A 124,816-nucleotide genomic window follows, 5' to 3' on the forward strand; every position below is an offset into this window, starting at 1 on the left:
TACAGAAGGATTCTGTTAAATAATACATTACATTTTGGCTAGTTTTTCTCCAAACGTGTAGAATGGGAGCATAATGTGATACTTTTGTGTCTTCTTTTAAAAAGCTTGATGCTGGTAGCTATTCACTGTCATTATATGGAAGAACAGTTTTTAACTTTATCCTTTTGTTGCCCACAAAATAAAGAACATACTGCATTAGTACAACACAAGGGTGAGTAAATATAGACTTAATTTTCATTTTACAGTGAACTATCACTTTAAATTCTGTAATTGATATACATACCAGTTAGACTGGGTAAACCCAGCCCGATCTTACGGCGATTTGATCTCACCCTGCAGCTCATTTTTCTGTACATTTTTCTATCCTGCTTCCATAACACATTTGCGGGGACCAATTACAAATCGGCGTATTCACCTGGCACGCTTTTGGCGGGTTTAATACAATGACAGATAGAAGTGTGACGGATCGTTTGTTTAATTGTTTGAAGGACTATCCAATTGTGTAGTCATTTGAACTATGCCCGTTGATCATGCCTCTTATGCAGTAGAAAATACAGAGCAGACTTCCCAGACTAATGTTCAATCTTAAAATGTTTGACCATGGTCAGTGATAGCGATTTATCGATCGTAAAAACAACCCAGCTAAAAACCCTTAAGATTCAGGTTTTTATGACCTTTATATGTTGATCCTCAAAAGCTGAACACCTCTCGCTGTTTCAAGCAGCCCTCAGATGTAGGCTACTGCACAGATCTCGCTCTGGGTCGATGACTCTCATGGCTGCCTGCTTTCATGTGCTCGCTCAGAGGCTCCGGGGCCAATGGACCCAGTCGTCCTGAAACTCACTTCCTGTTCTGTTGGCTCTCAGGCCTTTGGGCGGTCTTGTATCATACCACCCATTGTGGCTGGGGATAGTCAGGAGGAGATATGCATTTTGATTATTTTAAAAGAACAAATTAAGGCAAGAATGTATAAAAGTAATGAATAAAAAAACAGGGAACGTTATGAGATTGTTTTGGCAAGGTTCTGTCAAAGTTTTGAAAGGTAGCACCAAAAGAACGCTCTTGTAAAGTTACCTCTAATTATTTTGAAAAATTCCTCAACTTCTTTGTTCATAGAACATTTTGTGGAATGGTTTGGGCGTTTGTGTAATGTTTTTTAAAGGTTAGTAACAGCTTGTTTCAGTAATATTCCTTTAATGTTTGCAAAATGATAAAACAGGACATTCCCATAAAGCTTTCTGTAAAAACGTTGGAATAAACTGGATGTTCAGAGAACTTAATGGCAACATTAGCAAAACATTCTTATAACGTATTTTTTAGCTGGGAATCTGAGACCATGTCATATAACAATTTTAAGAAATGTAAAAATAGAGTTTTATTAAAGATTCCACAGTATTTCTTCAGCATAGGTCACTAATCCCATGTTAAAATTTCAATTTAATTAAACTTCTCTTTCACTTTGTTATGCTGATTGTATAATCCACAGTAAATCAAAGCACATTATTTATATACTCTTGGGTTAGGTGTGCAGTACACAAGGGTCTCCTATAAGTCTTCAGTTGGTGGTCTTTCCTGACTCACGTACTGTATGATTTTCTATATATACCAGGTCAAATTATACATGTGCATTTTACATGTTTACCGCAGAAAATGTATGGAATGTATTTATAGCCTTTATGGAAAAGCTTTTGGATTCGAGCCCAGTCCCCCCACATGCTCGTAATTTTTTAATGCGAGAATAAAGCCGTTTCACCCAGCAGGACTTTCAAAAAATGCTTGCTCAAATGATCTTTACCGACACTAAAAGGGTTTCCAAATGGGTGTTTGGGGGAACAGTAATGTCAGAAACATCTTTTCTCTCATCCCACAGAACAAGAGTGGCGGAGTTGGTTTCATTTTGTTGTTTTGCTTTTAAGACTTCTTTGGTTTCTTTACGTGGTCTGAAAAGAGGGTCACAGACAGTCATAATTAAGAAAAGCCTTTGACAAAGAGCTATGTGCAAACCTAAAAGTATATAGGTCTTCTGTTCTCATGTTGTTTGTCCATACAGCTAAAGTGAAAACTACATTGGACCCCGCTGACTTTCATTAAAGAAACAGTTGACACATTTTGTGTTCCACATAAGAAATTAAGGCTATTTAAAAAAACAATGATGCATGTTTATTCATGTGATGCATATACTGTACCAATTGATATCCATGTTTATACTGGTATGTGCCAGCTATGTGTTATTCACTTTCACAGTGTTGCTAAAGATACATGTTACTTTGTACAACCTTCTTGCAAAGATAACAGAAAATGTATTAAAAATCCCGCCTCAAAACATAATGCAAATTGTGTTTCAGACCAGACACTGAATGCCAATCGAGTGCAAACCGGGACACACCAGGAAGCGATGAGATATTTTGCTAATAAATGATCGTGCCAGAAGAATAGCGTCAGAACTTTAGTAAACGGAAAACGTATGCGTTCTTGACAAAGTGACTTCGCCATCTACTGGCCTAATACAGCCTTTTTAGGCATTTTCGCCGATCTGAACGGGGAACGGTTGGACAACGTTGTCGTCTGTTTTTAGTACATCGTTGTCATTTTACGCATGTGCAGTAAGATGATTTTTCCGATGTTTCAGTTTGGATGAGGAAACTTTTGGAAAATGCTTGAAAAAGCTAGTGTAGAAATTGTTTTAAAAAAAAAAAACTGCTCAAAAGTATCTAGATTAATGAAATAGCTGCTTAGCCCTCTGCTACCATTCTAGTATCAACCAAAAATGAAAGATTTTTTTTTCTAATAAATGATTGTACTATTTTTTAAGGTTAAAGGTAGAGTAGGTAGGAATGATCTAAAACACTTTTTTCCAAATTTGTTTAAACTTTCTTTATATTGTCAATACATAATTAAAATGTAAGTACTGTAAGTAAAAGGAGAGTATAAAAATCGAGTGGCTCTAGACTTTTTAATCTGCAATAAACACTGTTCATTATTTTCGTCCGGGCTGAAACAAATGATTGGCTTGGGCGACTGTCACTCTCTCTCGCTACCATGGCTACCGCCGCTTTCGCTACAGGATCTGCCCACATGCGCGCGCTCGTTTGATTTGAGCAGTTCAAGAGGCAAGAAACCTAGGCAAAATAATGGCAAATAAAGAGCATTCAAAATTCACAGTGCAGGGTTTTACAGTCGGTGAAGGCAAACGAATACAAACAAAGAAATGTGGATAAACAAAGAAATCAAACGCGAGTAAATATCAGCGTGGCTTTTCAACAATGGCGAGAACTGAGGGACCTCAAGGGGCTGAAAAATGACTCCTTGCAGCTGTATTTCTGCTGGACAGGTAATCTTTCATTTTGATTATAATTTTTTTTTTGGTTTATGTTTTCATGAAGCATGTATCACTAGCACATGTAGCTGCCTAAATAGCTAACATAACATTACTTAGCATAAAGTTACAATATTATACACTTAGCCATTAGTAGAGATGATAAATACTCAATATGCTTAGCTCAAGTTGATCGCTGTTGTGTTGAACTTCACAAAATTTAACTTTAGATAACAAAATGTATGTGTAAAAGCTAGTACATCGCATCCAGGAACTTTTTTTAGAACTAAGTTAGCTTTAGCTGCTACTAATCAACAATGCTTTCATCATGGAAACTCTTACATGCAAAACACAGTATATGTTATGAATCTTAAACGTAATTCATCTTCATCACAGTATAACTGATGTTATTGGGGGAAAAAATGTATCAATGCTACCCATTTTCTTTGACTTATAAATATAACTAGCTCATTATTAAATCAAACAAAAATATATTTTAAACTTTACCAGTTTCGGTATTCTAGCTTGATAGTGAGTATAAAAGACATCTTATTTGTTTTTATTCATACTGATAAAGTTAGATGTTTTATTACATGTGATTCTAACATGATGTGACTACATACACACCGCTCTTCTGAGGTCAATAATGCGTCTTCCAGCTGTGCGGTCGGTTTGGCGCGTTCATGTATTTTGGGGGCGTGGCTTTGGAAGATCCCAGAAGGAAGAAGGTGGAGTGAATGGAAATAATGAGCTGTCTTTAAAACAGCCGTGAGAGGTCTACAGACACTCAATTTTTATACTTTCTTTTTCAGAGTGCTTACATTTTAATTATGTATTGATATATAAAGAAAGTTTAAACAAATTTGGAAAAAACGTCCAATTTTTACCTTTAATAATAAATTGAATACAGAAGGCGGTCCGACTGTATTTTACTTTATAAAGTTTTAAAAATATGGATATTTTTCTCACACAAACCCATCGATTCGTTTCAGAAGGCCAAAATTAACCCCTGGACTCTGAAGTGTGGAGCACTTTCATGATGGATGGATGCACTTATTTGGGCTTCAAATTTTGGGCTACCATTCACTGCCATTATAAAGCTTGGATTAGCCAGGACATGTTTTAATATAACTCTGATTGTATTTGTCTGAAAGAAGAATGTCACAGACAGGATGGCTTGAGGCTGAGTAAATTATGGGATAATTTTCCTTTTTGGGGGAACTATCCCTGTAATATTTTGTATTTTTATGTACTAAATTTAGAACATTTAGTACATTTTTATGGTACAAAAAAATATTTATGTGCAGTAGCTATAATCCATTTATTTACTTTTTTAATATGGACCTGTAAATTAAATGTCCGACTTAAACCCTTACGAAAATTACCGATGGTTTTTACTCCAAATAAAACCAAAAAAAATTATTGATGTTAAACCATAACCACAAATTAACCATGGTTTTGCTACACTAACCATAGTTTAACCATGGTATTTGTGGTAAAACTGTGGTTGTATAAATGGTAATCAATAAGCCCAAAAAAACATGGTTACCACACTTTTACTATAATAAAACCATGGTTATTTTTCGTAAGGGAAGGGTCATAAATCTTTAATGCTTTGAAGCACAGACTTAAGTTTGGTCAATTTTTAAATACAACACTTGGAAGAAAAAAAGTTTTAAATAGTGAACTTGAAAAAAAGTTATACAATTGTACATGTATTGTTATGAAAATGCATAAAAATACCAAAATACATTTAACTCTAAAACTGTGAGAAAATCAAAGTCATAAATCTAAACAAGTTCTGTTCCAAATCTGAGGTTGATATCTAAAAAAATTTGCTTCCAGTAAGATTTTGTTTGGGTTCAGTACAAATTCGTCTTCCATTTATTTCCAATGCAGTCAGTCTTGACTGTGAATATGTCAAAAAACTTGAATATATTTTTCAGGACCATTTAACCTCTTCAAATCATTTCCATGATTGGAAGTGCAAAATCTTTAAAGCTACACTGTGTAATTTTTTTAGTTTATTCTTATCTAAAATTACTCAGTTCTTTCAAAAATATATGTGCTCATTAATGTATATTTACTTCTTTCAAGTAATAATGCATTCTAGTAATTTTATAATATACCATTGAAAATACATACGTGTTGAGTGTTCGGATGGCGGTCGCCATGTTGCTCCTCCATCTTGAAAGTACATTTGCCAAAGAGGGACATACCCGTAAATTCAAGCTTCGATTTTCGCGTTTTTACACTCGATGGCACGAGTAAATATTGAACAAGACAAAAGTAAATATTGGAGTGGCCTTTCCAAGATGGAAAGAGCTCATGAGGAGCAACGATTTTTAAAAGAACGCCGACGTTGCCTGCTTTCTTCTCGACAGGTAATATTTTTATTGTTGCTTGGCTAATTATATCATGGTGTGCTGAGCATAACACTAGAACGACGTCTAGGATAGTTTTCCTCGCGTCAATGATGAAAAAGTATTGTTTACCTTATAACATAAATCCGTGTTCTATGACGGATAACATAAGATTAATATTTTAATTGCATTATAATTTGTTTGCCTTACGCTAGTGATGTCGTACAATATACAGAATAACGATAGCACTGATAAAAGTTACTTTACTAAGATTAGCTTGCATTCATCTGGGAACCTGATAGCTGATGTTAGCAATGAAATGGTAAAAAAAATAACGAAAACTATTATTCATTTTACATAGATTAATTTGATCATAGATCATTTGGCAAATTAAATAACTGCAAATTATAATAGTTTTCAAAAGTAACCTAATCACTTTCAAAAGCAACACTCACCGAAGAGGTCGAACTGGAAGCCATGACTAAATCGGCCACCATAGGAGTTGAAACGAAATCGAAATTGAGAGGAACAGAAACTATTATTCACGGGATCATATACCTTTTCACCACTAGATGGGTGAAAATATCACACAGTGGAGCTTTAAGTCACTGCAAAAATTTTTTTTAAAAATAAATGCATCTCTTATTTAGTATTTTTTGTCTTGTTTCCAGTCCAAATATCTAAAAGAAATTGAATCAAGATGCATTTACTAGATGAAAAAAAAAAATTACATAATGATATGTCTTTTTCCCAGAGTAAATAAAAATTCTAATTTGTTGTTTAAAAAAACCTAAATGATCTGCCAATGGGGTAAGAAAAATAATCTTAATTCAAACAGAGACGATTATTTTTCTTACCCCATTGGCAGATAATTTAGCTTGTTTAATTTAATACAATAAAATAATTTTGCAAATAATTTTGCAAAAATTCACTTAATTTTATTTTTTGTCTCAGAAAATAAGACATAATACCTTGTAATTTTACTCATTTAGTTCATGCATCTTGATATAAGATTTGTTTTATATTTGGACTTGAAACAAGAAAAAAATAAGTAAGAAAAGATGAAAAAATGAGTAAATATAAAAGACCATTGTCTATTTTGAATAGTCTAGCGATAGTCTAGTTGAAAGTCACTTTCAACGTCTCTCTTTTTTTTCCTCCTCAAAATTAAAGTTTTCATGTGTGTTTATTAATCCACTAGGCTAAAAAAATGCTTAGGAAAATAACACACAGTCGCATAATTTCAGCGACGACTCGTGTCTATAGCACAAAGACCAGTTACGCCCCTAACACTTGCGGTGTGTCCGAATCTGTAGCCCTGCGTGCAGTATGAACAACACTTGACACGTTAAATCGCTAATACTTCATGTCGTTCAAATATAGATCTTTAAAAAGGGGGTTTCAATTTCTCTTCTGGGAGTAACCAAGCACCACGCCAGCTTCCCGTCCCAGCCTTCGGCACCAGGCTGGGCTCATCCCAGCATTGATTAAAGGTTTGTGCTGCTGCCCGAGGGGCTCTTTGAATAGACAACTTCCTGTAGTTTAAGGCCAGTGATTAACCAGCCAACCCCCTTATTCCCACCAGACCCTGTGCCTTTGTGAGCAGTACGCCTCGCCTCCCCTTACTTAGAGCGCGGAGAGAGAGAGAGAGAGGGTTCGACAGCCAACTCAAACATACAAGTGCAATAATGGACCTTCTATTGTTAGCTGCTTCATTGTCACATACAAGGGCTAACAGTGCTACGACCCGGTCGCTATAAAACTCCAGAGCAACAAGCCCTTTGCTAAAGGGAGGCGTTCTGTCATTATGATGCATCCGAGGCCCCTCACCCATAATTAGATGCTATTTTCATATAGAGAGACCTCTTTAGCATTACAATTGCTCAGCCATTGTCAAAACATGGAAGGTGCAATGGCAGAAAGATGAATCGCAAACAGATTAATGGTCAATTATGGTTCTTCTATTTTTCAGCTGTTGAGCGAAAGATAAACATGCCTAGATATTTTGGCTATTAGATGAAAGCAAAAATAAAAGGACACTTTGTGAATGCAATGAAAATTTTTGTGGATGGAATGTGTGGAATTTTGGGAAGGATGTGGTGGAATGTTTTGACTGTTGTGTAACATCATATTATGTTTCTAAGGAAGTTTGTTTTCTTGTTTGTCTTTGTGTATGTGTGTAGGCGGAGAAAAAATCTTCATTTAGAAAAACAGGTGTCTCAAAGAAAATCTTTCCACTGCTCACTCAAAAAATAAGTGACGTAAATATTTCAGATGTTTTTCACACTCCCCCGCAAGCAGCGAACGTTTCATGTGTAGTTGCTGTAAAAATAATAAATGGATACAAGAGACAAACTAATCAATGATATTCAAATTCTCTCTCTCTCTCTCTCTCTCTCTCTCTCTCTCTCTCTCTCTCTCATATAATAAATTAAAGAGGATCTTAATTGTGTGAGAAAATGAAAGGAACAAATAATCTTGAACTTGAGACAATGAACTGTTTCTCTGTGATATTCGTCAAGCGTTTCCCCCGTATGGTCGGACCAGCTCCGCTCACATGTGTAAATAATTTTTGGGGGACTGCCTGCGGCCCCCTCGGGCTGAGTGGTATTGATCTTCCGTTGCTTTCTCACGGCCACCATTCGCCCCTGTGGTGAATGAAAATGACACAGAGATCTCCGAGGCCGCCACCTGCCCAACACCTCCCTTTGTCTCGGCCTGGTGACATCATCTGACCCTGGGAACGAGGGGCCCCTTTGTGTGACCTTAAAATTTGACTGAGCACCCCTTCCTGTGGTAGGTGCCTTCAAGCCACAATAACTAGAGCAAAGTGTGCATCAGTGTATGAAGCCTTCAAACAGGTAAGACACATGTCTGAGCCACCCTAAATAAAAAATAAAAAACCTCTCTCTATAAACGATCAGTAAACACAATCTGTGTGCCATTACCATAAACTTGATTACAGTATTTCTCAGTCGTTTTGGTACATTTCTCAGATCAGAATTGAAATTCTCAAAACTACCTGTTCAATTCTCACATCATTGTGTCACTTGTGCACATCAAAAAAGCAGTTTCTCATTTCTTTGAAAAAAGTTGCAAATGCTTTGGTACGTCAATGGAAATGATTATGTACAATTCTCTGTTGTTTCCTACATTATCAGTTGCTTATGTCATGTTGATCAAAATGTATTATATTGGGTCTCTGTTGAATAGTCTTACCCGCCACAACATTTAGGCACAAGCTCAGCATAAGTCTTTACATGCAAAATGGTTGAACAAGTTATCATAATATGTCAAGCATATATATTTCCATTAGACTGTTTTTCTAAATCTGTCCTGTATTGTTAAATTGCTCCCAGGCGAATCTTGACTTTAACGAAGGTGCTTCTCATGAAACATCAACTAGCAGATATAAATATATATTTGTACAGCACCGCATGTACAGTTATTCCTAGGTTCACATTTCTTCTTTAGGTTTTTTGTGTGCTATTCAGTGCTGTCTTTTCATTTCTGTATCTTAAAGACATTCAATAAAATACAGTACAAACAGTAAGAGTGTAAATTTGAATCTTTTCCATTCTCTTGCAATTACTCTCACACATACACTAAGAAGAATTGTCATCAAAACTTTAGCCGTATTTTCCATCAGAACATCCCTCCAGAGTAAACTGTTATATTGACAACATGACTAAACAATTTGACTGTCTTATCCTTACACAATGACAAAAGGACTTGTCATTCTGATAGCACTGACATGTTCATTGACACAGATATTTACTTTTGAGATATGAACTAAGGATTTTGAAGAGAGTGGCTTTTGCAGGTTATCCATGGTGTTGTTATTTGTACAAATTCTTTTGAGAAATGCACTTACTGTTTTGCAATTTGCATTGTGAGTTTGATTCGAAAAAAATGTACCAAAGTGACTGAGAAAAACTGTAACATGTAGACAGACAGACAGACAGACAGACAGACAGACAGACAGACAGACAGATAGATAGTTTAATTCATATGTATTTATATTTTGTTTTATTATATACAATTTATGGCTAAATTGTACAAATGTTTAAATAACAATAATTTAATAATAATTTAATAAATATATACTTTTTATATAATGTATTGTAAATGCATATACAACAAATATTTTTAGGCAATTTTGAGATACATTTTTACAAAATGTTTTAATTTAATTAAACATATTTATATAATTCTATTTGTATAATTGATATATTATAAAACTTCATCATAACAATTTATGCTTTGTCAATTTTAGGGGGATTTGAGATGATTGTACATTAAGCATTACAACTTATATACACACACACACACGCACGCACGCACACACGCACGCACGCACGCACGCACGCACGCACGCACACACACACACACATAAAAAAACAACTAATTAATGATAAAAAAAAATTACCTAAAAAAAACATAAGAATTAAATATTTTAAATATTTTGTGCCACAAAAATATGCCATTTATAATTACTTGTAAGAGCCACCAAATATTGATTCTATTATTTTGTCAATAAACAATAAAGCACTTAAGTGGAACAGATATTTTTGCTTTTTGCTTGCCGCTTTGGCTCACAGATGTGTGCGTGCGAGTTTGCGTGTGTTGTTTGTGGGAGTGTGTCTGCGGGGCAGCTGCGTCTGAACTGCCCCCATTCTTACAGGATGTGACATCGCTGTCGGAGTGTGTGCTCATCACTCATATGCTACACAGAACATGCTTAGACGCACAAACACACAGCCGGCTTTAATTACGACATAAAACAATGAATACTCCCTATATAAAAAAGCATGAGGACAATAACTAAAAATATGTCAGCCGAGTACCTCTTTGAAATCTCTTCAGATTTGCTTAGACATAAACAACAGCTTTCATTCCAGTTACTTGAATGCTAATGCTAATGATAGTTCTGCTTCGCAAAACTGACCCAGAACTGGTACGCCACTGTGCCTGGTCAATTTTAGAGAATAATTACATCCTAATACCCACAATCCCTTTGTTTCCTTCATGAAGGAGAAAGAAACAGATAGCAGAGGTCCTTGCCGCCAGAGCTCTCATTGTGCCCTGGGTTAAATATAACTGAGTGGAACCTCTAAAGCAAATCCGATCTGAAAGGCAGGCAAAGTCGAGAGTACGCAGCTGTCGGCAGAAACATGTATTTTTTAAAGGCTGCCCCTAATGATTCGAGACAGTTGGCAATTACGTAACGCACACTTTTAAGGCCACTGTGGCGTGGCGCAGCCGTCCCTGAAGCTCGCTGGCATGTAATGTGTGTTTGAGGAAGCTGGCATCTAACCAACATGAGAAAGACAACATACACCCAGGGGGGAAAGAGAGGAAGAAAAGAGGGAACACGAGTGATAGACAAGCTGATAAGGGTGACCGACAGAAGACTGTCAAGAGCACATTTGCTCAGTCAGAGTGAAACACACACACACATATACGCAAATGAATGCAGTGCGTTTATGCTCCAGATAACTGATGATTCTAAAGTGTCTTTCACTGGTAAATCTTAGGCTGACAAAAATATGTTCAAAGAACGTTCCAATTAAGTACTGAAAACGTTCAGTTTTTTTAGGTTGTGTTCTCCTCCCTTGTTAAAAAAAATATAATTAACTCCTGGTCCGATTAGCCTTCTCATGGGCATTTTAACACCAAACCTAAAGGCATGGGGATACATTCACAACCTGATTGGTCGGCTTTTATTACGTATATTTTGTGACAGAACTTACTAAACATCCAAACCAGTGCTGTGTGCTGGGCTAAATACACTCATTGTGTGTGCATAACCCTGCATATGATGGTATTTTGACCAGCATGAGAACTCGTGAAGAGCTTTTAAAATGTGTAAAGTATTCAAAACTGCAACAGGAATCCCTCCATCACACACAAGCAAAGATCTGCTGTGGGGAGACGCCTGTACCGAACTGAGGGGCAACATTGTGACTATGATCATTTCCATAGTGACCAACACAATCTACAAAGACAAGCGCACATTTTTAGCCGGTAAATAATAGCGCTTACACCAGTAAATTGACAAGCACAAACCTTAGTAAATCACCTTGGATGATTCATTTATATACTCTCCTCCCATAAATTTAGCACCTGAAAGGGAAACTCCTACAAATGCATATACAATAACATCAGCCACAAAAATAACTGTGTCCATGCCTTTTTAAAGCGATTAGTTTTTTAGAGCCAAAAGAGGGTTTGCTCAGGAGCAAGCTGTCAGTAAATCTGGCCCTTAGTTTCGAATTGAACGGACACTCATCTTTTCAGCTGTCTCGGTCTGAATGATTGTGGCGCACCAGGGTTCAGATGGCAGCGTTCACACTTATTCAAATGAATCGCACTAACAGAGCAATCACACCAGAGATTATTTTAATCTAACCAAACATGCCAAGGGTGAAACCAACCTTAAAAAAGTTTCTTGGTTATGTGAACAGTGGAGAAAACATTAGAGGAATGTTACATTTTATCACTTTACAAACATTGGGACAGATTTACTAACAGCTTGCACCAATGCAAACCCTCTTTTGGCATCAAAAAACTAAACTATCAGGTTATAATTGAATAGACATTTAGAGTTTCCTTTTTAGAATAAAAAATTATGGGAGGAGAGTATTTAAATTAATGACGCAAGGTGATTTACTATGGTTTGTGCTTCATCTGTGCTTTTAAGTGATTGCACTCTCATGCTAATTTACTGTGTTTAGTAAATCTGGACCATAATTAAACATTGCATTAAGCTATTTGTTTTTCCCCCGAAACAGATGAACAGGAATCTGGCAAAGTTTTATTGTTGTCACAAATCAGGCCTCTGGGGCTCCCTCTGATCGCCACCAGAGGGCTCCTTCACCTCAATATTTATCGCACTCCAGACTTCATTAACCATAATCCTTTGCCCTGACTCATCAGCCATCATTGTTTACACCTGTGTGCCATTAGCCTCATCACCTCAGTCTATCCCTGCATCCCAATTCGCAACCTATCCATCCTAAATAGTATTCGAAAATAGAATTAGTATGTCCCAAATCGTAGTATGTTGAAAAGAGCATTCCAAAGATTCCCGGATGGTTTACTATTTCCGGTCCGAATTCGTAGTATGGATCGATGGCTGATATTGCCCACAACCCATTGCGAGTTGGACGAGGATTAGAACTACAAACGCGGATAAAAAGCGTAAAAAAACTACAAACATGACGGATGTGCGAGTTTGACGGTTAATTAGAGAAGTTTAGATAAAGGGGTTTGAGTGACCAACTATCAATATTTAACCCGACAAAATATATTTATTCAGTGTTGTCCACATCATATTTCACCTGCAGCAGCATTGTGAACGTTTTTAATGACACGTTTGGCCATTAACTTTTAAATGCATCATTATGTTTAAACTGCAAACACATAAGGAGATCTCTGACCCACAAAGACCCACACATGGCAGATCAACGAGCGGTTACATTTCTCTCCGATACAGTAGGAGATTAAACTGAATGTGGAGGATTTGAACTGTGACGCATCTGACGATGATTGACAGGGCAGATAAACGGTGACGTAGTGGCGAAGTAGTATGTCCCGAAGCTTGCATACTTTTCTGCTACACACTCAAAAGTATATACCTTTTCTTCACAAAAAGAGTACATACTTTTAGGATGTAGTATAAGTAGGCAAATTGGGACACAGCAATAATAATCCATCTGCACACTACCATTCACGGCAAAGTCTTGTGCACAGCTTTCATTCTGCAGTGTAACACTGCAATTCTGAGCGGTCTCTCATGTTTCATGTCTCTTGGTTTTGGACACCTGCCTGTGTCTGGACTGTTGGTTTTGGACACTTGCCCGTGTCTGGACTGCTCTCTTGCCTACGTTCCCTGCCTTGTTGTGTTTGTTTGTTTGGACTGCCTACATGTATTTTGATCTTGCCTGTACTCTAGACTTCGATTATGGATTGCTGTCTCAATAAAATTGCATTTGGATCCCCACTTGGTTGACTCATCGCTACAATTGTGTTGGTAGTTGTATGTTTTATGACATTTAGAAATGAAATCTCTAGTGAGTTGTGCTAAAAGATTAATGCACATCATTAGTTAATGCATTTAAAAATAATGTAAAACCTAGACTAAACCTAATCGATAGTGTTATCAAAAGCAAATGTGAGATAAAAACACATTTACTGAAGCAACCACACCATTTTTACTTGCTTTTACAAGTCTTTAAGCTATTTTATTAGGACTTTTGTTTCACAGGACTCCTACCAGACCACTTTGCATCACATGTGCTGTGCTGTACCAGGTGCACTATCTTGCCGATTGCTCACCTGGTACATCACTGCACATGTGATGCAAAGTGGTCTGGTAGGAGTCCTGTGAAACAAAAGTTCATTATCAGAAAAGACAAACATGTGGTGCAGGTTAAGTAATAGAAAACATAACATTTTTGGATTTATTTACAAATCGTGTAAATTTAGCATTTGGAGGAGAAAGAGAGAACTTTTTAATACGGCAAAGTATACTGCTAATGATATCATGCTAATGTTTAGAAGGATATCCATGTTTGTTCTACACATTTATGGATGTATCTGGAAATCTGGGATGAAAATGGCATGTCCAGCTCCCTTGTCTTGCTAATGCTAAATTTAGGTAGCATTTTATGTATCTTAAATACAAACCCGATCCAAAAAAAAAAGTATGTATAATTTTAAGGGGGAAATTATTTGATTTTAAATTTCATGGCATCAACACATCTCAAAAAAGTTGGGACATGGTCTGTGTGGCATCCTCTCTTCTTTTTTAGAACAGTCTGCAAATGTCTGGGGACTGAGGAGACAAGTTTCTCAAGTTTAGGGATAGAAATGTTGTCCTATTCTTGTCTAATACAGGCTTCTAGTTGCTCAACTGTATTAGGTCTTCTTTATCGCATCTTTCTCTTTATGATGCGCCAAATGTTTTCTATGGGTGAAAGATCTGGACTGCAGGCTGGCCATTTCAGTACCCGGATCCTTCTTCTATGCAGCCATGATGCTGTAATTGATGCAGTATGTGGTCTGGCATTGTCATGTTAAAAAAATGCAAGGTCTTCCCTGAAAGAGACGATGTCTGGATGGGAGCATATGTTGTTCTTGAACATGTATATACCTTTCAGCATCGATGGTGCCTTTCCAGATGCGTAAGCTGCCCATGCCACACGTACTCATGCAACCCCATACCATCAGAGATGCAGGCTTCTGAACTGAGCGCTGATAATAACTTGGGTTGTCCTGGTCCTCTTTAGTCTGGATGACATAGCGTCCCGGTTTTCCAAAAAGAACTTATATTTTTGATTTGTCTGATCACAGAACAGTTTTCCACTTTCCATATTAAATGAGCCTTTGCCCCAGAGAAAATGCCTGCACTTCTGGATCAGGTTTAGATATGGCTTCTTTTTCGACCTATAGAGTTTTAGCCGGCAGCGAATGGCACGGTGGATTGTGTTCACCAAAAATGTTTTCTCAAAGTGATCCTGAGCCCATGTTTTGATTTCCATTACAGTAGCATTCCTGTATGTGATGCAGTGCCATCTAAGGGCCTGAAGATCACAGGCATCCAGTATGGTTTTCCAGATTGTTCCAGATTTTCTGAATCTTTGGATGATATTATGCACTGTAGATGATAACTTCCAACTCTTTTCGAAAATTTTCTTAGATAAACTCCTTTCTGATATTGCTCCACTATTTTTCACCACAGCATTGGGGGAATTGGTGATCCTCTGCCCATCTTGACTTCTGAGAGACACTGCCACTCTGAGAGGCTTTTTATATCCAATCATGTTGCCAATTGACCTAATTAGTTGCAAATTGGTCCTCCAGCTGTTCCTTATATGTACATTTTACTTTTCCGGCCACTTATTGCTACCTGTCCCAACTTTTTTGGAATGTGTAGCTCAAAATGAGCCAATATTTGGCATGACATTTCAAAATTTGATATGTTGTATATTTTCTATTATGAATAAAATATAAGTTTATGAGATTTGTAAATTATTGCATTCCTTTTTTATTCACAATTTGTATTAGTGTCAATAGTGTTAGTGTTAGTATTAGTCTCAATTCAATAGTGTCCTAACTTTTTTGGTATCCAGTTTCTAGACAATTAAATAATATTTTAACACATTATGATTAATTTACAGTTTTACTGGAACTGGCACACAACATCCGTGCAATAATTCAGATATCTTAAATACTCATAAAAGTTAATTTGTTTGAACAAATTAGTTTTTTTTTTTTTTTGACAAAGTAGCATTTTAGCAGATATACGCATTATGAGTTGTCTGTCTTGTCCTGGGAAACGGACAAAAAAATTGACGACTCATATTTCACTCATGTGCGTATAAATATTTTAATCAATTTTATATACATTTATATAATTTATATGTTATATGTTTACATGACAAAGATTTACTAAAAAATAAAAGTTTTTCCTTTGCAATTTTTTAACATTTTGTGTACAAACGGCAAATGTTGTCAAAGCGATGCCTGTTCACACATGACCGCAAAAACTAAAAACACCGTATTATTCATGCCAGACCAGTAAATGGCGATGTCTCTTTGTAAAAAAAACAATACATGCCTCTAGACTGCACATGTAATATGCATACACGACATCAGCATTTTCACAAATTCACATTTTTTTTACATTACATAGAGTCTATAATGGTATCGTTTTCTAAAACATGCACTTTTAAACTCGTTTTCAAAAGTTCCCGTTTTCATGCCCCCAACACTGTTGTCGTGTAAAAGCATCCAAAATGCAAAAAAATGGACAGCCCATGAGAGACAAACAAATGTACACTATATTGCTCAACATTTTCTCATTAGACATCAACAAAGCCTATGGAGTACATTCTATTTAAAAAAAAAAAGTGAAAAAATGAAAATATTTGTTCGTTAGTCGAACTGCAATGGACAACCAACCAACCAACAAACATAATGATCTAACTGGATTATGCTTATGGCCCAAATGTACCGTAGCAAGATTGATGATAATTTAATTAATAAGATCATGATTTGCTGTGTTCATAATGAGCAATCAAAGACGCAAAATCAGTTTGTGGTCAGAAATGGTGAAATTAATTAGATTTGCTACCTTGTATTTAATTAGGGCTCTCATTAAGTCTTTTTATTTCTTGCACTGATGAGCAGAATAACTAGGGCCATTTTTTTAAATAAAATAAATATGTATATTATATTATACAAGCAGAAATCCTGCCCAGCTGAGCCTCCACCAGTAGAACACATCCATTACAGCTCATTTAAGTGAGCCATACATTTCCCTATATTATTTCATAACACTATATTTCCTTATTTACTTATACGATATGCCAATGATATAACCCCAGCCATAAATAATAATCCATATTTGAAATGTTGATGAGCCCCGGGAAGAAAAGCCTTGGGCGATTCAGCCCCAACAATGGGAAAATATAGCATTCAGCTGTACAATGGCTCAAATGCAGCCCTTATTTGCATTTCTGTTGACAAATTATCACTAATATGGAAATATTTCTCCGGAAACAGCCGGCGCGGTTTGTCTCCTGCTCTGCTTCAAATCATTTGTAAATTCCGAATGGATTACCTCCTTTTGCCGTGGCATAAAAAACCCCTCAGATATCACAAGTGGTGAAAGGGTTGTCAAACTGGTTTCTAATCTACGAGGGGGATTTAAATAAGTCTTGAATCGCATTTCAGCCTCTACCCTACCCCTGCCGCAGCCCTCCCCCTCTCTGCTTTTCAAGACGATCACTTCTTCGGGAGCTTTCACTAAGTGAGATTAATTCCTGAATCATAAATAACTTGGAACAAGTCTCCCGAGAGCCCTGAAGCTACGGCACATCAGAGACGCGTATGCTGTACACAGGGTCACATAGTTTTATATCTGGTGTCAATTTGTAATCCTTTATTTGTTTTAATAGACTGGAAAGCAGTTATTATTACCAAAATATGACTGATGCAACAAGACTAGCAATGTTAGAAAGCTCAATTGCCCTCTGAGGGTCAGCAAAACTTATTTACAGTAGACGCTGGCTATTAAACACATATTTCAAATCAAAGCTGTCGCCTCTGAAAAAATAATCTTAAAAGCCACTGTGTCCGTTCCAGACCAGGCACAATTTAAAGTAATACAATTACTGAGTTGCTGATCACTGCGAGTTGAGGTTAATCAACGTTCCTCTGGGGTTCCTGATGGTCCAAGAGACACTAAGGAATATTCTCCATACTGACAAGTGTTTTTTGCTGAGGGAAAGAGAGGGAGATAAACACTGCTGTTAGAGGTGAGGGAACTTGGCAGCAAAATATTTACCTAGCCTGCCATTCTGGGGGGAAAAATGTACCACAGCTTCTAGAACGCATTACTTGAAGAATTTAGAATTAAACAAGCTATACTGGGCTATTTCACTTGGACAGCATGAACTTCATATCACTAACAAACTATATTTTTACAAAAAGAGAGAAAATGTTTATGGTGCAAAACTTAACACCATGACGGCTTGTTGCCTGGGTCAACAGTGGTAATGTTGTGAAATTCACCGATTTATGCAACAAAATTCAGATGTAATTCAGCACTAGCGCTTGTGTCATTATTTACCTCAATTTAGCTCAGTGGGGATTCAAATCAGTTCAATGTTGCAAAGTTCATCAATTATGAAACAGTTAAAGGTTTAGTTAACCCAAATATGAAAATAATCCCATGATTTACTCACCGTCAAGCCATCCTAGGTGTTAATGACTTTCTTCTTTTAGCCAAATCAGAGTTTTATATATATATATATATATGTATATATATATATATATATATATATATATATATATATATATATATATATATATATATATATATATATATATATATATATATATATATATATATTTAAAATTCTGGCTCTTCCAAGCTTTATAATGGCAGTGAATGGTAACTGAAATTTTGTAGCTCAAAAAAGTGTATCCATTCATTATAAAAGTAATCCATACGGCTCCAGGGCAGTTAATAATGGCCTTCTGAAGCGGTGTGTTTTTGTAAGAAAAATGTCCATAATTATAACTTTATAAACTGGAATCACCGGCTTCAGGTACCGACCATCTGCTCATTCACAAGAGAATCTTGTTCCGGAATAAGATGTAAGATATAGGAGTCGCCAAAGCTTAGGTGAGAGTAGACGCCTCTCGTGGTTCAAACAAATAGTGCAGGGCAACAAACTCAAGATCCTCAGACACTTCTCTTTAAATATTCTCGTTTTAGACTTCTAATTAATGACCGATCTCTTGATTGTTTCTGACCATGTCCATCCCTTTATGACCACCATGTACCCATCCTCTGATGGCTACTTCCAGCAGGATAATGCACCATGTCACAAAGCTCGAATCATTTCAAATTGGTTTCTTGAACATGAAATGAGTTGACTGTACTAAAATGGCCCCCACAGTCACCAGATCTCAACCCAATAGAGCATCTTTGGGATGTGGTGGATCGGGAGCTTCGTGCCCTGGATGTGCATCCCACAAATCTCCATCAACTGCAAGATGCTATCCTATCAATATGGGCCAACATTTCTAAAGAATGGTTTCAGCACCTTGTTGAATCAATGCCATGAAGAATTAAAGCAGTTCTGAAGGCGAAAGGAGGTCAAACACAGTAATAGTATGGTGTTCCAAATAATCACCTAATAACAACTGTCACTGTACTTTGGTATCACCACTCAAATTTTTGCTCAAATGTTTGGATTTTCCTTCACATTCATCAGCCTTTTGATAGAATCACAACATAACATTAATGCACACTGTCAACATTGCGAATAACCTAAAAACAACCACCTAAAATAAAACAAAAATATTAGTTTTCCTGGTGTGATACTGCAAAAGTATATGTGGTTTTACTTTGGCTGCCATCTCTAGTCATAAGAGATGCAAGTATATACACATCAGAACGTATTAATTCAATTACAGAACCTCAGACACACACGTTGCGTCTAGAGAATTAGCAACAGAGTTGACCTAAACCTGCTTGACCTCTGCTGGACGACATGCTGTTTATTTGAATTAGTTTGATATTCTTTTTCAGCATCAGGGCCTGCTGTGTCTTGTGTTTACTCCAGAGAGAGAGAGAGTTGAAAATAAATTTCCCTTTATAAACGAGTGTAAACTTGCTAATGCTCATCCCAGCAGAATTATGAACGGGTGGTCACTGTGGTCTTAAAGGGATAGTGCCCCAAAAATGAAAATTGCTTATGCTCACGTTTTCCACAAACCCTTGTGACTTACTTTCTTCATTGAAACACAAAATAAGTTATTTTGCAGGAGTTTGCTTCCTTTTTTCTATACAATGAAAGTGAACGAGGACCGGACCTGTCAGGCTCCAAATATGACAAAAAGAAGAAGCTCCTTTTTATAAGGTTCCATAAACAACCTTTAAAATTGCTGTAAGCCTTATATAGGCAGCACTTGATGGTGTAAATATCCTTTTTAATAATAGTTTATTTTCATTTATATTAGTATATTAATATTATAAATATTAGTATTATTAATATTATTTTATTTTGTGTGGTTTTTACATTCAAAAACATCATAACTAATAAGTAATAGGCTATTTTCTACACTGAGAAGCAGCAACCAGAATGTTTTTCTCGATCACAGGGCTCGTAAACTAGCCTAGAAATCTAGACGCACCCTAGCGGCAGCAAATTTAATCTGCCCTCAAGTGTCGTCTAGGAACTCTCAATATCCTTCTAAGCTGTATTCCTCTCAATCTGGACGGGCCAATCACATCGTGTATAGAGTCGGCGGGCGGGGCCATAATGACGTCGGCCGAGTTGCGTTTGCGTGCTCTAGTAAACACATAAACTGGCGAACGGCGGCGGTCTTTCGAATCAGCTTTGACTGCGATTCTGGAAGACTTGTGAGTTAAGCTTTTCTCTGAGAAAAGAACAAAGAGCGGCACTGAAGTCATTCTTAAAAAGGGAAGATGTGTTCGGAGTTTTGCTGACCGGATATGGTGAATGTTTAATCTATCAACAAGCTCTGTTTCACCTTCGTTGCTCTGGTTGGTTGTAGCGCTATCCTATCGCGTGCAGAGGGACTTTGAAAGACAACCGTTTATCCCGCCCCTCGGATTGAGCCCTGTCTATGGTGAGTTTCCAGACCAAACATCTTGATGTGGGTCTGGCTTGTCAGGCTACTCGTAAACGTCTTTATCAAACAAACACAATGATTTAATTATTTTTTATCTACCCGCGATTGATTGGACTATTATTTTTATATTACACATAGCCTGCAAGATCGGACGATATAAGCGCGAACCACATGCACACACATACACGTGTGCGCGCACCGCCCTTCAGATGTCAACTTGATAAAGAGAATAGCAGAACAAGAACGGAATATAATGAGATTCATCAGCCTGCGGGGCTTTGAGAGCCCTGGCCCATACGTGTCCAGCTAAAGGTATGCTCTGTTAGACACGTACACAAAAGCAAAAGCATCTATAACAATGCAATACTATCACATATAAAAACATGTTATACTCACATCGGTGTGTTGCACCATTCAAGTCGGATCCAAATCCAGCATCGACCGGAGATTTGTTTACAAACGATCCCACAGTGAACTGAAGTGAACACGTCTTCCCCACGTGAGCTAGAACATCGTTAAAAATAAAGATCAACCACACATTCCTAATATTAGGATCCGAAGTAAGCTTATGCAGCGACTATGTTCTTCCACAACCAGGAATAGCTCAATATCTTGCTATCTTCCTCGGCATGTTTATTGTTGTTGACCAGCTAGCATGAGCCCTCCATAAGGACAGGATCGTTTGCTGAGCCTGGTGTCTAGCTTTTCTTTGACTAACAAGGAAGTTTTCAGCTCTGAAACATAGAGGATATTTTTATATTACCATGACCTTTTATATATCAAAAGCTCAAGTGAAAGTTGATTTCTCAATTCATCACCCCTTTAATATATAAAAAAACATATAACAGTATTGCAATTAATTTCCTGTTTTTTTATGTAAAAACAATTGTTTATGAAGGCCAAAATGAGCAAGAATGTTACATCGAAAAGGTCAGGATAGCATTAAAGGGCTAATTCACTTCAGCCAAAAATGACATCTTAAGACATGAACCAATCGGTTTGTGTGAGAAATCGAACAGTATTTAGGTGACAGACAGCAACGGTTGGAGGTAAAACCTTCATTTGTGTTCTACTGAAGAAACAAAGTCACCTATATCTTAGGGTAGTCACCTATATCTTATCAAAGTCATCTATATCTTAGGGTAGTCACCTATATCGTATCAAAGTCACCTATATCTTAGGGTAGTCACCTATATCTTATTAAAGTCATCTATATCTTAGGGTAGTCACCTATATCTTATCAAAGTCATCTATATCTTAGGGTAGTCACCTATATCGTATCAAAGTCACCTATATCTTAGGGTAGTCACCTATATCTTATTAAAGTCATCTATATCTTAGGGTAGTCACCTATATCGTATCAAAGTCACCTATATCTTAGGGTAGTCACCTATATCTTATTAAAGTCATCTATATCTTAGGGTAGTCACCTATATCGTATCAAAGTCACCTATATCTTAGGGTAGTCACCTATATCGTATCAAAGTCACCTATATCTTAGGGTAGTCACCTATATCGTATCAAAGTCACCTATATCTTAGGGTAGTCACCTATATCTTATTAAAGTCATCTATATCTTAGGGTAGTCACCTATATCGTATCAAAGTCACCTATATCTTAGGGTAGTCACCTATATCTTATCAAAGTCATCTATATCTTAGGGTAGTCACCTATATCGTATCAAAGTCATCTATATCTTAGGGTAGTCACCTATATCTTAGGGTAGTCACCTATATCTTAGGGTAGTCACCTATATCTTAGGGTAGTCACCTATATCTTATTAAAGTCATCTATATCTTAGGGTAGTCACCTATATCGTATCAAAGTCATCTATATCTTAGGGTAGTCACCTATATCTTATCAAAGTCATCTATATCTTAGGGTAGTCACCTATATCGTATCAAAGTCACCTATATCTTAGGGTAGTCACCTATATCGTATCAAAGTCACCTATATCTTAGGGTAGTCACCTATATCGTATCAAAGTCACCTATATCTTAGGGTAGTCACCTATATCGTATCAAAGTCACCTATATCTTAGGGTAGTCACCTATATCTTATCAAAGTCATCTATATCTTAGGGTAGTCACCTATATCGTATCAAAGTCACCTATATCTTAGGGTAGTCACCTATATCGTATCAAAGTCACCTATATCTTAGGGTAGTCACCTATATCTTATCAAAGTCACCTATATCTTAGGGTAGTCACCTATATCTTATCAAAGTCACCTATATCTTAGGGTAGTCACCTATATCGTATCAAAGTCATCTATATCTTAGGGTAGTCACCTATATCGTATCAAAGTCACCTATATCTTAGGGTAGTCACCTATATCGTATCAAAGTCACCTATATCTTAGGGTAGTCACCTATATCGTATCAAAGTCATCTATATCTTAGGCTAGTCACCTATATCGTATCAAAGTCACCTATCCACAACTTTCCCGAACTCTGACCTTTCCCATGATCGCTATGGCAACGTAGAACACGCCGGTAACGAACTTCGGTATTTTAAATAGGTTAAATAGGTTTTTAATATATTATATAAAGTCAATAATTAAATTTACAGCAATGAAATGTAAATTTTTATTACAATGCACTTAAATTAATTGCAGTTCATGCATCTATTCTTATGTTGATTAAAAAAAAGTCTACTGACAATGTCTGACATGATTCAACAATTACAAATATTAAAATATAAATATTACTTCTACATCACAATTCTTGAGTTTATTGAAGCTCGTTAGGGATTGAATGAAGTGCGAAGGGTGCTAGCAACATGTCAACGGGGTCCGTTTATGTTACATGGTTTATGGAAGCAAGTAACGTTAGGTTTCTGAGGTGAGAGACCCAGGCGCTTGGCGGCGCTCAGCGCTCATTAACCCCAGTGAGAGCAGCCTTAACTCGGCTCATCCTTCTGACGGCTGCCGCTGCCTGGCAGAAGTCCCTCCTATGACGCGAATTCGCGTCTGTTGTGTAGTGAATGAAGCGAATGGAGTCAAAATGTTCACGCGTCCATGTTCGCGCGAATAGCGCTATTTATTCGCGTCACTCGCGTCTGGTCTAAACGCAGCATAACTGTTATGTGTGCTAAACCGGAACTGAGATACCGTCAACCGGAAGTATCGAGTGTCATGGCGACGCCCACTAACACTTGCAGGAAAGTTGTGGATATCTTAGGGTAGTCAATTATACCTTATATCTATACCTGAGTGTAAGACAATAAACATCATATTTTAATATTTTAATTGGGTGAACTATCCCTTTAATGTTTTTGTGAATGCATATTTATGCATAAACTAGTTAAACAAACTAACAATATGGATCATAAATGTAATATTTCTATTACTTGCTTAGTTGAGAAGAGAAGTATCCATACCTGAAAAGAGCTGCTCATACTTACATGTTCTGTTAAACTAAAAAGAGAAAAAGACATGTTTGGTTGGTAGGAGATCAGTATCAATGTGAAAGTAAACATTTATAGACATTTTAAGAAATAAATTATTTACCTGTTGAGAATCTGTTTAGTTTTATAGCTGAATGAGGTGGGGCTTTGACTGTTACAGATTTTAAAAACAAAAAGGCGAGAATAAAGAACCCTAAACTTAAACACCAAACATTTCAGCATATAAAAGTTTCTTCAAGACCATATCAACATATGTTTGTGTGGGAAAATTACTGTTTGTGTGGGTACTAATTATTTTATTTTTTTGGTTCATTAGCCCCCATTCATTCGGCTACATGGAAAAAGAACAGCAACATTTTGCATTGTAACTCTTTTGGTGTTCCATAGACTAATAAAATCCAGTTTGGTAACAACAAACTAATTATTTAAGATAATTTAAGATTTTGAAATGGGAATAACTCAAAAAATTGTGCTTTTTCCACTTAGTATGTAAAATCCAGTGTTCGGCATTTTGCGTACGTGAGTTTTTGTTGTAGATAAAAAAATAAATTGTACTGTGCTAATTAATTGAGATTTCTTACAGCTCTTACAGGTTGTTGGCCTTGTCTGTTTCGTTGCTTCTATTACTCTCCCCTTTTTTGTAAGTCGCTTTGGATAAAAGCGTCTGCTAAATGATTAAATGTAAAATGTAAATGTAAATATATCACTATTAGGTTAGCGTTTTATCATTCACTGATCAAGCACAGCCAGAATACATTAAAAGCAACTCATAGCTCTTCGTTTTTAGAAGCTCCATCAACTATTTAAACACAGAAATAGCTGATATAGCTGGTTAAGCTGGTTAAGAGCTACTTGAATCTCGTACATATTAATACACTCCATTAGAATGAGCCGGAGGCACTTCATGGCTATCAGGACAGACACTTGTTCAAAACGTTGCTTTAGATTCGTCAATGCCTGTGAATAATTATTTGTCCAAAAGACGAACTTAAATGTGGCTTTGACTGCCAGATGTGGTAAACGGAGCTGAAGGCTCTGACAAGCCTGACAGCGACTTTGACGTTAATCTGGCTGCTGAGTAACATTCGCGTCGTCGTGTTTGTATTCGCGTATAATTGGCTAATTAGTTTTACTGTAATATAGTTATAATTACGTGTCATTACATTCGTACTCGGACCCCTAATTTAGCGTTTTTAAAGGAATATATGAACGAGAGTTAGCTGAGGGAAAGGTAGCCCGTGACCTCACTCACCTCACACAAAGCTGAAACCTATCACGGGGGCGCGCGCGCGGGGTGCGAAGCAGCTGTGTTTACGTTGACCAGAGCTGGGAGTATTAGGTAGCACGGCAGAGACTCACCAACGCTATTGACCAGTCGCTAATCATGTGCGCCCCGTATTTTATGCGTCACTTGAGTCCATTAATCAAACCCTGGACCTGTTTTTCTTTGGATTGTAATTCATTTGCTTTTGGAAGTCTATTGAATGAATCTGTTGAAATGCACATGCTCCGCTGCCGCTCGACTGAACCCGCGCGCATTTTCATGAATAAATAATCGCAGGCCGTTTACTTTTAAACACATTTACGTTTAAACACATTAAAGCCCTGAAAATCATTTAGTTAAAGGGATAGTTCACCCAAAAATGAAAATTAGCCCATGATTTAGGCTACTCCCTCAAGTCTAGCTGTATAGCCTATGATATTCTTATTTCAGACGAATGCAATCGGAGTTATATTAAAATATGTCCTGGCTCTTCCAAGCTTTGGCAGTGAATGGCTGTTTCTGTTTTGAAATCCGTAAAAGTGCATCTAAAAGGGCTCTACATGGCTCTGGGGGGTTAATAATGGCCTTCTAAAGCGAAGTGATGCGTTTGTGTAAGAAAAATATCCATATTTAAAACTTTACAAACTGTAATCTCTTAACTTCCACTAACTGCTGTATGCACGTTCACAAGAGACTGGTGTTACAGCATTCATGATGAGTTAAGGGTGAGTAAAAGGCAAATTTTAATTTTGGGGTGAGCTAAGCAAAATAAAGGTCTAGCCATCATATCCTCAATTCAGGAGGGGTTGCACCTTTAGAGAATTTTGAACTGCATGATTTTAATTATGATCTCAATCAGTGTGCGTGTGCCGAACTGCATACCATCAACATGCTTTATGAAATCAGCATTGGTTTCCCAGACTATAAACCGCTCTACTGACTTAGTGCAACAGCCTTTTTCATTATGTTAAAAATGTACTTCATTTGGCTGAATTGCATGCGCTAAGCGCAAGAGTCATTTCATGTAATGTCTTGGATGTTTCCCAGCACACACATTATTGGCTTTTTATTCAAAATACTCCAACGCAAGCAGGTAAATGGAACAAAACTCTTATTGTGAGCCATCAGTGGGCAGCATAAATCCCAGCCATTAGTTCATTTTCATTCATACTGTAGTATGAAAATGTTTATGCAATATTTACACAGCCACCGCATGTCCTAATTTAATATACTCGTGGTATATGTGAGTCAATGAAACGTTAATGGATTTTAATGTCCCTCATGAAGTCAACATTACGAATTGGTGTTTGGTTAGCTACAAATTCATCTAGACTGCCTAAAGGAAACATATGGTGAAGAATGTCAGCTGGACGATACAGTTCACATGCTCTTGTCACAGGTCACTGCTCGCTGAGCATGCAGATAACGTGTTCTTGCATAGGCATGCTGCACATATGGAGGCATTTCTGTGCAATCTGGGTCACATATAGCTAGAAGATCTAATAAATTACTGAAACGGCATGCTTTGGTTCTGTTTTAGTTCCAGTCGTGTATTCTGATTAAAAGGCAATTGCAACAGCCTATACATAACCATATAATGATTAAAAGCATTTTTGTTTTTTAAAACACACATTGAAATGCTCACTCAAATAACTTTGGTATTTTGGCTATATTTTGTCAGTTAACAATTTCTAAAGACTTACTGTGAAGGATAGTCACATTTCAGGCAGAAAATCTGGGAAAATTTTATTTAAAAAATGTGTTCTCCTCTGTTCAACTGCAAATTAAATAATATTTTACCAAAGTTTGCATTCTAAATTGAATGTGATGAACAGTATTGGGGGACGTTACATTACAGCATTGCGTTACTCCCTTAAAACGTAACATTGCATTACTTAGTTACTTTTTAAGAAAAGTAATCTGTATACGTGACTTTTGCATTACTTTTTCTGGGCTGGGCTTGTTTTTTTTATAATAAAAAAGTTATATTTTGGGTCAAATGTGGCCCTTTCACACCAAAATTTTAATAGTAAGGCTAAAGGAAATGCAAATTCAAGCGTGTACAGTAGAGGGCACAGCTCTGCATCAGTTGTGCTGCTATTCTGGATTGGAAAAGAATAAATAAAAAAACAATAAAAACAAAAAAAATCTAAAGAATATTGGTCAATAAAGTGGAGTTAAATGAACTACTGAATCAGTATTCATCATGCACACAATACAGGCCTTTCTCAAAAAATTAGCATATTGTGATAAAGTTCATTATTTTCCATAATTTAATGATAAAAATTAAACTTTCATATATTTTAGATTCATTGCACACCTACTGAAATTTTTCAGGTCTTTTATTGTTTTTATACTGATGATTTTGGCATACAGCTCATGAAAACCCAAAATTCCTATCTCAAAAAAATTAGCATATTTCATCCAACCAATAAATGATGTGTTTTTAATACAAAAAAAGTCAACCTTCAAATAATTATGTTCAGTTATGCACTCAATACTTGGTCGGGAATCCTTTTGCAGAAATGACTGCTTCAGTGCGGCGTGGCATGGAGGCGATCAGCCTGTGGCACTGCTGAGGTGTTATGGAGGCCCAGGATGCTTCGATAGCGGCCTTAAGCTCATCCAGAGTGTTGGGTCTTGCGTCTCTCAACTTTCTCTTCACAATATCCCACAGATTCTCTATGGGGTTCAGGTCAGGAGAGTTGGCAGGCCAATTGAGCACAGTAATACCATGGTCAGTAAACCATTTACCAGTGGTTTTGGCACTGTGAGCAGGTGCCAGGTCGTGCTGAAAAACGAAATCTTCATCTCCATAAAGCTTTTCAGCAGATGGAAGCATGAAGTGCTCCAAAATCACCTGATAGCTAGCTGCATTGACCCTGCCCTTGATAAAACACAGTGGACCAACACCAGCAGCTGACATGGCACCCCAGACCATCACTGACTGTGGGTACATGACACTGGGCTTCAGGCATTTTGGCATTTCCTTCTCCCCAGTCTTCCTCCAGACTCTGGCACCTTGATTTCCGAATGACATGCAAAATTTGCTTTCATCCGAAAAAAGTACTTTGGACCACTGAGTAACAGTCCAGTGCTGCTTCTCTGTAGCCCAAAAGTGGCTTGACCTGGGGAATGCAGCACCTGTAGCCCATTTCCTGCACACGCCTGTGCACGGTGGCTCTGGATGTTTCTACTCCAGACTCAGTCCACTGCTTCCGCAGGTCCCCCAAGGTTTGGAATCGGTCCTTCTACACAATCTTCCTCAGGGTCCGGTCACCTCTTCTCGTTGTGCAGCGTTTTTGGCCACACTTTTTCCTTCCCACAGACTTCCTACTGAGGTGCCTTGATATAGCACTCTGGGAACAGCCTATTCGTTCAGAAATTTCTTTCTGTGTCTTACCCTCTCGCTTGAGGGTGTCAATGATGGCCTTCTGGACAGCAGTCAGGTCAGCAGTCTTACCCATGATTACGGTTTTGAGTAATGAACCAGGCTGGGAGTTTTTAAAAGCCTCAGAAATTTTTTGCAGGTGTTTAGAGTTAATTAGTTGATTCAGATGATTAGGTTAATAGCTCGTTTAGAGAACCTTTTCATGATATGCTAATTTTTTGAGACAGGAATTTTGGGTTTTCATGAGCTGTATGCCAAAATCATCAGTATTAAAACAATAAAAGACCTGAAATATTTCAGTTGGAGTGCAATGAATATAAAATATATGAAAGTTAAATTTTTATCATTACATTATGGAAAATAATGAACTTTATCACAATATGCTAATTTTTTGAGAAGGACCTGTAGTGCTTCTGCTCTTACTCCTGATTTTTTTCAACATGCGTTACTTTACTAGTGAAGAAAGTAATCTGATTACATTACTTGAGTTACTTGTAATGCATTACCCCAACACTGCTGATAAAACAAAAGGCTATGTGTCGTGAAATAAAGTCAGGAAACATGTCTTAAGCCTTAACTACTTCGGCCGTCCGTGCACTGTAATTTAATTAGGAGGGTCCATGGAAGTCCACAGACAGCCCAATTTTTGTGACTGTGCGCAGAAGAATGCATGTGTGAGTGACTTGAGCACTTGAAAACACGTGATTCCTTCCCCCCAAAACCAATTGTGCCCTGCGCTGCGCCCTGCAGCTAATTCTTAAGATTTTATTGGTCAGGTCAATTGCAGTACTGACTGCCTACACCATACACTGATCCCTAAACCTATCCGTCACTGTAACCATAACCAAAGAAATAAGCTACAGGGTGGGATTTCTGGAGAAGTCGTTTTATTTTATTTATTTATTTATTTGGGGGGGGGGGGGGGGGCTTCAAAAAGACCCAGTATCTCGGTTAGTTACCATTTGAAAACGTTTGACAAATCCCTGACTGAACAAACTCCAACGCCAGAGTTATTGAATCAACATCAAGATACCAGGTGGCGACAAATAACAGTGATTCATTCAGGAAATAAACTCCTGAGCTGATACATATTTTTTCTTCTTTGGCCTTGTTTGGCAATATTGTGGCAAAATTGTAAGCGTCTCAAATTTGTTATAGATTGTCCTTGTATGAGAGGAGGATCATTTCTTATTATGTAAATAAGTTAACAGTAACAATAATGAATTAAAATTGAATCAAGAGCTTCTGAGGACATCAGGATCAGGACATTTGTACCAGGAAATGTGTATCAATATCCAGCCCTATTTACAATAAATTTGCATGTGAATCATAAAACTAAATATTAATCATCATCAATAAGACCAGGAACTTGTATAATGAAAGTAAATATAGAGATGATTTTGATTGAAAAGCATAGAAATAGCTGTTAGAAAAAAAGTAGCTTCTTTCAAACAGCACGTCATCATCTCACTCCTCTCTCTCCCTCTCCCTCTCTCTCTCTTCCTCAAGTCTGAGCGTGAGAGGGAATGATCTGATGTGACGTTATGAGAACGTCTGCTCCAATATCCTAAACGTGTCTCCCGCCGCAGCAGCGATCACAGTGTATCTCCTCACTCAGATAATCCTTATTACATACATGTCGCCCTTTGAGCTTAAATCAAACCGGTTTTGTTCAGCATACGACCTTGACTAAATCTGCCACTATGAAAAGTACATCTAAACAAAATGGTACTTCCAAAAAAAAAAAAGAAGCTTGACCTGAGCATGTTTATCCAGAAAAATGATGCACTATTTTGTAGAAAAACAGAAGTGTGGGTTCACAGGTATAGGCCTGACCGTGACATCAGTAGCAGAAGGGCTCTGAAAGGCCCATCTGCCTGGGAGGTTTTTGTATGGCGCGCCTCCATCTTGCCTCGGCTGACCCTCTCTAAGTACAGCCTTTGAGGTTTCTCTGGGGTTTAAAAATACTCTCCGCCAAATTCTTCTCTCTCACTGGCTTCAGATGGCAGGCGAATCTGAGCGCTGAGCTTTCCACATAAACATTGACAATTTTTTTCTCTCCTTCTTTTTCCCCCTCATGATTTGGAACAAGAGAGCTCCAAAAATATCAGGTGTGAACAGAGAACACCAGTGTGCTCACCTCCGTCTGCAGCGCATGTCTTTGCTTACGCAGCGACAGCACTCTCACAGGGTTTGTTCTTCACAAAACCAGTGAATACTTTATACAATACAGACAATACATTCCTTCAACCCTGTGTAAAAGCAATATATTTTCATTTACGTATTGCGTAAACAATAAATATAGAGATGTTAAAAATCATTCCCAGAAAATAGGTGTAGTAGCATATTGCTATTTTGACATGTTAAATATAAAGAAACTGTATATTTTTATATCATAGCTTTTACTAGTTTAGTAATGCAACCGCATACTCTAAAAATATTTTATGAATAATATATTTAGGCTTATATGAATATAGATCCACCATACTTCCATCTCATCATAAACCGGGACTTTTGGGTTCAGCTTGGAGTGAGAAATTTCACAAATCATTTAAATCTAATTTTTATGATTTACCACAACTTTTTACCATGCCTAATATCGATAGCTTACTGCAGTGTGCAACACACTTTCAACACACTCAAATAATGTTTCCAATATGATAAAACAGCGCTGCCTATGCTTGACCTGGAGAAGTGGAAGTTTCTTTCTGCTGAACACAAAAGAAGATATTTTGAAGAATGTTGGTAATTAAGCAGACAGGTGAAAACATACTATGTGAGAAAATGGGAGCTGTCAATTTTTTTGGTGTTGAACAGAATAAATAAAATCATACATGTTTGGAACAATAGTGAGACTTTTTTTTTTTTTTTTTTGAGAAAAGTTTTTTTTGGTGAACTATCCCTTTAACACCTGATTTGAGTACACTTGCATTTAAGGACGATTTTATAATAATGATGTTATAATAATAATTGTTAATGACAAGAGTACAAATATAATGAATATGGAATGTAACAGCATGTTTTGTAAATTGCTACTCTGTAGTACTACATTTTCTTGCTAACTAAAGTTTATGCTGGCTTATCTGAGGTAAATTAAAGCTATTTGTTTACAAGCTTGTCCAATGTCGTCTTAATGCTGTCGAAACACTGATCGAGAGATTACATGAGACTTAAATCATTTTAGTAACTTGTAGCTGTTTTTTTCAACATACCTTCTTCTGACGTCAATTTCGTTCTGTAACTAGTAGCAACGAGGAGGAATGAGATGACGATCAGTTCATGTGCGCTCCTGAGGAGGACCTAGAGCAATCCGTTACTCATTAAGATATGATATATCCGCCAAAACGGTATTTATTGTTTGAATTTCTTAGTAAAACTTACAGAAATTGAAAGCTGAGACTTTGTTTCCAAAAGTGAACTGCTCTGTCTTCTCTGCCAGTGCGTTGTTTGTGTGTGTGTTGGAGAAAATGGACGTGTGGCGTGCATGATGAAGTGTATGTCAATTGCGTGGATCGGTCAGTGGAAGCCCTGTCGCAAACATAAAAACTAAGAAACATCACTGGACTTGTATAGACTTAAATTAATTATTGTTTGAATAAAATAAAAAACTGCTATTACAAAATATTTTTTTTGTTTTACTATCCAGACCATTCCTAGCCTTAGCATTAATGCTAATTAGCTGTATATATACCCTTTTACAGCCCACGTGATCAAAGAGTTGCTTGCGCATTTTGGCAACGGAAGTGGTGTCAAAACGGTTTCCCAGCATCAAAATGTCTGGCTGTTGGGTTTTCGGTTGCACTAATCGCTATTCCACCAATGGGCTTAAGTTTTATAGGATTCCGACAGGATCACGGCCGTTTCTGAAGAACCGCCGGTACCGGTGGCTGCAGGCGATTAAATGCATTGATTGGAACGAGGACATAAAAATGCTTGCATAAAAAAATTCCATTTGTAAAACATTTACTGCACTTGAAACTTAATGCTTTGTAATAAACCTCCCAACATTGGCTGCCACTGGTGTGTATAATGTACCCCCACCCCCAGATTATCATATAATAATCACAGTAGCTACTTATCAATTTCATTTGTAATGATTTTATTAATAGTTTAATTGCAAAATAACCATCTGAGAAATGTATGCAAGCAACATAGTTGCTATTAAAGTACTATAGCATTACAAAATTAAACTTTAAACAAAAGTGTGTCGACACATACCAATCAATAACAACATAAAATGTAAGGAAAAGGATAAATGTATGTCTGTGTGAAGAATAAGAATAAATGTAGAAAATTGTATTGGACATTCTGTACATGCCCACAGACAACGTATTCATAAGCATCCAGTGATTTATATGCTTGTCTCGGGTGTACATGCTCGGTTTCTCAACTAAATACGTATATATCCGACCACCTGGCCATCTGCTAACGTCTTCTATCCACTCCACTATAGTACACGGATCTGGTAGTCATATACCATTTGATTAAGTCAACTTTTTAAAATAACTTTCTCGGTTTGTGTTGCTTAATCCGCTCACGTAGCTTGACATGCTGCTGATTCTCGCCACAGTTTATTGCCAAAATGCGCGCGCATACGTCATCATTGTATACAAACAGTAAAAGGGTCTATTAAAGAGAGTTCGTACAATGGGTCAAAAATAAAAAAATGCTATACATATTTATATATTTTTCTGTTGTATGTATTGTGGAGTGACACTTTCATAAACTTTTCTAAAATTTCTGATTATATAGGCTAATGGTAAATATTATATCACAATATAGCCTAATAGTACAACAGTGATCAGCAATAATGATAAGCCTAATACTCACAATACAAATAATAAGGTTGTAACACAGTCTCGGATGTAAGAAGTGGATTTATCCTTTACCTGAAGTGTTTCATCCTGAAATGCGAGGCAAATGTTGGATCACAATAATCAGGAGCCAGTTTCCACAAATCCCTCCACTCGATTGGGATGTTCTCTTTTATTCTGGACGGCAAGGGTAGTTTGATCAGGCTCTGAAAATTCTTAAAAAAGAACACAAAGAATGGCCTTCTCAGCTGCCATAGTTGCAACACTTGTGTCATCAGAACAGGGTGTTCAACGCACCACCGTATCCGTTTAACATTTTAACATGTCTTAAGACATGACATTATCAATTTGTGAGAAACCGAACAATATTTATATAATTTTTTACCTCAAATACAACACTATGTACATCATCCGTCCCCGCGCCATCACTGCCTGTAAGCGAGGTCAAATTACAAGAAATGGCGTAGAGAATCGCGCAAGAGATCACTTTCACCGCTTGTATCCCATTGAGATACTGCGTATCTTGTACATTTGACCTCACTTGCCGTAAGTGATGGACCGCTCGTGGCCTTTGTACATAGTGTTGTATTTGAGGTAAAAAATTATATAAATATTGTTCGGTTTATCACAAACCAATCAATCAATGTGTCGCCACGAGCCACAGGGTTTAATATGGATTTGTATGTCTATGTGTTTTTTACTCTCATAGTGGCTGTCATAGAAATACACCCCACTGACATGCATTATACGGCAACGGTTGGAGTTAAAAATATGTATTTGTTCTACTGAAGAAACAAGCACACCTACATCTTGGAAGCCCAAGATGTTTGTAAGAGGTTTTAACCATTACTCCGCCTCTGAAGATGATGTCACTTCCTATTGATCACGTATAAAATGACACTGCACTATTATAAAGTAAAAATGTGGTGTGAGTTAGAACATCAATAATGTCAGATAGTCAAAATATTCTCTTTTAATTACAGGTCGGATCAACTGTTTATAAGCAAACTAATATACAATTGATCATAGCCTAGTAATCCTGTAGTTTTTAGATTGAATTTCTAAAGAAACAAGTCAGAATGCTTGTACTCTACAAATACACCTCAAATTAAATGTTATATATATATATATATATATATATATATATATATTCAGTTATTTAATGATAGGCTATATTTTTGAATTCTGCTTAGGTAAAAAAAAGTATACTTAGGCTACTTAATTAACAATATTTACAGTTTTAACAAGGATATTTAGATTATTAGCAAGATCTTGTATTATTAGCAAGAAAATGTAAGGCTCATGATAAATACAAAATGTTTATTATATTTGTTGTTTTATCAAGTTTCTTTCTTAGTTTTGGATTGCCCTTAGCAAATGTGTTAATATTAGATTATGAAACCACCAGTGAATTGACGAGAACTTGATTCATAATATTTGTGCTAATTATTCAAAGAAACCATGTTTATTTAAATGCTGCTGATGAATTTAATATATTTTCCATCTCTTTGCATGTTACATTACAAGACCCACTGCTCACTGTACATACACAAACTCTTCAGATAAATAATTTTTACTGCCTTGTTTCTGCCTGCAGCATTACAGTTTTTACTATGTATCATGCCGCCTACAAAGACACACACTCTTGACTTAGCTTACAATTAGCTCCGTTTAAGCTTCCAAAATGGGGCTCATCTCAAAACAGAGGGGGTAGCGCTATCCCCAGCAGCAATAATAGAAATGGCTAAAGCAGCATGCAGTATCGAAGTGCAGCTGTCCCGTCTAATGAGATTTTAAAGTGCTCCCATAATGCCTCATAAATGGCCCCTACATGGGGAATTATATGCTGGAAACGTGGAATCTGATTGGTGTACTAGGGGGCGGGGGCATCTGTCTTCCCGGCGCTGTGTTATCGCGCAACAATGAGCCATGCAATAGAGCGTCACAGTTATTTGGGACAGTGGCCCTGCCAGGCACACCCATTCACTACACGTACAATCATGAATTAGTCCAGCACATGTATCACTTACTGCCTTGGTGTCCTGTGAGCCACACTCAATTGAAAAAGTCTTGAATACAGGCTGTAAGGAACAAAACAGAACACAAATTATTTCACTATGGCATAACACGTCTTTACATCACGCTTGGCCATCTTATGCAATAATAATAATTATTATTTATAATGAATAACCTTTTAATTGTAACTGATTTATCACATATGACCACAAAAAAATGTCCTGAAATATTTAAATATAAAAAATCTAAATAGATCCAAACATGCAAGAAAATAATTAGTGAAAAAGTACAGATATGTCCATAAAATAATGGTATTACCATATTACCATGTCCAAAAATCAGACAAAATCAAAACCTCATTTATGGTAATTGATGTTTGCATGTCACTTCACAGTGCCAAATAACACCCAGAAAAATAATAATAATGGCATGTTACCCTGTCAAACAAAGCCTAATTTATGGTAATTGGCTTTACATGGCACTCCATAGTACCACAAAACAAAATTTTCTAAAAACATAATTTTAGCATGATACAGTGTCAAACAAAACAAAATGGCTGTCATTTATGTTCATTTGTGTTTACATGGAAGTCCACAGTACCAAAAGACAAAACAAACATGTCCAAAAACAATAGTATTTGCATGTTACCATGTCCAACAAAACAAAACGAAATGACTGTCATTTATGGTAAAAAAAAAAAAAAAAAAAAACCCAACAAACAATAATTCCAAAAAAGCCAATTTGTATTTTTGCAATTTGCAAGTCCAACAAAAGAAAATGGTTGTCATTTTTGGTGTTTACATGAAACTCCACAGTACCACAAAACAAAACAAACATGGCTGGCATTTATTGTAAAAACAAAACAAACATCACAAAACAAACTACAAAAAATAGTAGCATGTTACCGTATCCCACAGGACAAAATGGCTGTTATCTATTTTAATTGGAGTTAACATTGAACTCCACAGTACCACAAAGGAAACAAAATATAATAGTATTTGCATGTTACCGTATCCAACAAAGCAAAACAACCAAGCAAAACAAAATGGCTGTCATGTATGGTAATTGGTGTTTACACACCACTGTATTACAAAACAAACATCTCCAAAAAAATATATATATATTTGCATGTTAAGGTGTCCAATAAAACAAAACAGATGTAATTTATTGTAAAAACAAAACAAACATCTCCAAAAATATATATATATTTCCATGTTAAGGTGTCCAATAAAACAAAATGGATGTAATTTATTGTAAAAACAAAACAAACATCACAAAACAAACTACAAAAAATAATAGTAGTATTTGCATGTTACCGTATCCAACAAAACAAAATGGATGTCATTTATGGTAATTGGTGTTTACATTGAACTCCACAGTAGGCTACCACAAAACAAACATCTCCAAAAAAACAATAGTATTTGCATGGTACCGTGTCCAATAAAACAAAATGGCTGTCATTGATGGTAATTGGTGTTTACATTGAACTCCACAGTACCACAAAACAAAACAAACATGTCCAAAATAAAATTGTATTTGCATGTTACAGTGTCCAACAAAACAAACATCTCCAAAAAACAATACTATTTCCATGTTACCGTATCCAATAAAACAAAACAAAACAAAATGGCTGGCTGTCATTTATGGTAATTGGTGTTTACATTGAACTCCACAGTACCACAAAACAAACATCTCCAAAAAACAGTAGCATTTGCATGTTACCATGTCCAATAAAACAAAATGGCTGTCATTTATGGTATTTGGTGTTTACAAAACAAACAAAATAAAACAATAGGGCTCTGCGCCCTTTCAGGGCTTGGGCCCTAATAATAGTATTTGCATGTTACTGTATCCAACAAAACAACCAAACAAAACGGCTGGTATTTATGGTAATTGGTGTTTACACTCCACTGTACCACAAAAGAAACATCTCCAAAAAATATAGGCCTAATATTTGCATGATAAGGTGTCATACAGAACACATGGCTGTCATTTATGGTAATTGGTGTTTACATGGCACTCCACAGTACCACAAAACAAACAAGCCCCCCCCCCCCCCCCCCACACACACACACGTCCAACAAAACAAATAAAGTTGCAGCCATTTGTAGTAAATGGTGTTTACCACAGTACTTCACAGAATATCATAAAGCATTTCCATAAAAATATGATGTGCTGTTTATATTATATATATATTATATTTATATATGTGTATATTTGTAGAGTACCTGCATACCATGATACAAATTAAAAAATATATATATATAATAAATAAATATGCAACAAAATGACACTATATAGCACTGAATATTTGCCATATTAGCTGATTGTGATATTTGCACATTACCTTTCCAAAAAATGTCCAAAAAACCATGGCAATGTAAAATAAACGTCAAATGTTGCATGTACGCCTCACCAATTATGAATATATAAATATATATATAGACATTGAAAACTTAATCTTGAATTCGCACATCATATGAGACGTGACCCAAAGAGACTAACCCCCAACCAGTGTGTTTAAGTGTGTGTTTGTGTGTGAATTCCTCATTGTTCCAGGCCTGTACCACTCAAGACTCATACAGAACGAGAGAGAGAGAGAGAGAGAGAGAGAGAGAGAGAGAGAGAGAGAGAGAGAGAGAGAGAGAGAGAGAGAGAGAGAGAGAGAGAGAGACAAAACATGACTGTATGAGGACATTGGACACTGTGTGGGTTGTGTCCTGGCTCAACACATCTTTTGTATGAGATATGTAGCCTCTTTGTGTGCTGAGAGACCTTGTTTGCATTAGAATACTCAGTCTGGGGCTGGGCCGTCTCGGACGGTCACGTGCACACCTCGCTCAAAAACCTTGAAACACACTCCCTGCAAGCTCCATCATGCCGTCTCTCAGTGGAAGCCGAGTTATGGTGTCTTCTCGGGTCACTTCATCCATCTGAATGTAAAATGGGGTATAAGTGCACACCCTCAAACCCAGACCTGCTCATCATCTCCACAGTCAGATGCTGTTATTGATGTTATGGGTCTCCAGCTGTGGAGCAGAGCATCACCTGAGGCCTGGCCGTCTGAATCTGTCTCACATTCTCGACAGAAACCGATGCGGGACGTCTCTGTAGGAGCCACGAGCCACATGTGTCAAGACATTTATAGTCATAGATCCATCAATGAATAAATCTTTGATATGTCCAAAAAGAAGAATGTATGTCTTAAGGCCTGTTTACACCAAGGAAGGTAACTATAGCGATAACGATAAAGATATAGTTTTAAAAGTCATTCTAAATATAAAAGAATAGCAAAGTCCACACCACAACTATGACTATAATGACAAAGGAACAATATCGTTGGAATCGCTTTTTTTTTTCTTCCAACAGATGAACGATAAAACATTGACAGCCAATCAGAATCCATCCTGCTTTAAAGAGCTCTAGATATAAACTATCTAGATAAAACTGCAGCACGTGTTAATAACAAACAACAATATCGTTCGCTGGTGTGTGGACACTGTTCTCATTATAGTTATCGGCCTTTAGTTTGGTTTAAATTATTATTATTTTTTAAAAAAAGATGCTCACACCAAGAATGACAACTATTAGCATCCACATCGACGAACTATATCGTTTTTTTTTATTCTAAGCGCGTGCTTGTCTGTCGCTTTAAACGCTCGAGCTACAGCAGGATGAATTCTGATTGGCTGTCAGGTTTTTATCGTTTATCAGCTGGATAAAATAATTCTGAAAATGAATCCAACATCGTTTCTCTATATCGTTATAGCTGTGGTGTGAACTCTGCTATTATTTAATATTGAGAACGATTTTTAGAACTATATCTTTATAGTTATTGTCCTTGCCTGAACGGGCCTTAACAACACCCCTAAAATGTCTCACTGTTTGACAGATATTTAATGAATTACATGTTCTAAGAAACAAACAAAAATAAACAAATAAACAAAAAGTCAATGGCCGTAGATCTCTGCCAATATAGGCTATTAATTTTGCGGTATAGGGCTACCATTTTTCGAGCTGTAACAAATGGAGGAATGTTTGTTGCCACTAGCCCACAGTAAAAAACTAAACAGTTTATCATTACATTTTATGTACAATCTGATTAATAATCTATCTTTAATTACAATCAAAAATGAATGTGATCTGTTAAACAAACAAAACGAAACAAACAAAAATAGCCCACCCAAAACAAGCAAAGAAAAAAATGAATTAAATAGCCTATTATAAGTTCAGACTAGACTAATATCCCAAAGAGCCTATTGTATTGTAGCCTATAGCCAACATTAAATTATTAGGCTGTATAATATTAAATAAAAATTATGTTATGACTAGCTATAATTACAATGTGGAATAAATCATCTAGTAGCCTAGGCTAATAGCCTACAACACAACACGTGTTTAGGCCGCGAGTGTGGGCAACACGAGTTTGAGTTATTTAAAAAAAAAATTAAAGTAGGCAATTATTAGCTATTAGGCTATTCTTTTTTATCAATTTTGTTTCTAAAGTGAATGTGAAGACTTGCAATATACAGACTATAAAAAAACGGAACAAATATGAAACAGCCCACTTAAAACATTTTTACTAGCGAATATAACATGTTAAGGGATTAAGATAATATTTGTGAAGCCTACATTTAAGGATAAAAGTGGCTGTGGAGAAATCCTCTGCTAAATGCATTATAAATAAAGGCCTGCTCTCATAGGCTACTTCATGCATTTTCTGTCAGTTACAAACATGCAGAATGGCCTATAGCATGTTAACATGCATAACGAGTAACCGCAGAGCACTTTTGAACATCTCTGAATTCATTTGCTATATTTAGTGTGAGCTTGAAATGCTCAATTAGAGGCGAAACCCGACAGAGAAGAACACTAATTACAGAGAGTATAAGGCCAGATTCACATATATAACCTACTGGAGATACAGTAGAGAAGAGAGGAGACTTTTACATAAACACACTAACCTACAGCCTATACGTTCAAGGAGGGAAACACCCGTCACAAATGTTGCACAGAAGATGGTATGATAATTGCATGGCTGGGTGGAGTTACATGTGACAGCTGAATGCAAATGCTGCTCGGCAGATTCACTGATGATTTATTTAAAGGGAATTTCCCTCTTTGACCCGCACAGACAGTTTAAACCCGCTCGCGTTCACCTCACGCTGCTCTTTAGAATGTTCCAAGCTTTAGCACTTATTTATGGTTAAAAGGTCAACATTGCTGCAGCTATTAGATATTTGTAAGGTTTATATTTCAGGTAAATGTATTATTTTTATATATGCTATCATTTTTATCTTCATAACTATAAAAGCAAAAAATATTTTTATACAAAATAGGGTGATTAGGGAAATAAAAACAGACAGAATAAACAGATTATTCTTTACATTTACGATTCACCCACAATTGGCCTCTGGAATTGGGCCTACACTAATATGATTTTATTTTAAGAATATATATTTATATTATTTATTTATTCCAGTCAGTGTGTTATGAGAAGACAATCATTTATTTCTCGTGAATCACTGCAGGGCCTTTGATGCTCCATTTTTCTTTTACCGACTTAAAGGGTAAAATTAAATTAAATGAGACAAATAGTCAACAAAACCATTTCAGTCAATCAAATATTTTCACCCCTTTACACAATATATTTTGAGTTTTTTTAAAAAAATCAAGTAAATACTCTATATATTTGTATATTCACATTCACATTTATACAGACTAAACATATTCTAAAATATTTCTGATAAATGCAAACCTAAGTGCAAATATCAGGCTATGTGACAACAACTGGCATATTTACCAGTCTATCATCACAAATACATTTTTATTCAAAAATGTATAACATTATTCATCCTAAAACAAGCAAATGGCTTGATTTAAAAATAAATAGGCTACATAAATAAATAATTAAATAAATCAGTGTACTCGCTTCTTTGTTAGCAAGCGCCATCTTGTGGCTCATGTTTGTATTACAAATGCTTGCTTCAGGCATATTATGCTGGTTTTACATTAGACAGCCTACTTCAATTTTCTAGGCCAGGTTCGTGCACCTGGCGAGGACAGAAATGGGTTAAATAAACTATAAAGAGGGTTAAAATAAGCCATAAATTGGCTTCGTCCCGCATCAGCACGCGCTTTTGCTCGTTTTATTCCCACCGGAAATGAAAACACAACAGTGGAGGATAGTTCAAGCTCCTTTATTCCTTTTTTTTTGTTTTTGTTAAGTTACATCTGCTTTAAATGAAACAAGTATTGAGCGATTGAAAAAAAATGAAATGAAAGATAGTTTGATGACAGCACTGTAGTGCCGCTGTCGAACATGAAAGTCCTCCCTCCCTCCCATCAGACATTTCAAACACCATAATTTAGACGCAATAAGATTGTGCTTTGATACAGTTTTCAAACTAGACAATTAAAATAAAAAAATACCTTTTGTAATGTCTTATTTTACAATACATTCAAAAACGCAATTTGATAGTCTAGTAATCAAATCCTAAAGCGAAAACATTTACATGTAAATAAACATTATCGATATGCACAGCTCTCACACAAACATCATCATTATACAGAAAGTCAAAACCTGAGCAGAAATCCGACCTGAATTCTCCAATGTACATTAAAACTTAAATGAATTTAAACATTTAATTTGTAGCTAAAAAAACAAAAACGGCCTTTAAACCGCCGCGGTGGCAGCAGCAGGGCCGTTGGTGGTGCCCTCCGTTGAGGTTTTCTCGCCGTCTCCCTCTGCCGGTGATGGCGCGGCGGTGCTGCTGTTCTCCGTGGCTCCCTGCTCGCTGCTCTCCGTGGCTTTGCTGTCTTCCGCCACCTTCTGGTCAGCACCGGTAGTGCTGTTGGGCTCGGTGAGGAGAGCCGTCGTCTCGCTGATGACCTGCACGCTGTCGTTTGCAGGTGGTGTCTTTACGGCGCCGTTCTGCACCGGGAACGCGCTCTCTAGAGCCGTGTAGAGGAACTGGTACTGCTCCTGTGGAGAGTTTAGAAATACTTGAGCATTTGAAAATGCAGCAGAAGCTAATATAGTCGGTTCTTTGATCGTTGAATAACTTGTATGTGATGTACATTTGCAAACTACACTTAATTTTGTGTTGAAATCTCTCCAAGTTTGACAGAATTTTTATTTTTTGGTTAACTATCCCTTTAAGTAGCCTACATTTCACATTTAGCAAAGGTTAGCAAAGAAACACTGTTTGAATTAGCACAGGCTCTGTGAACGTGTAATACATGGAACAAGGGTCTTAAAACACCTAAAAACCATTTCTAGTGTGAAAAGAACATTTTATAGTGATTTTTTTAACAGATGGGTATTTTAAGGAAGTTAATTTCTGTTTCAGAGTAATATAAAAAAGGTAATTGGACTTTTCTATTGTTTTTTTTTATCAAGCAAGAACTTACGATTGTTTCTATCATTCCCTGCCTCTCTTTGCGCAGGTTTTTGACCACTTGGAAGACGTCCACCAACTTTTCTGTCAATGCGTTGTCCATGAGATTCCATAAGGCACAGAAGATTCCAGTGCGTGATGATCCATTGCTGGAAAACAAAAAGGACATCCATCGCATAAAAATGCGTCCATCCATCCATCCATCTGGGAAAGAAAAGTCTGTGGTATTGGGACTTACTTGCAGTGCACCACTATAGGGACATTCCTGTTCCTTTTGCTGTTGTCATAATTGCCGTTCTCTCTGACGTTCCTCATCATCTCTACTAGATCCTGAGCGTTCTCTGGAAGTTCACTGTTTCTCCATTTTTGGAACTGGTACTGATCCACCTCCAGGATCTCTTTCTTCTATTAAAGGATTCCAGATGGATCAGTTACTTCATATGTCTCAGAAAACATGTCGACAGATATTCATGCTGAGGACAGGGACTCTGGTTACCTTTGTGTTCTGTAGTTCCAGGCGCCGTCTGATGTACGTTGGGAAGCTTTCTGTCTTTTTCACCTCTATTTCCATCTCTCCGAACACTTTCTTTTCATCTCCCCAGTATTGACTGCAATAATCCTGAAAAAAAATACAGATATGGCCTGTAAATATCTATCTATCTATCCCTCCATCCCTCCATCCATCTATCTATCTATCTATCTATCTATCTATCTATCTATCTATCTATCTATCTATCTATCTATCTATCTATCTATCTATCTATCTATCTATCTGTCTGTCGGTCTATCCATCATCCATCCATCCATCTATCCCGCTGTCCGTCCATCTATCTAACCCTCTGTCCATCCATCCAATCATTCCTCTGTCTGTCCATCTATCTGTCCATCTATCTGTCCATCTATCTGTCCATCTATCTATCTATCTATCTATCTATCTATCTATCTATCTATCTATCTATCTATCTATCTATCTATCTATCTATCTATCTATCTATCTATCTATCTATCTATCTATCTATCTATCTATCTGTCTGTCGGTCTATCCATCATCCATCCATCCATCTATCCCGCTGTCCGTCCATCTGTCTAACCCTCTGTCCATCCATCCAATCATTCCTCTGTCTGTCCATCTATCTGTCCATCTATCTGTCTATCTATCTGTCTATCTATCTATCTATCTATCTATCTATCTATCTATCTATCTATCTATCTATCTATCTATCTATCTATCTATCTATCTATCTATCTATCTATCTATCTATCTATCCTCTGTCTTCCATCTGTCTTCCATCTATCCCTCTGTCTGTTCATCCATCCATCATCCCTGTGTCGTCCATCTATCTGTCTATCCATCCATTTCTTTGTGCGTCCATCTATCTTTCTATCCTCTGTCAGTCCACCCATCTGTATTGTCTGTCTGTCTATCTATATATTGTCCGTCCGTCCGTCCATACATCCATCTATCTATCTATCCCTCTGTCCGTTCATCCATCCATCCATCATCATCCCTGTGTCATCTATCTATCTATCGATCGATCTATCTATCTATCTATCTATCTATCTATCTATCTATCTATCTATCTATCTATCTATCTATCTATCTATCTATCTATCTATCTATCTATCTATCTATCTATCTATCTATCTATCTATCTATCTATCTATCTATCCATCCATCCATCCATCCATCCATCCATCCATCCATCCATCCATCCATCCATCCATCCATCCATCCATCCATCCATCCATCCATCGATTTCTTTGTGCGTCCATCTATCTTTCTGTCCTCTGTCTGTCTGTCTGTCTGTCTGTCTGTCTGTCTGTCTGTCTGTCTGTCTGTCTATCTATCTATCTATCTATCTATCTATCTATCTATCTATCTATCTATCTATCCCTATGTCTGTCCATCCATCCATCTGTCTGTCAATTTGTCTGTCTGTCTGTCTTTCTGGTATTGTAGGAGGTCATACCTTGCCGTCCTCTTGGCAGTCGGTGAGCATGATCAGTGTTTTAGTTTGTTGCTGATACAGCATGAGCAGGAACTCTTCTGTTGTGTCTGGTAAAGGCCCCTGTGCAGCGATCAGACTCTTATAACACCAGTAGCCCTGTTGGAAAGCAATAACAAACATATTTGGTTAAGAATAACATATTATCAAACTTTTAGATATAAATCTAAATCACAAATATAAAAGAATGAAATAAAATGAAGGTTTTAATAAACAACAACAACAACAACAACAACAACAACAACATGATTTAACATGATTTGCATTACAGTTAAGCACATTTTCTCTTCCAGTCTAATTAGTGTAATTAAAAAATGCTATATTAGATCATATAAAATCAAGCGGATCAAGTTTTGTACATCAATGAATGAAGCGTTGATGTATTCATTAGATTCTTCTTCCTCGTCTGATGAATAATCCTCATCCTCAGGGTCACTGGTCTGGTTGCCATCAAAGTCCAGTCTGAACAGGACTCGATTAAAGTCATCTGCAATAGAAATGCTTCTTCAGTTTGTTGTTCATTCATAACGAATAAATAATGTGTTACATATATACTGTATATTTAATACTGTAACATGAATTTGAAACTTGATGAAATTGATCAATGATCAATCAGTTGGTCCTCACATGGGATAAAAGACGAGTAGCGGTTTTTCTTCTTGTTGTCCTCGCTGCTTCCTGCGTTAATTGTTCTCCATTTTTTAAATTTGGGGAGTCTCTTTATAAAAACAACAAGAAAACAATAATGCATTAATGCATTAATAATCAAATGCAAGGTATTATTTATAAGGATAGCAAGGACGACAAACCTGGAACTCCATTTCAAGCAAAGAGGGTTCACTTTCATTTTTCTGTCTGAGGGTGCTGAGCTCTGAGTGGAATTCAGACAACGAGAGCTCTGTATCTCCAAACTGGTTGTACTCTATCAGAGCGGTGTGGATCAGTATGTACTGGGCCTGACAAAAGCAAGAACACACACAAACACTTAAATATGAATAAACCAAATGAAGAGTGCTACAAAAGATTTTGTTTGTCAACAAAACAATGCAATTTTGCCAGACTTAACCAACACATGTACAAAAATTAAATAAAATATTTGGCCAGACCCAATATTGTAAGATTTCTTTATAGATAAACATGCAAACAAACAAAAAAAATGTTGTAGTGTAATAAATATTTTTAAAAAATTACCCTCATGTCATTCCAAACCCATTAGACTTTCATTCATATTCTAAACACAAATGAAGATAGGTGAAATGAGATCTGAGAGATTTCTGTCCCTTTGTTGACAGCTGCCCAACTACCATTATGATGCTTAAAAACGTAAAACTAAGCCATATGATCTGACCGGTTAAGACCAAATTGTCTGAAGAGACTCAATGGCTTTATATATTGAACAGATTGATATTAGGCTTTTATTCACTTATAAACTTCCTTAACTCAAGTTCAAGCCTGTTCGCTTGAAGTGAGAGAACCAGTGAGGTTCATTCTTGTGTTACGCATCATATTTGAGCTTCAGCAAGAACCAATGAGGTTCATTCTCGTGTTACTCATCATGTTTGAGCTTCAGCAAGAACCAATGAGGTTCATTCTCGTGTTACGCATCATATTTGAGCTTCAGCAAGAACCAATGAGGTTCATTCTCGTGTTACGCATCATGTTTGAGCTTCAGCAAGAACCAATGAGGTTCATTCTTGTGTTACACATTTGAGCTTCTGCAAGAACCAATGAGGTTCATTCTAATGTTACGCAGCACATTTGAGCTTCAGCAAGAACCAATGAGGTTCATTCTCGTGTTACACAGCACATTTGAGCTTCAGCAAGAACCAATGAGGTTCATTCTAATGTTACGCAGCACATTTGAGCTTCAGCAAGAACCAATGAGGTTCATTTTCGTGTTATGCAGCACATTTGAGCTTCAGCAAGAACCAATGAGGTTCATTCTCGTGTTACACATTTGAGCTTCTTCAAGAACCAATGAGGTTCATTCTAATGTTACGCAGCACGATTGAGCTTCAGCAAGAACCAATGAGGTTCATTCTAATGTTACGCAGCACGATTGAGCTTCAGCAAGAACCAATGAGGTTCATTCTAATGTTACGCAGCACGATTGAGCTTCAGCAAGAACCAATGAGGTTCATTCTAATGTTACGCAGCACGATTGAGCTTCAGCAAGAACCAATGAGGTTCATTCTAATGTTACGCAGCACGATTGAGCTTCAGCAAGAACCAATGAGAAGAAAAGAAACCCAGAAGAAGACAGATTTAGCTTCATGTTTTGAAAATGAACAAAAGAGTTTGGAATGACATGAAGACAACTAACCCTTTAAATGAGTGTTTTATTTAAAATATAAAAAATTTATAAATAAATTGAAATATAATTTTTGCATGTTCTCTAATTATTTAGCCCAATTTAGGTTTATCATTTAGTTTTAAGGTTTATATGACCAAATTTAGCTTTTTTTATAACCCCCCGTGTCCCCCCCACCCCGCAGTCTCACTCACCTCCACTTGAACCATGAGGCAACGCTGGCGACGTAGTTTTGCTACATATCCATAGATGTCCACTCTGCCCTCCGCCTCAAGACTTTCAATCATTGCGTCAATGCCAATATATGTTCCTGTGCGTCCGACACCTGCACTATAGACGACACGCCAACATTCACATTAACATTCATCAACTACAATCTGACCCTTTAGACAACTACCTTTTTAATACGTAGTGATCTCTATGTTCCTGTCTTACCTGCAGTGGACCACAATCGGACCGCTGAAGAAGTTCTTGAAGGAGTTGACTCTTCTCCTGAGCTTCAAAAGCAGGCTGGGGTCTCCAGGTACACCATGGTCAGGCCAGCTGATGAACTGGATATGAGTGACCTCTCTTTCTGAGGCTTTCTCTCGCTTCTGTACACACACACAAACATTAAAGGAACACTCAATTTTTTTGAAAATAGGCTCATTTTCCAAGTCGCTTAGAGGGAAACAGTTGAGTTTTATCTTTTTTGAATCCATTCAGCCAATCTCTGTATCTGGCGGTTGCACTTGTAGCAAAGCTTAGCATACATTTTTGAATCATATCAGTCAATTAGCATCGCTCACAAAAATCACCAAAGACTTTATTTTTTCAAAGATAATATTTTCCTATTTAAAACGTGACTATTCTGTAGTTACATTATGTACTAAGACCAACGGAAAATTTAAAGTTTAGATTTTTATACCAATATAGATAGGATCTATTTTCTCATTCCTGTGTAAGAACCACGGTAACGTTACGGTGTCTGAAGGATATGGCCAGACAGGGCGAAGTGTATCATCCCCCATGGCTGTAAGTATTATCTTTTTTTTTGTTTTTTGTTAGCTTGAGCAACCAGATTGAAAAGCACTGCTGTTGTCTTTAGCTAATGTTACCTGTGAATGAAATCACTAAGTGTGGGGGATTGCGCAGCCATTTAGTTTATACAGTAGCCTATATAACGTTAGTCGATTTGTTGTAGAGTTCTGGTGAGGTAACTTAGTGTATAGTTTGATTAAAATAGAATGTGGAATTACTGGTATTGTTTATCTAGTTTCTATGGTACAAAAAATACTACGATATTGATGTTACGTTGTGTGCATTGAAAATTATATGGCGGCAGCCAAAAAAATGTTTGTCCCATCAAAGCCTTATTGATGTAGATGACAGGGCGCATGTTAGCTGAGTGACAGAGAGAAACAACGGAGCACGCCGCTCACTCTTTCTGCCTTCATAGCAGCACAGTCTCAGCATATTTCATTCATATATTACGTTAGTCAAAATCAAAAGGTCGAAAGACTGAATCCATGTCGGACCATTTTTCCTTGAATTTTGACTCTTCTCTAACTCACCAGTTTGAATCTGCTCTCCTCATCCCTTCTGCACCAGTCTGTTCAGCCAGACTTTCTCTTTCACATTTCAAAAGCTCGTCTTCAGTGTAACTGTTATTCCGGTTCAAATAGATACGGTTCCGGATCTGCACCAAAGTAACTATTTTCTGAAGCGTCTCTCACAAACTTCTCCATGGTTACAAGGCGTGCTCTCTGCAAGCATATCGTTACGCTGGTTATGTTGACAGAAGTTTGCCTATTTTCAGGCACTGTGTAATATCATTGCGCCGCTGCACCCATGACGGCGGCAAAGTTCATACACAGGAATGAGAAAGTAGTTCCTAGCTATAATGTTCTAAAAAATAGCGACATCTAATTTTTTGTTGGTCTTCGTACACAATGTAACTATAGAAGTGTCAAGTTTTAAATAGGAAAAATATTGAAAGTCTTTGGTCAATTTTTTGAGCACTGATGCTAATGGACTCATGTGATTCAATGATGTATGTTAAGCTATGCTAAAAGTGCTACCTCCAAATATAGAGATCGGCTGAATAGATTAAAAAACGGTAAAAGTCAACTGTTTAACTCTAAGGGACATGGAAAATGAGCATATTTTTAAAAAAGTAGAGTGTTTCTTTAAGGTAAAACCGTCTGATTAAAGCATGTAAGAATGACCAGAACACACACACTTACATTAGCCAGAACCAGATAGCGAATGATATAATCAGGGCAGTGTTCCTCAGATCGGATTTTCACGACAAAATCTTCGAAAATCTCAGTCTCTCTGTCCAGAGATGGCCAGTACTGAGCACATTTGATCTGAGAGGACAAAAAAAGCAGCAGTCAAGGGAAATATATATTAGAACAAGCAAAGACTGTTAATAATAATAAAAAATATAATAATATTTTTCGGTAACTGAAATTACCTTGTTTCCTTCCTCACAACGGGTAACCATGACGATAATGGATGACTTCTGCTCCCAAACCATTCGCCAGAAATCATCAATAGTCTCATCCTTGGGTCCTGGAAAAATACGTCCAACAAAAAATGTACATGTAGCTATTATTTAAACTACATATGGCAGTTTATTTTACATTTAATAATCTTAATTGTTGGCTTAAACAATTTCCCTGCATTTTATGTTTGCCAAGCAACAGCGATATTGAATGTGGGGTCAAAGCCAACTGCAATTTAAAATGATAAAAATCCGTTTAATAAGAGGACTTATACCTTGGGCTGCAATGTATTTCTTTGGCTCTTGATATCCCTGTATGGAAAAAAGAAATAATTTGATAAATTTACAAAGTTAAATTTACAAAGTTAGAAATTGTGAAAGTGATTCTTTCAAATACAGTATGTGTTTATATAACCTCACCTCGATAAAGCTGGCATTGATGTATTCACGTTCGCCTCCAGTTGAGAGAGAGACGCGATTATAATCATCTGTGAATGCATAAAACAAATTCTCAGATTGAAATATTTTTGGGTAAATGGATGTTTTTATGAATATTGTAGTGATATTTACATGGCAGAATGTCAACGTAGCGGTTCTTGGACTGGTTTTCCTGTTTCTTCGCCTCTTTGATGGTGTAGTTGGAGAAAATTCGAGGAATGCTCTGAGAAGAAGCAGATTCTGAATGCATTTCTTATTTTATTTAAACAGTAGAAGCAGACACTGTAGACTTATCATGTAGAGAATCACCTGAAACTCATCCATAAACAGACGGCCCTCGTCGGCGACCTTGGTCTTGTAAGCTTCTATTAAACCGTCGGCGTAGATGGGCTCGACTGGGCGCAGGGGCTCTAGGAGAGGAGATGGGAAACCAAAGAGCGTGTCAAATCTATTTACTTTTTTAAAATAAACCTAAATAACTTTGATAGGGGCTAATAACATACGTGTAAGAAGAATCTCTTCATCTTCAACATTCCTGTGGTGAGAAATCCCATCAGAAAAACAGATGAACATTTAAAGAGGAGCTTACAGAAATTAGTGTCATAACAGAGTTATCTAGAAACTGGGACACTGACCGCTTTTTTTTGAGAAGGTAAATTTTGAACAGCACAAAGCAGAGCGCAATTGATGTAATAAAAATTAGGAACGCCAGGAATCCAATGACAGCTTTGTCATTGTCTGAGGAAACAACATATTTGCAAGTGAAACTAATAAATAAACATTTACAGTATTTTGAACATGTGCTAGATGTGGGCAATTAAAGGTGCCATCAGTAATTTATTACATTAAAACTTTTTTTTAGACAAAGAAATTAAACATTTTGACAGATATGTTTAGGATTGCCCACGAGATGAGGTCCAGTCATATCAAAAACCTAATAAAATCCACATAACCAGCCGAATACTTTATCCTGGAAATCTCCATGTTATTGCACTTTTGTTTGCAGCAGAACAATAGTAAGACTAAGATGACTGCTATATTGGCCAGTGCACAAACAATTACTGAGTGCACCTTTAAAGCATTTTGAGAAAGATGATACATTTAACAGTAAAAAGTGACAGAACAATTGTTCTTACAGGAAGTAGAAGTGGTTTCAGATTTGATAGTCGAATTTCCTTGCTCATTTGTGGCTTTTAGCTAAAATAAATAAAAAAATGTAATACTGAATGTACTGTGACACAAAAGAGAACATTGCAATTCTACACCAGCCTTCGGCATATATGAATGACAGATGCAAGACATTAACAAGATATAAATACCTCAATTGTATAGGTGGTAAGGTAGTCAAGATCTGAGAATGAAAACAAGCAAGTACGCTTTGGCCCTAAGGATTTGATTTTGATTCCATTGTATTTGATTTCGGCTGTGAAATTCCCTCGAACTCCGTTCCAATCTTTTGTCTCGATATTACATTTTATGTCAAAAGAATTGTGAGAAGTCTTAAGTACTGACATTGAACTTAATTTGGGACCTATTAAATGGAAAAAGTTCAAAGATATTTTAGACAAACTGTGGCATTTACATACATTTAGCATTTACATTGTAACCATTTTAAAAAAACAATTCAGCAATAAAGTGCTAATTGTCTGTGAAGAAAAAACATTTATTCAAATCAAGATGGTTTGTGGGAATAATTATGATTATTTTTTTAAAAGAGAGAATGAGAAACAAAACTTACCAGAAGAAAGTGTCTCATATTTATCTCTGTGAATTTCGTGTTTACGTTTATTGATGTCCTGCGCAGTAATTGCGCAACTATAGTTGGTAAATGGAGCTAACCCTTCGATAGTGCAGTCTGCGCCATTTTTGAGTTCTTTACATTTTCCTGAAAAAACACAACATACCTAAATAAGACATTAAACATTTACTACCCCTACTTATATCATAAAATACCGTGGGAGCATTTATAAAGAAATGTACAGTTGATAAGTTTTATTGAGACTGTCCTGGCGAAACAAAAGGAATGTATGAGCTCGTCCATTACCATTTTTATGTTCACAATCGAGTAAATAGCTGTCCAGTTTAAATCCTGGGCATTTATCACCATGGAATACATTCCAGGATATCACAAAGGAGTCGCTGGATCTACTATTCAGTCGTCCATTCTTTTGCCAATCTGTAAAGAGAAAAATAAAAATCACAAACAATGCAAAACAAAGCTTCACAATTTATAGACAACAAGTCTATAACAGACTCACACACACATGGATTCCTCAGTCACACTTAAATATGTCTGAATGTCAATCCATTAGATAACAAATATCACAAAACATTTTAAAATGTAAAGTTTAATTGGTGCCTTGAAAACAAAGTAATATGTTAGTATAAGTTTAGTATATAAGTTAGCCTATTAAAAAAATGGGTTGAAATGACAAATTATTGTGTTTTAACATAATGATGGAAAATGTTTGTACATTATATAATGTAAAGACATTAATATAGTCTTAAATGTCTGAGTAAGGGATAATGCTGCCTTCATGTGCTATCAGAAATAAGATAATTCCCATTTCTGAAATCATGATTACGAGCTTGTTGCATTCAAGTGCTTTGTTGTCGGAATAAACGGGAATCATGGAGGACACAGGTTTATTCTTGCCTATTAATTAGGAAATCTTATTACAACCCAAATATTTCATTACGATGCTATCCAGACTTCTGCCAATTCTGTAATTTTGGTCAAATGCAGGCGGTTTCCACTGTGTATAAAGCATGATATGCTTCATTGATGTATGATCTAGATGTTTTTTTGGGGAAAACTAATAAATCGTACCTGTCACAGCAGTAGTTCTCCCTGCCACTATGTTTAAAGTTTATGGGATGCAAATCTCGGGAATTTGGGTATCAAATTTATCTCCAAACTTCCCATTGGTAAATATGTCATCAGAGGGCGTTCATGTGCAATTTTTACTTGGGAAATATTTAACTTGGGAAGTATTTTCTATTATTCCGACAGCATGTGAAGGCAGCATAATCCACAACGTGCATAAAAATTGCATTAAAATAGCCATGGATTATCCCACTTATACCATGGCCATTTGGCAGTACAGACCAATTAAAGCTGTTATTGATGAGTTATTTTCATCAGTTATGGCTCTTCTTTAGCATTCTGCCCGCTTAGAAACAGACAGAGATAAAGTAATTCGTACACTCTCAAAAATGCTGGGCTCAGCCTGCTGGGTCATTTTGTTGGGTTATTTATAACATTTTTACCCATGTGCTTGGTCACTCTGAATATGCTGGGTTATTTTTTTAACCCAAATGCTGGGTTCAGCCTGCTGGATCATTTTATTGGGTCATTTTACAGAGGGCTGGGTAGTTTTTCTGCAACTAAGCTGCTGGGTCATCACATACCTTTCCAGTGCTGGGTCAATGTAACCCATTTTTGGGTAGTCTGAGCCAAACCGGTTAAAGGTGAATACATTTTGTTCCCTTTCAGTCGGTCACGTTCGACGTATGTCTGAACTGATCGACGAATTGGGGATCTTCTTCAGGGACCAATCTGCTTCAAGTGTATAAAAACGAACCAATAACATTGGCATGCAGTTCACGCACCGCCCGCAGCGCTGGTATAAATATGTAAGTGTAAATACCCCATCCTCGCTTTCAACTTTGAAGCTGAATGCATATGAGGTGTCTCTATATGCTCTGAAGTGGAACGTGTTCGTTGAGTGGTGCTCTTCCCGCAAGAAGACCCCCAAAGGTGTTCGATTGGTGTCATGCTTTCCTTCCTGCAAGATGCGTTGGAGCAAAGGTTGTATCCCTCCACCTTCAAAGTGTAGGTTGCATCTATAGTGGCATAGCATGACGCTGTTGAAGGTAAGTCCATCGGAAAGCACAACCTAATCGTCAGGTTCTTTAGAGATGTCGAGGAGGCTAAACCTACCTTGCCTAAACCCCATATCCTCTTGGGACTTAACTCTGGTGCTCATGGCACTTCAGAATCCTCCCTTCGAGCCACTGCAGTCAGTTAAGTTAAAAATCCTATCTATGAAGACAGTGCTCCTCACCACATTGGCCTCTGTCAAGAGCGTAGGGGACCTGCATGCACTTTCGGTCAACGAATCATGCCTAGAGTTCAGCCCGGGTAACTCTCACATCATCCTGAGACCCCGGCATGGATTCATGCCCAAGGTTCCTACCACACCCTTCCAGGACCAGGGGGTGAACCTGCAATAGTGGATAGTGGATGCCATCGTCTTAGCGTACCAGTCGCGAGGGTTACATATGTAACCGAAATGTTCTGTCCTGAGCGAAAACTTACTGAGGAAATTTCTGAATTAAATGAAGGTTTGTATTACATTGTATTCCTATCAAATTATTACTGTATAAAGATGAAAATGTCTGTAGTCTCACATTTATAATTTTTTTGTTTACATGTAAGTCACAGCTAACGTGTGCTATGAACGCTAGCCAAACGACATGCCAGTGTCACCAGGAAGTTTTAAACAAACTGTCATGTCCTATTTACTAAATGTTTTTTGAGTATTTTATGACTGTAAAAGCCAGATTTGCCATTGAATAAAAAATATTTCATATGAACTGTTCCTGTCCTATATATAATTTAATATATATAGTCCTTTATGTAAGAGATTTTAGAGTGCATTTTTATTATCTAAAATGAAAAACCTTCAATATCAAATTGACTGACCCAGCACTTTATACGATAAAAAAAAGATTAAAATGGGTTAATGTAGCTACACTGTAAAAAATTATTTAAAAAAAAGTAGCCTGGTTGCCTTACAATTTTGAGTTGATTGAAATTAAAATTTTGAGTTCATACAATGAACATTTTTTGAGATTCGACAACCTTTATTAAAATATTATTAAAAGATTTTGTAAGCAAATTGGGTAATTGTGTGTGTTTTATTTGTGATGACGCAGTGAAACATGCCAACTAGTGCTATTTTCATGATTTATCACAATTTTTATGTGGTTCAGATACAATATTTTGAGTTTCTATTTATTAAACAAATTTCCTTCATTGTATCAACTCAAATTTTTAATTTCAATCAACTCAAAATTTTAAGGCAACCAGGTTACTTACTTTTTTAAGCTAAACCAACAAAAACCAACACATTTTTTTTTTACAGTGTATAAAAACACAAGCTGGGTAAAAATAACCCAGCATGTGTTCTGTTTAATATTTACTCTGCACTGGGTTGACAAATAACCCAGGAATTTTTATTCCAGCTTTTTTTAGAGTTTAAGATTACATTTATTTAAACAAATTAATTTTATAATTTATTTGAATTAATTATTGAGAGTGAGCGAGAGAGAGAGAGAGAGAGAGAGAGAGAGAGAGAGAGAGAGAGAGAGAGAGAGAGAGAGAGAGAGAGAGAGCAAGCTGTGTACCGGTGTCTGTTCAGTGCCTCTTTCTTCATTGACAATGAAGCTATGAGGTTTTTAATTAAAAAGATGATGTTGCTAAAAATATATAGGGCCCATTTTAAACGATCTAAACTCAGGCTTATGGCTCAGGTGCCTGAGGTGGCTTGGTCCATGTCCGAATCCACTTTAGCTAGTTTAACAATGGACAAAATGGTTGCCGCACCTGGAGCATGATCCAAACCTAGTCAGATGACTCAGATGTCAGATGGATTTACTATTTACGTGGCAGACAACTACAACCTGACGAATCAGTTTAAATACATGTGTGTATTGCCATGTTTGATTAAATAAGTAGCACATTTTGTTCTTCATTACTGCAAATAGGTAATTCTGATACATGCAATTACTAGTCCTATCCATTATGACATCTGCATTTTAATCTTTATGTAATAATAATCTTTTACAATATAATCCTTTTTTAAATTGTGTGTGTCCCTGTGTGCTGTGTACACGCATTGTGCACCCACCTATAGGAGCATATTACTAATGCGGTCTTTAAATAACACAAAAATATTGCGGCATTGACTTCAGACCAGGTTTTTGTTGGTCAATGGTCAGTTTTCAGTTACCTCAAAATAGCAACATGCCAACAATGCGCCTTTAAATGGAAAGAGCCAATTAATATAGAAAGGTGACTGAACTGACTTGGAACTAAGTGTGCAATAAATCAGAATCGAGTATTCAAACAGAACATGGTATAAACACTTTTTAGGGCCAATGTACTGTACATGTAAAGTATAATGTAGCCTAATAAAACAACCCTCTTTTGCTAGTTATGACATTATTGGTAAATGTTACTAGGTGTGCAAGAGAGAAAGAAGTGAAGAAATTTGAACCAGTCATGCCTAATTTAGCAACTTACCGCATTCTATTTCAAATTTGAGACTTTTACTCTCAATGGGATGTTTCTCGTAAGGGTATTTTCCAATGCAGGAAAACTGTGTGTTAGGTAATAATGACACTGATTGATTTAAAGCATACATTTGATTCTCACCTGATAATGAAATAAGAGAAAAGTCATCAATCATTTGTTAACCTGCTTAATCCTCAAGGTAAATGTGAAGACACAATATTAAAGATATTTTATTATACATTTCCAGTGCCATAAAAAATATTTGTATTACTTACGGCCATCATTGCAAGTAATATTAAGAGTAGAAGAACATTTATCTGGTTTATTGTCCCATTGAAACTGCGAGGGAATAGTTTTATTGAAGGATATGACAGGTTTGACTGAAACAGAAACATTCAGTTGATTAAAATGCAAGTCAAACTTATCAGATGACATCAACTAGTTGACTCCATACCAGTAAACAACTACAATTCATTTAAATTAAGGTAAAAGAAAAAAAACAGCAGATTTAAAATTCAAGTACAATTAAAAAGGCATGAAATTCATGTATAACTGCATTAAGTATTTTCATTTATTATTATTATTATTATTATTACTATGATACGCATACTGATAATACATTTTTGAAATGGAACATATAGAATGTAACATTATATTTAAATCATACCAACAGTATCATTTAAATTCTAATTCGGCCTTTTGTGGCCAATTGACCTTTCGCCGGCTCCTCCCCCAAAACGGCCATTGTCCAATCACACATCATAGCAACCGTTACTATGTGAGCAGGTCCGACAAACATTGACTCCAGATGGTGAAGCGGTGCACCCACGGCGTTTGTAAATCGGAAACTAGATAGCCTACCGGGGCCGGTTCTAGGCATAGGCAGGGGTGGGCTGAGCCTGCACCCAAATGTCTGCCTTGCCCACCCAATCCGAATTTAGGAACTGATAGTGTTCATGTGTTTTTACGATTTGTGTGTTGATTAAAACAATCTGAGGTGGGCTCTGTGTTGTAAGTTTTGATAAAGGACTATCAATAGAAACAATAGAATATAATAGACAATAGAATGCCCCAAACAATCACAAAAATAGCAACAGAAATGATTATTAACAGAAATGTCAATTTTGTTAATTTTGCGGTTAAAACAAGATATGTAGGTCTAGAGACGCGTTGCAATCTATGGTTGAAATGCACGGATATGCATCGTCTTTTCTCGACTGTTTTAAGACATAAACAGGCTATGACGTATAACGGAAGCAGTGATCTTGTAAGGGTAAATAAAGAACTGTTTTTTGTTTTATAAATAGCCTACAGCATTTTCTTTACTCAAGAAATGCTATGTCTATAAAGTTTAATATTGTATGTAATTGAGGTCTGAGACAGTGCAAACCAGAGAGCAATTTTCTTCCTCGATCGACTGGAAAGCAGTCTGCAATCGACTGGTCTGTCGTATTTTTATATTTTGAATATATCTCTACTGCATATTGTAACCCCATTTGCCTCGATCTGGAGAATATCGTGGAGGTATTGCTCCAAAAAAGGTCACTGACATGCACTGGTAGCATATATTCCCGTCATGGCAAACTATCGTGCTGGTTGTGTTTGACCATTTTTTTGTTGGACGTAGCAACAGTAACTAAGGGGGGCGGGGCTCGGTGAAAGGCTAATTAAATCAAATGAATGAATTAAATAACAATGCATCTATTCCATTGAATAAATACCAACCTGGGGGCAAAATGACATCCACTGTGTAGGAACAGTTTTCAAATTGTATGTCCTTTTTAATAGATTCACAAGAGTTGTTCTGTGTTATGGTAATACATTCCAGATCCCATAATGTATTATTGGCTTTTCCTTTAAAACACACTTCGCTATCACTCACAATAGTTTGGGCATGAGTTTCATTCTGATCTATACAAGTAAATAAATAAAAAATAAGAGAGTGTGAATACATATACAATATCTATTCATCAGCATAGTATAAAAAACATAGTATGTTCAAGAACTTGAATATAAATAATGTAATTTCTTCATTGTGTCAAAAATTATACAATATCCCCAAATATTTGAACACTTAAAAGTCCCATTTGAGAATGTATGTCTGTCAATGCATTATCAAACCAAGATTTTTAAGTGTGAGCAAACCAGAATTTAAGTTTCCAAATAGTTTTAGAAGTAAGTGTATGTCCCATCTAAACTTGCTGTTTGAGTTTCTTTTAACTACTAAAACACTTACCACTGTATATAAAACTCGGGTCTCCAATGGGGTGGCAGCCTTCAACACTGACATTGTAAATGGTGCATGGTTTTAACAATTTAAACGGTATTTTAACAGGAGTTATTCCAGATTCTTTGGCAATGATAGCCTTGTTCATTGTGACTGTGTACGTCTGGTTAGAGGTACCATTGATAGTCACCATATGAGAAATAGTACCATCCCCTATCTTCGTAAGGCTGTATTGACCTGTATGTAAGTGAACATTCACAAATAGATAATTATATGTCCTGATCAACACAATCAAAGCTGACTTCACACAACAGGCGCAATAAAACAAACACTCACATGTCACTGGGCTTTCTGAGGTCGCTGAGAAAAAAACAACACATTTACAAGTTAATCATGCAATGTTATCAGAATAAACAGTGATTATTGTAGAGAGAGCACAGAGAGCGTGGTGTTACCCATGATGCTGGTGGTGAATGGGGGTGAGGGTGAGGGTGAGGCTAAGCTGGATTGCGTGGAGGTGAGAAGTGGGGTGGAGGTGTTTGGAGGTAAGGTGGTCTCATTCCCTAAATGTTGTTGAGGTGGTAAGTGACAATCAAAGAGTTAAAACGCAGTGAACAGGATATTGAAGTGCTGCAAACTCATTTAGCTCACGTCATTGCTTGACACAAATAACTGCATTAATACATTTATTAGCTTATTATGAATAAGCACTGATTCTGAATTTTTGTAATGGAGTGCATTCATAATTCATAATTTTGTAACTCATTGTGCATTACTTTATGTACTTCTCAAACACATCAATACTACACTGTTACCTGTGCTGGTGTCGTGTTGAAGTGAGTTGTTATTCAGGTTTACACATTAATGGTTCCGTAAAGCTTATCTTATTAGCTCAATAATATGCACATTTATTTATATGACAATTTAGTAAATGATTTAAAACATGAAATGTAGGGCCAGATTTACTAACGGCTTGAGGCAGCCAAACTTTCTTTTGCCGTTAAAAAAACGACTGTCAGGGTTTACACAGTGCAAAATTAGCTTTAAAAAGGCGTAGATGACGTTATTGAATATGCATTTGTAGGAGTTTCCCTTTTAGGCTCAACATGTACGGGAGGAGAGTATTTAAATTAATAATGCGAGGTGATTTACTAAGGTTTGTGCTCTTTAGTTTACTGGTGTTTGCTCCATTGTTTACCGCCCAAATAAACACGTCTCAAACCAGATGTTAATTGTCATTATTGAAATGATCCAGCTGAGATATTTGATTTGCAAGTGGTCTGTAGATCACGTGCAGAACTTTCCACTCCCATCTTTGCTTTTTTGGAATTGCACTCTCATGCTAATTTGCCCTGTTTAGTAAATCTGGCCCATAAAGTGAAATACACTGTTACCTGCAGTGGATTTGGTGTCGTGTTGTTGCGAGGTGTTGCGTGAGGGTAAGGTTGTTGTGCAGGTCAGGTTTTTACAAGCCGTAATGTTCTCTAAAAAATAATGATTATTTGATCAAAACATTTTTATCATATAAATACTAAAGTATGGAATATATGAATGTTGGACATCATGTGGTGACACAATTTAGTACCAGATTCTTTCATTCATATATATATATATATAATTTTAAATCTTAGGATTTAAATCAAAATGTATTATCACGACAAAATAACGAAAATAAAAAATTAAGCAAAATAACCTGTAGAATAGCTGATAATTCGGGGAATAATAATAATAAAAAAAACACGAAATTGAATATTAAATACAGTTACCTGCAGTGTGACTGGTGTTTTGTTGTTGTGAGGTGGTGACTGAGAGTGAGATTGATGTGTTTTTCTGGGATGTATCGCTATTATTCCCTAAATAACAATAAATAATAATAATAATAGATTTTATTTATAACGCACTTTTCATTCTGAAGAATTTCAAAGTGCAACAATGGAAAAGGGAAAAAATAACAAAAATAAATAAATAATTTTCAACAAGTAAAAATATAGAATAATACAAACAATCAACCAACACATAACAGTTAAAAGCTTTTCTGAACAGAAAACAGAGCTGATGGTGGAAGTCTCTGTAAGCTCCACAGTACACTGTGGTCCACTCCATGTTTTTTACATTTCTCCCAGCGCTAGAGGCTATATTGCCACATATTCCCAATTCGACAGTGTCCTGATGACGTCGTCGAGGCATGACAGCTGAAGACCAGATGATGGGGACCGCCGCAGCACCATGCAGGAGGCAAACTAAGTTTTCCGGGCACTTCTGTGGACACACCAGAAGTCCAAGCCATACCACGGCCGCGATGCAAGACGGAACAGCGGCGCAGCCGAGAAGCGAACCTCTCAACATCATGCCGGACCCGATATTTTTTTCCTCCAGGATGGTAGGGGAACGTACCGCCTTTTTCGTCTATGATTGGCAAAAAGGGCTCTCCTCCGATTGGTTATATATCTCACGTTCATGGCAGGCTGTCAGCTAGTCTGTTTGTCTTTACAACAGAAGTACGAAGTCAATCCAACATAGCCTACAAAGAAAAGCGCTATATGTGCGTGTCTTCAGATTTATATTTCAAGTGCCGGACGCTGATGACGCTGGCCAGGTGCAAACGGCGCCAATCAACCGGCAACCCTAGCCACCATGCCGTTCAAGCCCGAGGGTGACACACAAAGAGCAGCCGACACCCATAAGAGAGAGCAACCGCAGCGCGCAACATCAAATGCCCATCAAACCAGAAGCAACCGCAACAATTCAAACAAAAAAAACCCCGCGAACAACGTCCTCTCAGTGGCTGCCAGCAATCCGCAACAGTGCCAATTGTAGCTCTGACTGTTTGACAAGTCACAGTGATAAGAAAATAAAATAAAATCTAAATCTAACTGCACAATGGTTATTAGATCAAATGTTTATCCTGTAAAACCTTTTACACAGTGCTGTATGAGATACAAGAATGTTGGACATCACCGGGCGACCTAACACAGCATACCAAATGTTATATTTTTGTGGAGAAATGTCCTAAAAAATGTTGTGTTTTAATATAATCACAATGAAAGAAAAAAATAATTGAGAAAACATGTTGATGCAGTCAAACTAACGTACGTTTAAAAAAAAATTGGGCCTAAGTAAGAACGCATAGTTTTGTCACATCATTCAGACAATAAATTCATCAAGCCAACTACAGATTTTTAAAAAACAAATTTTCAGTTAATAACGCAATACAGATATGAATACAAACATGAAATACAATGTTAAATGTAATATTACCTGTGTTGTGTTGTTGCAAGGAGGTGCGTGAGGGTGAGATTGATGTGAAAGTACTGGTCCCTACATGATAATGATAGTTTGATCAAATCAAATGTTAGTAAGATTTTTTTAGTGTACATATAGGGGAGACTGAGGATGGTTGTAACACTTTTTCGTCTCATTTTTATACATGGTAGCCACATTTGTTTGCTACAAATATAACTCACTTGGACATGTGCTACGCAATTACAGATTATGTGAGTTAATGACAAATAAAAAGTGTTCTGTTGTTACAACCTACACCGCTACAGGAGTGAGCTGGAACACTAGTTGGGGATAGATGTAACACTGAGAGATCATTTGCTGAAATAACACCCACGCTATCCAATTTTTGCATAAACATCATTAAAGAACAAAGAAAAAATGACAGAAACACATTTACTGAGTAAATAGGGAACAAAAAAAACTCATGTGGTTTTGCCTCAACAGAAGATGCGATTGATAACTGGGCCCGTTGGAATCATCACAGGGGTTGCTTGTAACATATTTAATAAAGTGTTACAACCATCCCCGATCCTAACAGCCATATCTTAGCTAATTGTTTTAGCATGCGTGTTTGAAGTTAGCATACATACAAAGCATCAAAATAAACTAGAGAAAAAGCTTCAGGTCATGTAAGTGAAATAATTGTGCAATGTAAAAAATATTTTACAAAAAGTTACTGGTTGCCTTAAAACTTTGAGTCAATGAAATTAAAAATTTGAGTTCATACAATGAACTTTTTTGAGAATCAAAAACATTTATTCAAATATTATTAAAAGATTGTGTAAGCATATTGGGTAATTGTGTGTGTTTTATTTGTGAAGACGCATTGATACATGCCAAATTGTGCTATTTTCATGATTTATCACATTTTTTTATGTGGTTCAGAAACAATAATATTTTGAGTTTCTATTTATTAAACCAATTTCCTTCATTGTATCAACTCAAATTTTTAATTTCAATAAACTCAAAATTTGAAGGCAACCAGGCTACTTACTTTTTTAAGTTAAACCAACATTTTTTTTTACAGTGTACCTACAATTTAATTATTGCTAGGCAAAGCATAATCTTGATGAAAAATCTGTTGTTTTTTTGTTGAAAAAGATGATTACAGTGTATGATATTGATAACGTTATCACAGCTCTTTTTTGTAAACTGTCAAATTTACAGTGTTACATTTAACCCCGTGTTACAACCCTCTTCGGTCTCCCCTACAAGGCCTAAAATTAACACTCGCCAAACAGCAAAAGTAAAAAGCGGCGTTTGTGAGCATATGGAACTATGTCAGTAACAATTTTTTGTATTCTAAAAATACAACATGAACAAATGTGAACGACGCTCTGTAAAGTTGATGGGTCGTTGCTGCAACATTATGAACATTTCAGCCTTTCTAATGAAAATATTAAATCGCTGGAACACGCGCTGTGTGGGACGTTGAGCTCTCTTTTATGTCTTACTGCGCTTTAATGAACCAGTTAATGAACCTTTAATGAACCGAGTATCCTAGTTAACATGATCGGACATCATGAAGTCAAGGAAAACACAAAGCGCGTGATCCGAGCGTGCATGTGGTGTTAAAGTGACAGCATCCTAATAAAGCTACTGTCTGAGTTTTTCATTTTAATCAAACATCAAAGAAAAAAATAATTTGCAGCTCTTGAACTTTAAAACGAAAATTAGGACTATGCAATGTTATTTATTTCATTAGCCTACTTTATTAAATTTCAGTACCTGAAAACTATTAGACCTGCCTGAAGAGCATTTATGTCATTTCTTTATTTGTTGTATTGTATTTATTGTGCTATTGCTTTTGTTACTTTTGTTTACTTGTCTTTAAAAATATATTACATTTATATTAGTTAAACTAGAAGTTTTAACTGTGGTATCGAAAATTGGAAAAGAGTGTTGTGAATTTTGAATTTAAAGCAAAGATATCTGTCATTTATGCTGCCTTCACATTCTATCGGAATTATCTGTTCTCCGTGACGTTAAACACGGCGGAGGGAAGAGCGGTTGCTACCGTGAGTGAAATTCTTTATCAGTTTTCCCCACAAAAGCTACAATGCCTTGTCTTTTCATTAAAGTAGTGCATATCTACACATCAACAACTATTTGAAGTCTACGTATACGTGTTTGTCAACAAATGGGATGCAACATTCAAACTTAAATATATTCAATACATTCAATAGGCTTTAATAATATTTTCCCAAGAAACAGGCAAAAATGAACCTTGTATCCTCCAGGATTCCTATTCTTTCCGTAAGACAAAGCACTTGAACAAGCAAGTGACAAGCTCGTAATCACAACTTCAGATTTATTTATTTTTCCAATTCATCGCATTTCATCAAAAAGATCTTAATTTGCGTTCCGAAGATGAACGGAGGTCTTACAGGTGTCGAAAGACATGAGGGTAAGTAATGACACAATTTTCATTTTTGGTTGAACAAACCCTTTAACTTGAAATATTAGAGTAAGCCAATTCATACGTTCAACTTAAAATTATCATGTAATCTCAACTTAAATATTTTTAGTAGTGGAAACTTGGCAAGCTTTAACTAGCTAATTCAGTAAATGCTTTGATAGCATTAGTATAGCACTTGTTAAATGAGTAGAGGAATATAAAACATTTAACACATATCTGTCTAAGCTAATTCTCACTCGTCACCATGATGATAAACCTACAAAAAAAACAAGATGATGAAACCCTTAGCATAACAAAACATTAAACACTACTAAATCTCTAACAATAATCTTAACACTTAATTTTAGCATTTACTTTCTCTTTTGAGTGTCATGGCAAAGCATGCTGGGAAATAGAAATCCCAACCCAGGTTCAGGTAAATCTACGTTTTTCTAAATTAAAAGAAACAAGTTCATAAAACTCAAAACAATTAAACAATTCTGATAACTTAAAATGTGTCAGTTTTACAAAAGAAAAAGAAAGTTATAAATACTCATAAAAGTTCCTTTTTAACTAATTTGTGTTGTTTAACTAAATTTAGTTTGGCTCTACTCAAACCATTTAATTATTCTGACTTTTAAGTTTTCCAATGGGAAGTAGGGCATTTCTGATAGCTGCATGAAGGCAGCATTAGTTTTAGAAGGCTGTATAGGCACTTGATACATTTAAATGTATAACTAGATAATCCTACAACAGTATGGGCATCATTTATTCATGCTAAAATCCATGCTGGGAACTCACAAATCCTTAAAGCTTCATAATTATTATTCAATTTCTTCACATAGCTTTGCTTGACTAGACAAACAAACTTTGAGGGAATTCTGTTGGTCTAATGTGGATTATTATGTGGTTTTTTTAGCAATTCATATACTTCTTATTTGTGACTCATAAAAAGCTCAGCAAAATACTAATGTGCATGTCATAGGTTGACAAAAAACAAAAAAACAAAACACTGTTACCTGATGTGTGTTGATGCGAGGGGGTGTGTGAGGATGAGACTGTGAGAGTCGAGTTCAGTGTAGAACTGGTCGCTTCATGATAATAATCATTCAGTCAAATAAAATGTTAGATTCATGTACAAATAAAAAGAGCAATACAATATAAAATAATTTAATATAAATATGAATTAAATGCAACAATAATAGATTTTATTTAAGTGATATAACATTAAACTTAGCCAAATTAAACTATATGAATTTTCACAAAATACCATCACTTTATTGGTTGCATGTTAACAATAAAAGGTACGATAACATACAATAAATTTTTTTTTTTTTTTATAATTCACGCATTTCAATTAATAGTAAAATTCCATTCAATTGAATTAAACAATTGATTAAGGATTGTTCAATTATTCAATTAAAATGTGCATTTTTTTATAAGTGTATCTGTGGTGTATTTTAAAATATGCTAACATGTATACAAATAGGTTTAGCTTGAAAATAATATATTAAAACTAGATTTTGCTTTCATCACCTTGACAATTCTTACTTGCAAGTGTTTAAAAAATATTCCCTGACCGTGAACAGCAACTTTATGGGCGAGTCGGTCAGTAGCAAAGACTTTTATATTGGACTTTATATTTGTGGTGAACATCACTTTCTAGACCAAATAACGGAAGCGGGCATTTTAGCACTTCCGGTTCCCTCACACCGGAATGGGTTTTCCGAATGGGTTTTGGTTAAATGGCTGAAATAAGGTCTGTGGATAACACAAACTCAAGACACTTTCACAGTTTATTCTACCACATAAAATACATCAGTATTACCCCACTCGTGGTTATTTGAAGCTGTTACGTGTCTTGAAAAAGGTGGTTGCTAACAAGTGGCTAAATTGTGGACTACAGAGACTGTCGGGGACATTAAACGTCATCAGGACGAACAGATAAACTCAATTAGCTTTTACAGCCTCATTATGCTTATAATTGTGCTCTTATAAACTAGTCTAACTCAAACTTTCTGGTAAAATATTTTCAGATAAAAATTGAAAGAGTTGTCGGGAGCTTAGTGTGGATGATATGGTGTAACTTTAGTTAGTTTCTACCCTATTTTGACTTCTGGCGACTGCATTTAGACTTCAAAATTCATAAAAGTTGTGTTCATCTGTGATAATTATCTTGATGGATAAAACGTGCAAGTATCATAAACTTTTGTTGATCATAGAGCTTGGCTTTTAGCCTGACAAGCCAGACCCAGATCAAGATGTTTGATCAGGAAAATCACCATAGACAGGGCTCAATCCGAGGGGCGGGATAAACGTTTGTCTTTCAAACTCCCTCTGCACGCGATAGGATAGCGCTACAACCAACCAGAGCAACGATGGTGAAGGGGAGCTAGTTGAAAGATTAAACTTGGATAGTTTGCTGTATCCGGTCGGCAAAACTCAGAACACATCTTCCCTTTTTAAGAATGACTTCAGTGCCGTCCTTTGTTCTTTTCTCAGAGAAAAGCTTAACTCCAAGTCTTCCAGAGTTGAGGCCAAAGCTGAATCGAAAGACCGCCGCCGTTCGCCAGTTTCTGTGTTTACTAGAAGCACGGAAGCGCAACTCGGCCGCCCACCGACTCTATACACGATGTGATTGGCCCGTCCAGAGTTTGGCTTTTACCGTGGAGATCCACTTTTGCGACACGACTGAAGCGTCATGTTGTGACGCTTCCCATCGTTCGGGCATTCAAATCGGTTCAAATGCAGCGTTGCCTTCCCGGAATGCTATGCTGGCGCGTTAAAGTCGCTTGACGTCACCCATAGGAATAAAGTGGAGCGCGGCGCGGCAGAAGTGTTGCACGGACGAGTGGATCTCCACCTTTACAGCTCAGAAGTGTGTTGAGAGTTGCTAGACGACTCTCGCGGCAGATTAGAATTGCTGCCGCTAGGGTGCGTCTAGATTTCTAGGCTAACTTGGTTTTAGCAATTAATCCAAAAGCCTATGGGATAATCCTATTGTTTTTTTGTCGAAGGGAACCGGTAAGATGCTAACTGCCGATTGGCCTACAAAGTGACATCATATCTGCACCAATCTATTGCAGCAGACATTCAAACGAATTGAAATGGACTGATCTGAAGGAATATGCTATAACACTCGCTCGCTCGATCTCTCTATCACCATACTCATCTACATAATAAAGGAAGCTTCAATAAACAATATCAGTGAGAACATGCATGTGTTTACGTTGCTAAGAGTGGTTGCTAAGGGTGTTGTGCCGTGATACACAGAAACGTTGGGTGAAGCGGTTATAGTGCATAAAACATAGTTACTGACCAATCAGAATCAGGGATTGGCACTAGCCAGTTTATAATAATAAATAAATAACTCTTTCTCGTAGCACGGCATGATGGGAAGATGGAGGTCAGAGTTTGAGAGATTGTGCGTGAGAGAATAATAATGCAAGAGTGTGAGTTTGATGAAGTCAGCGTTACCTCCAGAGGCAGGTGCAGAAGTGTTTGATGAAGTGGTGGAATTGACTGCAATGATTGATTGACACCATGAAAGAATATAAAGTGAAACTCGTATAAAGCATATGAAGCAGAAATAAAGTGACACTTACTGTTGTCCTGTTGTGATCCTGTTGAAAGTGAAAGATTAAAAACATTATTAATGAACATCATCAGAATTATATCACGCACTGCTGAACTTTTAGTAATTTAGTTACTTATGAGAATCAGAGTAAACAGCTTGTTTTTCCAAAGAGAAGTTTTCTATGGAAAGGGAAGGCTTTTCTACACAATTATGTGGTTAATTGCATTTTATTTATTTTTTTTAACTAAGTTTCTCATAATATATATTGCCTCTTTTCTCAAAGCTCCAAAGCTCTGATTGGTCAAATGGCTCAGTCTGTTGTGATTGGTCTACTCTGATTGGTCAAATGGCTCAGTCTGTTGTGATTGGTCTACTCTGCTCTGATTGGTCAAATGGCTCAGTCTGTTGTGATTGGTCTGCTCTGATTGGTCAAATGGCTCAGTCTGCTTTGACTGGTCTACTCTACTCTGATTGGTCAGATGGCTCAGTCTGTTGTGATTGATCTACTCTGCTCTGATTGGTCAGATGGCTCAGTCTGTTGTGATTGGTCTGCTCTGCTCTGATTGGTCAAATGGCTCAGTCTCTTGTGATTGGTCTGCTCTGCTCTTATTGGTCAAATGGCTCAGTCTGTTGTAATTGGTATACTCTGATTGGTCAAATGGCTCAGTCTGTTGTGATTGGTCTGCTCTGATTGGTCAAATGGCTCAGTCTGTTGTGATTGGCCTGCTCTGATTGGTCAAATGGCTCAGTCTGTTGTGATTGGTCTTCTCTGATTGGTCAAATGGCTCAGTCTGTTGTGATTGGTCTACTCTGATTGGTCAGATGGCTCAGTCTGTTGTGATTGGCCTGCTCTGATTGGTCAAATGGCTCAGTCTGATGTGATTGGTCTACTCTGATTGGTCAGATGGCTCAGTCTGTTGTGATTGGTCTACTCTGGGAATGTGATAAGTTGTGGTCCTTATGTTGTGGCAACGCAATGTGAAGTCTTGAGATCCTATGTTGAGAAACTGACATTATTTCTTCTGGCCACGAGTTAAATGTGCAAATCGTAAATGTTAAGCATGCTGTGGCCGAAAAAGGGCTTGCTTGCATCAAACAAATAAACAAGTAAATAAATGAACACATTCATAAAAAAAATATAAAAAAACACCGCTTGCTCAGTGATGGTGTGCTCGTAGCACGGCATGATGGGAAGATGGAGGTCAGAGTGTGAGAGATTGTGCGTGAGAGAATAATAATGCAAGAGTGTGAGTTTGATGAAGTCAGCGTTACCTCCAGAGGCAGGTGCAGAAGTGTTTGATGAAGTGGTGGAATTGACTGCAATGATTGATTGACACCATGAAAGAATATAAAGTGAAACTCGTATAAAGCATATGAAGCAGAAATAAAGTGACACTTACTGTTGTCCTGTTGTGATCCTGTTGAAAGTGAAAGATTAAAAACATTATTAATGAACATCATCAGAATTATATCATGCACTGCTGAACTTTTAGTAATTTAGTTACTTATGAGAATCAGAGTAAACAGCTTGTTTTTCCAAAGAGAAGTTTTCTATGGAAAGAGAAGGCTTTTCTACACAATTATGTGGTTAATTGCATTTTATTTATTTTTTTAAATTAAGTTTCTCATAATATATATTGCCTCTTTTCTCAAAGCTCCAAAGCTCTGATTGGTCAAATGGCTCAGTCTGTTGTGATTGGTCTGCTCTACTCTGATTGGTCAAATGGCTCAGTCTGTTGTGATTGGGCTACTCTGCTCTGATTGGTCAAATGGCTCAGTCTGTTGTGATTGGTCTACTCTGATTGGCCAAATGGCTCGGTCTGTTGTGATTGGTCTACTCTGCTCTGATTGGTCAAATGGCTCAGTCTGTTGTGATTGGTCTACTCTGATTGGTCAAATGGCTCAGTCTGTTGTGATTGGTCTGCTCTACTCTGATTGGTCAAATGGCTCAGTCTGTTGTGATTGGTCTGCTCTGCTCTGATTGGTCAAATGGCTCAGTCTGTTGTGATTGGTCTACTCTGATTGGTCAAATGGCTCAGTCTGTTGTGATTGGTCTGCTCTACTCTGATTGGTCAAATGGCTCAGTCTGTTGTGATTGATCTATTCTGCTCTGATTGGTCAAATGGCTCAGTCTGTTGTGATTGGTCTACTCTGATTGGTCAAATGGCTCAGTCTGTTGTAATTGGTCTACTCTACTCTGATTGGTCAAATGGCTCAGTCTGTTTTGATTGGTCTGCTCTGCTCTGATTGGTCAAATGGCTCAGTCTGTTGTGATTGGTCTGCTCTGCTCTGATTGGTCAAATGGCTCAGTCTGTTGTGATTGGTCTGCTCTACTCTGATTGGTCAAATGGCTCAGTCTGTTGTGATTGGACTACTCTGCTCTGATTGGTCAAATGGCTCAGTCTGTTGTGATTGGTCTACTCTACTCTGATTGGTCAAATGGCTCAGTCTGTTGTGATTGGTCTGCTCTGCTCTGATTGGTCAAATGGCTCAGTCTGTTGTGATTGGTCTACTCTACTCTGATTGGTCAGATGGCTTAGTCTGTTGTGATTGGTCTACAGTCCCTGACAAAAGTCTTGTCGCTTGTGTACAAATTGACCTAAAGTGCCGCTGAAATATATTTCTAATCAAGATTTTTTTTTTTTACAAGAAATGGCTCATTTTAATCCCACCAGCTTTTGTGATAATGTTTCAGTGAAAAACTAAACTTTCAAAAAGTATTCTAATATTCACAGCTTGGTAAAGCCCATTGAGTCAATTTTTGCAAAGACATAAGTGTTGTCACCTTGTCATATGAGCTTCACCTGTGACTAATAATGGATCAATTAGGTCTCAAGTGTGTATAAAAAGAACCCCAGTACACTAGACCTTCACATCAACTGCAACTAGACCTCTGCAAACATGCCTAAGATTCACCCTGAGACTAAAGTTTTGATTATCAAGAGGCTGAAGACCAGATCCACTGCTGATGTGGCAGACACCTTCAATGTGTTTCAGCGTCAAGTACAGAGGATAAAAAAAAGATTTGAAGAGACTGGAGACGTTATTGACAAGCCCAGGTCAGGCAGACCCTGCAAGACAACTGCTCGAGAGGACCGTTTGTTGGCTTGAAAATCCAAGGCCAGCCCATTTTCCACTGCAGCAGAGCTCCACGCGACCTGGTCACCTGAAGTCCCTGTGTCAACCAGAACAGTTTGTCGGATTCTGTCTCGAAATGGCCTCCATGGTCGAATCAGTCCCCAGAAGCCAGCACTAAACAAAAGACAATTGAAAAACCGTGTGGCATTTGCCATGGCCCACAGCCTGCTAAAAGGATGGACGCAGGAAAAGTGGCAGAAGGTGGATTTTTCAGATGAATCTTCTGTTGAATTACACCACAGTCGCCGCAAATATTGCAGGAGACCTACTGGTGCCAGAATGGATCCGAGATTCACCCAGAAAACAGTGAAGTTTGGTGACGGAAAAATCATGGTCTGGGGGTTACATCCAGTATGGGGGTGTGCGAGAGATCTGCAGGGTGGAAGGCAACATCAATAGTCTAAAATACCAAGAAATCTTAGCCACCTCTTATATTCCCAACCATAAAAGAGGCCAAATTCTGCAGCAGGACGGTGCTCCATCGCATACTTCCATCTCCACATCAAAGTTCCTCAAGGCGAAGAAGATCAAGATGCTCCAGGATTGGCCAGCCCAGTCACCAGACATGAACATCATTGAGCATATGTGGGGTAGGATGAAAGAGGACGCATGGAAGACGAAACCAAAGAATATTGATGAACTCTGGGAGGCATGCAAGACTGCTTTCTTAGCTATTCCTGATGACTTCATCAATAAATTGTATGAATCCTTGCCAAACCGCATGGATGCAGTCCTTCAAGCTCATGGAAGTCATACAAGATATTAAATTTGGATCTCACAGCACCACAACTTAATTTGCTGACATATTTTTGTATTTGCAGTAAATTTGTTCAATTTCTGTATAGGTGACAAAACTTTTTTCTTGCCAAAATTTGACCTTTCTGTCTTGATTAAATGATAAATATTTTTTCTGTGAAAATTATTTATTTCAGTGCATTAAACATCATTTGGGAGGGTTTTAGCTTTTCATATGAGCTATTTCTAACACCAATGAATTAATTAAAAGTCAGGTTAATATCAGGTATTTCTAGAAAATAGATAAGCGACAAGACTTTTGTCAGGGACTGTACTCTGCTCTGATTGGTCAAATGGCTCAGTCTGTTGTGATTGGTCTACTCTGCTCTGATTGGTCAAATGGCTCAGTCTGTTGTGATTGGGCTACTCTGCTCTGATTGGTCAAATGGCTCAGTCTGTTGTGATTGGTCTACTCTACTCTGATTGGTCAAATGGCTCAGTCTGTTGTGATTGGTCTACTCTGCTCTGATTGGTCAAATGGCTCAGTCTGTTGTGGTTGGTCAACTCTACTCTGATTGGTCAAATGGCTCAGTCTGTTGTGATTGGTCTACTCTGCTTTGATTGGTCAAATGGCTCAGTCTGTTGTGATTGGTCTACTCTACTCTGATTGGTCAAATGGCTCAGTCTGTTGTGATTGGTCTACTCTACTCTAATTGGTCAAATGGCTCAGTCTGTTGTGATTGGTCTGCTCTACTCTGATTGGTCAAATGGCTCAGTCTGTTGTAATTGGTCTACTCTGCTCTGATTGGTCAAAGGGCTTAGTCTGTTGTGATTGGTCTGCTCTGATTGGTCAAATGGCTCAGTCTGTTGTGATTGGTCTGCTCTGATTGGTCAAATGGCTCAGTCTGTTGTGATTGGTCTGCTCTACTCTGATTGGTCAAATGGCTCAGTCTGTTGTAATTGGTCTACTCTGCTCTGATTGGTCAAATGGCTCAGTCTGTTGTGATTGGTCTGCTCTGATTGGTCAAATGGCTCAGTCTGTTGTGATTGGTCTACTCTGCTCTGATTGGTCAGATGGCTCAGTCTGTTGTGATTGGTCTACTCTGCTCTGATTGGTCAAATGGCTCAGTCTGCTTTGACTGGTCTACTCTACTCTGATTGGTCAGATGGCTCAGTCTGTTGTGATTGATCTATTCTGCTCTGATTGGTCAGATGGCTTAGTCTGTTGTGATTGGTCTACTCTGCTCTGATTGGTCAAATGGCTCAGTCTGCTTTGACTGGTGTACTCTACTCTGATTGGTCAGATGGCTCAGTCTGTTGTGATTGATCTATTCTGCTCTGATTGGTCAAATGGCCCAGTCTGTTGTGATTGGTCTACTCTACTCTGATTGGTCAGATGGCTCAGTCTGTTGTGATTGATCTATTCTGCTCTGATTGGTCAGATGGCTCAGTCTGTTGTGATTGGTCTACTCTGCTCTGATTGGTCAAATGGCTCAGTCTGTTGTGATTGATCTACTTTGCTCTGATTGGTCAGATGGCTCAGTCTGTTGTGATTGGTCTGCTCTGCTCTGATTGGTCAAATGGCTCAGTCTCTTGTGATTGGTCTGCTCTGCTCTTATTGGTCAAATGGCTCAGTCTGTTGTAATTGGTATACTCTGATTGGTCAAATGGCTCAGTCTGTTGTGATTGGTCTACTCTGCTCTGATTGGTCAAATGGCTCAGTCTGTTGTGATTGGTCTGCTCTGATTGGTCAAATGGCTCAGTCTGTTGTGATTGGCCTGCTCTGATTGGTCAAATGGCTCAGTCTGTTGTGATTGGTCTTCTCTGATTGGTCAAATGGCTCAGTCTGTTGTGATTGGTCTACTCTGATTGGTCAAATGGCTCAGTCTGATGTGATTGGTCTACTCTGATTGGTCAGATGGCTCAGTCTGTTGTGATTGGTCTACTCTGGGAATGTGATAAGTCGTGGTCCTTATGTTGTGGCAACGCAATGTGAAGTCTTGAGATCCTATGTTGAGAAACTGACATTATTTCTTCTGGCCACGAGTTAAATGTGCAAATCGTAAATGTTAAGCATGCTGTGGCCGAAAAAGGGCTTGCTTGCATCAAACAAATAAACAAGTAAATAAATGAACACATTCATAAAAAAAATATAAAAAAACACCGCTTGCTCAGTGATGGTGTGCTCGTAGCACGGCATGATGGGAAGATGGAGGTCAGAGTGTGAGAGATTGTGCGTGAGAGAATAATAATGCAAGAGTGTGAGTTTGATGAAGTCAGCGTTACCTCCAGAGGCAGGTGCAGAAGTGTTTGATGAAGTGGTGGAATTGACTGCAATGATTGATTGACACCATGAAAGAATATAAAGTGAAACTCGTATAAAGCATATGAAGCAGAAATAAAGTGACACTTACTGTTGTCCTGTTGTGATCCTGTTGAAAGTGAAAGATTAAAAACATTATTAATGAACATCATCAGAATTATATCATGCACTGCTGAACTTTTAGTAATTTAGTTACTTATGAGAATCAGAGTAAACAGCTTGTTTTTCCAAAGAGAAGTTTTCTATTGAAAGGGAAGGCTTTTCTACACAATTATGTGGTTAATTGCATTTTATTTATTTTTTTAAATTAAGTTTCTCATAATATATATTGCCTCTTTTCTCAAAGCCGTTAAAATGGCTTGATAAATGACTCTAAAAAATGGCTCAGTCTGTTGTGATTGGTCTGCTCTGCTCTGATTGGTCAAATGGCTCAGTCTGTTGTGATTGATCTACTCTACTCTGATTGGTCAAATGGCTCAGTCTGTTGTGATTGGTCTACTCTGTTCTGATTGGTCAGATGGCTCAGTCTGTTGTGATTGGTCTACTCTGCTCTGATTGGTCAAATGGCTCAGGTTGTTGTGATTGGTCTGATTTTATTGGTCAAATGGCCCAGTCTGTTGTGATTGGTCTACTCTGCTCTGATTGGTCAAATGGCTCAGTCTGTTGTGATTGGTCTACTCTGCTCTGATTGGTCAGATGGCCCAGTCTGTTGTGATTGGTCTACTCTGCTCTGATTGATCAAATGACGCAAGCACGGCATGATGGGAAGATGGAGGTCAGAGTGTGAGAGATTGTGCGTGAGAGAATAATAATGCAAGAGTGTGAGTTTGATGAAGTCAGCGTTACCTGAGGCAGGTGCAGAAGTGTTTGATGAAGTGGTGGAATTGACTGCAATGATTGATTGACACCATGAAAGAATATGCAAGCATATCAAGTTCCCACATGTGTATTTTCTGACCCAAAAGTACAGCTTATTTAAAAGACATTAAAACACACATATAACCAATATCTATAATCAATATCCTGGAAGCATCAACAGCATAATAGAAATAACATGGGTAAAAAGTGACACATACCTTCTGCTGAACCTGTGGAACCTGTGGAAAGTGCGAGAGGAAACTTTATTAATTAACTGAATCAGAATCACATTATGCAACTGAACTTTTAATTATTAAAAAAAAAAAAAATCTAGGAATCAAAGGGTGATTACACTTAAACTACTCCATGATGTGCTACTTACCTCACCAAACACAAACATCTGTTACCAGTACTATATGCGTATAATTCAAATTCAAAAATCCAATTTATTTAGATAAAAAAATAGATAATTATTTAACATTGCCCATTACACTAATCCATGACTGAAGCTACTTTAAACCACAATGGTGACGCGCGTTTGAAGGACAGATATAGTGGTGGTGAGATTGCAGTGCAGCATGATAGAAGAATGGAGGTCAAAGGTCATGAGTGAAAATGATTGATAGAGTGATATAATGCTGGAGTGTGTGTCTGCTGTGGTGATGGATGGTTACCTTTAGGGGTAGGTGAGACTGAAGTGGGTTGTGTTTGATTGTTGGTGATGGATGAGTCAGTAGAACATATTTAACATAATCATATAGTTTAAACTACATCCAAAAACAGTCCTTATGCATAAAGTTGGCACCTTTTCCACAATATTAATAAACCAAAATCATTACTAACCACAACAAGCTAAATTACAGAAATGAGTAAGCTAATATTACAATTTTTTTCCTTAATTGAACCAGTGTACTAAGAAACTGATACTTTTTATTCAGCAAAGATGCCATCCTTTGGTCCCAAACTTTTCATTGATAGTGTATATTTATTAAAGAGGTACTTCACCGCTGGCTAAATGTACTGTTAATAAAATGTGGCTGCCTATGCAAAAAGGTGCAAAAAAATTACATCAAAAAGGCTGTTGTCTTCTCTTTTGCTCTGGGCATGTTGCCATCCAAAGCTATTCCCACCGGTCTGCTATAGACATGCTTAATTTGAGTCATCTATCAACTACCTTTAGTAGGAAATACTTCTTAGAAAACTTTTAGTCACAATGTTGACTTTTATTTTTTCTGGAATAGTTATTTTTTTCGTCAAATAAAAATAGCAGCCCTACCTCAATCCACAACTTGACTGGTTTTTAATTGTTAAAAAGTAACATGTCTAAGTGATGTGGGTTAGTCTGACAGGAGCATAGCCTGTTGACAGTTAGACCTGCGGAAGAAAGCCTTAATTGTTTACTTTCGTCTGTCTCCGCAGCGCAAGTCTCGAGGCTCCGCGGATCCACTGACCGCGCCTGTTTGAGGAAGTGTAGCCTACTCGTCATGCATGCAGTTGTGCTGTTCTGTTCTTTGAAATGACAGAGGGCGACTCAGAGTAGTTGTTCTATAAACCAACAGCGGTCGGTGAGAAGAACATACGTTGAAATGTTTACTTTGGTAAAGGTGACCAAAACCACACTATGAAAAGCATTAAAGGCTCCAGATGGCACTGCTTGATGCCCGGGGAATACAGAGACGCCTCGCTAGAGCGGTCAGCCTCGGAAAGCGCCTTTCATTAGGTTTCCTCCACCAGTCAGGAGCTTGTACTACTGCTGTATTGTAATACCGCGTAGCTTATTTTGTATGTAACTTCGTCACCCTTTCTGTCGAAATAGTCCCACACAGTATGCTTCTTGTTTCCAATTGGTTCATTTTGCAAAATATGTCTGTGTCGGCACCAAGCGGCAACCTCCCGCGATCTCTCTTGAAGCCAATATGGAAGTAATGTAAACTGCAATTCCTCAACTGGCCACAAGAGACAGGCTCCAGAAGGGAGCAGAATCTCATTGAGCCCTATGTTAAAATGCCAAACTTTAGAGCAGAAAAAAACATGTTTACAGCCTGGTACAAATTGTGGTTTTGGCCTATACGGCTTATTTTGCCCTTCATGAAAACTTTGAGAGGGGTGAATTTCTTTATAACTCATTCGTCTACATTATATAAAGCCTTAAAGTTCAGCAAAATCAGCTAATGGTTAAACGGTCAATATGCATGTAGTCAACATTTCAAATTGGATGTTTTAGGCAAAATGGCACTGAAAAAAACTGCTGTTCTGTCAGATCCACTCAAGCCTGCAAAGCAAAACTCTTTAAAGAGTAGACAAAGTCCGATAATATTTTCGGTGAGAAACCTGAACTACAATAGCTGTTCTGTTAATAACCCCCTCCAAACCAACTGTTTGTGGGCAGAGATACAAAAATGCGAAAATTTGCTAAAGTATAATCTGTAGTTTTCACAAAAGCTCTGGATTGTTTCGCGTCAGCTACTGGACTTTTGCTGATAAATAAATGAGTTTCTCACTCCAGGCAGAGAATGAGTAAAAAATGTCCCCATGTATTTAATCGTATTCCTTAAAAGTCATCTTTGATAAACACAATGACATTTTTAAAAGTTTGTTCCTGAAGAAATATTGAATGTAACTCTGATGAAATGGAAATCAGATGGCTCAGACAGGCCTTCATTGACACCAATGTCATTTCCTCTCTCAAGACCCATAAAGGCACTTAAGACGTCATTACAAAGCCCATCTCACTACAGTGGCTCTACGGTCATTTTATTAAGCGACGAGAATTGTTTTTGTGCGGAAAAAACTAAATAACGACTTATATAGCGATGGGCCGATTTCAAAACAAAGTTTTGAACAGTTATGAATCATCGTATTGATTCATGATTCGGATCGCGTGTCAAACCACCAAACTCCTGAAATCACATGACTTTGGCGATCCGAATCATAAATTGATACGCTAATTCATAACCAGCGTATCAATTTGAATCATTTGAATCTTTGTTTTGAAATTGGCCCATCGCTATCTAACATTTTTTGCACACAAAAACTATTCTCGTCGCGCCATACAATTATTGCAGAACCACTGTAGTGAGATGGGCTTTGTAACGACTTTTATGGGTCTTGAAAGAGAAAATGACATTGGTGTCAATGAAGGCCTGTGTGAGCCATCGGATTTCAACAAAAATATCTTCAATTCAGATTTTTTGTTTTGTTTTTATTATATTTTATTATATTATATGTAAACAGCGATTGATAATGGAGTGTATCTCTGCCTGAGGCTCGCGCTGCCTGTCTCTTTGTGAGAGACATTCATGGATAAATCAAAACAAGTGAGCAGCAATATAAACTCACAGAAGAAACATACTGGAGTTTTTTGTAGTTGTTGATATTTATGATTTATGATATTGTTAATAACATACATTGTTGATATTTATGATTTATGATATTGTTAATAACATACATTGTTGATATTTATGATTTATGATATTGTTAATAACATACATGAATTGTGTAGCATGAATGGTGTAGCCTAGTTCAATAAACAAGTAGCCTAATTAATATTACGTTACTTACATTTTTAGACCCAAACAACTTTTTTTGTTCCATTTTTTCACCCATGATTTCACAGACGAAAAAAGTTCTAAAGGAAAGCAACACGGCAACGTGGTGTTTTGTTACTGAATGATTCAGCGTTTTGAATTAATCATTTGAATAAAATCAATCTTATAACATTATTTATTGCAGCTGAATTAATTAATTTATTGCAGCTGAATAAATTAATTTTTTTTAAATTTATTTTATTTGATTGGTAACAGCCTATAGTGTCTTTACTATTATAACTGAATTTATTAATCAAATGTAAGAATTTAACATGAAAGATGATGCATACATTTAATACGATTTAAAAAAAATGCCTTTTATAAAATTAAATAACACCCTGGGGTGAATATCACAAATATGCAGATTTAAGTAGGCCTATGTAAAAGCTGACAGAACACTGATGAGAATATTACTTCAGAATCGATATATTTATACCACCAAATAATTCCACCCACACATTGTACAGTACATACAATTTGCTATGTACTCTACCTGATAGGCCCAAAGTTAATCAATATCAAATCAAATTGTGAAATTTGTGTCTGCCCAGCGTGCACCTAAATGTTATAATGTTATGATTGAGGTTATAGACATAACCAGTTTTTTTAAAATACCAAACCAAACCAAACATTAATGCCCTGGCAGTGGCACATAGTTTTGGTTTTATATTTAATTTGATTAAATTAATGTTTAAGTTGATATTTAGAAGAAATATTATAACCGTTACTAACTTTTAACTGCTATAAAAAGCACCTTATTTGTTTAAAGTGTTTGCAAACCATATGTAATTGCACTTCTGTTCAAATAGCAACACTTTAAAAAAAAAAGTATCCAATACACTACTTTTGTATTCATTAATCGCGATTCTTCTTCTTCTTTCGGCTTTTCCCTTCAGGGGTCGCCACAGCGAATCATCTGCCCCCATCCAGTCCTATCCTCTGTATCTTCTTCTCTCAGACCGACTACCTTCATGTCCTCCTTCACTACATCCATAAACCTCCTCTTTGGTCTTCCTCTCGACCTCCTGCCTGACAGCTCTAACCTCAGCATCCTTTTAGCAATATATTCACTCTCCCTCCTCTGAACATGTCCAAACCATCTCAACCTGGCCTCTCTAACTTTGTCTCCAAACTTCTCACACGTGCTGTCCCTCTGATGTACTCATTCCTGATCCTATCCATCCTCGTCACTTCCAAAGAGAACCTCAACATCTTCAGCTCTGCTACCTCTAGCTCTTCCTCCTGTCTTTTCCTCAGTGCAACTGTCTCCAAACCATACCACATCGCTGGTCTCACTACTGTCATGTACACCTTTCCTTTCATTCTTGCTGGTACTCTTGTATCACACAACAGACCTGACACTTTTCTCCACCCATTCCAACCTGCCTGCACACGCTTCTTCACCTCTTTTCCACACTCCCCATTGCTCTGGACTGTTGACCCTAAGTACTAAAAATCCTGCACCTTCTTTACCTCTTCTCCCTGTAACCTCACTGTTCCACTTGGTTTCCTCTCATTCACACACATGTATTCTGTCTTGCTGCGACTAACCTTCATTCCTCTTCTCTCCAGAACAAACCTCCACCTCTCTAGACTTTCCTCCACCTGCTCCCTGCTCTCACTACAGATCACAATGTCATCCGCAAACATCATAGTCAATGGAGATTCCTGTCTGACCTCATCTGTCAGCCTGTCCATCACCACCGCAAACAAGAAGGGGCTCAGAGCCGATCCTTGATGCAGTCCCACCTTCACCGTGAAGTCCTCTCTCAACTACGGCACACCTTACCACTGTCCTACTGCTCTCATACATATCGTGTACCACTCTAACATACTTCTCTGTCACTCCAGACCTCCTCATACAATATCACAGCTCCTCTCTTGGCACTCTGTCATATGCTTTCTCTAAATCTACAAAGACACAATGCAGCTCTATCTGACCCTCTCTGTACTTCTCCATTAACATTCTCAAAGCAAATAATGCATCTGTAGTGATCTTTCTTGGCATGAACTGCTACTCAAAAATGTTCACTTCTCCCCTTAACCTTGCTTCAACTACTCTTTCCCACAACTTCATTGTATGGCTCATCAGCTTAATACCACTGTAGTTTCCAGAACTTTGCACATCTCCCTTGTTCTTAAAAATTGGCACCAAAACACTTCTCCTCCATTCCTCAGGCATCCTCTCACTCTCTAAAACCTTGTTGAACAACCTAGTTAAAAACTCTACTGCCATTTCTCCTAGACACTTCCATACCTCCACTGGTGTGTCATCAGGACCAACTGCCTTTCCTCTCTTCATCCTCTTCAAAGCTTTCCTAACTTCACCCTTGATAATACTTTCTACTTCCCGGTCATCAATATTTACCTCTACAACTCTTCTCTCCCTGTCATTTTCCTCATTCATCAGTTCCTCAAAGTACTCCTTCCATCTTTTCCTCACCCTCCTGTCACCTGTCAACACATTTCAATCTCTATCTTTAATCAATCTAACCTGCTGCACATCCTTTCCTTCTCTATCCCTCTGCCTCGCCAACCGATACACATCCCTCTCACCTTCCTTACTATCTAACCTTGCATACATGTCCTCATACGCTTTCTGTTTGGCCTTTGCCACCTCTATCTTAACCTCACGCTGCATCACCCTATATTCCTGTCTACTTTCCCCCGTCCTCTCACTGTCCCACTTCTTCCTAGCTAACCTCTTCCTCTGGATACTCTCCTGGACTTCCTCATTCCACCACCAAGTCTCCTTGTCTTCTTTCCTCCTTCCAGATTACACACCTAGCACCTTTCTACCTGTCTCCCTGATCACTTTGGCTGTGGTAGTCCTAAAGCTGGTCTCAACTCCTCCCTGAAAACCACACAGCACTCTTCCTTTTCCAACTTCCACAACTTTGTCTTCTGCTCTGCCTTTACTCTCTTCCTCTTCCTCACCACCAGAGTCATCTTACACACCACCATCCTATGCTGTCTAGCTACACTCTCACCTAACACTACTTTACAATCGCTACTTTCCATCAGATTACAGCGTCTACATAAGATATAGTCCACTTGTGTGCTCCTGCCACCACTCTTATATGTCACCCTGTGTTCCTGTCTCTTCTGAAAGTATGTGTTCACCACAGCCATCTCCATACTTTAAGCAAAGTCTACCAACCTCTGTCCTTTTGGGTTCCTTTCCTGAAGACCAAACCTGCCCATCACTTCCTCGTCCCCACTATTCCCTTCTCCAACACGTCCATTCAAATCTGCCCCTATCACTACCCTCTCACCTCTGGGCACAGTCTGCATCACTTCCTCCAAATCGCTCCAGAATCTGTCACGATTAATCACAGAAAACTCGATGTGATTAATCGTGATTAAACATTTTAATCGTTGCCCAGCAATAATTGTATTATTAATATATTTTTAAAATATATTTTTAAAAAAATTGTGGTTAAATTTTTTACTTTTTTTACTTAAAAAAAAAAAAAGGTATCTTAAAGAATGGCTAACACAAACTTTCCACATGGGTTAAAGTAGATTTTATATTTGTAATTTTAATCACATTGTACATCCTTACTCGTCATTGACTGCAAGACAGTCTGTCAAAAGAGGTTAAACATAACCTTTTTATTTTTGTGTGTGTTGGTAAGGACCCTGTGACTTAAGGGAAATGCAAGGTCATTTGAGATGAACTACAGGAAACAACTACAAAAACTCTAAAACTACAAACTAACACCAAAGGTCAAAGAAGCTTCTAGCAAGCCGTTCACTTTCAAAATAAATCTTCTTCATCTTGTACATTCTTATCGATAATCTAATCATTACCGATTGCAGATGATGTTTGGGTTTCTGAAGTTGCGTGTGCGGTTGTGTTTTCTGGAGTTGTGTGTGTGGTTGTGTTTTCTGGAGTTTTTGTGAGTGAAGATGAGGGGCCTTTGGCTAAAGGGAAAAGCAAGGTCATTTGAGATGAACTACAGGAAATAACTACAAACAATCTAAAACTACAAACTTACACCATGGGTCAAAGAAGCTTCTAGCAAGCCGTTCACTTTCAAATTAAGTCTCTATTGATAAATATCTAAATCTAAGAACTTGCCACATGTTTTAAAGTAGATTTAAAAAAAGATTTCTCTTTTTCACCATCTCATACATTCTTGTCACTGACTGCTGCAAGAGAGCATGTCAAAAGAAGTAATCATTACCGTCTTCAGATGATGTTGTGGTTTCTGGAGTTGTGAGTGCGGGTGAGGGGCCTGTAGCTAAAGGGAAAAGCAAGGTCATTTGAGATGATGAACTACAGGAAACAACTACAAATACTCTAAAACTACAAACTAACACCAAAGGTCAAAGAAGCTTCTAGCAAGCTGTTCACTTTCAAAATAAATCTTCTTCATCTTGTACATTCTTATCGATAATCTAATCATTACCGATTGCAGATGATGTTTGGGTTTCTGAAGTTGCGTGTGCGGTTGTGTTTTCTGGAGTTGTGTGTGTGGTTGTGTTTTCTGGAGTTTTTGTGAGTGAAGATGAGGGGCCTTTGGCTAAAGGGAAAAGCAAGGTCATTTGAGATGAACTACAGGAAATAACTACAAACAATCTAAAACTACAAACTTACACCATGGGTCAAAGAAGCTTCTAGCAAGCCATTCACTTTCAAATTAAGTCTCTATTGATAAATATCTAAATCTAAGATATTGCCACATGTTTTAAAGTAGATTTAAAAAAAGATTTCTCTTTTTCACCATCTCATACATTCTTACTTGCCACTGACTGCTGCAAGAGAGCATGTCAAAAGAAGTAATCATTACCGTCTTCAGATGATTTTGTGGTTTCTGGAGTTGTGAGTGCGGGTGAGGGGCCTATAGCTAAAGGGAAAAGCAAGGTCATTTGAGATGATGAACTACAGGAAACAACTACAAATACTCTAAAACTACAAACTAACACCAAAGGTCAAAGAAGCTTCTAGCAAGCTGTTCACTTTCAAAATAAATCTTCTTCATCTTGTACATGCTTATCGATAATCTAATCATTACCGATTGCAGATGATGTTTGGGTTTCTGAAGTTGCGTGTGCGGTTGTGTTTTCTGGAGTTGTGTGTGTGGTTGTGTTTTCTGGAGTTTTTGTGAGTGAAGATGAGGGGCCTTTGGCTAAAGGGAAAAGCAAGGTCATTTGAGATGAACTACAGGAAATAACTACAAACAATCTAAAACTACAAACTTACACCATGGGTCAAAGAAGCTTCTAGCAAGCCGTTCACTTTCAAATTAAGTCTCTATTGATAAATATCTAAATCTAAGAAATTGCCACATGCTTTAAAGTAGATTTAAAAAAAGATTTCTCTTTTTCACCATCTCATACATTCTTACTTGTCACTGACTGCTGCAAGAGAGCATGTCAAAAGAAGTAATGATTACCATCTTCAGATGATGTTGTGGTTTCTGGAGTTGTGAGTGCGGGTGAGGGGCATGTAGCTAAAGGGAAAAGCAAGGTCATTTGAGATGATGAACTACAGGAAACAACTACAAATACTCTAAAACTACAAACTAACACCAAAGGTCAAAGAAGCTTCTAGCAAGCCGTTCACTTTCAAAATAAATCTTCTTCATCTTGTACATTCTTATCGATAATCTAATCATTACCGATTGCAGATGATGTTTGGGTTTCTGAAGTTGCGTGTGCGGTTGTGTTTTCTGGAGTTGTGTGTATGGTTGTGTTTTCTGGAGTTTTTGTGAGTGAAGATGAGGGGCCTTTGGCTAAAGGGAAAAGCAAGGTCATTTGAGATGAACTACAGGAAATAACTACAAACAATCTAAAACTACAAACTTACACCATGGGTCAAAGAAGCTTCTAGCAAGCCATTCACTTTCAAATTAAGTCTCTATTGATAAATATCTAAATCTAAGAACTTGCCACATGTTTTAAAATAGATTTAAAAAAAGATTTCTCTTTTTCATCATCTCATATATTCTTACTTGCCACTGACTGCTGCAAGAGAGCATGTCAAAAGAAGTAATCATTACCGTCTTCAGATGATGTTGTGGTTTCTGGAGTTGTGAGTGCGGGTGAGGGGCCTGTAGCTAAAGGGAAAAGCAAGGCCATTTGAGATGATGAACTACAGGAAACAACTACAAATACTCTAAAACTACAAACTAACACCAAAGGTCAAAGAAGCTTCTAGCAAGCTGTTCACTTTCAAAATAAATCTTCTTCATCTTGTACATTCTTATCGATAATCTAATCATTACCGATTGCAGATGATGTTTGGGTTTCTGAAGTTGCGTGTGCGGTTGTGTTTTCTGGAGTTGTGTGTGTGGTTGTGTTTTCTGGAGTTTTTGTGAGTGAAGATGAGGGGCCTTTGGCTAAAGGGAAAAGCAAGGTCATTTGAGATGAACTACAGGAAATAACTACAAACAATCTAAAACTACAAACTTACACAATGGGTCAAAGAAGCTTCTAGCAAGCCGTTCACTTTCAAATTAAGTCTCTATTGATAAATATCTAAATCTAAGAACTTGCCACATGTTTTAAAATAGATTTAAAAAAAGATTTCTCTTTTTCACCATCTCATACATTCTTACTTGCCACTGACTGCTGCAAGAGAGCATGTCAAAAGAAGTAATCATTACCGTCTTCAGATGATGTTGTGGTTTCTGGAGTTGTGAGTGCGGGTGAGGGGCCTGTAGCTAAAGGGAAAAGCAAGGCCATTTGAGATGATGAACTACAGGAAACAACTACAAATACTCTAAAACTACAAACTAACACCAAAGGTCAAAGAAGCTTCTAGCAAGCTGTTCACTTTCAAAATAAATCTTCTTCATCTTGTACATTCTTATCGATAATCTAATCATTACCGATTGCAGATGATGTTTGGGTTTCTGAAGTTGCGTGTGCGGTTGTGTTTTCTGGAGTTGTGTGTGTGGTTGTGTTTTCTGGAGTTTTTGTGAGTGAAGATGAGGGGCCTTTGGCTAAAGGGAAAAGCAAGGTCATTTGAGATGAACTACAGGAAATAACTACAAACAATCTAAAACTACAAACTTACACCATGGGTCAAAGAAGCTTCTAGCAAGCCGTTCACTTTCAAATTAAGTCTCTATTGATAAATATCTAAATCTAAGAAATTGCCACATGTTTTAAAGTAGATTTAAAAAAAGATTTCTCTTTTCACCATCTCATACATTCTTACTTGCCACTGACTGCTGCAAGAGAGCATGTCAAAAGAAGTAATCATTACCGTCTTCAGATGATTTTGTGGTTTCTGGAGTTGTGAGTGCGGGTGAGGGGCCTGTAGCTAAAGGGAAAAGCAAGGTCATTTGAGATGATGAACTACAGGAAACAACTACAAATACTCTAAAACTACAAACTAACACCAAAGGTCAAAGAAGCTTCTAGCAAGCTGTTCACTTTCAAAATAAATCTTCTTCATCTTGTACATTCTTATCGATAATCTAATCATTACCGATTGCAGATGATGTTTGGGTTTCTGAAGTTGCGTGTGCGGTTGTGTTTTCTGGAGTTGTGTGTGTGGTTGTGTTTTCTGGAGTTTTTGTGAGTGAAGATGAAGGGCCTTTGGCTAAAGGGAAAAGCAAGGTCATTTGAGATGAACTACAGGAAATAACTACAAACAATCTAAAACTACAAACTTACACCATGGGTCAAAGAAGTTTCTAGCAAGCCGTTCACTTTCAAATTAAGTCTCTATTAATAAATATCTAAATCTAAGAAATTGCCACATGTTTTAAAGTAGATTTAAAAAAAGATTTCTCTTTTTCACCATCTCATACATTCTTACTTGCCACTGACTGCTGCAAGAGAGCATGTCAAAAGAAGTAATCATTACCGTCTTCAGATGATTTTGTGGTTTCTGGAGTTGTGAGTGCGGGTGAGGGGCCTGTAGCTAAAGGGAAAAGCAAGGTCATTTGAGATGATGAACTACAGGAAACAACTACAAATACTCTAAAACTACAAACTAACACCAAAGGTCAAAGAAGCTTCTAGCAAGCTGTTCACTTTCAAAATAAATCTTCTTCATCTTGTACATTCTTATCGATAATCTAATCATTACCGATTGCAGATGATGTTTGGGTTTCTGAAGTTGCGTGTGCAGTTGTGTTTTCTGGAGTTGTGTGTGTGGTTGTGTTTTCTGGAGTTTTTGTGAGTGAAGATGAAGGGCCTTTGGCTAAAGGGAAAAGCAAGGTCATTTGAGATGAACTACAGGAAATAACTACAAACAATCTAAAACTACAAACTTACACCATGGGTCAAAGAAGTTTCTAGCAAGCCGTTCACTTTCAAATTAAGTCTCTATTGATAAATATCTAAATCTAAGAAATTGCCACATGTTTTAAAGTAGATTTAAAAAAAGATTTCTCTTTTTCACCATCTCATACATTCTTACTTGCCACTGACTGCTGCAAGAGAGCATGTCAAAAGAAGTAATCATTACCGTCTTCAGATGATTTTGTGGTTTCTGGAGTTGTGAGTGCGGGTGAGGGGCCTGTAGCTAAAGGGAAAAGCAAGGTCATTTGAGATGATGAACTACAGGAAACAACTACAAATACTCTAAAACTACAAACTAACACCAAAGGTCAAAGAAGCTTCTAGCAAGCTGTTCACTTTCAAAATAAATCTTCTTCATCTTGTACATTCTTATCGATAATCTAATCATTACCGATTGCAGATGATGTTTGGGTTTCTGAAGTTGCGTGTGCGGTTGTGTTTTCTGGAGTTGTGTGTGTGGTTGTGTTTTCTGGAGTTTTTGTGAGTGAAGATGAGGGGCCTTTGGCTAAAGGGAAAAGCAAGGTCATTTGAGATGAACTACAGGAAATAACTACAAACAATCTAAAACTACAAACTTACACCATGGGTCAAAGAAGCTTCTAGCAAGCCGTTCACTTTCAAATTAAGTCTCTATTGATAAATATCTAAATCTAAGAACTTGCCACATGTTTTAAAATAGATTTTAAAAAAGATTTCTCTTTTTCACCATCTCATACATTCTTACTTGCCACTGACTGCTGCAAGAGAGCATGTCAAAAGAAGTAATCATTACCGTCTTCAGATGATGTTGTGGTTTCTGGAGTTGTGAGTGCGGGTGAGGGGCCTGTAGCTAAAGGGAAAAGCAAGGTCATTTGAGATGATTAACTACAGGAAACAACTACAAATACTCTAAAACTACAAACTAACACCAAAGGTCAAAGAAGCCTCTAGCAAGCCGTTCACTTTCAAAATAAATCTTCTTCATCTTGTACATTCTTATCGATAATCTAATCATTACCGATTGCAGATGATGTTTGGGTTTCTGAAGTTGCGTGTACGGTTGTGTTTTCTGGAGTTGTGTGTGTGGTTGTGTTTTCTGGAGTTTTTGTGAGTGAAGATGAGGGGCCTTTGGCTAAAGGGAAAAGCAAGGTCATTTGAGATGAACTACAGGAAATAACTACAAACAATCTAAAACTACAAACTTACACCATGGGTCAAAGAAGCTTCTAGCAAGCCGTTCACTTTCAAATTAAGTCTCTATTGATAAATATCTAAATCTAAGAAATTGCCACATGTTTTAAAGTAGATTTAAAAAAAGATTTCTCTTTTTCACCATCTCATACATTCTTACTTGCCACAGACTGCTGCAAGAGAGCATGTCAAAAGAAGTAATCATTACCGTCTTCAGATGATTTTGTGGTTTCTGGAGTTGTGAGTGCGGGTGAGGGGCCTGTAGCTAAAGGGAAAAGCAAGGTCATTTGAGATGATGAACTACAGGAAACAACTACAAATACTCTAAAACTACAAACTAACACCAAAGGTCAAAGAAGCTTCTAGCAAGCTGTTCACTTTCAAAATAAATCTTCTTCATCTTGTACATTCTTATCGATAATCTAATCATTACCGATTGCAGATGATGTTTGGGTTTCTGAAGTTGCGTGTGCGGTTGTGTTTTCTGGAGTTGTGTGTGTGGTTGTGTTTTCTGGAGTTTTTGTGAGTGAAGATGAGGGGCCTTTGGCTAAAGGGAAAAGCAAGGTCATTTGAGATGAACTACAGGAAATAACTACAAACAATCTAAAACTACAAACTTACACCATGGGTCAAAGAAGCTTCTAGCAAGCCGTTCACTTTCAAATTAAGTCTCTATTGATAAATATCTAAATCTAAGAACTTGCCACATGTTTTAAAATAGATTTTAAAAAAGATTTCTCTTTTTCACCATCTCATACATTCTTACTTGCCACTGACTGCTGCAAGAGAGCATGTCAAAAGAAGTAATCATTACCGTCTTCAGATGATGTTGTGGTTTCTGGAGTTGTGAGTGCGGGTGAGGGGCCTGTAGCTAAAGGGAAAAGCAAGGTCATTTGAGATGATGAACTACAGGAAACAACTACAAATACTCTAAAACTACAAACTAACACCAAAGGTCAAAGAAGCTTCTAGCAAGCTGTTCACTTTCAAAATAAATCTTCTTCATCTTGTACATTCTTATCGATAATCTAATCATTACCGATTGCAGATGATGTTTGGGTTTCTGAAGTTGCGTGTGCGGTTGTGTTTTCTGGAGTTGTGTGTGTGGTTGTGTTTTCTGGAGTTTTTGTGAGTGAAGATGAAGGGCCTTTGGCTAAAGGGAAAAGCAAGGTCATTTGAGATGAACTACAGGAAATAACTACAAACAATCTAAAACTACAAACTTACACCATGGGTCAAAGAAGTTTCTAGCAAGCCGTTCACTTTCAAATTAAGTCTCTATTGATAAATATCTAAATCTAAGAAATTGCCACATGTTTTAAAGTAGATTTAAAAAAAGATTTCTCTTTTTCACCATCTCATACATTCTTACTTGCCACTGACTGCTGCAAGAGAGCATGTCAAAAGAAGTAATCATTACCGTCTTCAGATGATTTTGTGGTTTCTGGAGTTGTGAGTGCGGGTGAGGGGCCTGTAGCTAAAGGGAAAAGCAAGGTCATTTGAGATGATGAACTACAGGAAACAACTACAAATACTCTAAAACTACAAACTAACACCAAAGGTCAAAGAAGCTTCTAGCAAGCTGTTCACTTTCAAAATAAATCTTCTTCATCTTGTACATTCTTATCGATAATCTAATCATTACCGATTGCAGATGATGTTTGGGTTTCTGAAGTTGCGTGTGCGGTTGTGTTTTCTGGAGTTGTGTGTGTGGTTGTGTTTTCTGGAGTTTTTGTGAGTGAAGATGAGGGGCCTTTGGCTAAAGGGAAAAGCAAGGTCATTTGAGATGAACTACAGGAAATAACTACAAACAATCTAAAACTACAAACTTACACCATGGGTCAAAGAAGCTTCTAGCAAGCCGTTCACTTTCAAATTAAGTCTCTATTGATAAATATCTAAATCTAAGAACTTGCCACATGTTTTAAAATAGATTTAAAAAAAGATTTCTCTTTTTCACCATCTCATACATTCTTACTTGCCACTGACTGCTGCAAGAGAGCATGTCAAAAGAAGTAATCATTACCGTCTTCAGATGATGTTGTGGTTTCTGGAGTTGTGAGTGCGGGTGAGGGGCCTGTAGCTAAAGGGAAAAGCAAGGTCATTTGAGATGATTAACTACAGGAAACAACTACAAATACTCTAAAACTACAAACTAACACCAAAGGTCAAAGAAGCCTCTAGCAAGCCGTTCACTTTCAAAATAAATCTTCTTCATCTTGTACATTCTTATCGATAATCTAATCATTACCGATTGCAGATGATGTTTGGGTTTCTGAAGTTGCGTGTACGGTTGTGTTTTCTGGAGTTGTGTGTGTGGTTGTGTTTTCTGGAGTTTTTGTGAGTGAAGATGAGGGGCCTTTGGCTAAAGGGAAAAGCAAGGTCATTTGAGATGAACTACAGGAAATAACTACAAACAATCTAAAACTACAAACTTACACCATGGGTCAAAGAAGCTTCTAGCAAGCCGTTCACTTTCAAATTAAGTCTCTATTGATAAATATCTAAATCTAAGAAATTGCCACATGTTTTAAAGTAGATTTAAAAAAAGATTTCTCTTTTTCACCATCTCATACATTCTTACTTGCCACAGACTGCTGCAAGAGAGCATGTCAAAAGAAGTAATCATTACCGTCTTCAGATGATTTTGTGGTTTCTGGAGTTGTGAGTGCGGGTGAGGGGCCTGTAGCTAAAGGGAAAAGCAAGGTCATTTGAGATGATGAACTACAGGAAACAACTACAAATACTCTAAAACTACAAACTAACACCAAAGGTCAAAGAAGCTTCTAGCAAGCTGTTCACTTTCAAAATAAATCTTCTTCATCTTGTACATTCTTATCGATAATCTAATCATTACCGATTGCAGATGATGTTTGGGTTTCTGAAGTTGCGTGTGCGGTTGTGTTTTCTGGAGTTGTGTGTGTGGTTGTGTTTTCTGGAGTTTTTGTGAGTGAAGATGAGGGGCCTTTGGCTAAAGGGAAAAGCAAGGTCATTTGAGATGAACTACAGGAAATAACTACAAACAATCTAAAACTACAAACTTACACCATGGGTCAAAGAAGCTTCTAGCAAGCCGTTCACTTTCAAATTAAGTCTCTATTGATAAATATCTAAATCTAAGAACTTGCCACATGTTTTAAAATAGATTTTAAAAAAGATTTCTCTTTTTCACCATCTCATACATTCTTACTTGCCACTGACTGCTGCAAGAGAGCATGTCAAAAGAAGTAATCATTACCGTCTTCAGATGATGTTGTGGTTTCTGGAGTTGTGAGTGCGGGTGAGGGGCCTGTAGCTAAAGGGAAAAGCAAGGTCATTTGAGATGATGAACTACAGGAAACAACTACAAATACTCTAAAACTACAAACTAACACCAAAGGTCAAAGAAGCTTCTAGCAAGCTGTTCACTTTCAAAATAAATCTTCTTCATCTTGTACATTCTTATCGATAATCTAATCATTACCGATTGCAGATGATGTTTGGGTTTCTGAAGTTGCGTGTGCGGTTGTGTTTTCTGGAGTTGTGTGTGTGGTTGTGTTTTCTGGAGTTTTTGTGAGTGAAGATGAGGGGCCTTTGGCTAAAGGGAAAAGCAAGGTCATTTGAGATGAACTACAGGAAATAACTACAAACAATCTAAAACTACAAACTTACACCATGGGTCAAAGAAGCTTCTAGCAAGCCGTTCACTTTCAAATTAAGTCTCTATTGATAAATATCTAAATCTAAGAATTTACCACATGTTTTAAAATAGATTTAAAAAAAGATTTCTCTTTTTCACCATCTCATACATTCTTACTTGCCACTGACTGCTGCAAGAGAGCGTGTCAAAAGAAGTAATCATTACCGTCTTCAGATGATGTTGTGGTTTCTGGAGTTGTGAGTGCGGGTGAGGGGCCTGTAGCTAAAGGGAAAAGCAAGGTCATTTGAGATGATGAACTACAGGAAACAACTACAAATACTCTAAAACTACAAACTAACACCAAAGGTCAAGGAAGCCTCTAGCAAGCTGTTCACTTTCAAAATAAATCTTCTTCATCTTGTACATTCTTATCGATAATCTAATCATTACCGATTGCAGATGATGTTTGGGTTTCTGAAGTTGCGTGTACGGTTGTGTTTTCTGGAGTTGTGTGTGTGGTTGTGTTTTCTGGAGTTTTTGTGAGTGAAGATGAGGGGCCTTTGGCTAAAGGGAAAAGCAAGGTCATTTGAGATGAACTACAGGAAATAACTACAAACAATCTAAAACTACAAACTTACACCATGGGTCAAAGAAGCTTCTAGCAAGCCGTTCACTTTCAAATTAAGTCTCTATTGATAAATATCTAAATCTAAGAAATTGCCACATGTTTTAAAGTAGATTTAAAAAAAGATTTCTCTTTTTCACCATCTCATACATTCTTACTTGCCACTGACTGCTGCAAGAGAGCATGTCAAAAGAAGTAATCATTACCGTCTTCAGATGATTTTGTGGTTTCTGGAGTTGTGAGTGCGGGTGAGGGGCCAGTAGCTAAAGGGAAAAGCAAGGTCATTTGAGATGATGAACTACAGGAAACAACTACAAATACTCTAAAACTACAAACTAACATCAAAGGTCAAAGAAGCTTCTAGCAAGCTGTTCACTTTCAAAATAAATCTTCTTCATCTTGTACATTCTTATCGATAATCTAATCATTACCGATTGCAGATGATGTTTGGGTTTCTGAAGTTGCGTGTGCGGTTGTGTTTTCTGGAGTTGTGTGTGTGGTTGTGTTTTCTGGAGTTTTTGTGAGTGAAGACGAGGGGCCTTTGGCTTAAGGGAAAAGCAAGGTCATTTGAGATGAACTACAGGAAATAACTACAAACAATCTAAAACTACAAACTAACACCAAAGGTCAAAGAAGCTTCTAGCAAGCTGTTCACTTTCAAAATAAATCTTCTTCATCTTGTACATTCTTATCGATAATCTAATCATTACCGATTGCAGATGATGTTTGGGTTTTTGAAGTTGCGTGTACGGTTGTGTTTTCTGGAGTTGTGTGTGTGGTTGTGTTTTCTGGAGTTTTTGTGAGTGAAGATGAGGGGCCTTTGGCTTAAGGGAAAAGCAAGGTCATTTGAGATGAACTCCAGGAAATAACTACAAACAATCTAAAACTACAAACTTACACCATGGGTCAAAGAAGCTTCTAGCAAGCCGTTCACTTTCAAATTAAGTCTCTATTGATAAATATCTAAATCTAAGAAATTGCCACATGTTTTAAAGTAGATTTAAAAAAAGATTTCTCTTTTTCACCATCTCATACATTCTTACTTGTCACTGACTGCTGCAAGAGAGCATGTCAAAAGAAGTAATCATTACCGTCTTCAGATGATTTTGTGGTTTCTGGAGTTGTGAGTGCGGGTGAGGGGCCTGTAGCTAAAGGGAAAAGCAAGGTCATTTGAGATGATGAACTACAGGAAACAACTAAAAATACTCTAAAACTACAAACTAACACCAAAGGTCAAAGAAGCTTCTAGCAAGCTGTTCACTTTCAAAATAAATCTTCTTCATCTTGTACATTCTTATCGATAATCTAATCATTACCGATTGCAGATGATGTTTGGGTTTCTGAAGTTGCGTGTGCGGTTGTGTTTTCTGGAGTTGTGTGTGTGGTTGTGTTTTCTGGAGTTTTTGTGAGTGAAGATGAGGGGCCTTTGGCTAAAGGGAAAAGCAAGGTCATTTGAGATGAACTACAGGAAATAACTACAAACAATCTAAAACTACAAACTTACACCATGGGTCAAAGAAGCTTCTAGCAAGCCGTTCACTTTCAAATTAAGTCTCTATTGATAAATATCTAAATCTAAGAAATTGCCACATGTTTTAAAGTAGATTTAAAAAAAGATTTCTCTTTTTCACCATCTCATACATTCTTACTTGCCACTGACTGCTGCAAGAGAGCATGTCAAAAGAAGTAATCATTACCGTCTTCAGATGATGTTGTGGTTTCTGGAGTTGTGAGTGCGGGTGAGGGGCCTGTAGCTAAAGGGAAAAGCAAGGTCATTTGAGATGATGAACTACAGGAAACAACTACAAATACTCTAAAACTACAAACTAACACGAAAGGTCAAAGAAGCTTCTAGCAAGCTGTTCACTTTCAAAATAAATCTTCTTCATCTTGTACATTCTTATCGATAATCTAATCATTACCGATTGCAGATGATGTTTGGGTTTCTGAAGTTGCGTGTGCGGTTGTGTTTTCTGGAGTTGTGTGTGTGGTTGTGTTTTCTGGAGTTTTTGTGAGTGAAGATGAGGGGCCTTTGGCTTAAGGGAAAAGCAAGGTCATTTGAGATGAACTACAGGAAATAACTACAAACAATCTAAAACTACAAATTTACACCATGGGTCAAAGAAGCTTCTAGCAAGCCGTTCACTTTCAAATTAAGTCTCTATTGATAAATATCTAAATCTAAGAAATTGCCACATGTTTTAAAGTAGATTTAAAAAAAGATTTCTCTTTTTCACCATCTCATACATTCTTACTTGCCACTGACTGCTGCAAGAGAGCATGTCAAAAGAAGTAATCATTACCATCTTCAGATGATGTTGTGGTTTCTGGAGTTGTGAGTGCGGGTGAGGGGCCAGTAGCTAAAGGGAAAAGCAAGGTCATTTGAGATGATGAACTACAGGAAACAACTACAAATACTCTAAAACTACAAACTAACACCAAAGGTCAAAGAAGCTTCTAGCAAGCTGTTCACTTTCAAAATAAATCTTCTTCATCTTGTACATTATTATCGATAATCTAATCATTACCGATTGCAGATGATGTTTGGGTTTCTGAAGTTGCGTGTGCGGTTGTGTTTTCTGGAGTTGTGTGTGTGGTTGTGTTTTCTGGAGTTTTTGTGAGTGAAGATGAGGGGCCTTTGGCTAAAGGGAAAAGCAAGGTCATTTGAGATGATGAACTACAGGAAACAACTACAAATACTCTAAAACTACAAACTAACACCAAAGGTCAAAGAAGCTTCTAGCAAGCTGTTCCCTTTCAAAATAAATCTTCTTCATCTTGTACATTCTTATCGATAATCTAATCATTACCGATTGCAGATGATGTTTGGGTTTCTGAAGTTGCGTGTGCGGTTGTGTTTTCTGGAGTTGTGTGTGTGGTTGTGTTTTCTGGAGTTTTTGTGAGTGAAGACGAGGGGCCTTTGGCTTAAGGGAAAAGCAAGGTCATTTGAGATGAACTCCAGGAAATAACTACAAACAATCTAAAACTACAAACTTACACCATGGGTCAAAGAAGCTTCTAGCAAGCCGTTCACTTTCAAATTAAGTCTCTATTGATAAATATCTAAATCTAAGAAATTGCCACATGTTTTAAAGTAGATTTAAAAAAAGATTTCTCTTTTTCACCATCTCATACATTCTTACTTGCCACTGACTGCTGCAAGAGAGCATGTCAAAAGAAGTAATCATTACCGTCTTCAGGTGATTTTGTGGTTTCTGGAGTTGTGAGTGCGGGTGAGGGGCCAGTAGCTAAAGGGAAAAGCAAGGTCATTTGAGATGATGAACTACAGGAAACAACTACAAATACTCTAAAACTACAAACTAACACCAAAGGTCAAAGAAGCTTCTAGCAAGCTGTTCACTTTCAAAATAAATCTTCTTCATCTTGTACATTCTTATCGATAATCTAATCATTACCGATTGCAGATGATGTTTGGGTTTCTGAAGTTGCGTGTGCGGTTGTGTTTTCTGGAGTTGTGTGTGTGGTTGTGTTTTCTGGAGTTTTTGTGAGTAAAGATGAGGGGCCTTTGGCTAAAGGGAAAAGCAAGGTCATTTGAGATGAACTACAGGAAATAACTACAAACAATCTAAAACTACAAACTTACACCATGGGTCAAAGAAGCTTCTAGCAAGCCGTTCACTTTCAAATTAAGTCTCTATTGATAAATATCTAAATCTAAGAACTTGCCACATGTTTTAAAGTAGATTTAAAAAAAGATTTCTCTTTTTCACCATCTCATACATTCTTACTTGCCACTGACTGCTGCAAGAGAGCATGTCAAAAGAAGTAATCATTACCGTCTTCAGATGATGTTGTGGTTTCTGGAGTTGTGAGTGTGGGTGAGGGGCCTGTAGCTAAAGGGAAAAGCAAGGTCATTTGAGATGATGAACTACAGGAAACAACTACAAATACTCTAAAACTACAAACTAACACCAAAGGTCAAAGAAGCTTCTAGCAAGCTGTTCACTTTCAAAATAAATCTTCTTCATCTTGTACATTCTTATCGATAATCTAATCATTACCGATTGCAGATGATGTTTGGGTTTCTGAAGTTGCGTGTGCGTTTGTGTTTTCTGGAGTTGCGTGTGCGGTTGTGTTTTCTGGAGTTGTGTGTGCGGTTGTGTTTTCTGGAGTTTTTGTGAGTGAAGATGAGGGGCCTTTGGCTAAAGGGAAAAGCAAGGTCATTTGAGATGACCTACAGGAAATAACTACAAACAATCTAAAACTACAAACTTACACCAAAGGTCAAAGAAGCTTCTAACAAGCCGTTCACTTTTAAATTAAGGGCCCTATTTTAACGATCTGAAACGCAAGTGTCAAAGCGCAAAGCACAAGTAACTTTGTGGGCGGGTCTCGGCGCTGTTGCCATTTTCCCGGCGGGATAAATGGCTCTTGCGCCCGGCGCAAATCTAAAATGGGTTGGTCTGAAGTAGCTTCATTATTCATAGGTGTGGTTTGGGCGTAATGTAAATAAACCAATCAGAGCGGCATCCAACATTCCCTTTAAAAGCAGATGCGCAAATTCCATTATGGATTGCTATTATTATGGCGTATTTATCAGGCGCACGTTCTTGTAAGAGCAGCCCTTACGAAACGAAAATATATTGCAGTATATTGGAAAATTTCCTGCAATACATTAGGCAATATATTCACATATGTGGGAATTAATATTTATATCTTTCAATATATTGCAATATATTGAAAGCGGCAATCATTTGTATAGTTTGCAATATATTACATGAATATATAATATATTTTATAATACTATCAATATATTATTCCATATATTTACAATATATTAAAATATATTTCAAGTAATATATTGGTAAATATATTTTCCTTTCGTAAGGGAGTGAAAGACAGAGAAGTTGTGTTGTATGGGGATGGGAGAAACCCACCCAAAATAGCGTCGGTTAAACAGGTGTCGGTTAAACAGGTGTCGGTTAAACAGTTTTTTAATTTTTCAGTCGATTTTTTTTCCTGGTTCTTGACGGACAAACCAATATGTCAGATGTCCTTATATACATATATGTCTTGCCACTATTGGGCAAACAGGTCTGATCCTTAATTACTACATTAAGCCTGAATAATTTGTAAGCTAGATTTATGCCTATTTTTTCACATCTTCATGGCACACCACAATGTGTTAATATTTTTTTTAGTGTAACAATTTATGATTTGCAAAAATAACTTTTGCATCTGTGTAGATTACATGTGCAAAGTGTATGCGCGTTGTACACGCTATACATTATGATCAAGCATGCGCCCTTAAAATAGCATAATTAACAACGCGCCACTGACTTTAGACTAGGTTTTTTCTGGTCAGAGGCGCAACTGTTTAATGGAACAGCAAAATAGCACCAGGGATTGTTTGCGCCGGAACACGCCTCCTTTTTTGCGCTGAACCACCCAGGGAGCGCAAGTTCATTCACTAGTTTAGCGGCGTGCTTCTGTGGAGGGAAAAGCGCGCTTTGCGCGGGTGCAAAATAGGAATGACACATGCGTCGGTGTACAAAGTCAATTGTGCTGGGTGCAAGATAGGGCCCTAAGTCTCTATTGATAAATATCTAAATCTAAGAACTTGCCACATGTTTTAAAGTAGATTTAAAAAAAGATTTCTCTTTTTCACCATCTCATACATTCTTACTTGTCACTGACTGCTGCAAGAGAGCATGTCAAAAGAAGTAATGATTACCGTCTTCAGATGATGTTGTGGTTTCTGGAGTTGTGAGTGCGGGTGAGGGGCCTGTAGCTAAAGGGAAAAGCAAGGTCATTTGAGATGATGAACTACAGGAAACAACTACAAATACTCTAAAACTACAAACTAACACCAAATGTCAAAGAAGCTTCTAGCAAGCTGTTCACTTTCAAAATAAATCTTCTTCATCTTGTACATTCTTATCGATAATCTAATCATTACCGATTGCAGATGATGTTTGGGTTTCTGAAGTTGCGTGTGCGGTTGTGTTTTCTGGAGTTGTGTGTGTGGTTGTGTTTTCTGGAGTTTTTGTGAGTGAAGATGAGGGGCCTTTGGCTAAAGGGAAAAGCAAGGTAATTTGAGATAAACTACAGGAAATAACTACAAACAATCTAAAACTACAAACTTACACCATGGGTCAAAGAAGCTTCTAGCAAGCCGTTCACTTTCAAATTAAGTCTCTATTGATAAATATCTAAATCTAAGAACTTGCCACATGTTTTAAAGTAGATTTAAAAAAAGATTTCTCTTTTTCACCATCTCATACATTCTTACTTGTCACTGACTGCTGCAAGAGAGCATGTCAAAAGAAGTAATCATTACCGTCTTCAGGTGATTTTGTGGTTTCTGGAGTTGTGAGTGCGGGTGAGGGGCCTGTAGCTAAAGGGAAAAGCAAGGTCATTTGAGATGATGAACTACAGGAAACAACTACAAATACTGTAAAAATACAAACTAACACCAAAGGTCAAAGAAGCTTCTAGCAAGCTGTTCACTTTCAAAATAAATCTTCTTCATCTTGTACATTCTTATCGATAATCTAATCATTACCGATTGCAGATGATGTTTGGGTTTCTGAAGTTGCGTGTACGGTTGTGTTTTCTGGAGTTGTGTGGGTGGTTGTGTTTTCTGGAGTTTTTGTGAGTGAAGATGAGGGGCCTTTGGCTAAAGGGAAAAGCAAGGTCATTTGAGATGAACTACAGGAAATAACTACAAACAATCTAAAACTACAAACTTACACCATGGGTCAAAGAAGCTTCTAACAAGCCGTTCACTTTCAAATTAAGTCTCTATTGATAAATATCTAAATCTAAGAAATTGCCACATGTTTTAAAGTAGATTTAAAAAAAGATTTCTCTTTTTCACCATCTCATACATTCTTACTTGTCACTGACTGCTGCAAGAGAGCATGTCAAAAGAAGTAATCATTACCGTCTTCAGGTGATTTTGTGGTTTCTGGAGTTGTGAGTGCGGGTGAGGGGCCAGTAGCTAAAGGGAAAAGCAAGGTCATTTGAGATGATGAACTACAGGAAACAACTACAAATACTCTAAAACTACAAACTTACACCATGGGTCAAAGAAGCTTCTAGCAAGCCGTTCACTTTCAAATTAAGTCTCTATTGATAAATATCTAAATCTAAGAAATTGCCACATGTTTTAAAGTAGATTTAAAAAAAGATTTCTCTTTTTCACCATCTCATACATTCTTACTTGTCACTGACTGCTGCAAGAGAGCATGTAGAAGAAGTAATCATTACCGTCTTCAGATGATGTTGTGGTTTCTGGAGTTGTGAGTGCGGGTGAGGGGCCTGTAGCTAAAGGGAAAAGCAAGGTCATTTTAGAAAGTCCACTACAAAAAATAACTGCAAAGACTTTAAAACTAAACTTACACCAAAGGTCAAGGAAGCCTCTAGCAAGCTGTATATTTTTAAATTTAATCTCTATTGACAAATATATTTTGCATGATAAAAGGAAGAAGTATAGAAGGCAACATTAAATGATTGTATTGTATAAAGTATTGTATTAGCTTTAGCATTCGCCATTTTTAATGAGAGAAGAATTTGCACCACAATATCAGAACGTTTCATTTTGTGCACAACCCACAAAGTCATCAATAAAAGACATGGGACATCACAATGTCAAAAGAGGATAATCATTGCCACAAGGAGGTGGAAGCTAAAGGAAAATGCCAGTTAATTTTAGATGTAGTCCACTACATGATATAAATACAATACTAAAATAATACAACAGACCAAAGCAGCAATTTTCTCTAGCAAGCTGTACACTTTGAAATTCGTCCTCCATTGATAAAGCCAATATCTTAAAAGGTAAAGTACAGTATAGAAGCAGATCTCAGTTTTCACTACAACAGCACTATATTCAGTGTTGGGGATAACACATTACAAGTAACGCAAATTATGCAATCACACTTCTTTTTTCAAGTAACTAGTAAAGTAATGCATTACTTTTCAATTTACAACAAAATATCAGAGTTACTTTTTCAAATAAGTAACAGAAAGTTTAGTTAACAGAAACAGTTACTATGTTTTTCCTGATTTTTTGACTGACAGCTCTCCTGTCCCCATGTTGAGTGAAATCAGGAGTAAGTGCAGAGGCGATGTGTGAACATGATGGTTATTGTAGTTCTAGAGTAAAAGTGAGCAGACCTTTACCTTCACTTGCAAAAAAAAAAAAACCCAAACAGATTTAGTATTACTCACAATTAATACAAACAGTAAAATGCAAACTCAGAATATTACGCAAACCTGCAATAACTAAATATATTAAATTGTTACTTAATGTATTTAATCTCACTTTAGTAACCAATGTTTTTCATGCTGACCTTAGATGATTTAATTCAACCATGCTAATAAGCAAAAATTACTTTAGATAAACAAGGATGATCTTAGGTTGTAAATCCAGCATGCCCCATCTCCGTCAGTGTTTAAACATATAATGGCGGCGCGGACACCCACAGCATACATACCGAATACCCATTAGCTAACACAATCATTTTCTACCCTGTTCCCTCATGTAATGTCACATACGGTGAAATTAGGGTGATTGGGACACTTTTCCCAAGTCATCTCAATGCCAAATAGTGTCCCAATCACCTTGAATTCACCCTATATCAGGAGAAGTGGATGATCTTGTGTTGAAAGTCCAGCAGGCTCCGTCAGTGTCACAATATAATGGCGGCTCAGAGGCCCAGAGCCAGTGATTACTTTACTGATCAACTAACACAACCATTTTCGACCCTGTTCCCTCACTTAAAGTCACATTACATATATCAGGTGAAGTGGATGATCTTGCGTTGTAAATCCAGCAGGCTCCGACTCCATGTCAGTGTTGAAAACACATAATGGCGGCGCCCCACCCACACCTCGTGATAACTTACAGATCTACAAACACGTGAACTAGGCGGTTAGCGAATCAGAACACAGCTGGGCCAGCTGACCAATCTGAGCCCACTGCGTATTTTTGAGGGACCAGCTCCATAGAACCCGGAAACCATCAGACCGTTTTTACAAGGAGGGACAGAGCAGTGTAGAATAAAGGTAAAATATATGAAAAATATATGTTGTGCACCCCACAAACACAATCAAGCCTTCGAAAGAATGTTTTACCTTTCCCAAAACTGACTAAATTTGAAACACATTTATAAATTCATAAATTTAACTTAAAATGTTTATATAATTACAATTTTTTTTAGTAATGGAAACATGACCTGATTTAACTTTGTACTGACTGTATGCAAGTAAATGTCAAAATGTCATATTTTACTAACCCTAACCTTATCCCTAAAAGTCTACTACTACCCAACAAATACTCAAATGGGACTGAGTTGACATGTAGGTGAAAATTTACTTATCGTCAACAGAATGTCTAAAGTGGATCATTAAAATAAAGTAAAACCAAACAATGTAATTAAAAAAAGTTTGCTGACAACCGAAAAGCTGTTTAATTTAGAAACAAGTCAACTATCGCACACCGAAACACTCACACAGTACATTCAGCAGTTCAATTCTTTGAAACCCAAGTGAAAGATGGGATTCTTGTAAAACCATCAGCTTTGGTCAGAAAAAAAGGAAGGGAGTTACAAGCAGTGGTCTGTATGTGGCGCGACCTGGCTGCCATGGAGACGCAGGGGCAAACAAACTATTTCGGTTTCTCAACCACAGCTTCCTGTAGCTTGACAAAACCCTTCCTCCATTCTCAAGGCTCAGGCACTTTGCTTTCTTTTTCATTCTGTTCGCCAATGCGTGGTCGTGTCACTCACATACAGTACGTCTGAGGAAGGGGGAGGGGTCAAATGTACTTGTGTTGGTGGGGGAGGAGGGTAGATAATAAGATACCTATGTGAATTATGTCTATGAAACTCGCTTTCTTTTACACAAGAGGTTTCACTACATCATTATGAAAGTCTACTAAATAGTTAGTGCAAATTCATCAATTATCAATGCATCCACTTAATTTGATCTGATTTGATGGTTTGTAAACCTATAATAACCAAGATTTGTCATTTTTATCATTCTAAAAGACTTCCTTCTTTCATTTTAACTTGTTATAACTGGCATTTAAACTCCTTGAAGCGTCATGAGCAGCAGTACTTTTTCACTTATTTTCTTTGCCGGATGTGGTTTTGCTCGACTTGGTTCACAACTTGAGGTGTGTGTATTTTGAGCGTGGTTGTTTTAGCAGGTCCACCCATTACATGGAACCTGACAGCATGAGAACAATGACTTTAAAAGTCCTATTTATCTAGTTTTGCCTTTTGAAGTTTGAATAAACCTAAATTACCTAAAAACCTGTTTTAAAAGAATTATTGAAACCTTAAAACTACACTATATCCACAAACATGAACTTTTAAAACAATGTATATCAAGTAGATTCAGTAATGATGGCGAATGTCACATAAACAATTATGAAAGGCCCAATAATCTCCACATTTAGACTATAAACGTTCAAATAATTCCCATCACCAACTTTGTAAAAGACGTTATTCAGTGATATGTATCATCGTTTGGCATAAATAATGCAATTATAAGTGTGTATTTAACATTAGAGGCAACAGTTAAAAATGTATGTGTTTTCATTCATTTTATTTAAGTTTTGTATTTAGTGTTGATTTTGTTTTTTGTTTTTTTTGTGGTAGAATTGGTGAAAACTAACTGAAGCTGCATGACATACCATGAAAGTCCTTACTAGTTTTTTCCAGACATAAATCTCAATGTTAGCTTTAACGCCAAAGTTGCATCTTGTATCTTGTCATGTTTCACCTATGATAATTCATTTAAACTTAAATTCAACTGATTGTTTTCTGAATAATTGTTGGTTTGTAAAAAACAAAAAACAAAACAGCAATTTTTTACTCTTCTGACAAATGACACAAACCAGTGGCCCACAACCAAATATAATGCAGGTGGGACATTTGGTCAATGCAATGTGACAAATGCCAGCAACCGCAGAGTTCAATACACAGTCTATTGGCTATGGCTTTGAACGGAAGCTTTTAACGGCCTCATTTATGAGATGCAGATATGAAGTTAACACTCATCCAATGAACAACACAACTCTGATCAGCTTGTCAACAAAAGACTCTGTCAGACTCTGATCATCAAAAAAAATTTTTTCGAAGAAATGTTAGAAAATCAGGTTGACGATAAAGTGTAAACAGGCATGAAATTTGGACATGTTAAGAAGCTTTACGAGTCATTCGGATGCAAGATGCTGAGAAGGAAATGCTGAAACAATTATTTAATTATTACCTCCGTGGTTTCACACAGTGTAGTTGATGCCTTAAGGAGATTATTTTATTTTTTTAATTATTTATTTTTCAATACAATCAACTTGGATATTTAAGTAATTTCAAATTAAATAAAGTGTCTTAAAAAATCGTTGAATCTTGTATAACTTGTATAAGTTGAATTTTGATAGATGTTTAAAAACATGTTAATTCATTGATCTTTTTTTATAGGTCAGGTTGATTTGGTCATATTAAATAATATTTTTCACAGTTCAATTCGATGCTACCACATGCATTTTTAGGCTGTCACAAAAAAATTGGACTGTACACAGTGATGTCCAACATTAAAACATCACAAATGTACATCAGTTTTGCATCATCTTCATATCATACTTCAGTATCATTCATATTAATCCTGATTAATGACATTTCACCAACAAAAAAAGAGGAAAATTCAGTCATAATTTACTCACCAGCATGTCAGTCTAAATGTATATTGTTATTTTGTTTGTTTGCAGACCATAATATTATATGTTAGGGTTAGGGTTAGGGGGTTAAATGTTTATGATACTGGTTGCCATGAACTGTCAAGCTTCCCAATACAGTAGGTCCATTTAACTGTTTCGCCAGCGTTTTTTGATTATTTTCGCAAAAATGTCATGGCCACCTGAATATTTTGTTATATGAATATCTGAACATGCATATCAAAAGAAAGAACAGATCTTCTGCTTTTAAACAAAACGTTTCAATCATTCTTTTTTATCAACACTTGAATGTGGGTAAGTTTCATTAAAAAAAAAAAAAACATTTTGAGCAAAAAGCTGAGAAAAATCAAATTTTTGTCAAAGACTACATCTAGTTTGGATTCAGAATGGTGTTCAAAATACAGATGGAGTAGATCGAGTCCATCAACTACCCCAAATCTTTACAGTCCTATTTTTGTCCTCAGTTTTGATTTTTATGCCGTTTAATGTTAACGATCGCATTTTACACATGCGTATGATTCCATGTGCTATCGCATGTTTCTGCTGCTTCTTCACATGTGTTTTGATCAGGAGAATCAGTACTCTCAGAAGATGTGTCATAGCTTATAACTATGAATACATGGACAGTCGGAAAATTCCATCAATGGCAGGAAAAAGGGGTAAAATAGTGACGCACAGTATATCAAGTCATGACAGATTTGTGTGCAGATTAAATTTTTTAAAGAAAATTTTCCTCACACAATACTATTGTCTGACTTTAGAATGTTTATGATGCGTTTAGCCATTTTGAAGCTTAACAGCCTTTGGTCACCATTAACTTTCACAATATGGAAAGGTGCAACCTGAACATACCGCTAAATATCTTCTTTTATGTTCCACAGAAGAAAGAAAGTCATACATGTTTGGAACGACATGAGGGTGAGTAAATAATGACAATTTTCTTTTTCTGACGAACTAACCCTTTTAATATAAGAACAGACAAGCCTGAAAAGCAACATCACGTACTAATTTCATGAATATTCCCCTGAGCATTGACTCTTAGTCCTCAAACACACACAGGCCTATCTTTAAAACACTGGCTTCCTTTTCTATATGATTTGCATGTACAGTGCAGTCACAAGGATTATCATCCGGTCTCAACCCACATCACTTTTATATTTAGTCAAAAGACATTTAGATGCAACACAGCTCACAAGCCACGGCACATCTTCAGTCTTGCGAGCACCATTTTAGCCGGCAGATTTACGCGGCATAGAAACCGGCTCAAAATGGAACAAGGAAGTGGTCAGGGGCCTGTGCAGGAAGGCATCGTGTTCGAGAGCATCACGCTATATGACACTCAAAAGAGTCAGAAGAAAAATATAATGATGTTTTTAATAAAATGTAATTAATTAAGGAAAGTTTATATCCTTATAATGTAGATTTATTTAATATTATTTATAAGTTTAGGAACTGCATAAGAATATGAATTTACTTAGTGAATTACCTTTTTTCATGAATATATATGTCTACACATACATCATACATATACACACACGTGTACATGTAAAATGACAAATACATAATATATAATATATAATATTTTTTTCAAAAAATATTTTTATTAAAATTTAATTTACTAAGAAAACCTTATAAATTATAATGTATTGTATTATATTATATTAAGGGTAGATTATGCAACATGCATTTGCATAGTGAACTACGTTAATGAAAATATATTATTAAAATGTATTATTTAAAATGATAAAATGTACATATATCGTATTGCAACATTATATTATAATACTAAATGTGCAAAATACAAGTTACAGTTGCAACCAAAAAAGGTTTTACAGGCTGATGCAATCTTCCCAGCAAGAATTCCAAAGATCTTAACTCAAGAACATCAAAAATGGTTCTTCTCAAGAACAACCCAAGAGCCTTTACTTTGACCAAAAGACAGAAGAAAAGAACTCGATAAAAACAAATAGATTGTCAACAACATCCATCAAAAGGTGGCAGATGAAAGCAGGGATGATTGACTGACAGCTCGGCCTCTGCACCGGTCAAATCTAGCAGAGTCTCTAGCTAACTTGAGGGGACACACCCAAAGAAACCTGATCTTTGACAGCTCCTTTACCGGCTAACCCAAACTAGAGCTCAACACACCTTGCAACTGTCCCGCCACAGACCCTTTTGAAAACTCTCGCTAAACTATTTTGCAATATTTCACATTCACTTTTATGCTTTACAAAGCAACAACTTCTCACTTTGGCAGTCGAAAGCGAATTTCCCTTCTTCTTGGTCAATGAGGACGCAGATTCTCAGTAAAATAATTATACTGCCAATAATTAAACATAAAAATACTTCAAATATGGTGAGGGCTCAGGTGGAAAATGTGTTTGTCCTACATGTACACACTAAGATTTAATCATCATTGACATCCGTCAAGATTCGAGGACACTCGCTCATCATATATTTTTTAAATTCAATACTTAAACTGATGACTAGTGATGGTAAATAAGTTTCAATAAACTATATTTACTATTCAGAAAGATGTAATATAACACAACACAGAAACTGGACCAAACTATGAATGAATCTACACCATTACTTCACAAAATTAGTCACAAAATGCTGCATAATATAAAATACAGTAGCAAAATTAATTAAAATATAAAACAGTATGTACACACACACACACACACACACACACACACACACACACACACACACACACACACACACTATTTAGGCAAAAAATCACCAGTAATAAATAAAATGAATTCATTAATTAAAAACCCATTGCCAATCAATTAAAAACAACAAAATGTTGTACTTACATAGGACCAGGCATAGGGCCAAAACCAAGGGCCCTAGCTCAAAAAATCTCGCCATATCCAAGGGTTCAAACGCCTCGTCTAAGACACCATATGTCCTATTTGAAACAGACACAGATCTGGGTTAACCATCAGAATGCGTAATGGCTTTCTGGTCTCTCTTTCTCCGTTTTCATATAATCTTACGTGTTCTTATGCGTCTAATCAGTCGTTCCTGTTGCCGGTGAGCGTTCACCTTAAAAAAAAAACCTTAAGCTGTTTTTTGTGTCTAGAGACAGCAGAGCAGTGCCAGAGACACTCTCCCCTTCAGCTTTGCGTTAAGGCCCTTTCTTAACAGGAAGTTGCATTTTCATCTACGCCACACATCTCTCGCCTTGCACTGTGTCATGTCCTTCACATGGGAAATGAGAGAAAATTATCTCATTTTTGCTTTTGCTTTTTTGACGACAACGACGACCTGCATCAATAGCGAGAGCAGAAGATGTGGATTTTGAATTAAAATCCCTTTCATCTCAAAGCAAGAAATGTTACATAACTTTACTGATCAAAGCATCACCAAAACCTCTTTCAGTGAATATACTGAGTAATTAAATTAGCCAGACGCAATATTAGCATTAGCACAATAAATATCAATAATTTCGGAAGTCTATAGGCAAATCCAAGGACTAGCAGTTAAAATATACAGTACATATATATTTTTATAAATACTTAATTTTACACACACACACCACACATGAACCCTGCCCCTAAACGTACCCATCACAGGAAACATTCTGCATTTTTACATTTTCAAAAAAACTCATCCTGTATGATTTATAAGCCTTTTGAAGTGGGGACATGGGGAAATGTCCTCATATTTCACCCTCTTCTGTAATACCTATGTCATTATACACATTTGTGTCCTGATATGTCACAAAAACAAGCACACACACACACACACACACACACACACACACACACGCACACACACACATGCGCTTCCATAAAAGGGTGTCATAGTCTGAAACAATGATTGGGTAGATGGTTTGTGCCAGAACCCAAGGTTACACATAGTGCATCCTGGTGCCATGTGTTCCCCGGGTAAGCGACGCCGACGCACACGCACCTGGCCATCCACGTGATGTAAAAGAAAACGTGATTCATCAGACCAGGCCACCTTCTTCCACTGCCCTGTGGTCTAGTTCTGATGCTCACGTGACCACTGTTGGAGCTTTCGGCGGTGGACAGGGGTCAGCATGGGCTCTCTCACTGGTCCTCGTCTATGAAGCCCCATACACAACAAACTGAGATGCACTGTGTATTCTAACACCTTTCTAACAGAACCAGCATTAACTTCTGAGATCGAACCCCACGGGCCAGCTCCCCATTTGCATCAATGATCCTTGAAAACTTTTGAAAACCGGGTTTCAAATTGCAAGTAGGCAGTGTAATACAGCGTTTTTAATCGTTTTCAATGATCTGTGTGAATGGGGATCGTTTTTCAAAACTTTTCAAAAACAAATTTTGTACATCACTGTTATCACCATGTGCCATCACACACACTGTAGGCCAAAGTGTGGAAGCACATTAGCATTTTAACACTTCTGGTTCCCTTTTCCCAAAGTCAATGGGTTTTTTGAATGGGGTTTTGGTTAAATGGCTAAAATGAGGTTTGTTGATAACACAAACAACACAAGCTCAAGACACTTTCACAGTTTATTCTACCACATAAAATACATCAGTATTACCCCTCGTGATTATTTGAAGCTGTTACATGTCTTGAAAAAGGTGGTTGCTAACAAATTGTGGACTACAGAGACTGTCGGGGACATTAAACGTCATCAGGACGAACAGATCAACTCAATCAGCCTTTACAGCCTCATTATGCTTATAATTGTGCTCTTATAAACTATTTTAACTCACACTTTCTGGTAAAATGTTTTTAGATAAAAAGTTGTCTGAAGCTTACTGGTGGTGACAATACATTTTTGAGACTGGTGTAGTTCGTTTATAGCATACCTTTAGCTTTTGACTTCTGAATTTAGGCTTGGATAGACAAAATGTGTATCATAAATGATTGATGATCACGGAGTTTGTTTTTGCGATTATCCAAAAGCCTATGGGAAAATACTACGGGGTTTTTCTCGAGGGAACCGGTGTGATGCTAACTGCCGATTGGCCTACAAAGTGACGCCATACCTGCACCAATCTATTGGGATGTTCACTAAGGCCAACTAATAACCTTAGTAAAAATGCACCCGAAATGCCGCATGTTAACATTTTTTGGATTAAAATATGATCAACACAGAAGAAAATATGAGATGAAAGTGTTTAACACATTTTCTTATTTAATCTATAATTAGATCCTAAAGTGTGAATGTAAGAGGGACGAAATACAAGCACACATTCACATAAGTCATCAAGAAAATCAGCCTGGGTTGTGTTTCCCAAAATCACTGCAAGCCTTTTGGGAAATTGTTGGCAATTTTTCTACCATCAACTTAGACTTACAATGCTTTTGGGAAACGCAGCCCTGAATGGGTAGATCGAAATTAAACGGAGTTGCAAACTAATGATCTGTGAGCGAGATGGGTGTTAGTAACCAGCCTGGTCTTTTAAATTAAGACACTTCTGTGTTTGCGACCTTTCTGATAACTGCGGTTTATACTGAGAATTGTCTTACGGTCCAAAATGGTGACTATTAATAAACTCCCAACCCAGCGATGTGACTTAGCCTCTTCCTTTGTAGTACCAAGTATTGTAGATTTTACCATCGCTTCCTTAAATAGCATTTCGCTGTCACTTTGTGTCTTTAATGGTGTTATTAAACTGTAACTCTTTGTGAATACAGTCATGGCTAAAGCTGTTTGTAGCCTTTAACTGAAGTGTGATATAGCATAAATATATTGTATTTCAAGATCTTTAATACACTGATTTGCAAGCTTAAAATGACAAACTGAATGTTTTGTGAAAAGAAAAATGCCTAGTGTGCACAAAAAGTTTTTGGTATTGATATTTTTTCCCCTAAATATCCATAAATGACTCAATGGTGACATCAAACTTAAACATTTTCTTCTCTCGCAAAGCTTACAAAACTTGAGCAGAGTTGCTTCTCGGTTATTTCTCACTTTCCAAGCCCTCTGCATGTAGGCAGCGCTGCAAGATACCACTTCCTTGCCTGTTCTTTTTTTCTCCCCTCTCTTTTTTTGGTTTCCCGCCTGTTTGAGGAAGTAGCACAGAGACAAAGAGGCGTGCAAAGATGAAAACGTAAAGTGACAACCTACCGACTGTATGAAGAGATACCAGAGTAAGATAGTACTGAACTTCAAATATCAGAGAGATCGATTGTCAATAAAGAGAATTCAAAGAGATTGATGAGAATTCAAGACCAAATCTAAAACAGAAGTAATGTAAGAATTACACTGGTGTGTAAATTCCTCTTTTCCTTCTCTTTAGTACTTTAAGAAAAACTGTAGACAAATGTCTTCCTTTTTTTTCTGTCACTCACATAACTTAATGCTCAGAAGATGCATGCCGGAGACTATACAAACAACTTCCTGCTAAAACTTGTGCCACTCATTCCAAGCACAGTATGAATGTGTATATGCTAAATATATTTGCCTTGATGAGTATTTAAAACAGTTTCATCACTTGAAACTAAAACACATTACAGCTGGCCAAACTGAAGAAAATGTATGAAGCGTAAAACAAGGAATATAACCTCAAACACAATCAATAGTAGGTGATGGGTAGCTGGCTGGCTCAAATGGTGATCAACCACTTCCTGCAGTAAAAGCACCTTTGCAATTTTGCACAAGCAAATAGGCCACACAATCAGAAACCCCACCCACATTAATACACACTCTTATAGACAATGATTAATTCTAGCACTGTGGTGAAGCAATAAAACCCACTAGTGCAGCTACTTGCTAAAAACTATGTAAGAATGGCACATTGCAGTAGCATATTCTAGCACCTGGAGTGTCAACATTGTTGACTGTGGTTGCGAGTGTGTTTAACGATAAATCAAAAGTATGTTTTTACATTTCTGAAGAAAAGGTGAGTAGCAAATCTCGCTAGCATGCTGGAGTCATGTGTTAGCTAGAGGGTATAGGTTAAACTAATAGGTTAATCAGCTAGCAGTATGCTAAGCTAGGAAAGTGATAGTTTGCAAAACGTAAGCAATCTACACTGTAAACCTGACTAAGAAATGTAAAGTTTAAGCAAGCAGAACTTGCAGATTTTTATTTTATACAGGATGCTGCAACAGTTTTACATCATTGGTTATAGTCACTTTTTTCTGGCCTTTTAGCTCAAATATCATTGAATTGTGATTTGCTATTGATGTTTATTTGGTTCTGTTCCTTAAACCTATCTTAGTAAAGCGACCATGGGTGTTGGAAACCCATTAAATGAAAAATGATTGTTTTTATTATGTCTGTTGCTCAAACAATGTAGGATGTTAGTTTAGCTCAAATCTATATAACCTCAAGTTGCAACAGAAATAGTAATGCTAGCATTTGCAAACTCTGCTAATACACATTTTAGTATAACCATTTTATTTGTAGGCTACAACATGAACTATATTTCATTCTTTAGATTGTCTTTATAGTGTGAGCACCTTGCTGACATAATCTTAATTTTAGGCTTTTAAGTGCATGGGAAGAACACTGAAATTCTAGGCTACTTTCAGCTAACTTAAATTATGCTAAGCTAACTATCATTTGATCACAATTTTTGGTCTAACCTGTGTGTGGACAGAAAATAACTACACATGTACCAATTAATTCTGCTGGTTACCATTCCCTGTTTTGTTCAACCTTTCAACCTTTCGAGGGACTGCTTCAGGACAAAACCAGCCCTCTGACCTGAAAGAAATCTTTGTTGCTCTTGCAACCATATTTATCATGTTTCATTGCTGTCTGGCACTGGTCCACACAATGGTGTACAGCCTGCGTGCATAAACATCTCAGGGGCATGGCGTTGTGTGCTAAGCATCCCAATGCTGTGCGATATGGTATGCCAGATTAAGGTCAATGCGCCGCAAATCATAGTATGCATAAAATAGTGTGCCACAATGAGTACATTTATTTTGTGTGACCCAGGACTTTAGTATATATTTATATGCAATTTCAGAATTACATATTACTATTGAAATGCTGCTGAATACACTGTAAACCCAAACGCTCACAATAAAAGGTTAGAGTAGAGCCAACTCAATTTAAACAAATGAGTTCAATCAAATTACTTTATTTATGACTTTTGAGTTCTCAAAACTGACACATTTTAAGTTATCTGAATTATTTAATTGTTTTGAGCTTTATGAACATGTTTCTTTTAATTTAGACTAATTTAAAGCTACACTGTAACTTTTTTAGTTTATTCTTAGCTAAAAACACTTAGTTCTTTCAAAAATATATGTGTTCATTAATGTATATTTACTTCTTTCAAGTAATAAAGTATTCACTTAAGTTTATAATATGCCATTGAAAATCCATACGGGTGAGGGGTTCGGATGCCGGTCGCCATGTTGCCCCTCCATCTTAAAAGTACATTAGCCATAGAGGGACATACCCATAAATTCAAGCTTCGCTTTTCGCGTTTTACCACTCAATGGCACTCATTAAACGAGGTCGAACTGGAAGCCATGTTAATCTTGGACTAAATCGGCCACCATAGGAGATAAAACGAAATCGGAATTAATGAACAGAAACTAATATTCACTGGATTGACATATACCTTTACACCGCTAGATGGGGGAAAATATAAAATGAAAATATCACACAGCTTTAAACATAAACTGGGCTGGGATTTCTATTTCCCAGCATGCTTTGCCCTGACACTTAAAAACAGAGAGTAAATGCTAATTAAACGTTTTATAATGTAATGTGTGTGTGTGTGTGTGTGTGTGTGTGTGTGTGTGTGTGTGTGTGTGTGTGTGTGTGTGTGTGTGTGTGTTTGTGTGTGTGTGTGTGTAAGATTAATGTTAAATTGGAGATTTAGTAGTGTAATGCCTAATCCTGGCTTAATCTAAGCCTTGAATGTAAAACCAGGCCTTAATTGTGTAGATATATTAAATTAATTATAAGTAATATTAAAGGGGTGATGAATTGAGAAATCAACTTTCCCTTGAGCTTTTGAAATATAAAAGGTCATGATAATATAAGAATATCCGGTAACACTATTTTAAAGGTCAGTTATTAACTATTAACTACTTGCTTATTAGCATGCATATTACTAGGATATTGGCTGTTTATTAGTACTTATAAAGCACATAATAATTTCTTATTCTGCATGACCTTATTCAACATCCCTTAAATACCTAACCTTAAAGCTACAAAAACTACCTTACTAACTATTAATAAGCAGTAAATTGAGGTTTAAAATAAGTAAAATAAGCAGTTTATTGAGGCAAAAGTCGTAGTTAATAGTGTATATGTATTCCCCATACTAAAGTATTACCGAATATCCTGTAAGTTTCAGAACTGAAAACTTCCTCTTTACTCAAAGAAACGCTTTTATAGACTCCAGGCCCAGAAAACGATCGTGAGCTTTACGTCATTGCGCGATGAAAAACAGCCTCTACAGAACGTGTAATTCCGTATCCCCGCCCACCGACTCCTGGAGCTGATCGGATCACTAGCCAGCAGCAATAAACATGTGGAAGAAGATAGCAATATATTGTGGAAGGACACCGTCCTCACGTGGGGAAGACATGCACATATGTTCGCTTCATTTCACCGTGGAATCATTTGTAAACGAGTCTGAAGTGCGGGATTTGCAGACACAAGGTTGTTCCTTTCGATATTGGATCTGACAGGAATGGTGCAACAAACTTATGTGAGTAAAATGTCTTTTTTATATGTAATAGTACTAGTCCCGACCCTGGAATGTACCAGACGGGCTACCAAAAAAACGTACGCCCCTCGGCAGATATTCTTTCTTGATCTGAGCGCGCACGTGTGTGTGTGTGGGCATGTTTTTGTGACATATGAGGACACAAATGTGTATAATTACATGGGTATAACATAGGTATTACAAGGAGAGAGTGAACTATGAGGACATTGGCCATGTCCCCAATTTTTAAAAAGTTTTTTTTTAGAAAGTAAAAATGCAGAATGTTTTCTGTGATGGGTAGGTTTAGGGGTAGGGGCAGTGTAAGGGGGTAGAAAATACAGTTTGTACAGTATAAAAACCATTGTGCCTATGGAATGTCCCCATACGTCACAAAAACAAGTGTGTGTGTGTGTGTGTGTGTGTGTGTGTGTGTGTGTGTGTGTGTTCGTGGTTCGTGCTTATATCGACCGATCGTGCTGGTGCGGGCCATGTAATACAATCGCAGGTGGATAAGAAATAAATCATTGTGTTTGTATGATAAAGACAAGTTGCAGTTGCCGCTTTCAAAATAATCTCTCCCTCATGTGAACTGACAGGGGCTTGATATGACAGCGGAGCTGAAGCTCATTAAATATGCAAATCTTCTCCAATCCTAGCCGTGGGCGTTTACTTCCAAGTCTCCAGTCCGGCACGCTCATCAAAACCCAGCGTTCAAAAGACATCCTCAAAACCACTGTCGAAAATAGCCTATTACCAATGATGCTTTTGAATGTAAAAACCACATTAGTTAACCTCAGACAACAGTATATATATATATATATATATATATATATATATATATATATATATATATATATATATATATATATATATATATATATATATATATATATATATATATATATATAAAAAGTTTAAGGCACCTTTTACACTATTTTAATATATCCTATAATATTAATATATAGCTATTTCCCCAATGTATGGTCAGCTGATGAACTCTAACAGCTTGGTTATTCTTATTTAAAGAACCACACAGATTCCTGATCACTGATGTGTTGGCAGCTGATAAAAGCAGCTATTTTTAAACTACGAAGCATTTAAGTATGAGAAAAAGAAAGGGCGTGACCTGATGTGCTGCAGCTGCAGTAGGGGAGGGGCAGGCCTGAGAAACACAGCACCACAAAATTACGCAAACCATGCGCTCTTCCTCTTTGCTCTGCTTCTCCATGGTGAAATTTTTGGATTTCCACTGTAGAAAATGAAAATGTTTAGTTGCCTAAAACTGCTTTGAACCCACAATTACCCCTTATCTATATGTTGTCAGATATTTGGGGGGAGGGCTTTACTAATCTTTATACTTCATTTCTTACCTACAAAAGACATCTGGAGGTTCCTGACAATGCAGCTGGCATCATTATGAGGTCAGGTGGAGAATGAGGTCATGAAGAGGGGTGAAACGCTGGCACACTGGGACACCCACAAAACCTGCACTTCATAAAATCATAACAGCAAATAACAATGCAGATGACTTCCGTCAAAAGAAGTAGTATGGCAATCTCATGGACTATAAAGCATTTTATATTAAAACAAACAGAGAAAATTTTGATTAATATATTAATATACTGTATTAATATATTTTATATTATTGCAAAGCCATAAAATGTCATTATTGTAATCATTAATTTATTTTGAATTGCTTTTAATAACACATTTCAATCTAGGAAAAAAGTCAGTGAGTGTTGGGAAAAGTAAGACTTCACAATATTGTGTTACTCCCTTAAAAAGTAACTGTTAGTTACTTTTTTTGGAGAGTAATGCATTACGTTACTTTTGTATTACTTTATCTCACCTGGGCTGGACCAGCCTGTTTTTTTTTTTTTTTAATAACAGGCAAGTTTGAATAAAAATGTAAAGGCCCTTTCACACCAGATTTGAAATTAAAGTAACACGTGTTACTTGTTTGAAAAAGTAATGCATTACTTTACTAGTTACTTGAAAAAAGTAATCTGATTGTGTAACTTGCGCTGATCAATGAAGCATTTAGCAAGCAGCTTAAACTTCCTAAATTAGCATTGGTTGAGCTGTCGAGGAGAATTTAATGTTGTACTTTTGTTTTTGTGCGTATAGTAATTTTACAAATAATAATAAAAACAACAGAAGACTCCCTAAATATGAGCAACATTAGTGGTTAGAGTTGCCACCCGTCCCGTGAAATATGTGTATTTACAGGCAAAAGACATGTCTTGTATCAAATCGTTACTATTTTACATAGGTCCACACATTAGTTCAATAAACACATCAGAATTATGCCATGTGGATAACACTAATAGCAAAAATAGAGTGGGTGTTTTCTTTTGGTGCCCCCTCAGGACTTTGCCCTATGAGCAGCGCGTGGTGGGAGCGATGGCACTGGGAACATCCATTCCTACTAAGGAAGCCCCCAAAGCAGCCTGGTTATAACCTTAATTCAATATCTTCTTTTGTGTCCAGCACAGCTCTGGGTGTCGTGAATGGATGCAACTCTAGTGGTGATGATAAGTCTTAGCAAAAACACTGTGACTACCCTTTATTTTATCTTTACCATATTATCAACTATATATTTCACTATTTGGACCATCGCTGTATCAAATCCAGAACATTCCTTTCATATTAATGGCTACAAAATATTTCCATATTCAAAACACATACAGATTAACCCTAAGCATCACACTACTGTAAATATCATAAACTGCAAAGTTTGAAAATAATTAGTTTCTCTTGATGTGATAGATTATGTGCTATTTAACATTTTATGTGAAACAAATAACTGGGCCTTGTCAAGTAGAATGTAAGTAGGCCTAGAAATGAAGAAATAGCTGTGATAGTGCGAGATATACTATGTGTGAAATTTCATTCGTTTTGTAGGCCTACTACATTATCTGTGTTAAAATATCTGGACACACATTTGCACTCTGTTTTTATTTTTTTCATAAATGAGCTTAGGTTTCGTTCATTTACAAGAACAAAGACGGTGACGTGAGGACAGAGGTTGTTTCACTTCCTCATTCACTAAAATGTTTGATAGGAACAAAAGTTCCTGCATGTAGACATCTGTTTCTAACTATACCAATGACATTTTCAGAATTCGTTTTTATTATTTTTCAATCTCAGCATGTAGGTAAATCCCATAATGCAGCTGTCCATTTAATTCGGCCAATCAGCAATTGGATGTGACATGCGGATGACACTACCTAGCGGTTATCATTTATTTTTGATAGAAGAAAAAAGGGTTAAATACACAAAAAATATCAACTACATAGTATCCCTCAACTATCATGAGATGTGACATCAAAAGTAGAAAATACCAATTCCATGCATCTAGGAGCCCTCAATCAGCAATTGGTGAAATATATAGGCTCTTATTTTATGAAATATTAACAATATATAAGCCTATGATGCATTCAAAAATGAAGGCGACTACATCGGATAAATGTAGACTGTAATTTGTACTGATATGCCCCATAGAACAACAGTTGACGGCCTTCTAACTTGTCACTCAACCAACCATTGGTTGCATCTTTAAAGGCCCACTGAAGTGTCTTGAAATGCGCAGCATCGGCCCTGTCCCAAATGGCACACTTCACGTGCACCTTCTTGTGGACCTACAATGGCCCCTTCGTGTGCGTGTCTGTTAAGTCCACGAGACCGCAAGGGTGTCCCATTTGTCAGTTTAGGTCTCAGAAGGGTGCTTGGTCCCTTGATGCACACTTCTTCCAAGCCCGCACTGTTGCGGGTTACGCAGCGGATTTCTTCCCGCCAGTCAGAGCGGCCTCTGGCAGACTCAGAGGAAGACAGTGTGGGTTTAGGGTGTCATTTGGCAGGGCCATTATATCTGTTGAGTAATTTCCACTGAAATAGGAAGACAAGGTGGGACTTCAGCTCCTCCCGTTTTTTTAAAACAACCAATAGCGTCTAATTTATTTCAAAGCTCGGCCAGTCATTGAGCTCAGTAAAGCCGCAGTTTCCTCCTAATCTCCACTTTAAAAGATAGCATTCTGTGCAGATTTTAAATGGTTCTGATACGTTTTCTGGTCTGCATCGACTCGTGCATAACATGATCCACCCTGTGCTCTCGTGTCTCAGGACCGCATATTTACATCGTCAGAATCATTCCCTATTTCCATTATCTATTGTACTATGTGCCATTACCATGTAGAAAATATTATATTTTTAATAGCCTTTAGATTCTAGAGAGCATTTGATTGGATAGATCATTTAATGAGAAGCTGAGAGGCAGCGATGTCATCAAAATTATTGATTCATATTGAGAGACATGTTTTAAATGCTGATTTCTATTACATGCAAGCTTTTGGTTAGGCTTATAGATAACAGTAAAGATAACATAGTCATACTAAAAGTAAAAAACAAAAAACTTCAATTTTGATTTCATGGCTAGGCCAACAGAAAATTGAAAATTAAAATTCTGTCATTAATTACTTACCCCCGTTCCGTTCATCTTCAGAACACAAATGAAGATATTTTGGTTGAAATCCGATGGCTCAGACAGGCCTTAATTGACACCAATGTCATTTCCTCTCTCAAGACCCATAAAAGGCACTAAAGACGTCGTTACAAAGCCCATCTCACTACAGTGACTCTACAATTTCGATTCACGATTCGGATCACGTGTGTCAAACCACCAAACTGCTGAAATCACGTGACTTTGGCGATCCGAATTATCCGAACAGCATTTTCGTTTTTGGGTGAACCCTTTAATTAATTTACAAAACGTCTTCAGTACTATTTTGCCTTAAACTATGCCTACAATAAAAATACACCCTTCACTTGAAATATTTATACCAGATAGGGGTGAATTCATGGTGACTGGGATTTTGCCATTAATATGAAAAAACTCAACCTGAATTCACCCCTATAAAAAGGCCCTTAATGATAGAGTTCCGTCCTCCACCACTGGATGGCAGTGTGTATCCATGACTGTGTCTATTCCCTTACCTTGTCTAATTTTGTCTGTTTGCCACTGAGAAGAAATAAGGTAACCTGTGGTTTTTACAGTATCGGCATGAACCCCGCCATTCGCCCTTTAAAGGGTCATCAGTCACGTTTTCTCTTCTTGAGGCCTGTGCTTATTAAGTAGGACTGGGCTTAAATCGGCTTCCTCAGGAAATATATATTATATCCGTTCCTCAATCTATCTCTCTTCCCGAAGGTTACAACACGGTGAGGCAAGTTCGCTAGGTCTTCTTTTTGATTGACAGCTTCCTAACAAGGACAGCCTAAAGCGACGGAGTTACGCCCTGAAGCCCCTCTCCTCTCCCATGATGCACCAGAGGGCAAAGGGCTGTGTGTGATGTGTTTGTCTTTATCTTGTTCCACCTGCACACACAGTAAGAGAAGGTATAAATGTGACATTACATATACGAACTTTCACTGTTTCTCGGCAGGGTGGATATGATGATAAAGAGCCATTAAAACACCTTCCTCTGTCCTCTGAACGGCTACATGCTATGAGACAGACAAGGGGGGAAATAAAGACCTGTCAAAGTGTCATTATGTATCTAGACCTGCTTGCACATTTAACATGGGTAAATTACACTTCATATACACAAATAAGCAGGTGTTAAATACCAACAGAAGGAAAATGTTGAGTGATGACAAGATGGGGAAATATTGTGTATTGCATAGAGGCTATTCTTAATATGCATCAAAAGTTATATTTAACGATCAAATAGAGAAAATAAGCTTCATTAACCCCTTAAACGCCACCGCCTTTTTGAGAAAGGGTGTGAAAATGAACTATTCAAACTTAAATGGTTGTAATGCAAGAATGCTTTGGAACATTTACTGCACTGTAAAACTTAAAGTCAGTAACCTGGTTGCCTTAAAAGTTTGAGTTTATTGAAATTAAAATTTGAGTTGATACAATGAAGAAAATTGGTTTAATAAACTCAAACTCAATGTATTGTATCTGAAACACAATAAAATGTGATAAATCAGGAAAATAGCACAATTTGGCATGTTTCACTGCATCTTCACAAATAAAACACACACAATCACCCAATATGTTTACAAAATCTTTTAATAATAATTGAATAAAGGCTGTCTATTCTCAAAAATGTTCATTGTATCAACTCAAATTTTTAATTTCTATGAACTCAATTTTAAGGCAACCAGGTAACTTATTTTAAAAATATTTTTACAGGGTGTAAATTAAATGTACTGTACTAAGTATTTGTTATTTAATAAATATTTCCCCTCAAAATTACTATAAAATCAAAGCTGTGTATCTAACCAAGTAGTATTCCAAATTTGAAGTTCATATCACAAAAATGTAAGTTCCCATGAGATTTTGTAGGCGTAATACCAAATTTAGATTTTTTTTTTATGTGCTCTCTTGTCATAAATTAATCTATTCCTGTTCCTACATAATTTTAAACATAACCAGTGGTAAAATATCTATTTAGGAATCTCAGACCTTTCCATCAATGTATAGCTTGTCATGATTATATTAGGATTTAATTGTAATAGTGAAGCAAATATTGCGTCCCACTGGTGAGAAAAAAATTACAGAATGTTAAAAAAATGTTACCTAAGCTTTATCAGCAGCATTTGTAGCATATGCCAGTTACCACACATTCAAATCAAAATTACTGTAAATGCGCTTAACACACTCGCATTGTGTACATATTGGTTCCCAAGGCAATTGGAATCTCATCAGCACAGACGGTCGAGGGTTGTGTATCTCTAAAATGAGTTGAATTTTCAAAGGAGGTAGCCAAGGCACAGTTTCGTGGGCCAAGAAATGTCCAATCAGCTGGAGAGATCCTCGGTACAGCATTAACACAGCTGTAGTGCATTGAGACGAGCAACAGGCACTACAGATAAACAGGACGAACATAGCTGGCCAGTTAGACATGGAAACCAAGAGTACCTCATTGTCGGCATTCCTCGGAAAACCATTCAGCAAAAACTAGAGGCAGTCATTAAAATTCCAGATCAAAAGGATACATTCATGTCAACTCCATCATTCTCTGTACAATGACAAATCTTATTCATGTGTGGCTCTAATCAAGATGCGCAATCCAACAAAGCATTCAGACTTCTAGATCTTCTAAGACCAAAGAAATGGACAAAGAGCAATTGAATGTGAAAGAAAGAATGAGAGGCAAAGAATACTCCACAAGGGATTCAAAACATATTGAATGCACTTTGATGTATACATCTATTTTTAAATATATATACATACTGTTGCGCTCTCCTGGGCTGCACTATAATATTCCTGACCAAACAGCAAACAGTAGGTATGCTAGCGGACTCTCCAGAGGTATTCATCTTCTATATCGTCTGACAAGACAGCTCTGCCCATTCAGTTCTTCCCCATTTCTCTCTCTAGTAAAGGTGGAATCTGTCTGTCAAAAGCAAGCATTCGGTACAACATACATTATTCTTTCTTTATCAATAGCAAGTAATTCATACACTTTCTATTACTAATTAGAAATTCCATGCGTCAGATATGAATGTGAATATTGATACTGACCACCTTACTAACCTAATATCTAAACATTATGGGAAAAACGCTAGCCAGATGGGCTATCAGAGCAGAAACTAAAGATGCTGCTCTCAATATGTTTTCTGTCATCTCGTTTCGTCTTCCCACGCTCAACATGTATTTCTCTGATTGGCCATCATGTTCATACTCTCAATATGTCTGTGATTGGCTATTGTGCTCACACGCTCAACATATAAGTCTGTGATTGGCCATTGTGTTCTTACGCTCAACATGTATGTCTCTGATTGGCCATTGTGTTCACACACTCAACATATAAATCTGTGATTGGTCATTGTGTTCATACGCTCAACCTATGTCTGTGATTGGCTATTGTGTTCATGCGCTCAACATATACAGCTCTGATTGGACATTGTGTTCATATGGTTAAAAATACAAGTTTTCCATTGTGTTCATACGCTTAAGAATATAAGTCTGTGCTTGGCTACAATGATAGGCACATATGTTGAGTGTGTGAATGCAATGGCCAATTAGAGACAAATATGTTCAGAGCGTGAACACACTGGCCAATCAGAGAGATATATGTTGTGCGTGTGAACACAATGGCCAATATATGTTGAGAGCGAGAACACAATGGCCAATCCGATACATTTATGCTACGAGCATGAACACAATACCCAATCAGCGATATGTTAAACTTGTGAACACGATGGCCAATCAGAGACATATATGTTGAGCTTGTGAGCATAATGGCCAATCAGAGACATATATGTTGAGCTTGTGAGCAGAATGGCCAATCACAGACATATATGTCGAGCTTGTGAGCAGAATGGCCAATCACAGACATATATGTCGAGCTTGTGAGCATAATGCCCAATCAGAGACATATATGTTGAGCTTGTGAGCATAATGGCCAATCAGAGACATATATGTTGAGCTTGTGAGCATAATGGCCAATCAGAGACATATATGTTGAGCTTGTGAACACGATGGCCAATCAGAGACATATATGTTGAGCTTGTGAGCATAATGGCCAATCAGAGACATATATGTTGAGCTTGTGAACACAATGGCCAATCAGAGGTGTTTAAAATTCAACAGCGTTAAAAATGCTAGAGGGAAATTCTGGTATACAATTTCGGTACCGACTTAATACCAAAGTCTGAACTTTTCACAGCACTAAAACCAGGTGTAAACGGAAATGTGTCTCCCTCATCTACTTGTAAACTGATCTAACAAAACGCATTTTAATACCAGGTGTAAATAGGGCTATAGATGAAGATATTTCGAAAACATTTGGCGGCAACAGTACCCTAAAATTTCTAAGTTAATTGTACATGCTTGTTGTTTTTAGCTTACTAATCAGTAGAACAAGACATCAGTGCCAACAAAATAAGTGAGGCACTGGGAGACCATTCCCTGGCTGCCCAAAGGAATTGGTAATAAAAAGCTTCTGGTGGATGACCTATCATAGATGAATCAGAGACACCGACCTAATGAGGTAAAGAGTAAAGACTAGTGTAAACGTATGTGTTTGTTCTTTTTCATGGTTAAAGCTAATAAACATCAGCTAATGGTATAAACTTGATTAACATGTGAAATCTGAATTCTTATGTTTTTATTCAGAAAACTGCATTACATTGACTTGCAAATCTCAAAACAGTAAAATCACCATCTGTAGTTTTTATTGGTCTTGTGTATTTCCCAATTATTATATCCCAAAGATACCCTAGGAAATAAGTTCACATATTAAAACACCTATTTAACAACATCATTACAATAACAAGGAGCAAGGACTACATCAGAATCTTGGAATGGCAAAGCATTCCCCCGAGAAATATCTTTTTTTGGAAAGATACATTGGCTGCACCCTAGAGACTTGGCTTTCAAAAGCTAGCCACACACAGTATGCAGCCTTTGTTCCACTGAAAGCATTTGTCTTCAGTGCAGCGCAAAGAAGAGGGGTTAAAATCCAATTCAATCGATATCACTGGAGACGTACAGATACAAACAGAGGCTAAGGACCCCTCCCTTCACTAGCTGAAAGTTAAAATAGAATAAAATGTTGGAATGCCTTTGAAGTTTCAATACCAAACCCTGAGCAAGTCAATACTCACCGTATTGTTACAGATACCCAGAAAACTTCTACAGAAATCAACAGAAAAACAATGACAGTTCTACCTAAATATTCACATTGAGATGTTAATTATGGTCTGTTTGTACAAGGTCATGCCTTTTTTAAACAATAAATGCTATTTTAAACATTTTATAGGGCTTAATGTTCAGCAAAAGGGTAGGTGGTCCATGTGAGGGAGTTGCATTGCGATTCCAGGCCAAGGTATATAAATAAGATGACTGTCCCACCACCATGACCAGCCCCCCCTTTCACCCTCCATTCTCTTACCTTTACCACCTTCCCTCCAGGTTAACTCTGTGTGTCCCAGCTAATGAGGAGTTTCCGTGGCCTGCTGAGCTCCCGGGATGGGATGGAGCTTACCCCCGGTGTGGGACTGGGGGAGCGGGACGGTAGAGCACCGGTGTCAGCCTCCGCTTCGCTGCACATACATCATGCCGGTCATTAGCGGAGGATCAGGCTGGACCTTTGGCCAGCGCGCCACTGGCGGCAGGGAGGGGATGGCCATAAAAAACCCCAGGCTCTGTCACTCATTGTCACTTAAAGTGAGAATTTATCAGGGCCTCTGCCTGCGCGCCGATGAATAATGAATGAGGTTCTGGAGCTTTGCCTTGACGCTCGGGTGCTAATGGGGCCGGAAAGCTTCGGCAGGACCATCCTTTGTGCCGGGAGGTTGCACTGTCGGGGTACGGACTGGCCTCTATCGGTGGCCGAGCCTGGCCATAATATCACACATTCACAGTGAGGCATGCCCCTTCTTCTGTTGATCTATATGCCTGGAGCACCTTCTAGACCCTGGGTAGTCCATTCTGTAACGCCAAAAGTTTAACACCAGTGCCTGTTTAGGAAGCATAAGAGCCCTCAGTTTTGGAAGTGTCAGAATTCCTGTACAAGTAGTCCATGTTGACATTCCCTTGATTGCTGATGGATGAATTTTGCTATTTTGACAAAGCTGCTTAGGGTCACCTTAGAAGAGTTAAAACTTACCCTTCATGCTTAAGAAAAATGGACATTAAAGGGTTCTTTGGCATGCAATAGCAGAACCCTTTTTATAAGGTTTCATAAAGAACCATTCTTTGAAGGTGCTATAGGACCTTAATGGTGTTATATATAACGTTTACCTCCCTATCTGCCAAGTCTTATAATATCTTGTCGCCTCTGGATTTTACATTACATCTGTCAATTAGGTACTTTTATTTTTTATTGACATGGCAAACTGTAGCAAAAATGACAATGCTCTAACCACAGTAGTTCGCTGAATAAGCCTACACAAATAACAAGTGACACTGAACATGATATACATAATAAACACCGAGTTCCAGTAAAATATCTTCTCAATC

The 124,816-nt window shown here is 37.2% G+C and overlaps 2 protein-coding genes across 14 annotated transcripts; both read right to left on the reverse strand.

Moving 5' to 3' along the window:
- Positions 1-41,932: 41,932 nt before the first annotated feature.
- ptprc (protein tyrosine phosphatase receptor type C) lies at positions 41,933-68,327 on the reverse strand. 9 transcript variants are annotated; one of them, XM_067416054.1, is made up of 34 exons: positions 68,205-68,327; positions 68,077-68,121; positions 65,619-65,690; positions 62,178-62,237; positions 60,686-60,772; positions 60,314-60,403; positions 59,375-59,482; positions 59,256-59,279; positions 58,929-59,156; positions 58,418-58,603; positions 56,968-57,072; positions 56,702-56,833; positions 52,436-52,567; positions 52,130-52,276; positions 51,711-51,922; positions 51,528-51,588; positions 51,027-51,129; positions 50,895-50,926; positions 50,701-50,801; positions 50,524-50,614; positions 50,374-50,441; positions 50,229-50,265; positions 49,924-50,021; positions 49,691-49,816; positions 47,901-48,058; positions 47,660-47,795; positions 45,964-46,110; positions 45,782-45,872; positions 45,514-45,641; positions 45,119-45,253; positions 43,645-43,767; positions 43,387-43,553; positions 43,162-43,297; positions 41,933-42,733 (listed from the first exon to the last, which is right to left on the reverse strand). In XM_067416054.1, exons 1-34 carry the CDS (start codon positions 68,263-68,265, stop codon positions 42,425-42,427), a joined length of 3,936 nt encoding a protein of 1,311 aa, XP_067272155.1. In that variant the 5' UTR covers positions 68,266-68,327; the 3' UTR covers positions 41,933-42,424. The 9 variants fall into 9 exon arrangements, with proteins under 9 accessions (XP_067272155.1, XP_067272158.1, XP_067272157.1 ...); XM_067416057.1 differs by lacking the exon at positions 65,619-65,690 and having other exon boundaries at positions 68,205-68,325; XM_067416056.1 differs by lacking the exon at positions 62,178-62,237 and having other exon boundaries at positions 68,205-68,277.
- Positions 68,328-68,452: 125 nt separating this feature from the next.
- Positions 68,453-118,444, reverse strand: LOC137040437 (receptor-type tyrosine-protein phosphatase C-like). Of its 5 annotated transcripts, XM_067416064.1 has the most exons (9): positions 107,209-107,354; positions 107,026-107,120; positions 98,192-98,248; positions 95,688-95,744; positions 75,449-75,469; positions 75,219-75,260; positions 74,464-74,481; positions 69,577-69,594; positions 68,453-69,493 (listed from the first exon to the last, which is right to left on the reverse strand). In XM_067416064.1, the coding sequence occupies exons 2-9, from the start codon at positions 107,078-107,080 to the stop codon at positions 69,210-69,212; spliced, it is 552 nt and encodes a 183-aa protein (XP_067272165.1). In that variant the 5' UTR covers positions 107,081-107,120; positions 107,209-107,354; the 3' UTR covers positions 68,453-69,209. The 5 variants fall into 5 exon arrangements, with proteins under 5 accessions (XP_067272165.1, XP_067272169.1, XP_067272168.1 ...); XM_067416068.1 differs by lacking the exons at positions 95,688-95,744; positions 98,192-98,248; positions 107,026-107,120; positions 107,209-107,354 and adding exons at positions 114,965-115,087; positions 115,209-115,323; positions 118,319-118,444; XM_067416067.1 differs by lacking the exons at positions 95,688-95,744; positions 98,192-98,248; positions 107,026-107,120; positions 107,209-107,354 and adding exons at positions 114,965-115,087; positions 115,209-115,328; positions 118,319-118,386.
- Between the last annotated feature and the right edge of the window lie 6,372 nt (positions 118,445-124,816).

Source organism: Pseudorasbora parva, chromosome 14 (assembly GCF_024679245.1).
Source record: "Pseudorasbora parva isolate DD20220531a chromosome 14, ASM2467924v1, whole genome shotgun sequence".
In the NCBI taxonomy this organism is placed as follows: domain Eukaryota; kingdom Metazoa; phylum Chordata; class Actinopteri; order Cypriniformes; family Gobionidae; genus Pseudorasbora; species Pseudorasbora parva.

Excerpts from the sequence above, each read along its gene's own strand:
- ptprc (XM_067416054.1), bottom strand. The coding sequence starts at position 68,265 with ATGATGTTCATTAATAATGTTTTTAATCTTTCACTTTCAACAGGATCA. Across the intron at positions 50,927-51,026 it reads TACCTTCTCAAAAAAAAGCG|GAATGTTGAAGATGAAGAGA; the intron begins GTCAGTGTCCCA and ends TTCTCACCACAG. Across the intron at positions 43,768-45,118 it reads ACTGCCAAGAGGACGGCAAG|GATTATTGCAGTCAATACTG; the intron begins GTATGACCTCCT and ends ATTTTTTTTCAG.
- LOC137040437 (XM_067416064.1), bottom strand. The coding sequence starts at position 107,080 with ATGGCGAGATTTTTTGAGCTAGGGCCCTTGGTTTTGGCCCTATGCCTG. Across the intron at positions 95,745-98,191 it reads CACAACATCATCTGAAGACG|CTACTGGCCCCTCACCCGCA; the intron begins GTAATCATTACT and ends TTTTCCCTTTAG. Across the intron at positions 75,261-75,448 it reads TTCCACAGGTTCAGCAGAAG|TCAATTCCACCACTTCATCA; the intron begins GTATGTGTCACT and ends CAATCATTGCAG.